The following is a 144,179-nucleotide window of genomic DNA, read 5'->3' on the forward strand; positions in this document are numbered from 1 at the left end:
AGTCTCTGTGCCTTACCCCAATACCTCATGAATGCCAAGCGGAGATGCATCTGGTGCTTTACTAAAGCCCATATAAGGACATTCTCAGGGCTTACCTATAGTAATGGCAGACATCGGGTCTAACCAGGCTCCAAGAGTTGTAGGTTCCACTCGGCGTCGACCATTACAAAAGACAGCATCATTGGGATCTGAGTGGGAATAAAAAAAAGCTCATTCCTTTGAGTGTTTAATTAAAAGGGTCATCATGTTGATGGGAGTGGGACAGCGGTTCCAATTGCAAAGAGTAAAATCTCAGAGTAGGTTGTGCTTGTGTGTATTCATTGCTCAGATTAGAGGCAAAACATTGTTTACGCTAGGAACCAAAAAGGGCAAACATAATGAGACAAACGGGGAGGGACCTACAGTGCATTTGGAAAATTCAGACCACCCCCCAAAAAAATGTACATTATAGCCTTATTCTAAAATGGAATAAGTTAAAATTCCTCAATCTACACACAATACCCCATAATAACAAACCAAAAACAGGTAGACATTTTTGTAAATGTATTAAATAAAACATACCTTATTTACAGAACTATTCAGACCCTTTGCTAAGAGACTCGAAATTGAGCTCAAGTGCATCCTGTTTCCATTTTCCACCTGCGGTAAATTCAATTGATTGGACATGATTTGGAAAGACACCTGTCTACGTGAGGTCCCACAGTTGACAGTGCATGTCAGAGCAAAAATAAAGCCATGAGGTTAAAGGAATGTTTCGAGGCACAGATCTGGGGAAGGTTACCAAAACATTTCAGCAGCATTCAAGGTCCCCAAGAACACAGTGGCCTCCATCATTCTTAAATCAAAGAAGTTTGGAAACACCAAGACTATTCCTAGAGGTGGAATAGCTCCCTGGTCAGGGAGGTGACCAAGAACCCAATGGTCACTCTGACAGAGCACTAGAGTTCCTCTGTGGAGGTAGTTGTCCTTCTGGAAGGTTCTCCCATCTCTGCATCACTCCACCAATCAGGCCTTTACGGTAGAATGGCCAGACAAAAGCCACTCCTCAGTAGCTCTGTAGCTCAGTTGGTAGAGCATGGCGCTTGTAACGCCAGGGTAGTGGGTTCAATCCCCGGGACCACCCATACGTAGAATGTATGCACACATCACTGTAAGTCGCTTTGGATAAAAGCGTCTGCTAAATGGCATATATTATATTATATCACTCAATCAATATATTATATTATATCACTCAATCAATCAGGCCTTTACGGTAGAATGGCCAGACAAAAGCCACTCCTCAGTAAAAGGCACACGACAGCCCGCTTTGATTTTGCCAAAAGGCACCTAAAGAACTCTGACAATGAGAAACAATATTCTCTGTTCTGATGAAACCAAGATAGAACTCTTTGGCCTGAATGCAAAGTCTGGAGGAAACCAGGCACCGCTCATCACCTGGCCAATACCATCCCTACAGCGAAGCATGGTTGTGGCAGCATCATGCTGTGGAGGTTTTTTTCAGCATCTTGGGAAAGAGCAAAGTACAGAGAGATCCTTGATGAAGTCCTGAGCACTCTGGAGCAGGTTCTCAGACTAGGGCGAAGGTTGACCTTCAAACAGGACAATGACCCAAAGCACACAGTCGAGACCACGCAGGAGTGGCCCAGCCAGAGTATCATTCAGTGGCTCAGCCAGAGCCCGGACTTGAACCCGATCAAACAGCTCTGGAGAGACCTGAAAATAGCTGTGCAGCGACGGTCCTCATCCAACCTGACAGAGCTTGAGGATCTGCAGAGCAGAATGGGACAAACTCCAAAAATACAGGTGTGCCAAGCTTGTAGCATCATACCCCAGAAGACTTGATGCTATAATCGCTGCCAAACGTGCTTCAACAAAGTTGTGAATAAAGGGTCTGAATACTTATGTAAATTTGATTTTTAACAAATAAAATTAGCAACATTTTTAAACCTGTCTTTGCCTTGTCATTATGGGGTATTGTATGTAGATTGAAGGAAAACATTTTTTAATCCATTTTAGAATTAACCTAACAATATGTGAAAAAAGTCAAGGGGTCTGAATACTTTCCAAATGCACTGTACCTGCATTTGTCCAATACAAACTTGTTTTAAACTAAATGCAGGTAGGTCCCTACGCGTTTGTCAACAAAAAATACTTTCTATTGGACAAATGCAGGTAGGTCCCACTCCCACTGGTTATTAAAGTAAACAGTTAACATTGCAAAACCTTTTGCAACAGCCCAAACGTTTTGTAACAGAATCCAACTAACGAATACACCCCTGCTCTCTCCCATGTCCATGTAATCTAACTCAACAAGACCTAAAAGGCTAAACTGATCCTAAAATCAGCATTCTCCGAGGCGCTTCGTGATTATGACCCCAGGACAAGTCTACCCCATTCAGAGGCTAACTGCTTTTGTGCCTATTGACGATAGTATCTTCTGGTCGGGGAGTTACGTTCTGAACTTATCGCTTGCGGTACGGGTACCTTTATTGGGTTAGTGTTTCCACATGGTCATATCTCCGTGTTACATTGCTTGTTTACGGAAGACATAGGCGGCGACCTGTGCTAATTAGCTCTGTGTGTAAACGTAAATTGGTAGGAAGTGTAATTCATCAACTGGAGGCACACACAGTTTATGGATGTGTAAAACTGCAACTGTATAAAAGAGGCATATCAGCATGTTTTTTTTAAACTAGTGAAAGCAATTAATTGACGTTTCTAAATGTCAACACAGCATTGGGAATGTTGTTCGCAAAGCGAATAACCACTGAAGACAAGCCTAGTGTTTTGTCTCTGACATCGAGCCCAGGGCTAGTAACGTTAAGTCTGATCCAGCCACTGATTTATTCTGTAATTAATTACCTACATGCCAAACAACTTGGCGTTAGTCAACACTTCAAATATGAATGTGCAGTTCCTTTGTAGACCACTGGTAGTTGGTTGGCAGTGTAAGCTATCAAATATAGCCTTTTTTTGCCCAGCTAGAACATGACAATTAGTTAGTGGTTATAAACTTCAGCCCATTTATAATAATAATTGTACAGTTTCAACCAGATTTGTGTGTGACACGTTGCGGTCTTGAATTTGGTCCGTAACTTAGCATTAGCTGGCTTTCTTCATGACTCTTTGGACTATAATACATGTAGCATTTCGAAGGTCAGAACATTTGAAAGCAAACGACAATTTATAACACTTAAACCAAACTAAAAACGTTAGCTAACTTACTAGCTAAAAGTGAAGCTGGCTCGCGATTGTAACGTTAATGTAGTTAGTTACTAGTAGCCTAACATGGTGGTTTGCCAACTTAAGCCATTCAATTTAATTGTGATAGCTTGCTATCCAACAAACAAGACGATTTTCACACGACAGTTGTTTCGATCAGCAATACAAAGATATCTGAAAAACTTACCGTAAAATTGACTCTAGGATGGGTGATAACATTTGTGATCAAAAAGCCAAGGACAGACGCTGGCGGAACGGTATCGTTTTGCAAACGCCATGCAGTAAAATTCTCCTGATAAGACGTCATTCAGCTTTTTGTTAAGCATCGGATTTATCTTGATCGTATCGGAAAGCCTCTCTCTGTCGAAGTAATACGTTATTGAGATCAGATAATTATACTTGTTATTTCCAAGATTAGCTAGCAAAACTCTGAGAGAAGTGTTCTTGTTGGGGGTTAACAACTTTGCAATAGAAGACGCGTCCTGATTGGTCGGTGGCTGGCACCAATCTGTAGAGAGCAATGAGGTAGAGAACACTGGGTTGATGAGCTCACGCTCAAAAACGAGAAAGTTCCATCTGTTGTACACGGTATTCTAAACCCTCTGTATTACCTTGGGAATAGACCACCTAACATACAATATGGAAACAGACGCAGAAACGCAGTCTAGTCTTTCAATTGCAGTACGGAAATGATTATTATATTATTTGAATGCTGCCTGCTGGTGCCTGACTGCAGGTTGGGAGATGTCAATCTGTACACTACTTCCAGTTTGATTTAAATCCGTGGAACAAATTATACAATGTATTATTAACGGGATTACAATTTTATTCTGTGATGGAACTATTCACAAAAACAAAAAAAATTACCAGAAAGACCCACTAACGTCAAACTGTCTCCCTTGCAAAAAAGGTCTAACACAACAGAAAACTAATTTTGACCATTGGGCATTCTCCCAACCTGTATTGGAACCGAGCTTCCAACTCCTGATGCCAATGTTCGCACCAACTGTGTCCTGTGGATTGGCCTTGTTCCCTTCCTCCGAGCTAGTGGCAGTGCTGATGCCATATGACTCAAGTATCTACAAATGCTCATTAGGCAGTGCAGCATCTGAAAACAGTGGCAGCTGTATTTTTGTTGTTCAGATCAGGACACTATCCTGAGATTTATCCGCAGTTGGAAAATGCATGAATTGGCAAAAATAAGAGGTGAAATGCATCTGTTAAACTGTAGAAAACATGTGGGTAGCATAAGATGAACAGTGAGTTGAAAGCTGGATCAGAGGCCTAGGCCACAGTGAGCCAAACATTAATTGGCATCTTTCTAACAAAAAGAAAGCAAGGACAAATGACACACACGCAGCATGGAACAATTTTGGGGTAATTTGTTTTGGAACTTTAATAAATAATTTCAGAAATAAAGTAATGCAAAATGTGAATGATGAAATAAAAAGGCACTTTAAAAACTGTGTTCTTACAACTAAGTGGGATGTTTGAAATTCTACAAAGATCTGAATGACGTCACTCCCTTAACACTGATCTTTATAACTGAAATGTAGTCACCATTATTCAATGGAAGAGTTTGATTAAACCATCTAATTAGAAGAGAATTATTCAACAGTAAAGAAAAACACGCTGAGGATACGGGTCAAGTAATAAACCATTCAGAACCCCATTCAGAACTCAATTTCTGTAACTGAAGCAAGACACTTAAAAATAAGGCATATTGTTTGCAAACAAGGCAGTGAGTTCTGTAATATTTGGCATCGCTATTAATTAAGAGTTTAATAGGGACCTGAGTTTTTTAAAACTAAACAATTTAAACCTGGAGCCCATAATACTACTAATGTACATTAATGTCATTTTATTTATAAAGATTTACACATATCATGACTATCTTTAAAAAATAAACATTTAAATTGATTGTTCAGGTTGAATAATAAATTGATTAACATACCTTTGCTTCCAGCCCTTTTCTGTGACTAAAATATGGCTTTACACAGAATTTCCTACAAACTGTACACATTACAATTTACTGCTGTCCTAATGGCCAGCTATCTCTAAGTATCTTGTCCCATATCGACATCCAATTTCACCCTCAAAAACAGAAATAATGGCTCCACGGTTCTATGAAAGGCACAACCACACCTTCAATGACCTTGCCAGTCATGTGGCAAAAATAAAATCAGTTTAAACATTCCGCCAAGTTCCACAAAAAAGTAAAAACCAAAGTTTATACATACTGTACAATTTTTCAATTCAAATGATGCATAGAAAAAAATGGTTAGTAAAACATATTGAAATAGTGGCAAAATGCACTGCTATTATTTGGTGACTACAAAAACAAACCATGAACATAAACCCCCCACAATATTATTTTGCATACAGTGTTGTAATGACAGAGAGGATTCTCAATCATTTGCCCTCGTATTTTGGATTGACAACAGTTGTTACAGCACTCTTGTAGATGGGATTCTCACCCTGCAAAAGACAAGCAAAAAGAGTGAGAAAAAGAGCAATCATGGATACATTGTCTTTGTCCCAAATGGCAGCCTATTCCCCATTTTTTTATTAACCTTTTATTTAACTACACACATACATACACAGTGGGGAGAACAAGTATTTGATAACCTGCAAAATCGGCAGTGTTTCCTACTTAAAGCATGTAGAGGTCTGTCATTTTTATCATAGGTACACTTCAACTCTGAGAGACGGAATTGAAAACAAAATCCAGAAAATCACATTGTATGATTTGTAAGTAATTAATTTGCATTTTATTGCATGACATAAGTATTTGATCACCTACCACCAGTAAGAATTCCAGCTCATACAGACCTGTTTGTTTTTCTTTGAGAAACCCTCCTGTTCTCCACTCATTACCTGTATTAACTGCACCTGTTTGAACTTGTTTGAAAGACACCTGTTCACACAATCAAACAGACTCCAACCTCTCCACAATGGCCAACACCAGAGAGCTGTGTAAGGACATCAGGGTTCAAATTGTAGACCTGCACAAGGCTGGGATGGGCTACAGGACAATAGGCAAGAAGCTTGGTGAGAAGGCAACAGCTGTTGGCGCAATTATTAGAAAATGGAAGAAGTTCAAGATGACTGTCAATCACCCTTGGTCTGGGGCTCCATGCAAGATCTCACCTCGTGGGGCATCAGCGATCATGAGGAAGGTGAGGGATACGCCCAGAACTACACGGCAGGACCTGGTCAATGCCCTGAAGAGAGCTGGGACCACAGTCTCAAAGGAAATCATTAGTAACACACTACGCATGGATTAAAATCCTGCAGCGCACGCAAGGTCCCCCTGCTCAAGCCAGTGCATGTCCAGGCCCGTCTGAAGTTTTCCAATGACCATCTGGATGATCCAGAGAAGGAATAGGATAAGGTCATGTGGTCTGATGAGACAAAAATAGCTTTTTGGTCTAAACTTCACTCGCTGTGTTTGGAGGAAGAAGAAGGATGAGTACAACCCCAAGAACACCATCCCAAACGTGAAGCACGGAGGTGGAAACATCATTCTTTGGGGATGCTTTTCTGCAAAGGGGACAGGACGACTGCACCGTAGTGAGGGGGGTATGGATGGGGCCATGTATCGCGAGATCTTGGCCAACAGCCTCCCTCCCTTAGTAAGAGCATTGAAGATGGGTCGTGGCTGGGTCTTCCAGCATGACAACGACACGAAACACACAGCCAGGGCAACTAAGGAGTGGCTCCGTAAGAAGCATCTCAAGGTCCTGGAGTGGCCTAGCCAGTCTCCAGACCTGATCCCAATAGAAAATATTTGAAGGGAGCTGAAAGTCTGTATTGCCCAGCGACAGCCCCGAAACCTGTATGGGGGAGTGGGCCAAAATCCCTGCTGCAGTGTGTGCAAACCTGGCCAAGAACTACAGGAAACATATGATCACAGTAATTGCAAACAGAGGTTTTTGTACCAAATATTAAGTTCTGCTTTTCTGATGTATCAAATACTTATGTCATGCAAATTAATTACAAAAAATAAAATCATACAATGTGATTTTCTGGATTTTTGTGTTAAACTGTGAGAGATGGAATCTAAGTGTACCTATGATAAAAAATTACAGATCTCTACATGCTTTATAAGTAGGAAAACCTGCAAAATCAGCAGTGTATGAAATACTTGTTCTCCCCACTGTACATACATAACTATTTTTGACCAGGGCCCATAGGTGCCATTTGGAATGTAGTCCAAAAAGAGAATAATTTGGTTAGAACGACTTCACATATCACATTGTATGGTTAAAATGAATTCCAGAGCAGCACGTCTCCATTTGGACAATACGATTTTCAACATTTCAATAGGGATTTGCGAACAAAGCAGTCACCTGTCCTATAATCTAGCATGTTAATGGCACACCCAACAACATGCAGTTAAATACATGTTAAACCTTAACCCATTTAAAATAATGCAGAGCGAATTGAATAGATGTTGGTGAGCTACAGACCACCGTAGTTTAAGAAAATATATATCCCGTTTTATTAAGTGATTCATTTTTAGACAAATGTGTTCTTCAGGTTGCCTCAGACAGTACTAGAAACTTTAAACTCGCTACTGAAATGAGAAAACGGTTATATTACAGCTTTTGCTTTTAAGAAGTTGAATATCTGTTTTTTTCTTAAGAATGAAAATATCAGTGGAAAAGGGTGAAGAAAAGATGCAAAACTGAATCACAAAACACCACAAGGGGAAAGTAAAGTACATGCAGGAAAAGGGAAAAGAGAGATAGGCAATACAAACGTAAACTTATAGGACCACGCCTTTACGCCCATAGCTTGGATTCTGGAACTTATTTATAGGGCTCTTGTATATAGGATTCTCTTGCTGTGGTCAACAATGAGACAGACAGGGGTCAGAGAAAAGAAGAACAAGAAAGAGCATGAAAAGAAAGTAAGCAGTAAAAGATGACAGAATGGAGGGAGTAATGGTTGAGGGACAAAGAAAGCAGAAAAGGTTTACCAACTAGGGGTCTATCCATCATTCAGAATACAAACATATCCAACCCCAATGGTTTAGCAATAGCCATGCTCTTTGAGAATGAGGCTGCGTCCCAAATAGCACCCTATTCCATTTATAGTGCACTACCACTACTTTTGACCAGTACCACTATTTTTGACCAGGGCCCACGGGGGTTCTCGTCAAATGGTAGTGCACTATTTAGGTAATATGGAGCCATTTGGGACTCGACCAGAGGCTATATTCTCTCTCAGCTGTGCACTTTCTCAGCACACAAGTGCTCTGTCATTCTACTATAAACATGGAATACTGTTGCTATGACTGTCAGAGCACACTGAGCAGCTGGATTGAGCTTTATTCTGTTGGTGACCAAGCACACCCGCTCCCTCAGCTTCATTGCCTATTATGGGCATGAAGTACTGATGAGTGGACAGATAGTGGCAGCACTCCTAGCCAGCAAAATGCCCATGGAGGAAAGGCCACTCCCTCAACAGCGTGACAGCACAGAAACCTGGCTCTGCCATTGTTGGCACAAAACAGGAGATGTAGCTGAAGAGATAGCCAAGGCACAAATATAACAGTTGGTTTTCGCACAGATAACCAAGGCAATTAAGTGCATCTCTTGAGATAAGCGTAAAAGGAATGCTGGATGAATGAGCTCTGAAATCACAAGCAGTAAGCTATATATATATATATATATATAAGTGTGTGTGTGTTAGTTAATTTAGGACAGAAATTAATCTCACATTTCAAGAGTAGACCAGGGGCCGTATGCATCTAGTGTCTCTGAATAGGAGTGCTGATCTAGAGTCAGGCCCCCCTATCCATTCAATCTTATTCATTGTGATCTAAAGGCAAAACGGATCCTAGATCAGCACACCTACTCTGAGACACTTTATGAATGCAACCCCAGATATCTGAACAGTGAAAAGAAAGCAAATTACTGCTAATATAAAAGTTGATATTCTTATTTGAAAGCCAGCTGTGCTGGTGTGATCCAACAGGATGCCTTACCGTGTCCCATTTGGCGTTCATCTTCTCCTTCTCGAACTTGGCGAACTCTCTGCGGTCGTGGATGATCATGAGCAGCTTCCAGATGAGCAGTAGGGCCAGGCCAATGAGCACAATGCCCGCCACCACACCAGCCACGATGGGGATGATGTCAGGGCCCGCTGGGCACTCTGGAGTACAGCAGGGAACACACATGGCAACATTATGCATTTACAGTTAATCATATACAATGGACTTGTGTTTTGAAAGGCGTCCGCCAAATAAAATGTATAATTATAGGCCTGCACTTTGGCTCTGTCCCAAATGGCACCCTATAGTACACTCCTTTTGACCAGAGATTATAGGGATTAAAGGTGTCATTAGGGATGCGGGCTGTAAAATGCCATACAGACATGAAGTCATTAGGGCAGGCTATTCCTAAATGGATGATCAAAAATATTTGCTTCTCAATGGTGCAGCACCAGCCATCCACTCACCCAGAGTCTCGACCACGTAGACCTCCCTCATTGTGTCGTTCCTGACGGCGTAGGTGTAGTAGAACCAGCAGTCGTTGGCGTCCCTCTCCTTACAGTGGGATAGGGGGTAGGATTGGTCGGCTGGCTGAGGCAGCTTGTCCCGATCCTTCACTCTGATCAGGTTGAAATAGCTGCAGTCCCTCTGACATGTGTCCTTCTTCTCTCCAGTTTCAAAGGCCCGGCACTGAACACACTCCCTTTTAGAGAGAGGACAATAACATGGTCAGGCTATAGCCATACAGATAGGTATTAAGATGAATAAAAACTGATTTATCATTGTCTGTTTTTTTAATTGAATTAATACCATTTTTTCCCCCAGGTTATACAGTGCCTTCGGAAAGTATTCAGACTCCTCGACTTTTTCCACATTCTGTTAGGTTACAGCCTTACTCTAAAATGTATGGCCCTCAATCCACACACACACACACACACACTTCTTAAAGAAATTTCTGCTGATTCATTTTTTTTTAAAAGGTATCATATTACATAAGTATTCAGACCCTTTACTCAGTACTTTGCTAAATCACCTTTGGCAGCGATTATAACTTAGTCTTCTTGGGTATGACACTACAAGCTTGGCACACCTGTAATTGAGGACTTTGTTCCATTCTGCTCTGCAGATCCTCTCAAGCTCTGTCAGGTTGGAAGGGGAGCATCGCTGCACCAATATTGTCAGGTCTCTCTGTTCGATCGGGTTCAAATCCGGGTTCTGGCTGGGCCACTCAAGGACATTTAGAGACTTGTCCCAAAGCCACTCCTGCGTGGTCTTGGCTGTGTGCTTAGGGTCGTTGACCTGTTTGAAGGTGAACCTTCGCCCCAGTCTGAAGTCTTGAGCGCTCTGGAACAGGTTTTCATTAAGGACCTCTGTACATCTTTGCCTCCATCCTGACTAGTCTCCCAGTCTCTGCTGCTGAAAAACATCCCCACAGCATGATGCTGCTTTCCTCCAGACGTGACGCTTGGCATTCAGGCCAAAGAGTCCAATCTTGGTTTAATTAGACCAGAGAACCTTCTTTCTAATGGTCAGTCTAGGTGCCTTTTGGCAAACTCGAAGCGGACTGTCATGTGCCTTTTACTGAGGAGTGACTTCAGTCTGGCCACTCTACCATAAAGGCCTGATTGATTGAGTGCTGCAGAGATTGTTGTCCTTCTGGAACGGTCTCCCATCTCCACAGAGGAACTCGGGTTCTTGGTCACCTCCCTGACCAAAGCCCTTCTCTCCCCGAGAGACTTGGTGGTTCCAAATGTCTTTCATTTAAGAATGATGGAGGCCACTGTGTTCTTGGGGACCTTCAATGCTGCAGAAATGTTTTGGTACCCTTCCCCAGATCTACGGACAATTCCTTCGACTTCAAGGCTTGGTTTTTGCTCTGACATGCACTGTCAACGGTGGGACCTTATATTGACAGGTGTTCGCCTTTCCAAACCATGTCCAATCAATTTAATTTACCACAGGCAGACTCCAATAAAGTTGTAGAAACACATTTTCAAGTCTCCTAGCAAAGGGATTGAATACTTATGTAAATAAGCTAAAAACCAGTTTTTGCTTTGTCATTATGGGGTATTGTGTGTAGATTGAGGAATTATTTTTATTTAATCAATTTTAGAATAAGGCTGTAATGTTACAAAATGTGGAAAAAGTCAATGGGTCTGAATCCTTCCAAAGGCAATGTACAAATCCATAACTCCCTGTCAGCATTGTGGGTGGGTAATAACAGAGATAAAGAGACGATGTTGTCTATGGTTAACACCCTGAACAGGGACTCACTTGTGCTCAGCGCAGACTCCGGGGCAGGTGGGGCAGATCTCACAGGTGGGGCCCTGGAACTTGGGGTTGGTGCATTTGCAGACGCCACACTCGCAGGTGCCCCGGCCATTACATATCTGCTTGTTGGCTGCCAGGCAGGTGGAGGTGTCCAGGGAACAGTCGCAGGCGCTGCCTGTGTAGTTGGCATCGCAGATACACACCCTGCACTCACAACGCCCATGTCCTAGTAGAAGGGAGGATAAAATAAGAGATTGAATCTATGCTAGGCCTACACAACACAGCCATCCATTTTGAAGAATCATCCAATCAAACATTTTCTTTCAGTAAGTTAGGCCGTGGCTGAGGAAAGGTGGAGAATGCACCAATTTGAGAAAATGGACGATTCATGATATGCTGTACATTTTAAAAACACGTTCTTTCAGTATTTGATTCTCTAGATGTTACAGTATGCAGCAGTGTTGAATGAATACAATAGGTCCACGAAAACTTGCATACATTCAAACAAAGAGGGCCAGCCACAGGTCCTACCTCCACAGAGTTTGTTGTTGGAGCGGTCACAGTTGAAGTTGTCACAGTCGCAGAATTTCCCGCTGTACCGTTCCTCGGGGTTCTCCCTCTTCTTACACTCACAAGTTCCACACACACAGTCTCCGTTGTTGCTGCAGATGTCTGTACCGTTGTCCTTCCGACAGTTACCGTCCAGGTCGTCTGTCCTCACCTCGTCTGTGCTGCACTCACACAGTCTGCCGATACGTCCTTCGTTGCACCTGAGCCAAAGCAAGATCGTATTCATTAGTGCACATGGAAGCAAAAAATGTCACTGCGGAAAACAGAAACAAGCATTTCTTATTGGATAAGTTAATGTAGTCCCTTTTGGTCCTTTTTCTACCATTTGGATCCTAGTGAATATGACCCATATAGTTTCAGAAGAACATTATGGTAATTCACACCTGAAAATCAGAACCCAAACCAGTGTTTTATGTTGTGCCTACCTGCAGGCTCCACACTCAAAGGTCCCGTTGCCATTGTGGCAGATCTTGCTGAGAGGTTCTCCGCCTTTGGAACATTCACATTCGCAGATGAAGTTGAGGACGATCTCCACATCCTCATTGAAACCCAGCGGCTTGATCCTAATGGTCTCTGACTTGCCTTGAGATGGACACTTTTGGGACTCGATGGTAATGTCAAAGGACACCTAGGAGATAGGATAATAGAAGGCATTAGTAAGCTCCTGGAGACTGGTCTTGAGAAAGACCTCTGAGCTGAAACGTTGAGTCAAATATATTCCCTCTTGTTTTTCCAATAGTAACCGCCTAAAAATGTCTTGGATGGTTAACAAATTTTTCTAGATGTATTACATTGACAAATGTAAATTCTCCACCCCTATTTCAATAGAGACTAGACCACCAATGACAGGAAGCGCCCGCTCTCACTTACCTCATCTCCAATGGAGATGTTAGAGCATTTTCTTCCGTTCTCTCCCGTACCAACCACACCATTCTTGCAGATGGACTTGTATTTTATGGACACACCTTCAGGCACCTTGTTGTTCTCCAGAATGACTTCAGATGAAAGAGACTACCAAACACAAAGAATGTTAACCAAATGTGTCAATAGAAAACACCTGGTAAAAAGTAGTACACTATTTGGGAATAGGGTGCATTTGGGACAGATCCCAGGTATTGATATTCTGCACAGTAATTACTAGCTTCACATCAAAACAGCCTTTCCCATTCAAAGCTGGTGTCAAAGCGAGGGGGTTGAACTCACATTGTAAGAATCGATAATGAGCTTGATGACGTTGCTGGAGTTGGAGGACAGGGTTCCTACTGCTGACTTGGGGATGAGATTCTTCAGTTCCTTGTAAACCGGCTGGAATTCCTCAGTAACTGCAAAAATTGTCTGAATATTGTTGTCGCTCAGTTTCTGGACCAAATGGGCAATGGAGGGATAGTCCTATTAATTGAAAAGAAATGCAAGATGAAAATGTCAAAACAAACATCCAACGATCTATACCACAGAGACATCAGCCAGTCATACAGCATATTATACCATATATGATAACCTTATTGTCCGTTCACATGGAAATTCATTTTGTGAGGTGAGCACACAAAATAAGCACACTATAATGCAACAAATGCAATACAAAATGTCTGGAAGGTATAGAGTATATAGTATACAGAGAAACACATACGTAGTAATGGCTCATGGTGTACATGTTGTTTTCCAGATGACACTTTCCATCGTTGGGCAGAACGATGCCGCCCAGTTTGCCGTCTCCAGCAAAGTGGAACCCAGCGTCAGTGGAGAACACCAGCAGACGAGTGACGTTCCTCCAGCCAATGGCATCCTGCAGGGGGATGGACAGAAACAAATACAACCAATTAGAGCTCTCGAAAAATAAATTGTCCAAAATATATCAAAATTCCTTGTTGCAATGCTTTGCACTAGGGCTAAACCAATTTAGTCGACTAGTCGATTGTTTGGTTGATAAGCTGTACTTTAAGTCAGGCAGTAGCAACATTTTTATAAACAAATCATGGTGTATAAGACACCTGTCTGATGGACTGATTCATTGGTATTTTATTACATTCCCCAATAGCTGTTGCAAAAGCAGCAGCTACTCTTCCTGGAGTCCACACAAAACATGAAACATAATACAGAACATCATTAGACAAGAACAGAACTACATACATTTTTAAAAAGGCACACGTAGCCTACATATCAATGCATACACAAACTATCTAGGTCAAATAAGGGAGAGGCGTTGTGCTGTTTTTTGAAACCAGGTTTTCTGTTTATTTTAGCAATATGAGATAGAAGGTCCATGCAATAAGGGCTCTATATAATACTGTACGTCTTCTTGAATTTGTTCTGGACTTGGAGACTATGAAAAGACCCCTGGTGGCTTGTCTGGTGGGATAAGTGTGTAAGTTGACTATGCAATCAATTTGGGACTTTCAACACATTGCATCACTTCTTATTTTTATAAGAAACGTTAGTCTCCTCAACTCTTAGCCAAGAGAGACTGGCATGCATAGTATTTATAAGCCCTCTTGATTACAAATATGAGCAAAACGTGCAGCTCTGTTCTGGGCCAGATGCAGCTTAACTAGGTCTTTCCTTGCAGCACTGGACCACACGGCTGGACAATAATCAGGATTAGACTAAACTAGAGCCTGCAGAACTTGCTTTTTGGAGTGTGGTGGCCGTGGGGATGGCACAGTCCATCGGTGTAAGACTTTTGCTACTGGAATTGTATATGGTTATATTATGTAAAAACAATGGTGCAAAAATAATATTATTTTATAACAAATGCGCTTTGTCCCGCCCGCGTTAGATAGTGGTTGCTGTCCTCGGTTCTGAAACACAGTGCACTGTTAAATTGACGCCTTTTCCTAGACCATGTTGCAATGTGCATAATGGCAAAGTTAACCAGCATATTGGCGTGGAGTACAATGTGGGGGAGACAGCAGCGGAGTTAGGAGATGAAAACAGCCCTTGCCTTAATTGTCGCAGAAAATTGAGGAGAGGGAACCAATTAGGTCTATAAATCAATAGCCTAACTCTTTAATGTGCCTGGCTTTATAAATCATTATATCTACAGAAATAAGACTGATCCTGATGCCTGTGTGATTAATAGCCTACTGATTCTGTGCGCACCAAGCCTCAGGCAACCACAACATGTCAGATAAAGTACACAAATTCAGCTGTTTTTAATATTTGTTATGCTGTAATAAAGGCTTTACACTTGTTTTCCATTAGACCAGCCTCTTGTATTATTTAATTTATTTAGTGTGATTTACACTGTTCTAAATTATTTGTATTTCTATTATTACAATAATAATAAATAATGTTGTTTTCATTGGTAGGCTTAGTATAGTATCCTTGTATAACCACCATTGAGCTGTAGGCCTAAGAGCACATCCTGTTTAGTCTTACTTAGGCCTATATTTCAATACTTATGTAGGCTACTGTATCAATCAATAATGTATTAGTTCATGTTATCCCAGCATAGGAGTCATTCATGATTTGGATAATTAGAGTAAACAATAAATGGGCCTAAACCGTTCCATTTCGGGAATAGCATTCACGAATGAATGCGACTTTAGTCTTTGCTGTAATAAAGGCTATAAAAAAAACAGACTCTGGCACGCTTATTTATTTAATGTTTACAGTCAGAAAATGTATATTGTAATCTAACAGCACCCGTTTGACACACACAAAATGCACGCAGCGCTTGCGCCTCACGTTTTTCTTGATCTCCAGTATTTTCCACAACTAGTCAAATTTGTTCCACACATTGACTTCCCCTTTACCTCCTGAGCAACCAGTAAACATTCCCCAGTTTCAAGTGTATTTGTCACGTCCTCTGCATCCATTTTGCTGTCATGGGTTACGGTGTTCAGAGTTAGTAATAACCAATTTATTGATGATATGCTATAGGTCAGGCCCTATTGGTCACATGCATGTGATGCATACGTGTCATGTGAAGAGAGCAAGAGTTGAGGGAATAGGGAATGTTTTAACAAATTGAGGGATTTCAGTAATAACATTTCAGTCAGAAATGGCTGCAATTATGTTGCAGCTTCAGCAACACGGGCAGTGTGAACACAATGTTGGTGTTCTGTGGTGGTCGCTACAGCAGGGAGGAGAGAGAAACAATGGGTGCTAGTCACAGTCACTTGCAGTTTTGTTTTAACAGTCTGAGCCAGGCCCATCACAATCAAATCAATTGCGGTCGGACTCCTGCTAGTCATTTGTGTGTCTTAATTATTTAATCAAACTGGATCGCTTAAAGCACCAGACAAGCTCAGTGCCTATAGTTGATTTGATTAAAATGCATAGAATGTGTCTACAGTGCCTTGCGAAAGTATTCGGCCCCCTTTAACTTTGCGACCTTTTGCCACATTTCAGGCTTCAAACATAAAGATATAAAACTGTATTTTTTTGTGAAGAATCAACAACAAGTGGGACACAATCATGAAGTGGAACGACATTTATTGGATATTTCAAACTTTTTTAACAAATCAAAACTAAAAAATTTGGGCGTGTAAAATTATTCAGCCCCTTTACTTTCAGTGCAGCAAACTCTCTCCACAAGTTCAGTGAGGATCTCTGAATGATCCAATGTTGACCTAAATGACTAATGATGATAAATACAATCCACCTGTGTGTAATCAAGTCTCCGTATAAATGCACCTGCACTGTGATAGTCTCAGAGGTCCGTTAAAAGCACAGAGAGCATCATGAAGAACAAGGAACACACCAGGCAGGTCCGAAATACTGTTGTGAAGAAGTTTAAAGCCAGATTTGGATACAAAAAGATTTCCCAAGCTTTAAACATCTCAAGGAGCACTGTGCAAGCGATAATATTGAAATGGAAGGAGTATCACACCATTGCAAATCTACCAAGACCTGGCCGTCCCTCTAAACATTCAGCTCATACAAGGAGAAGACTGATCAGAGATGCAGCCAAGAGGCCCATGATCACTCTGGATGAACTGCAGAGATCTACAGCTGAGGTGGGAGACTCTGTCCATAGGACAACAATCAGTCGTATATTGCACAAATCTGGGCTTTACGGAAGAGTGGCAAGAAGAAAGCCATTTCTTAAAGATATCCATAAAAAGTGTTGTTTAAAGTTTGCCACAAGCCACCTGGGAGACACGCCAAACATGTGGAAGAAGGTGCTCTGGTCAGATGAAACCAAAATTGAACTTTTTGGCAACAATGCAAAACATTATGTTTGGCGTAAAAGCAACACAGCTCATCACCCTGAACACACCATCCCCACTGTCAAACATGGTGGTGGCATCATCATGGTTTAGGCCTGCTTTTCTTCAGCGGGGAGAGGGAAGATGGTTAAAATTGATGGGAAGATGGATGGAGCCAAATATAGGACCATTCTGGAAGAAAACCTGATGGAGTCTGCAAAAGACCTGAGACTGGGACGGAGATGTGTCTTCCAACAAGACAATGATTCAAAACATAAAGCAAAATCTACAATGGAATGGTTCAAAAATAAACATATCCAGGTGTTAGAATGGCCAAGTCAAAGTCCAGACCTGAATCCAATCGAGAATCTGTGGAAAGAACTGAAAACTGCTGTTCACAAATGCTCTCCATTCAACCTCACTGAGCTCGAGCTGTTTTGCAAGGAGGAATGGGAAAAAATGTCAGTCTCTCGATGTGCAAAACTGAGAGACATATACCCCAAGCAACTTACAGCTGTAATCGCAGCAAAAGGTGGCGCTACAAAGTATTAACTTAAGGGGGCTGAATAATTTTGCACGCCCAATTTTTCAGTTTTTGATTTGTTAAAAAAGTTTGAAATATCCAATGTCGTTCCACTTCATGATTGTGTCCCACTTGTTGTTGATTCTTCACAAAAAAATACAGTTTTATATCTTTATGTTTGAAGCCTGAAATGTGGCAAAAGGTCGCAAAGTTCAAGGGGGCCGAATACTTTCGCAAGGCACTGTATATATGGAGAAATATATTTTCTAATTTTCAACCAACCGATTAGTCGAATGAACAGACAACTTTAGTTTTTTGGGTACAGCCCTACTTTCCACTGGCTGGTATTATTTCAATCATTCACCATTCTAGACGAATTGGAACATTTCTGTACTTCTGGGCTGGTATAAAGAGTCTTATATTAGAAGTGCTGATCTAGAATCAGGTCCCCCCTGTCCGTGTAATCTTATTTATCTTGATCAGTAGTACTACTGATTGATCCTAGATCAGTCGTACTACTCTGTGCTTTATGAATGCAGGCCCTTAACGGAGACTAGCACACTTAGCCCAGGCCAGGTCACTCACCCCACAGACCGCCACCTGCATGATGGCATCGAAGCCTCCCTCAGGGGAGTCCAGGTTTCCAGAGATCTGCTGCTTGCTGACCAGGCTGTTGAACTGCTGCCCATTCTCGGTCAACTTGAGCACGTTCTTATAGCTGAAAGGGCTGGTGCAGTTCTCATTGCTCGTGCAGGGGTTCAACAGCCTGGCTGGGGTGGTGCTGATGTAGGGCATCACAGTCTTCTCCACAAATGAGCCGAAACCTGGTTAGGAAAACAGTCAAGGTTTAGAAAGAGCTGGCAGAGGAGGCAGAAATGGGTAGCATCTGGCTGTAGCTAAGGAGGATGGACAGGAGTTGGGAAACCAAGATCTAACATCCAAAGACAGGCTAGTGGCAGGGGGAGGCAGGAGAGAAACATTGAGGAGTGGTGTCCCCCATCTTATAACCCTGTAGCTGGCCTACAGACAGGCAGAGATGGCCAACAACTAACTACCTATCTGTATAAAGAAGACCTTTTATAGTCGGTTGAAGAGTTGTTTTACTTTGAACGTTTTAAAGTTGAATGTGTCTTACCAATCTTGAAGTCTGACGTGATCTCCTGCATCTCACGCATCAGGTCAGTCCCCAGGTTCTTGACGTTCTCCAAATCGTCTTTCATGGAGAAAGAGAGGTCCATCAAGTAGTAGAGGTCGATCGGGTAGTCCTCTGCCCGCTTGAACTTCAACTTAAACGTCTGGGCCTCACCTGCATGGTGGAAATAGAATGGAACAGATTCAGAGAACATGATGACTTCATCATTCCGGATGATACAAACAGCAACAGGATTCTGACTGACAATTTAGATATAGCCATCAATGACTGCATGTTAATATAAAGTTCAAGAAATATTTAACATCCTAGCAGGAGGCAGGGCCGGTATTCACAAAACCTCTTATTAGAGTAGGATTGCTGATCTAGGATCAGTTCCTCAATGTCCATCTAATCTTATTCATTATGACCTACAAGATAACTCCTGACCTGATATAGGATCAGATTGAAGTTTTTACCAGATCGGAGGTTGAGGCTGAGTTTCTGGGGCTGGATCTGAGTGATCTGGTCAGGCTTCAGCTTCTCGGCCACATCCTTCTTGCGGTTGGTGACGGGCTTGTCCTTGTCGATGGAGATACTGCCCCGGGGGTTCTCGATCTTGGCCTTACTGCAGCCCTTCGTGATCAGGGACTTCAGCTCATCACAGCGAGCTGACTTAGACTCTCCCTGCTTCAGGAAGTCCTGCACAGAGAAAGAAAACAAAACACGTCGTCATTAGCGATGACAAACAACCCAAACTTTATTTACCGACTTTTCACAATAGTTATCATAGATACAAAAATACACGGTATGCCTGTCAAGACTGGCCCTTGACTAGAAGTGCTCTGGAGGTTTGGATTTTAATTACTTCTGTCCTCTAGCTATTTAACGTTACCCTGCATGTGCAAGCTATTTGAACACTTTCTCTGAGTCCCTAATGGCACCCTATATTGTACACTACTTTTGACCATGGCCCATAGGACTCTGGTCTAAAGTAGTGCACTATGTAGGGAATAGAGCGAATTTGGGACACAGGAATAGGCCATTCTCCGTCGGGAACAGGCAAAGTTTAGATTGGATGCACATGATTTTACACAAGGTACTGCAGTGGTTTGCCAAAGACAATGTGCCAAGTCTGAATGAATATAGTACTATGTCTGGCCTCACTCTTAAAAAGGGGATTTTTCTGAATCAAACCATCAACATAATTTTATAATGGGTATTATTGCTGAAGATGTCAGTTTTTGCTTCTGTTCCATCGGTGTTGAACGAGGTACCTGACATTTGGTGTTGCTCATTGAGATTGGTAAACAGGCCAACTGCACTAAGTTCTTCAGCAGCCTGCATTGTTGACCTTTGATAAAGAACAGGCATGCATCCCACATGGCACCCTATTCCCTATATAGTGCACTACACTTGACCCAATGCACTATGTAGGGAATAGGGTGCCGTTTGGAACACAACCCCAGGCAAGCTCTGACAGGAAGCGTCAGGGTGAGTTATGTTCTGCAACGTGACTCACGACGGCTCTGCATTACAATACTCTGAGTTGCCTGCACCCCCCTCCTACCATTTCACAGCAAGCTCTCTACCTGGTATTGTAATGATATCCCTGCCATTGTTAACCTCTAAATACAAAACACTGTTGCGGTAACTGCTTCTAGTTCGCTAAGTCGAAACATTCTGCCCCTGTGAGCGTGTGCACTCAAACAACTATCAAAATATAATAATAATAATAATAAATGCCATTTAGCAGACGCTTTTATCCAAAGCGACTTACAGTCATGTGTGCATACATTCTACGTATGGGTGGTCCCGGGGATCGAACCCACTACCCTGGCGTTACAAGCGCCATGCTCTACCAACTGAGCTACAGAAGGATCAAAAGACACACTTACAGCGTCTGTACACCATCCACATTTCTCTGCCACCTGGATGCATTCCCCACATGATTGTGCATTCGCCTTGATGCAATCACTGCCCTCTGAAAGGAAGAAGCAATACTTTGTAAGAAACAGCCACAACTATTTGCCAAGAGGCAGCATTCAGAAAGTTTGCGTCATAAACGGCACCCGATTCCCCATCTAGTGCACTACTGTGGTCTACTATGGTCAAAAAGTAGTGCACTACATTGTATATAGGGTTCATTTGGGATGCAGAAATTTAAAGCTGCCCCTCTAGCTGGTTAAACATGCTATTTCACTTCTTCCAATATATTCCATTGAAAGCCAAGCAGCTATAGACAATTTTTTGAATACACAACATCCTCCCATTAGGACAGCCGGTCTCCTCAAACCATAATGCAATCCTAAAATTAACTGCCACACAATCATGATCTGAAGAATATGCATCAAAGAGCAACAAAGATAAGTCAAAAGAGCAGACTAAACAGCAAGATGTAGAACATTGTGTGTCTTGTGTGTGTCTCAAATGACCTTACCTTGCTGTGCACTGCAGAAACATAGGATTCCTAATAATGTTGCTATAGAAAGTAGCTTCAGATCCATCTGAAAGGAGAAAACAGACAGTGGATTAATTCAATCTACTGGACATGGATTGAGTGAAGCACATATCATATTCTAAAAGCAAGAAGCCACAAAGATAAGAAAAAAAAAGAAAAGAAAAGATATCTCGATATAGGTATAAAAATTCTCCCTGGTCTTAAAAACCTGCTGTGTAAAACATTGTGTGCTACAGCTTGGAAAATAAATGTGTCTCTGGATGACAACATACTGTTTGTTTTCCTAAAGAAGTTAAATATGCTTCGTGTTTTGTTTCCTTGCCAAGATACTAAACAAGAATTGCGATACTGGCATCTTCCAAGCCGAACAAAAGGACCTCTTTATAAGTCGCAGTGTAGAATATGCATGTCAGTGGTTATGAGGCTGCGGTAAAGCATTTGGTGGAGGGTTTTAAGTGTGAGAACATCTAGATAGGTTTCCTGTATGTGACCAAATCTAACTTTTTGTTAGGCCTCTATCATGAGGGTGTTTTTTGAAGTGTGCAAAACATTTAGCGCAACACGAACAAAGCAAGTTAATTTCATGTAGGGATAGACGGCTGCTGTTTAAGCACGCCGAAGGTAGTCAGGGATGGGAATATCTAGTCCTTCAGATAAGGACCTACACACCCCCAGAGATACACAGAGGACAGGAGTCAAAGTCCTTGCTTTAAATGTGTTCGTCAGCACTTGAAGACATTGTTTGAGCTGCTGCAGCTTAATCATTTTTAACATAAATAGGAAACTAATGCAGCACTCAGAACACTACCACCATTGTCACTGAACAGAAAACCCATCAAAAAACTATTTAGGAGAAGAAGAAAAAGTAATCAGCTGAATTCTGATGTCATTTTCGTTACAAGACCTTGGAAACATGGTGGCCAACATTCATATTGGGCTAACCCCAATACAGAGAAGATCTGTAAGCATTGCACTGCCTACATTTCACAGTAAATATCTGCGTGCGCCATTCCTGAAGACTGCACACAAAGAGATTTCTAAAATTGGTGCACACCATACATACACGTTTCCCGTTGTAAATCAGACCCATCCTGAAACTGCGAGTGTCAACGGGCATTAAACTATTTTATGGCAACAGTAACGCCCTTATTTGCTGTATAATTTGGAAGTATTCGAATTAGGCAGAGGAAATAGCAATAACGAACTTGATCAAATGTCTTTGGAGGTGATGGCAGAAAGTTAAACACTTGCTATAAGCCTAGACAAAAAGTTTATGAAAGAACAACAATTGCAAATAGCTGTGGACCTGTAAACAGACCGTTTGAATTTAATAGGGCCTAATGTTTAGCATTTACTTTTTCTCCAACCTATGCTGCGCTGCCTCCGAATTCTGAAACAATGTCTACTCACAGTGGTAGCCATGCACACTTCAATACTAAATATCAACTGTCTGTTCACCTGTATGCTATATTAACCACACTTAAAATACACTATTTTAAGTATCTAATAGGGCTAAATGATAGATGCGCATGGTGATTTGTTGTAGACTATGACTACTTAGGGAATATGAACCCATCGTGGTTAGTAAAGGCGAAGAAGTTATTCTGCAGTGGTTATGAAAATGTGTGTAAAAAAGCAATAGTCTCCTCGATAAATTTGAAATGACAATATTCAGACTTACGCTACAGAAGTAACCTACAACGGTCTGTTCCACGTCAATAAACTGCACCCCGGATCGGATGGCATACGGCAAAATACATGAACTGGCTTATCTATTTAGTACTGTAAAGTGGATCCAATTATACAAGCGATGGGAAGAACGGTATCCTTGTTGTAGGCATATGCTACCTCGTGACTATGAAACCATCACAGAAAAAAGTGAGGAATTGATTACGCATTGATCATGGAAATTAAATAAATAGCCTAGGAAATAGAGGCCTATTCCTAATTATTTTAAAATGCAATTAAATACATTCTCTATTCTCACTAATGGCAAATGATTGTATCTTGTTATGAACCTGTTCATAGTTATGAATAAGCATGTCCATCATATCTACTTGCAATACAATTAGAGATGCACCAATATGACATTTTGGCCGATACCCAATATTTTCCTTGCCAAAAAAAACGATACCGATATGTAAACATCTTGCGGCCTCTTAAGCATTCTAGTACAGTTAAATAGTTAACACACGCAGCGGTCTAAGGCGCTGCATCTCAGCCTACAATCCCAGGTTCGAATCCAGGCTGTATCACATCCGGCCGTGATTGGGAGTCCCATAGTGCAGCGCACAATTTGACCAGCGTCGTCCGGGCCGTCATTGGAAATAAGAATTTTAACCGACTTGCCTAGTTAAATAAAGTTCACACACACAAAAAAAATATTTTGTTGGCATTTACGCATGTCCCCATTACCAGTAAAACATAATCAAAACCTATTTCTTTCACTTACTCGCTGTGCTGTTTCATTGTTGAGTCATTTCATTCTCAACAAGGATTTCTATGGAACGCCCCTTTGGGTCGTTGCGTGTCAAATAACATCTGTTTCAGTAGCTATAGTTAGCTAGCTAACTATATAGTTAGGTGTCATCTAAAATTACCCTAATTTATAAGACAGTTCTTATTCGATTATGGTGATCGGACCCATCTATGTGAAGCTAGCCACAATAGGGATTAGCCACAATAGTGGACTTTGCAGGTTAGCCTTCAAAATAAAAGTATTGCATAATTCGACTATTTGTATTCATTTGCATCACTGTCAATTACATACTTTTACTTAGAAGGCAAACCGCAAATTCCACTATTGTGCCTAATCTTTATTGTGGCTAGCTTTGCAACACAACTCGGTCCGGCCTCACTAGCCAGATTAAGCTATCTTATTATGTTAGCTTTGGGCAACATGGTTAAGTAGCTGGCTAGCTATTTATTTTCATGAACTGAAGTTCAATTTCAATAGGCAAACAACAAGTGGCAACCTAGCTAATACTTACTCACAAGGATTCCTAAATCATTGCTAAGAATAATGAAAATGACTGCAGTTTCTACTGGCCATTGTTTTTCAGGTTGGTTGTATTGGTGCTAGCTAGGTACCAAGCTAAAGCTAGCTACCCCAGAAGTTTCAGCCGAACAAAGTATGCTTTATTACCAACGCGGTATTGTAAAAACATAGTTCGTGGCCGGTGTTTGCTTGTTTGCAGACTCTTTGTACAGCTTTGACAATGCTACTGTATATTTTTTGACACGCAAAGACCCAAACGGCGTTCCATAGTATGCATGTCGTGACGCTAATAGCAGTGACGCTATTACTGTGTTAATTCGGTAGGGCAACATCTGAAAAATAGCGCACTTAGTAGTGTGTACCGGTGCTCGAGCAGTCAGCAAAAGTCAAGATCACCCACGACAGAGAACGGTTGATTGTTAAGGGCAATGAATTCCATCATCTTGCCTAATGGATTTAGCCTTTGAGTTGTCTCGCTGAAATAGTCTTACTCTTTCAAATGACTGCTCGACTTCTTGACTGCTCGATCCACACAGCAGACATTGTGTGGGCTAGGTTAGGAATGCTGTGTTGCACATCTAGAGAAACATTGTACGTGGCGTTAATACGTAATGTACCTACGTTATATAGGAATGCACGGTAGCTTTGACATCGGTTTTTAATGTCTGCGTTAAACTAGACATCGGCATCTTTAGCTAATATCGTCCGATTCCGATATATCGTGCATCCCTAAATGCTTCAACCATTAGAAACTGTGCGTATGCATGGTCTCAAGTTTGTAGAAAGGTGAGCACATTTTCACATCAAGTTCAGTTTTTATAAAATGCCAACTTTGCATGAAAAACATTTGTGTACACACGGTTTATAAACGAGACCCCAGGATCCCAAATGGCACCCCATTCCCTATATAGCGCCCTACTTTTGACCAGGCCCCATAGGACTATAGTCAAAAGTATTGCACTATATAGCGAATAGGGTGGCATTTGGAACACATTGCTTGACAAGACCACTGCTTCCTAACACAGAGCAGAGAATGGAGAGGTGTGAGTCCTCTACTCCCATATATGGTCCGGCAGCTACATGCCTCCCCAAAGTCCTCCTCCTTCTCGCTCTCTCTCCCAGTGACACATTTCCTCTGACGGCCTGGAATCTGCCCAGTTCTTCTCACTTATGAAGTCAGCACCTCTCAAGTTCTCTCCCTCTCTCAGCCCGGTAAAAGACACAAAGAATGACGGAGAGAGTCCGCCTTGCCAACAATACTTGGTTAAAGAGAGTCAGAGAGCAGAAATAGCCTTATTGGGTATCTTATACTGTAGCATTACCCACTTCACAAATATCACTGAGATATCTCAAAAGTACACCCAGTACTGTATTTATTTTCTTGACAAAATTATCAGCTTGGGCAGTATTTGAGGGAGTTTTGTCTCTGGAACAGACTCCACATGTAGTTGTACACAAGCACGCACAAACTACCTCAGGCATTTGCGTACGTGAACACAGCCTAACCTACAGTGCCTTCAGAAAATATTCAGACCCCTAGACTTTTTCCACATGATTAAATTACAGCATTATTCTAAAATTGATTAAACCGTTTCCCCCCCTCAATCTACACAAAATACCCCATAATGACAAAGCAAAAACTATTTTTAGAAAATGTTGCTCATTTACATTTAAAAATATATATAAAAAACGGAACTATCATATTTACATACACTACTGTTCAAAAGTTTGGGGTCACTTAGAAATGTCCTCGTTTTGAAAGAAAGGCTATTTTCTTGTCCATTAAAATAACATCAAATTGATCAGAAATACAGTGTAGACATTGTTAATGATGTAAATTACTATTGTAGCTGGAAAAGGACAATTTTTTTTATGGAATCTCTACATAGGCGTACAGAGGCCCATTATCAGCAACTATCACTCCTGTGTTCCAACGGCACGTTGTGTTAGCTAATCCAAGTTTATAATTTTAAAAGGATAATTGATCATTAGAAAACCCTTTTGCAATTATGTTAGCACAGCTGAAAACTGTTTTTCTGCTTAAAGAAGCAGTACAACTGGACTTCTTTAGACTAGATGAGTATCTGTAGCATCAGCATTTGACTCAAAATTATCAGAAACGGGGTATTTTCTTCTGAAACTCGCCAGCGTATTCTTGTTCTGAGAAATGAAGGCTATTCCATGCGAGAAATCTCCAAGAATCTGAAGATCTCGTACAATGCTGTGCACTGCTCCCTTCAAAGGACAGTGCAAATGGTCTCTAACCAGAATAGAAAGACGAGTGGGAGGCCCCGGTGCACAACTTAGCAAGAGGACAAGTACATTGTTTCTCAAACTACAGACACCGGACGCCTCAAGTCCTAAACTGCCAGATTCATGAAATACTACCCGCTAAAAGCAGCAGTCTCAACGTCAACAGTGAAGAGGCGATTCCGGGACACTGTCCTTCTAGGAAGAGTTGCAAAAGAAAAGCCATATCTCAGACAGGCCAATAAAAATAAAATATTAAGATGGGCAAAGGAACACAGAAACTGGACAGAGGAACTCTGCCTAGAAGGCCAGAATCCAGTAGCCGCTTCTTCACTGTTGACATCGAGACTGGTGTTTTTAGCGGGTACTATTTAATGAAGTTGCCAGTTGAGGACTTGTGAGGCATCCCCACAGCATGATGATGCCACCACCACACTTCACCGTAGGGACGGTGCCAGGTTTCCTCCAGACGTGACACTTGGCATTCAGGCCATGGAGTTCAATCTTGATTTCATCAGACCAAATAATCTAGTTTCTCATGGTCTGAGAGGCTTAAGGTTCCTTCTGGCAAACTCCAAGCGGGCCGTCATGTGCCTTTTACTGAGGAGTGGCTTCCGCCCACGTCCTGTGGGGGTACTGGCCAGGCCATCTCCGCCAAAGAGCTTCAGTGATAAACATATTTGTGAGTGAGAGGGTAAGAGAAAAAGCTGCCTGGAAATCTAACTGTCACAACTGATTTTAGCAGTCACATCCAAGATGTGAAAAGGGTATAAAAAGGTACAAGACGAAGCCTACATCTAAAGAGAGACACCAGGGTCATATTCACCAGTAGACACTAAACGGAAGAAAATGGACTGAAACATGGAAGGACTTCCTGAACTTGTCCATTAAGAAACTCACATTTTCATTTGTTGTGCATTAGTAACGAATATGATCCAGTTGAACATGATACAACACAAATAGCAGCAATCTAACCATCCAGACTCCCCCCAACATTCCTGGACAGGATCTTTGTTTCCAGCTCAGGGTATCATCCTTTACAAAGCACCAAATTGCAGGGGGTTGACTGATCTAGGAGACATTCCAAATGGCACCCCATTCCCTATATAGGGCACTACTTTTGGCCAGGACCAATGTTTCAAAACTATTACTTTTTCTCTCAGCTCCTTGGAGAAATTTGTAGAATTGCAGGAAATGGGCTTATTTTTTTTATTTTTTTTTACAAATAATCTACCTACACCACCAAGATGGGGCCACTAAAATCCAGCCGTGCACATGGGCTGACCGCGCCCTTCGCAATGCCCCCTGCCACACTGAGCACCTAAGCCCCCTTTTTATCCAGAAAGAACATTGGTAGCCTAGGCTAAAGGCATCAGCATTCATCAGTTTGGCTGGCACATAGCCAAACTCTGCTAGGGTGAACCGAACGAGCGTGCTTGCATACTCCCTTAAAAAGATCTTCACCTGAAAAAACAAGAAGCGGTTTTTCCATTGTGAGACGCCGTAGCCACTATAAACTTCCTCAAAATAGTCAGAATTAATACAAGAAATCTGTCATTAATTGACGTTTTTGCAGAAAATATCTTAGTCATGCAATTTTACATCTAACTAAGAAAAAATATGCTTGAAAATGAGTCATCTCTGGTTGAATGACAAAGATTGTTGAAGAATCCCTACTGTTGACCAATTACCGACAAAGGAGCGTAGACTTTGGCTACCGACTTCAGCTTGCCTCCATGTGTGCCCGGACAGCCGGGATAAAAACCCACCAATGTGCAAAAAGAACACAAGTTACAAAATGTCATAATATATGCACAAACTCTTCTGAACTCTTTCGGATTGGAAGCATGTGGACGCCATATGGAAGAACTGGTACTGTGAAACCTGACAAACACAGCTAAGAGAGACAATTCTGCCAATTGAGCAACATTTTGTGTGTGTGTCTAAACTAGACGTTGACCGATTAATCGGAATGGCCAATTAATTAGGGCCAATTTCAAGTTTTCATAAAAATCGGAAATCGTTATTTTTGGGCGCCGATTTTTTTTATTTTGAATACCTTTATTTAACTAGGCAAGTCAGTTAAGAACACATTCTTATTTTCAATGACGGCCTAGGAACGGTGGGTTAACTGCCTTGTTCAGGGGCAGAACGACAGATTTTCACCTTGTCAGCTCGGGGGATCCAATCTTGCAATCTTACAGTTAACCAGTCCAACGCAATAACGACCTGCCATTATTGCACGGTCGTTGCACTCCACAAGGAGACTGCTTGTTACGCGAATGCAGTAAACCAAGGTAAGTTGCTAGCTAGCATTAAACTTATCTTATAAAAAAACAATCAATCATAATCACTAGTTAACTACACATGGTTGATGATATTGCTAGATATTATCTAGCGTGTCCTGCGTTGCATATAATCTGACTGAGCATACAAGTATCTGACTGAGTGGTGGTAGGCAGAAGCAGGTGCATAAACATTCTTTCAAACAGCACATTCGTGAGTTTGACAGCAGCTCTTTGTTGTGCATCAAGCATTGCGCTGTTTATGACTTCAAGCTTATCAACTCCCGAGATGAGGCTCGTGTAACCGAAGTGAAATGGCTAGCTAGTTAGCGCAAGCTAATTCTCATTGTGTTGCTGGTTCGAGCGAGGAGAGGGATGGAAGCTATACTGTTACACTGGCAATACTAAAGTGCCTATAAGAACATCCAATAGTCAAAGATTAAAACACAAATGAAATACAAATGGTATAGAGGGAAGTAGTCCTATAATTCCTACAACCTAAAACTTCTTACCTGGGAATATTGAAGATTCATGTTAAAAGGAACCACCAGCTTTCATATGTTCTCATGTTCTGAGCAAGGAACTGAAACGTTAGCACATATTGCACTTTTACTTTCTTCTCCAACACTGTTTTTGCATTATTTAAACCAAATTGAACATGTTTCATTATTTACTTGAGGCTAAATTGATTTTAATGATGTATTATATTAAGTTAAAATAAGTGTTCATTCAGTATTGTTGTAATTGTCATTATTACAACAACAAAAAATATATACAAATATAATTAATTAACCGGCATCGGCGTTGAAAAATCATAATCGTCGACCTCTAGTCTAAACCACCTGGATATCAGTTAAAAATTTGAGAGGGAATTTAATCTAGGCCCAAGAGTCACCAGATGTCTTTGGCTACATCAAAATACACACAGTCGAACAGTATCCAATCTGATTTGTAAAACTGCATCCAGAGGTAACTTTCTAAGGGTGTACAGCTGGTCTGCTGTGGTGGTAAGCCTTTCCCAGGGTGCATCCCAAATGTCACCCTATTCCATATATAGTGCACAACCTTTGAACAGGGCCTATAGGGCTCCGGTTCGAAAGTAGTGCACGCAGCCCCAGTCACCGGTCGGGAAAATCCATTCTCTTAGCATGGGAAACCATGACTCATCTTGGCAGAGGACTAGATCATGGGAAAGGGAATATCCATTTTCTAAAAGCAGTATATCAGTCATGGGATACAATCAGTGATTTGTGTAGGGAAGAAATAACCCAGGTCTACTTTAAGAGATGACAACAGGGGGAAATATGATGAGAAGCGTCAATTTCATGCCCTTTACAGCTACAATTTGCTAGAATCTTTGCTCAAACTACTACTATAATGAAAAACCCTGTACAAACCTCAAGGAATTTCAGGGATTTAAAAGTGACGTTTCTGAATCTGTTGTGTTGCAACTATGAACAGACGCTGTCTGTCATGGCATATTTAAGAGCATAATATTTATATTGGTGTGAATAAACTCTAGCAAATCATGGCTTTGTATGGTCAGGTTCAACAGAGAGAGAGAGAGAGAGAGAGAGAGAGAGAGAGAGAGAGAGAGAGAGAGAGAGAGAGAGAGAGAGAGAGAGAGAGAGAGAGAGAGAGAGAGAGAGAGAGAGAGAGCAGTCTAACTGTTGCAGTCGGCAGACCTATCCTTCAGCCCCCACCCCACACATTTCGTTTTTTTGTCCTGGTATTACACAACTGATTCAAATAACCAACTATTCAAGCTTTGATTATTTGAATCGGCTGTGTAGTACTAGGGCAAATACCAAAACGTGCACACAGGGGAGGGGCCCAGGACTTAGTTTGGTAAACTCTGCTTGAGGCTACAGACTGTCAGTGAAAAATATAAGGTCTACTGAAGACCTAAGGTCATTTAGCAGACACTCTTATCCAGAGCGACTTAGACTCAACTGAGGTAGGGAAGTCAACCACATCTCAGTAACTGCAATGCAAACCGAACTCAAGAAATAACTACATTATATTACCACAGTCTACCACTGACCAAACAAATTGTTTTCTGTAGGTCTTAAAGGGTATCTAGGGAGAACACTAGAGGTAACCCAATCCCCTGCCGGTTATTGGATGCAGACAGGTCATATTGAAGACAGGGTGGTTTAATCTATAGTCTGGCTGAAAGAAGCATGCCTCAGGGGCAGAAATATTATCTCGCTCTGTGATGTAAATTCATCAAAACGTTCCATTGCTGACACATCTAGTTGCCCTGTGAGGAGAATCTGTCCCTTATGCATGTAAGCCTAAAGGCTCCACCCACTCACTAGCCTTGGGAGTGACATTCCTGACATTCCCATGCAAATCAGACAGTAGAAAATGAGTGAGAATATCTCCGTAAAACTCTTTCCTACTGCTTACTTGCCTTGGTCACTGTCAGAGTCTGCTGAGTTGTGTGTAAGAATGGCCTGGTTTTGAATCTAAAAACAGTCTGTAGGTTTCCAGCATAATGGACGCATCATGGAAGCTTCAGGCACTCACACAGGTCGCCACGTGTGTACTTGACTCAATGCAGAATGTGTCAACAGCTCTGCTAGTCTGCTGTACAAAAGTCGACAAACTGCCTGCACTCCAAAATTGTATAGTGATATGTAATTGTTTAGAAAAAGTCACTTGCATTATGGATGCTAAAATAGAGAAAATGCATAGGTTAAGATGTCAATACCTCACCAATATATGCAAGATTTTGAGCAAACATCATACCTAGGCCTAATGTTTGCTCAAGGGGCAGCTAAAAAGGGAGCATATTGCAGTCACTTGTAATGATTAACACAATCCTGTTTAGAGAGGGGGAGACAGTACAAGACCTAACACTTATCCACTGAGTCAGTTGGTTGTGTTTATGGAAGGTTTCATCTTGTTGCTAAGTGGTCGCTAAACTAGCTATGAACTGTTTGAGCTGCATCCGGTGATATAGAAAGAGACAGACCACACCAGTATGTATGGTGCACGCATCTCACGGCCTCACTCACCTCGCTGGTTAACCACATGAAACCACGATTGTCGACAGACCACTTTTGGCTGCACACAAATAGGGATGTGTACAAAATAAGCACATTTCTATGGTACTCCTTATGTCAATTAACGTGTAAAATAAATTTGCAAATGAATCAAAATATTATCAACACATTCAATGAGTGAATGGTGGGATATGAATTATAACCCCACAAAATATGTCTGCATTGTTTGTTCTAGGTAAGCGGTCTGGTTGTCCCTCAATAAGGTGAACGGACACTCAACCCCCACTCTCCTTGTCAACTCCCACCTGCTCGCGTAAGTCACAGTGCACTCTCACCCACCGCCCCTTCTCTCTTTCTCTCCCCCTGTGCATTAGCTCTCATAGCAGAAAATTAATACATTTCTTTGAAGCTGCAGTATGTACCTTTTTGGGTGACCTGACCAAATGCACATAAAAATCTGAGTTATAGATCTGTCAATGTCATCAAAAGCAAGTATAAGAAGCGGCAGATGTGTTCTATGTGCGCTATTTCTATGCGTTCCGTTCTTCAGTTCCGATTTTAATACACCAGCTTCAAACAGCTGAAAATACAACATTTTTTGGTCCTTGAAAATATATTTCACAGCTGTTTAGATGGTATAATGATTCTCTACACTTTGCATTGCTTGTTTTGTCACAAACTGAATTTAAGCAAACTATTAGAATTTTAGCAACCAGGAAAAGGCTGAGTTATTTCTGCATATTGCACCTTTAATTCAACTGCGGTGTATGCTGCTCTCCCTTAACAGCACTGTGTGGATGGATCAGAAAGAGCATTGGGTCATACAAGGGAATACTGAAGAAACCATCTAAACTGAAGAATTCCTGCTTAATCCAATTCATTTTTTGACATTGTGTTTTCACGGGGGGCGTCTACAAGCCAGTAGGCTACTCAATGGTGTGAACAAGAGCTGCCTTCTTGACATGATCTTAGCCATACTGTATCGAGCGTCTCAGAGTAGGAGTGCAGACCAGGGACCAGCCCCCCATCCATGAAAGCTATTATTTGTGATCTAAAATACTAAACTGATCCTAGATCATCACTCTTACTCTGAGACACTCTATAGCGTACATAACCTTTGTGTAACTAGTCAGTTAAGAACAAATTCTTATTTACAATGACAGCCTAGGAACAGTGGGTTACTGCCTTGTTCAGGGGCAGAACGACAGATTTATACCTTGTCCCCTCGGGGATTCGATTTAGCAATCTTTCGGTTAGTGGCCCAACGCTCTAACCGCTAGGCTACCTGCCGCATAAATATATTACCCACAACAAACATGTGTAACTCCTCTCAGAAAAGGAGGTGGGGGTAGGTCTTGATCACGATCTCAGATCGTACCCAGACAACACATTCTAACTTAGTCATGTTCCAGATCACATAAGAGTTAAAACACATAAAATGACTAATGCAAACTTCCACAATGAGGGGTCTAGGGCTAGGCCTATTCATTTTAGTCGTCACTGCCAGGCCTGAGGGGTCTACTCATTTGAGCCTGCAATGTGACTCATATCTGACTAGCAAGCCTGAACAACATGCCATTGAATCAGTACTGGCCAGTCATCTGTTGAATCAGTCGGACAACTCCGGGGGTCGTATGTATCAAGCATCTCACAATAGGTGTGCTGACTTAGGATCAGTCTAGAATTTTTTAATCACAATGAATAACAATGGACAGGGGGAGCTGATCCTAGCACTCCTACTCTAAGACGTTTGACCCCATGACAGATCAGTCATATAGCCTACTACATACAGTATGATATTATTCGGACACTCCTAGTCTAGCGTCCCAAATGGTACCCTACACCCTTATAGTGCGCTACTTTTGACCAGAGACCATTTTGCACTACTTTTTAAGTAGTGTACTATTGAGGGAATAGGGTGCCAGTTGGGACACAAACCTAGGCTAGCCCGGTGCTATTGTTGCTGTTGAAGGGATTGTTTGGGAAATCCTTTCCCAGAATCAGATTAACACTTGGATACCATTTTTATGACTGAGTTCAGTTTGAATTAAGTTGCCAACTAGCATTAGCAGAATGACTGGAAGTCTATGGGAACAGCTAGAATGCCAGCTGTTCCTGTAGACTTCCAGTCAATGCGCTAATGCTAGTTAGCATTGGTTTACAAAACTATGTCCAGTATGAACAAAGTTAGTCATAAAAATGGTAGCGTAGCACCCTGTATTATGGGTATACTCAACAGCATTTAAGAAATATATTACCTTCAACAGTGTTATCTTGTGATCAAGTCATCAATGTTTTGTGATTGGTGTTGTAAAAAAGTTAGCTAACGAGTTAGCAAATAGCATGTTTGACATTTCAGTGTATATACTACCACTGTTAACTCTTTGATTAGCAGTTTAGCAAAAAATATATATGTACCGTATTATCGGCATACGGTCCCTTACTATTTTGTTAAATTACAAGATTATCCGTTTTTGTAAAAAAAAAACTCCAAAGTGTATACTAGATAGTTGACTAGCCTTCCGGTAAAAAAAAAAATGTTGGCCTGTCAACTTTTCATTGCGTAGCCCAGTGCACCCTCCTGTAGCCCCTTAAAAATGGTTCTTCACCAACATCTTATTCAGTGTTGTAACCAAATAAGTGTCTCATTATTTGTTTTACAGATTAATCTTATGTTTTGAATAAGTAGATAACAGTTTAATACTAACATGTATGAATAATTTAGGTAAAAAGTTGGATATTAAAGTATGTGTGGACTGTCGCACAGCTTAATTTTACAATATACAGCATGTCCCACAAAAGAGTGTGTGTGTGTGTGTATATATATATATGACTTTTTTTTTTTTTTAAAACTCAAAGCCTAACTTAACTTACATAAACTGATCAGCTAGCTTGAAGGGTGGCTTTAGTCACAAAAAGTACCATTACTTCCCAGGCCATTTGTATGTTGAGCTCGAGGTGATTTAAATCCTCCAACCTCTAGAGTGTCCGATGTTGGGATGTTGGGGGGAAATTAGCAAACCATGAGTTCATCTGACTTAAGCAGATAAAAGGGCTTTAATGCAAAAATCCTGAACTACCCCTTTAAGTCCTAACAACGTAACTAACAGAAGGCAATGTATGAACATATGACTAAGTCACTTTGGATAAAGCTTCTGCTAAATGGCATATATTGTATTATATAGGGAAGGGAAGTGACTCATTGGGTCAGCCCAACACCACTTCTACCGCGTGGTCTGTGTGCTATTATGAAGCATCTGAAGTGACTCTGAGCCTATGTAATTACCACTGTGTGTGTGTGTGCATGTAGGCGCAAGATAAAACGCAAGAGGGGGGTTCACTCCTTGACTCCTGCCCTTGAGACAATAATGCTAACGTTCTAGGTCTATGATATCAGACAAGATCTCCTAATCAAAGACTTATTTCACCCCAATTAATCTGACGAAGGCCATTAAACGAACACACGTTAATCCTTAACATAAGAAATTAACAAGAATGGCTCAGTCAGACAGCAAATAGCTATTTGGATTGGTGTCAGTGCTTAAGGCGTCTGCATGCTTCCTATCCGAAACAATTAGTGCAAATATTCTGATGACATTTTGTAGCTTGTTTGTTTGTCTTCGGCTGTTTGTGAACACACATTTTTTGTGGGTCTGTTCCCTAAATCTACACCCCTTTGTTGGTGATTGAAGAATCCCTGCTGTTGACCAATCAAGTGTTTGTCATTCAAGAGATGAATCATTTTCATGCAAATGTTTTCACTTGAGAAATAGTTATATATAAAATTGCGTGACTAAGATCGTAGACTAAAAACATCAACTCAAGAAATATGTCATTAAATATCTTAGATGAATTCTGACTATTTTGAAGTAGTGTGTACTTGCTACAGTGTCTCAAGATGGACAAACGGTACCATTGACACCTTTTTCTCATTTGTCAAGCTAAGGTCTTTTAAGGGAGTATGCGAGCACACTCGTTTGGTTCACCTAAGGCGCCAGCCGAACCGAAGCATGCGGAAGGCTTTACACCGCTTAACAAATCATTCTGCGCTTTCGCCTTCTTTGCTGAAGAACGCAGCCTCTGGCTACACTGTTCTTACAGGAAGTGATTATAAAGGCAGGATCTATCTTGTCAGTCTCAATGCACACAGTCAACTCAACTACATTATGAGTGTAGTACACATAACCTAAATGGCACCCTATTCCTTATGTAGTCCTCTACTACCCCATAGGCCTTGGCCAAAAGTAATACACTGAATAGGACGACATTTGAAACATGACAAAATACTAGCTAACCACTCATAACAACACATTCCTCTCTGGATTGACTCACTGCTAAATGGTGAACCACAGTTTACACACACAGGTATTTTTGGTTGAGACTGACTGAGTTACCATTTGAAGACATACATCAGAATCTCCATATCAAAGGCTGCTGTGAGACACTCCCAAATACAATTATAGTTATTTGATACAAACTACCGTTTAATCTGTGAAATGACATTAGAAATATACGTGTACATAGGCTACCACATATTGATTGACATGGTCCATTTTAGACTACCCCAGGGAGAGACACTCGATGGCCAAGAGCCCAGGCCTTCCAACCAATCCCCTTCGGACAATGGAGGCAACAATGTTACAATGTGGTCTGCGAAAACTCTTGACACGATATATATTCACTTCAAAAAACGTTAAGTTACATCATGGCATAGGGGGCTACATTTTATAGTAGACTCGCGTAAAATGTCAGCTTCAAATTTCAACTATGGTAGGAAGGAAGGCCTGCTCTGATATCTTGTCTTCTACATTCCCTCCAGACAGTGGACGACAATGGGGGACAAACAAACACAATGCCTACCAACCAAAATGCGTCAAAATGTAATGATACGGGCCTAAAACTGAACAATGTAGTAATTTACCTTGGCAGGCTACAGATAAACACAAAAATGTCGATTTTTAGACCATTTGATACGAGTGAATTCACATAGCCATTCGGTTTTTCGTCGCCCCATCCGGCCGCCGATATCCCCACCCAAAGTTCCCCAACTCATTCCTCATCATTACCCTTTGTCGAATCCCTTGAACATTTCATTAGCCTATAAAATCTTGGCATAACCAATATAAGCTGGACAATCATTTGAGAAAATAAAGTATAGAATCTTACCTTGACTCGGGTTTTTGTCTTTGTTTATAATTTCAGAGCAGCATTTACTGAGAAAAAAAAGTATCCCGTGCGCTTTTTCTAGAGAAAAAAACTGTTATTCACGGAAGGAAATACTGCAAAGTGTCAGTGATGTGCCTTAACCGTTTAAAATTATGCTTGCCCCGTTCAAAATACAAAAAAAGTCGATGAAAGCGCGATGTAAATTATTTTACTAGGGGCAGCTCGCCCGAACACGTTACAATAGATCCTCAGTCTAGGGCGAAATATTTTTTCCTTCAACAAAGTGGACGACGAATTACAGTCACTTATTCTTATCTAGGACCGCCCACACAGGAAATACCGACTCTACTTGGAGGGCAATGGAGCAGACCTGTGAACCCTTCTATTCCTAAATAACATTAGTGACCCTGAGCACTTCAAACACACACGCAGTCTGGTTTTACTAACCTTGTGGGGACACACAATTGATTGCCATTCAAATTCCTACTTACCCAAACACAACCCTAAACCTAACCATTAACCTAGCCCTAACCCTAAAAACCCAAAACCTATCCTTAACCCTAAAAGTAAACACCCTAGAAATAGCCTTTTTTCGGCAAAATGTCACCAGTTGGTCAAAAATAAATAATTGACTAGTCTTGTGGGGAATTAAGGTCCTCACAAGTAAAGTTAAACATGTCCACACACACACACACACACACACACACACACACACACACACACACACACACACACACACACACACACACACACACACACACACACACACACACACACACACACACACACACACACACACACACACACACACACACACTGTAATTTGTTTAGATACAAAGTTGTATTTACTCAGATAAGGATGGTTTAATATATGACACACATTATAACTTGTCTGGAAGGCTTCCGGTCCAACCTACTGATAACTGCGGTTACTAAGTGATGATTCAACGCTCTTACCTCAGAAAGAGAGCAGACATTCTGGAGATCAAACGTGAGACTATACTCTCAAACACAATTGTTTGAATGTTGCTCAGTGAAAAACAGTAGTAAACTCCTCCTGAGAGACACTGTAGTTTAGTGAAACCACTATTGGGTTGTTCATGTTGTGTATGTGATCAGTGACCAAACAGGAAGCTTTAATGACCCTCTTGTTTACTTGGCAGAGCATTGTTTGTTTGTAAGACAACATCATTTATGCTGCCTTACTTTGAGTCTGCTAAAGAAGTTTGCTCCCTTTTTTCGTAAAAAAATTTATGCAAGCATGACTGTAAGTCAGTCGCTTTGGAGTGACTTACAGTGACTTATGGAGTGACTTATATTATAAAAGAGTTACAATGTATTTTCTAGGTGGTGTAAACTGAAAAACAAGACATATCACTGACACTGAGTAGGGCTCTGCATAATATAGGTTTAAATGTATTTATTCCTCTGTGAAACATTATTATAAAAGATATGATGTGTTCTTGGAATGAGTGTGTGTGCATAGTCAAATGAGAACAGTGACTATAAGCCTAGTGGCATATCCTCAAAAAGGACTTCCGCTATTGAGATACCCTTACCCAACGTATAACAAAGCACAACCATGATTCCATATCTCTAAGTTATCCCATATAAGAAATGGACGGTTGTATAAAAATGTTTTACTGCAAAAGTGGTTACATTAATAAGTATTTGTATCCCAAAATTGCAAGTAGTCAGTTGTCAGCTCGACATATACAAACAAACAACATTTGGATATTTTATTATCTAGACCTTTAAACACACAGATACAATCATCAGAAATACTTCACTTTTTGGTTGCTGTTAAATAGACAAACTGCTTTAATTCACTGCTGTATCAATCAAATGTATTTATGAAGCCCTTTTTTACATCAACCGATGTCACAAAGTGCTTCTACAAAATCCCAGCCTAAAACCCCAACAGCAGCCAATGTATATGTAGAAGCACGGTGACTAGGAAAAACTCCCTGTATGGTCCTGCCTGACAAAACTGCATACAGTTGTTTGATCTTGTGACTATTGTAATCAGCTCTTAGGCAAGTGGGCTCAGACACTGTCATTTTTTTCCAGTCTAAGGTGGATTTTATACAGTATGTTTAGCTCCTACTCTTGCAATTATGTTAGCCCCCCCCCACCTCCTAGATTTGACGCCAAATACAATACGGCGTCCAAAATCCAATATAGCTGAAACCTTAACATAGAATGTTGGGTTAATCGCCTGTATATGTATACGCTAAATGAGATACATTTTTCTGATGTGTGCACTGTACTTATGACCTGTACTCAATACTATTTTTGTGTACTTCAACTATGTTAGGAATCCAATATGCCCACCATATACACTCTAACACCTTTGTCTGGATATATAAAATGGCAGCAGACTGCTTGGCATGGAAACGCCAAGTATTCCAAGTCATGAGCCTCTTTAAAGATCAAACGAAAGGAACGGGAATCCCACCCTGGACTCTAACACCCTCTTCCATAGCTTAACAACTTGCCTCTCCAGGATTGGGATCTTAAGTCACCTCCTTATCATTTAGAAGTTTGTTTTGATTCATTGCTAGTCCAATCGATCTGCCTTAATCCAACATGACCATCTCCTGGCTCACTGCATTTCTGATGCACATTGGGATGTTCCAGTGCACTTTTATCCTGGTTGGACTCCGTTGGCGCATTGCTTCTTCCAGACCATCCTGGCTGTCTGCCCTGGAGTTGCCATATATGTTGACTTGGTGACAGTTATGGTGCATGTGGAGGATGCAACCACACATGACAACTGCATAAGGCGTTGGTGTTCACTATAATGAACCAACACAACCTGACACGCATTGACAAGAAATGGGCCGTCACATTTCATAGGAATTGCACTTCTCCAATGTCAATGCCACCCTGAATATTCCAGAACTGTCCTTGATAGGCCCACTCCCACCGTCAGTCCTCTCCTCGGGCAGTTACTAGAGACAGAGACGCTATGGAACTGGACTGCCATTCAACAGCCAAAATGCCGTCTGGAAATTGCTGGCGTGCATTACCTCATTTGCAACCTATTTCGCTACCAACCATGGCTGGCTAGCCCATGTGACACCTGAACTGGTCTCGCATGTGAAGTATGAGCTTTCATGTTGAGGTGACTCATGCATTGGTCTTGGAAACTGCAGTAATCCCAACAAGGACATATGCCCCATTTATGGCAAACAAGAGGCGCCTTAGAATGGTAAAACTGTATGTAATCATTTATGGTGGATGGAGATTGGCTGTGAGATAGTGGTCTTTTTGCATCATGCTTGATCTGCTCCACCTCCTCTGCAACCCTTTTACTGTCCATCAAAGCCCAGGGATACTCATCAAATGTACATGTATATGTGTGTGGAGCTGTACTATGTCCCTCATAACCAATGCTTCTTAGTCATAGTCTATGACCTAGCTACACTCTAACTATCTTCTCAGTAACCCTCACAGGTTATGTCACTCTCCAGTCCGTAATCAATGCCAACCACCCACAGTTAATATCGGCCAAATTATCATCCTGCCGGACTTCCGAAGGAATATGACCCGAAGGACTTTTGGCCACATTCAACATAATAAATGGAGGGATAGTAATGGGGGGATAGTTGGAAAGATCTAAAGGCAAGTCAGTCTGTGACAGCCCTTTCACAGACCTTCACAACCAGACAACCAACTATCCCCCCATTACTATCCCTCCATTATTCAGGCTGGGATAACATAACAGTTAGTCAATGGTTCTCATTTGGTATGCAAGATGCATCTGTTGACTGCCTATACTGAAATGTAGAAATGAAAACTGATCACACCACAGCTCATTATTCTGCACTGCTAGAGTTAAGTGGGTGTGTCACAACATCTACAGTATAAATGTAACCACGTTTGCAGTCAAATATTTTGCCACAACCATTGATTTAATTTATGGGAGACCTTAGAGATATGGTAAAACATGGTTGTGATTTGTTATACCTCGGTTAGGGGCATCTATAAATGTTGGGGGTTTTGCCACCAGCCGAGATCTGCACACATTTAGACATTGTGTCATCAACCTATGACTGCACAGCTGCTGTTGTGCATACTTGAGCCCCCCTGTGGCTAAATAACACTCACATGAAGCAACAGGGATCTCTCCCCCAAATCATCAGCCACTCATCTACCTCCTAATTACCATCCTATAATTAATACATGTTTAACTCAATCGGGGCTAATGTATGAGTCATACATTATAATTCAATTAAATTAGTAAATTATTAATGAATAAGTAATGATAAATGAATCTAGGTTCCAATTAAGCTGTAAGTGAAAGAGATTACATTAACACAGAATGATAGTCCTTTGATTTCTAATCAATGTATTTGATGATGTTAGGATAATGTCATTGTGCAGTCAAATAATTAGTCACAAACAAAACAACATTTCAAACGTTGCTTCTCATATTTGTTTTGTCTTTTGTCATTTAAAAATGCCCAATCAGGATATCTGTACTTTGTGTTTAGGTCCTCAGTTCCACTGCACAAGTTAGGTTAAAAACATATGTTGTCTAAACCAGGGAGGAATGTCAGGTCACACAGAGTGCAGCAAACCCACTAAGAGAGAGAAGCACAAATAGGACATATTTTGGTAGGCCTGCCCTATCAAGTGTTGTCAGTGGGAAGTCTGGTTCTGAAGGACATTCTCAGGAAAATGCCTTTTCCCTGTTTTGGGCTTTGAGGACAGCCTTACATTGCTGTACATTCAGCATTCAGTGCTGTCTTTGGTGTGTAATGGTGGAAGAATAAAGCCTTTATTAAGTATAGCTCTATGGTGATATTAAGTATAGCTCTATGGTGATATTAAGTATAGCTCTATGGTGATATTAAGTATAGCTCTATGGTGATATTAAGTATAGCTCTATGGTGATATTAAGTATAGCTCTATGGTGATATTAAGTATAGCTCTATGGTGATATTAAGTATAGCTCTATGGTGATATTAAGTATAGCTCTTTGGAGGTGATGGCACTTAATCATGGTGGCTTTCTCAGGAAACCTCATCCGAACCATGCAAGTCTTCGCACATGGCATCTCTCTCTACCTGCAACAACTGAACTTTACAGGAACTGAGTAGCGCTGATAATTACTTTATTTGATCATGTATGCCCTAATCTACTGAATGAGAAACTGAGTGATGGTGCTCTTGATGTGTTGCCATTGATTTGGGGGAGGTAATGCTACAGCCTTTGCAACACAAAGTGTTTTATACAACACTGTCCTCCAGTGTTCAATGTAGAAATTCCACAGGCCACACGAGAAAGAGACAAGTCCGGGTAGATGGGGAAAATCCTGACTTCCATTTAAGTCTCATTTATATTGGATTCAATCCATTTAGCAGAAGTATTGCGGAAGATCCGCGTTATAGCGCGATTTAAATTTAAAAGGTAGGGCTCCCGCGTCCGCGGAGACTGCATTCAAGGTAAATGTTGCATATGTCGGGTCATTATGAAATTACCTTTACATTATAACGTGGATTTTTTTGCGATATTGATTGAATCCAGACCTAACAGGGGATTTCCACTATCAGCGTTAAATCATATAGCCACACGAGCTTCACCCTCATGTGGGTGCTAACAAACACTAAAGCATGCTAGGTACTGTTAGGTATCAACAGTCAATCCAGCAGAGGCTGGAAGCCAAAGTGATTGGTCAATGGCAGAGTACTTGCATAAAATTCAGCTATCCTCAATTTTGGCCCTGTTCACGCCCCAGCCCACTTCGCTTCCCCCTGTTGAAAATGAAAGGATTTCGATGTTTCAACGTCCCTTGTCGTCTGCTCTGGAAACCCACTGTAAATATCAATTAGACGTAAATGGAAGTTAGGATTGGCCCCTTATCTTTGAACTGAACCCACTTGAAAGAATGAATCTTATTCAAACATTTATTTGATCCAATTCTTTGGAATGTAGTAGTCATTGATCAGTCAGAAACTACGTAGGGCTTGAAGCTGACCAGGGAGTCAAATAGCACCCTATTCCCTACATAGTGCACTACATTTGACCAGAGCCCTATGGGCCCAGGACAAAGTTATTGCACAGTATAGGGAATGCGGACATTTGGGTCCAAGTATAGAAACATAATTACCTCAGTCAATAAGGCCTTAACTGCTTAATCATTTTTTCTTTCCTTTTTTTTTATATCTGGGATGGCAAATTACATTTAGCAGTATTGAAGAAAAAAAAACATTTTGTAGAAAAAAATGGCACAGACATTTGTGACAGTACAAAAACACAAGGTGATATAACATACCAACTAAATATAAACATTACGTAAGTAAAGAGACGTGTATAGTTTTTTCAATAATGAAAAACATCTCCATAATTGTACATTTCAGAATTATATCATGTCATCTGAAACCATATAAAATAGTTATCTGTAACACTGTCCTATCCTTCTCTCGCTTTCTCTCTCTCTCTCTCTCTATTTTTTTTTCACAAAACAATATCATAAACAACACAAAGTTCTTTTAAATATATCAGTGCAACATTGTTTTCACATCTAGTGCTGCAGCATCCTTTCCTATTGAAGAGGACCACACCAAAACATGAGGCCCTTACATTTTTGAGAGGTGAACCCATAGAAACAGGAATGTCTCATTCTAATTTGAGTGATTCTAATCCTGTGGAATATCATTAAGAGCTCAAAGCCGAACCATGAAGCATCTGTCTAACTAGGTTCCCTGAATGAAGGAAACATGACAGAGGCGAAACATAGAACCTCAAATAGACCCCGGCCGAAGGAATAAACGGTATAGCTACATCACATCCATTCATTGAACCTTGGATCCATGTTTTTGCCGTTTTATATAGTACTTTGTTTTGCATGAACACTTTACGTTAGTGTTCAATACAGACAAAAGGAGAGCACATAGGATGTAAGCTACAGTACATGAAAACAGCATGGCAGAAGAGTATCTTTCATTCTAGCAAGGTCCATCATTCCACCATAGACATGTAGGGCCAGTTCCCCAGAACCCAGATTAAGCCTTGTCCTGGACTAAAAAGCATTCTCAAAGAGATTCTTAATCTGTCTGGGAAACTGGCCCAAGTATTGTCATAGCAGCATTTTTTCTCTCCTAGAGATGCTTCACCCCCTCCAGTCTGTTGTCTGGTTGCGTCCCAAATGCCACACTATTCCCTATATAGTGCACGACTATTGATCAGGGCACGTAGTGCACTCTAGGGAATAGGGTGTCATTTCAGACACAGCCGATGGGCTCTTTACTCTCTTCTTGTTAGGCCTTTGTAGCGAATATAACCATTGGCCATAATAACACACTCTTTTCCCAGGCGGCATTGTGAGAGCACCAATGGAACATAACAACACAAAATACCCATTAAATACATGAGGACATCCAGACAACATCACCTATGATACAGAGAGCACAAAGAAAGGATACTGCAGCAGTTTGTATTTTTTTTTATATAAAAGGCCGCTCAAATATATTAAAACCTATGTACAATAAGTTGGATGTGTCATGTACTATGGGGATGGCATGAAGTCCTGCCAATCTGACTCCACCAGCCGATGCCTATGTACTGCTATGATGATCAGAACAGAATCAGACTCTACCAGTGGATGCCTATGTACTGCTATGATGATCAGAACAGAATCAGACTCTAACAGTGGATGCCTACTTACTGCTGTGATCAGAACAGAATCAGACTCTACCAGTGGATGCCTATGTACTGCTATGATGATCAGAACACAATCAGACTCTACCAGTGGATGCCTACTTACTGCTATGATCAGAACACAATCAGACTCTACCAGTGGATGCCTATGTACTGCTATGATGATCAGAACACAATCAGACTCTAACCAGCTGATGCCTACTCACTCATATGATCGGAATAGAATCAGACTCTACCAGCCGATGCTTATACATAATTATGTTTAGAACAGAATCAGACTCTACCAGTGGATGCCTATGTACTGCTGTGATCAGAACAGAATCAGACACTACCAGTGGATGCCTATGTACTGCTGTGATCAGAACAGAATCAGACACTACCAGTGGATGCCTATGTACTGCTGTGATCAGAACAGAATCAGACACTACCAGTGGATGCCTATGTACTGCTGTGATCAGAACAGAATCAGACACTACCAGTGGATGCCTATGTACTGCTGTGATCAGAACAGAATCAGACACTACCAGTGGATGCCTATGTACTGCTGTGATCAGAACAGAATCAGACACAGTACCAGTGGATGCCTATGTACTGCTGTGATCAGAACAGAATCAGACACTACCAGTGGATGCCTATGTACTGCTGTGATCAGAACAGAATCAGACACTACCAGTGGATGCCTATGTACTGCTGTGATCAGAACAGAATCAGACACTACCAGTGGATGCCTATGTACTGCTGTGATCAGAACAGAATCAGACACTACCAGTGGATGCCTATGTACTGCTGTGATCAGAACAGAATCAGACACTACCAGTGGATGCCTATGTACTGCTGTGATCAGAACAGAATCAGACACTACCAGTGGATGCCTATGTACTGCTGTGATCAGAACAGAATCAGACACTACCAGTGGATGCCTATGTACTGCTGTGATCAGAACAGAATCAGACACTACCAGTGGATGCCTATGTACTGCTGTGATCAGAACAGAATCAGACACTACCAGTGGATGCCTATGTACTGCTGTGATCAGAACAGAATCAGACACTACCAGTGGATGCCTATGTACTGCTGTGATCAGAACAGAATCAGACACTACCAGTGGATGCCTATGTACTGCTGTGATCAGAACAGAATCAGACACTACCAGTGGATGCCTATGTACTGCTGTGATCAGAACAGAATCAGACACTACCAGTGGATGCCTATGTGCTGTGATCAGAACTCAGACACTACCAGTGATCAGAACAGAATCAGACACTACCAGTGGATGCCTATGTACTGCTGTGATCAGAACAGAATCAGACACTACCAGTGGATGCCTATGTACTGCTGTGATCAGAACAGAATCAGACACTACCAGTGGATGCCTATGTACTGCTGTGATCAGAACAGAATCAGACACTACCAGTGGATGCCTATGTACTGCTGTGATCAGAACAGAATCAGACACTACCAGTGGATGCCTATGTACTGCTGTGATCAGAACAGAATCAGACACTACCAGTGGATGCCTATGTACTGCTGTGATCAGAACAGAATCAGACACTACCAGTGGATGCCTATGTACTGCTGTGATCAGAACAGAATCAGACACTACCAGTGGATGCCTATGTACTGCTGTGATCAGAACAGAATCAGACACTACCAGTGGATGCCTATGTACTGCTGTGATCAGAACAGAATCAGACACTACCAGTGGATGCCTATGTACTGCTGTGATCAGAATCAGAACAGACAGACACTACCAGTGGATGCCTATGTACTGCTGTGATCAGAACAGAATCAGACACTACCAGTGGATGCCTATGTACTGCTGTGATCAGAACAGAATCAGACACTAAAGAATCAGAACAGAATCAGACACTACCAGTGGATGCCTATGTACTGTGATCAGAACAGAATCAGACACTACCAGTGGATGCCTATGTACTGCTGTGATCAGAACAGAATCAGACACTACCAGTGGATGCCTATGTACTGCTGTGATCAGAATCAGTAAAGAAAAGGCAACACAAACTTTCAAAAGGCACTGTCGGAACTAAACACAGGTCTAGGGCCAGGGCAGGCACCCCTCTGGACACACACACACACACACACACACACACACACACACACACACACACACACACACACACACACACACACACACACACACACACACACACACACACACACACACACACACACACACACACACACACACAAAATGCACAAATCGATGCCGACATACAACAGAAACATAACATGGCCAGCTGAATAGCCAGCCGCACGTCAGGATAGTGAATCAAAGTTTTTATGCTCTTTCTTTCTGTGAAACAGTATTGACTTCAGAGAAAAATGAAAAATCATATATTTTCAGAAGAAAAATAACAAAAACAATGATAAATACTTTCATATTAATTGGTCTCAACACCAGCATCTGATTACATAAAAACAAAGCACGTCACAAAACATCCAAAAAACTAAATAATCATTTTTGCTGTACACATTTTCTTTATACACAGTGCCCCCTACTGGTAAATTCCTTTCACTGCAGCCCCTGAGAATATCACGACTCGGTCACAACCTCCTACCATCTCTACGGCTGACTGCGTCCAAAATGGCACTCTATCCCCTACATAGTGCACTACAGGGCACCCTATCCCCTACATAGTACAGTATATATGGAATACGGTGCCATTTGGGTCCCAACCCTCCGTCCGGTGGTCTAGTTCCTCCAGCTATGAGGCTGCTTGTGCTTCCTTCCCTCAGAGGAAGCTCACGCCTTTAGCTTACGCCTCTGAGTAGCTGTTCTGTGCATTCAGCTTGCTGTCCTTCTTTAGCTTGACTCCGTCCACCAGCTCAAAGTTATAGTTCTCCAGAGCCGACAAGTTCCTGCTGTCGGACATGTGGCCGTGTGAGCAGGCACAGTAGAGGACGACACCACAGATAGCCCCCAGCAAGACGCCCAGAGCGCTCATAGCGATGATGGTGATGAGGATGGGGTCCAGGGTTTTCAGCATGTTGCCTGGGCCACCCAGCTCACTGTTCTCCACTACCGCTGGGTAGTATGGGTCTATTGCTGAAATTGAGACAGAACAAAATGACTTTAGTGGTCTGGGGTGGTCTATCAGTTCCTGCCGCTGCCTTCGGAACACACATGTATACCAGTGCTGGTGTGGGATTGAATCTGGCCCACGGCCCGTCTAGCACACCATCTCTCTTCCTTCCTTTCCTGTCTCGCTTCACTTCATTTTTTAAGGATGGAAAGAGCCTTAAAAAAGTATGAACAGCTGGATACATATAGGCATAGCATAGGTTAGACGTTAGGAGGCTCGTCACCCACAAGCTCTAACAAATATTACGACCATGAATGAGCACTGAGGTAGTGTACTTACGGTATATGCAGATCTCTGTTGGCTGGGACGTAGGAGCCTCGCGTATATCTGGATCTGAAGGGGGGAAAACAACACCCGTCCAAAATGGCCACGTTATTTGAGTTGTTACACATCTTAAACAGGATCAGAAGTGTAATAAAGCACCAAAACCAGAGAGCAAAGAGGGTTGCAAAATTCCCATAACTTTCCCAAATGTCTCAGTCTTTCTAGACATCCTGGTTGGAGGAATCTGCATTTCCTGCTTATTTCCTACTTATTCCAGGAACATTCCAACTAGGCTATGCAGCCCTAGCAGAGAGTTATAGACCAGGGCGGTGACACTTACCCTTACACTCCTCTGTTGTGAGTCCATCCAGGATCTTGATATTGTCCAGCGCGATATGTCCTGTGCTCCTGTCTCCCACTCCCTCAATCACCACCTAGCAACAACAACATAAACATATAGGTGAAATACTGCTATATAATGCATTACTTCTGACCATAGGGCCCATATAATGCATTACTTCAGACCATAGGGCCCACATATGTCACGCCCTGACCTTAGAGATCCTTTATTCTCTATTTTGGTTAGGTCGGGGTGTGACTAGGGTGGGCATTCTAGTTACTTTATTTCTAGTTTGGCTTGGTATGGTTCCCAATCAGAGGCAGCTGTCTATCGTTGTCTCTGATTGGGGATCATATTTAGGCAGCCTTTTCCCACCTGTTTGTTGTGGGTTCTTGTTTGTGTATAGTTGCCTTGAGTACTGCATATCTCCACGTTCGTTTTGTTCTTTATTGGTGACATATATGCATTACGTCTGACCATAGGGCCCATATATTGCATTATTTCTGACTGTAGGGCCCATATAATGCATTACTTCAGACCATAACACCCATATAAGGCATTACTTCTGACCGTAGGGCCCATATAATGCATTACTTCTGACCATAGGGCCAATATAGTGCATTACTTCTGACTATGGCCCATATAATGCATTACTTCTCACCATAGGGCCCATATAATGCATTACTTCTGACCATAGGGCGCATATAATGTATTACTTCTGACCATAGGGCCCATATAATGCATTATTTCTCACCATAGGGCCCATATAATGCATTACTTCAAACCATAGGGCCCATATATTGCATTATTTCAGACCATAGGGCCCACATAGTGCCTTACTTCAGACCATAGGGCCCATATTGTGCATTACTTCTCACCATAGGTCCCATATAATGCATTACTTCTGACCATAGGGCCCATATAATGCATTACCTCTGACCATAGGGCCCATATAATGCATTACTTATGACTAGGGCCCATATAATGCATTACTTCTGACCATAGAGCCCATATAATGCATTACTTCTGACCATAGGGCCCATATAATGCATTACTTCTGACTAGGGCCCATATAATGCATTACTTCTGACCATAGAGCCCATATAAGTCAACAACGCAGCCACTGCCAGCTAGCCTACTTCAGCAGTACTGTATCATTTTTAATAATTTTAGTCAATAAGATTCTTGCTACGTAAGCTTAACTTTCTGAACATTCGAGACGTGTAGTCCACTTGTCATTCCAATCTCCTTGCATTAGCGTAGCCTCTTCTGTAGCCTGTCAACTATGTGTCTGTCTATCCCTGTTCTCTCCTCTCTGCACAGACCATACAAACGCTCCACACCGCGTGGCCGCTGCCACCCTAATCTGGTGGTCCCAGCGCGCACGACCCACGTGGAGTTCCAGGTCTCCGGTAGCCTCTGGAACTGCCGATCTGCAGCCAACAAGGCAGAGTTCATCTCAGCCTATGCCTCCCTCCAGTCCCTCGACTTCTTGGCACTGACAGAAACATGGATCACCACAGATAACACTGCTACTCCTACTGCTCTCTCTTCGTCCGCCCACGTGTTCTCGCACACCCCGAGAGCTTCTGGTCAGCGGGGTGGTGGCATAGGGATCCTTATCTCTCCCAAGTGGTCATTCTCTCTTTCTCCCCTTACCCATCTGTCTATCGCCTCCTTTGAATTTCATGCTGTCACAGTTACCAGCCCTTTCAAGCTTAACATCCTTATCATTTATCGCCCTCCAGGTCCCCTCGGAGAGTTCATCAATGAGCTTGATGCCTTGATAAGCTCCTTTCCTGAGGACGGCTCACCTCTCACAGTTCTGGGCGACTTTAACCTCCCCACGTCTACCTTTGACTCATTCCTCTCTGCCTCCTTCTTTCCACTCCTCTCCTCTTTTGACCTCACCCTCTCACCTTCCCCCTACTCACAAGGCAGGCAATACGCTCGACCTCATCTTTACTAGATGCTGTTCTTCCACTAACCTCATTGCAACTCCCCTCCAAGTCTCCGACCACTACCTTGTATCCTTTTCCCTCTCGCTCTCATCCAACACTTCCCACACTGCCCCTACTCGGATGGTATCGCGCCGTCCCAACCTTCGCTCTCTCTCCCCCGCTACTCTCTCCTCTTCCATCCTATCATCTCTTCCCTCTGCTCAAACCTTCTCCAACCTATCTCCTGATTCTGCCTCCTCAACCCTCCTCTCCTCCCTTTCTGCATCCTTTGACTCTCTATGTCCCCTATCTTCCAGGCCGGCTCAGTCCTCCCCTCCCGCTCCGTGGCTTGACGACTCATTGCGAGCTCACAGAACAGGGCTCCGGAAGGCCGAGCGGAAATGGAGGAAAACTCGCCTCCCTGCGGACCTGGCATCCTTTCACTCCCTCCTCTCTACATTTTCCTCCTCTGTCTCTGCTGCTAAAGCCACTTTCTACCACTCTAAATTCCAAGCATCTGCCTCTAACCCTAGGAAGCTCTTTGCCACCTTCTCCTCCCTCCTGAATCCTCCCCCCTCCTCCCTCTCTGCAGATGACAACCATTTTGAAAAGAAGATCGACGACATCCGATCCTCGTTTGCTAAGTCAAACAACACCGCTGGTTCTGCTCACACTGCCCTACCCTGTGCTCTGACCTCTTTCTCCCCTCTCTCTCCAGATGAAATCTCGCGTCTTGTGACGGCCGGCCGCCCAACAACCTGCCCGCTCGACCTTATCCCCTCCTCTCTTCTCCAGACCATTTCCGGAGACCTTCTCCCTTACCTCACCTCGCTCATCAACTTATCCCTGACCGCTGGCTACGTCCCTTCCGTCTTCAAGAGAGCGAGAGTTGCACCCCTTCTGAAAAAACCTACACTCGATCCCTCCGATGTCAACAACTACAGACCAGTATCCCTTCTTTCTTTTCTCTCCAAAACTCTTGAACGTGCCGTCCTTGGTCAGCTCTCCCGCTATCTCTCTCAGAATGACCTTCTTGATCCAAATCAGTCAGGTTTCAAGACTAGTCATTCAACTGAGACTGCTCTTCTCTGTATCACGGAGGCGCTCCGCACCGCTAAAGCTAACTCTCTCTCCTCTGCTCTCATCCTTCTAGACCTATCGGCTGCCTTCGATACTGTGAACCATCAGATCCTCCTCTCCACCCTCTCCGAGTTGGGCATCTCCGGCGCGGCCCACGCTTGGATTGCGTCCTACCTGACAGGTCGCTCCTACCAGGTGGCGTGGCGAGAATCTGTCTCCTCACCACGCGCTCTCACCACTGGTGTCCCCCAGGGCTCTGTTCTAGGCCCTCTCCTATTCTCGCTATACACCAAGTCACTTGGCTCTGTCATAACCTCACATGGTCTCTCCTATCATTGCTATGCAGACGACACACAATTAATCTTCTCCTTTCCCCCTTCTGATGACCAGGTGGCGAATCGCATCTCTGCATGTCTGGCAGACATATCAGTGTGGATGACGGATCACCACCTCAAGCTGAACTTCGGCAAGACGGAGCTGCTCTTCCTCCCGGGAAGGACTGCCCGTTCCATGATCTCGCCATCACGGTTGACAACTCCATTGTGTCCTCCTCCCAGAGCGCTAAGAACCTTGGCGTGATCCTGGACAACACCCTGTCGTTCTCAACTAACATCAAGGCGGTGGCCCGTTCCTGTAGGTTCATGCTCTACAACATCCGCAGAGTACGACCCTGCCTCACACAGGAAGCGGCGCAGGTCCTAATCCAGGCACTTGTCATCTCCCGTCTGGATTACTGCAACTCGCTGTTGGCTGGGCTCCCTGCCTGTGCCATTAAACTCCAACAACTCATCCAGAACGCCGCAGCCCGTCTAGTGTTCAACCTTCCCAAGTTCTCTCACGTCACCCCGCTCCTCCGCTCTCTCCACTGGCTTCCAGTTGAAGCTTGCATCCGCTACAAGACCATGGTGCTTGCCTACGGAGCTGTGAGGGGAACGGCACCTCAGTACCTCCAGGCTCTGATCAGGCCCTACACCCAAATAAGGGCACTGCGTTCATCCACCTCTGGCCTGCTCGCCTCCCTACCACTGAGGAAGTACAGTTCCCGCTCAGCTCAGTCAAAACTGTTCGCTGCTCTGGCTCCCCAATGGTGGAACAAACTCCCTCACGACGCCAGGACAGCGGAGTCAATCACCACCTTCCGGAGACACCTGAAACCCCACCTCTTTAAGGAATACCTAGGATAGGATAAAGTAATCCTTCTCACCCCCCCCCCCCTTAAAATATTTAGATGCACTATCGTAGAGTGGTTGTTCCACTGGATGTCATAAGGTGAATGCACCAATTTGTAAGTCGCTCTGGATAAGAGCGTCTGCTAAATGACTTAAATGTAATGTAAATGTAAAATATAATGCATTACTTCTGACCATAGGGCCCATATAATGCATTACTTCTGACTAGGGACCATATGGTGCATTACAAGGGAATGTGGTGCCATTTGGAACCTAACCGAGGTCTAACAGACTCATGACCAAGGTCTAGCCTAGTGCTTTACCTTATAGGGTTTGTTAGAGTGGGGCACCAGCACTCGTCCCTCCCTCCATCGGCTGCCCTGGTGTCCACTGACAGTCCAGAGCAGTGCCTCAGTCCGTCCCTCCTCTGTCTCCTTGTTCTGTTTGATGTGCAGGGTGCCGGCGTGCTCCCCGAACATGTGGTACCAGAAGGACACACACAGGTCTGCGTCAGGGGCGGTGACGGGCAGGCTGGCTAGGCGTGCCACCCTCTCCTCCATCCTCTCCTCCTCTGACTCTTCCTCCTTCCTTTCGGTCTCAGTAGCCAGCAGCATGTAGATGAAATTTCCTGGACCTCCTTTAGAGGGCAGTAAGAGACAAGCTAAGTAGCTATTTCTGAGTCCATGTTCATTGTGATAGTGCTTATTTACTACAGTAATATTATTGTGTGTGTGTGTGTGTCCACATGCACTCTGTGTCGTGTGTGTGCACTCTGTGTTGTGTGTGTGTGTGTGTGTGTTTATGCATTCTCTGTCCTCTCACCTGTGTGATCTAGGTTGGGTCCTCTGTGGACTGTAGGGGCCCCACTGGTATGAATCATCCAACCAGCACCAGCATCCGTCTCCAGTGTCCAGCCGCAGAACGATGGGTTGTCCGCCCAGCCAAAGTCACACGCGAACCACAGGTACTCTGGAAAAGAGGTCAACCTTGTAAGTAACCTAGCTTGTTTCCTCTGGCAAAGTGTAACTATTATTAACTTAATGTTACACAACGTGAATAGAGAGTGAGGTAAGGTAGTAACAACGTGTCATTTCCAATTTCCCTCTAATAAATAAAATATATGAAAATACATTTGAACAGCTGAAGAAGCAAGCACACCATTTGTATTCAGGAAAATGACCATTTCTTACAGTAACTTGAAGGCACTCAAACTTAGATATGATATTTCATATTAAACAAAAGACAGATTCACAGATCCAACATGTGTTTCGTACCAGGAGAAGGACGACTGAAGGGACCTTCCAGAGAGAAGGAAGACTGAAGGGACCTTCCAGAGAGAAGGACGTAGTGCCACGAACAGAACAGTAATGAAGACTAAACCATTTCCAGAATGTACACTACAAAAAACTTGTTTCTCATCCCCTCTATGCCAGCTACAAATGGGCCCCTATTCCCTATATAGTGCACTACTTTTGAGCAGAGCCCAATGGGCCGTGGTGAAAAGTAGTGCACTATAAAGGGAATAATGAGCCCATTTGGGACAAAACATAACATGGCGGCAGTGGTTAATCACAGCATCCAAATTAATGCGACAGCTATGAGTAAAAATAATGCTTTTGTCTCCATCATTTTCAATCCCCCATATACATTTTGAGCTAAATTATTTTAAATATATGTTCCTTCTTTTTTATTTTCCCCTAACCCTACCACCCGTCCCATAATTGGAGTAAACTAATAAAAAAATAATACCCAGGCTTCTACTTCCAGCTTATACATACTATATACATTTTATGGACACATGTTTGACATTAGCTATCTTTTTTTTCCCTTTTCTTTTTTTTTAACGAAGAATGTTTCTTTTGTTGTCAGACGCTGTTGCAGTACTCCGAGAATAACTAACTGTTGTTGTGCCCTCTGGTTGTTGTCATATGACTTGCTCGGTTAACTGAGACTCAAGGCTCCTTTTTCTGTTTCTGCAGTTATGTTTTTCCATCTCAAGGCCGAACACCGGCTGTGTTCCAAATGGCAGCCTATTTATTTTAGAGCGCACAACATTAGACCAGGACCCAGCACTGGTCAACAGCACACATCGATCTGGCAACATCTCTGTAGATTGGATGACATCAATTATATGGTCAAATATGCCATCCTGTTCTGTATTTCATGTCAAAATCAAACCATGATGATCTCACTCATTTGCTTTATAGACAGACAACAAAAGAGAGGCGGAGAGAAGGATGGATGCATGAATGGATGGGTGCAGTACATGAGCCGGTAGTTTATGGACGTTCTCACCTGGTATGCGGTCTCCCTCTATGATAGGGTCTGCCACTGTGGTGTCACCTGTCAGACACAGATGGGCACAGTCAGTGGGGTTCATGGATCAGAGGGTGGGTCAAACCCCCAGTCAGGGATACAAACACAATTGATGGATAGATAGATCAGATAGATATTTGTTTATTTGGATCGACATTAGTAATTTCAGAGGCAGGAGCTATTCGTCCTAGGGACCACAAAAAAAGACAAAACATGAATACACAAGGAGAGTAACACAAATGTAAAATACAATGATATACAAACAATAAATCCTCTAGGGTAGGGTAGAGAAGAGTGCAAGAGACATGATGAGGATGGATAGATAGAGAAAGGGTGGGTGTGAGAAGGAGAGTGGGATGATGAGAGAGAGAGCAAGGGAGGCTGGTGGTCGGCACCTGTTGGGTCGTAGTCCTCCCCTCCGGCTCCTGTTCCTGTTCCACTGTGACAGCTGGCCTGCTCGTCGTCACACTCTTCTGACGTCGGCGCGGGCTTGGTCACAGACGCGGTCGTGGTGGCGGCGAACGTGGTCACAGCAAACGTGATCGCTACAGGCGTGGTCGGTGGGACAGTTGTGGGCTCTGGAGAGGGAAGGAGAGAGGAGAGAGTGAGTGGGATGAGAGAGAGAGGGAGAGAGAGAGAGAGAGAGAGAGAGAGAGAGAGAGAGAGAGAGAGAGAGAGAGAGAGAGAGAGAGAGAGAGAGAGAGAGAGAGAGAGAGAGAGAGAGAGAGAGAGGAGAGAGAGAGAGAGGGAGGGAGAGAGAGAGTGGGGTGGAGAGAGAGAGAGAGAGAGAGAGAGAGAGAGAGAGAGAGAGAGAGAGAGAGAGAGAGAGAGAGAGAGAGAGAGAGAGAGAGAGAGAGAGAGAGAGAGAGAGAGAGAAGAATCCTTCAGGGAAAGGATACCTCTGCTGTTTGGTTGTAGTAAGCAGCCAGTTTACAGGTCAACCTTTGTGATTGGATTAGGGGATATGGCCATTTGTTTGATTTTAGATGTTAATGACACTGACATGGTGAAACCAAGCAGGCTTCCAGGGCACATGGTCTGGGTGGAGATAGGAAACGATCCGGTAACATGAGACTGTGGAGTGAGGCTGGTTACTACTGGTAGCAAGATCAATACAGAAAGTCGGAGGGTGGAGAGCCAAGTGTGGAGAGCCTGGTAGCTGCAAAGGTGTGAAGGAGAATTGGGGAAATAATTAGAGTAGATTGCTCATAGTGGATTTCCCAATGTGGCCCTGTGAGTGTGTGTGAGTTTGTGCTTGTTCCCAAGTGAGTGTGTGTTCGGAAGCTCTCGTGTTCTTTCTTTGATGTGGAGATCATCTTTTTTCCACCTCTTCTCCCCTCCTCTCCTCCTCTTTTTTTCCACCTCCTCTCCTCTCCTCTCCCCTCCACTACCCCACCGTCTGGCCTGTACTACTGATCCTCATCTTCCTCCCTACTAGGGTAACCAGACACCCCATACCAGACCTAGAAATCCCCAACCCTCAGTCACTCACTCACCCCCACTCCCACTTCACCCCCACCTCAGCCCCACTCCCACCTCACCGTCCCACTGTGACTGCCCCCCGACAGGTAGGCTACACATTGTCATCAAGCAGAAAAGTCTACACAACTACTCCCCCTACTGCCCAAGGCTTGTCACTCACCCAGGTCTCAGGTCTGTAGTTAGGAGTAGGTGAGTGAAGCCTATTTGGGATTCCATCTGTGTGAGGCCACTATGATTGATGTCTAACTCTAGACCCTGTCAGAGGGGATCTTTAATCCTAATACTGTCCTGCTTGGGCGGCTCCAAAGTCGCGCAGCGGTCTAAGGCACTGCATTTCAGTGCTAGAGGCGTCACTACAGACACCCTGGTTCGATTTCAGGGTGTATCACAACCGACCGTGATTGGGAGTCCCATAGGGCAGCGCACAATTGTCCCAGCATCGTCCAGGTTTGGCCGGGCTAGGCCGTTATTATAAATAACAATTTGTTCTTAACTGACTTGACTAGTTAAATAAATGTTCAATTATTATTATTATTATTTTTTGGTCCAAGATCTGTTTGTTCACTCTGTTGTTGTCGTTGTTAAGCCAAAACTGTGTGTGTGTGAGATGTTTGCACTATCTCACCCTGGATCTCACAGCCCAGCAGCTCCAGTCTGAGGCCCAGGCCCTCGGGGGTGGCTCTCTCTGGGTAAACCCTGAGGAAGCGAGTAAGCAGAGGGCCCAGCGTACGCAGCTCTGGGGTGTCATGGTTCTGGTTCCCAATGAAGATCTGGAAGAGAGAAAATAAACGTTTGTTAGTTAGGATTCACACAGGCACTTGCATGCGTACACACACACACACACACACACACACACACACACACACACACACACACACACACACACACACACACACACACACACACACACACACACACACACACACACACACACACACACACACACACACACACACACACACACACACACACACACACACACACACACACACACACACACACACACACACCTTGAGGCTCCAGTCTATTGAAAAAGAATCGACTTTCTATCAAAACAAAACACATTTCTAGGATCTATGAGTTCCTCCTTAATATATTATTTAAAGCGAGAGGACATGTGAAAATGGTTAGCCCGTGCGGTGAGCAGGTAGTGGGAGTCCGGGACACCAGGCCTGCTACCACCATGGTGCCAGGCCCTAGGTTCTTAAGTTTCCCTCTAAAACCCTCAATCAAAGTGAAGCCTGGTGTGGCGGCTTGAAAAACATTCTCTCTGCCTCCCAAATGGCTCACTATTCCCTATACAGTGCACTACTTTTGACCAGAGTAGTACACTGTATAGGGAATAGGGTGCCATTTGAGATGCTGCCGGGATGTATGGCTGAAGCCACTGAAATAGACTTCCTCTCTATTCGTCTTTGAAGATTGGAGGCTGGAAAGGAGCTTTATAAAAAGACACAGGAAACAGGGCAGGGGGATATCTAGGGCGGCATCCCAAATAGCACCCCATTTTCTATGCTGTAAACTACTTTGGACAAGAGGCCTATGGGCCCTCGTCCAAAGTAGTGCACTACATAGGGAACAGGGTGCCATTTGGGACACAAATAAGATCTTCCTCTGTCTGCCATAAATCAGGAGTCCCACCATCTGGAATAGATGGATGTTCAATGTCTTGCGACCGTGACAGGGAGTATGAAGAGTACTGCTGGATATTTGGACCAGCTAGGTGCTGATGGCTTCCACACACTGACATGTCATCCTTGACTTGACCAACAGGATATGTTGCGCTCTTGTCAACATCAATCTTGGCAACATCCTATATGATCCGAATGATTTTCTATTGATCAGTGGGTCTCTGTGGGAGGAGGTGAATTCCAAACATGAATTCTCAGGCTGCTTCCCTTACCTTAGGCTTGGCATCGTTGTCTTCATTCACCATGGTCCAGTCAGAGCCGTTGCTGCTGTAACCCACCTTGAACCTCTTCATGAACACATTCTTGTCTCTATGGAATAAAAATACAACTTTATTGATCCAGAAAGACACACAAACACACACAGGTTCCAACTCTCTGGTTGCTGGCCCCCGTCTCTGTCCTCTAGGCTACCTACCTGTGGTGTCCTCCCTGGATAACCAGGCCGCTGACCAGCTTGTCCTGGCCCAGGTCCACCTGCAGCCACTCGTTCCTGAAGGGCTGTCTGGTCTGTTGCTGGGTCCATCCCGACCTCCCTGTTAGCAACCTGGCGTTCTCCGGTACCCAGCCACGCTCCGCGTGCGACGACGCAGTGACCTGGGCGTCTGAGATCTGTCCGGAGACCATCCCCAGCATGCCTGAACAGGGGTAGTCTGCGTTTGTGAGTGTGTGTGTGAGAGAGAGCAAGAGAGAGAGAGAGAAAGTAGAGAAGGGATCAGATTGAGGTTGTGTCCTCATGGGCTCTGGCCAAAAGTAGTGTCCCAGATAGGGAATAGGATTAGGATGCCATTTGGGACACATACACTCAGTCCTGAGATGTTTGTGAGTTATTTTGTGATTTGTCTTTGTGGGAACTACCCTGTGTGTGTGTGTGTGTGTGTGTGTGTGTGTGTGTGTGTGTGTGTGTGTGTGTGTGTGTGTGTGTGTGTGTGTGTGTGTGTGTGTGTGTGTGTGTGTGTGTGTGTGTGTGTGTGTGTGTGTGTGTGTGTGTGTGTGTGTGTGTGTGTGTGTGTGTGTGTGTGTGTGTGTGTGTGTGTGTGTGTGTGTGTGTGTGTGTGCGCCCGCGTTTGTGTGGTCATTTGTTTGTATCATACGAGGTGGCTGGGCTGAACTCACAGAGGCAGTATAACTGGAGGACAGAGACAGACGGTCTACATCCTCCCTGTGTCATTCCAAGCTCTTAATCATCTTGTACAATACACACACACACACAGACGCACACACGCACGCACACACACACACACACTGCCCTGCAGTGAGGAACAGAGTAATACCATATTTATAATGTTCTCCTGCTGAGGGAAATAAGAGAGGATGGATTTCTGGGAAGAACCAAGTGCTGCGCTTAGTAATATCGTAAATACTGGATGTACGATGACTCAACTTGCCTTCTTGCTGTTTTCCATTGCACTTTTACAATGAATAACTACCTAGCATGACCCTCGACCGGCTGTGGAAGCAGTGATTATTCTAAATCACAAGGCTGTCTTCTGCACAGCCAAGTACAGGATTAATTAGATTTCTTAGAGCACTGGAAAGCATGGTAAATAGGGTCTAGATTAGAATGAAAATGTGTGTGTATGTGTGAGTGTGTGTTTGCGAGTGCATTTGTGTGTGTGTGTGTGTGAGTGTGCGTTTGCGAGTGCATTTGTGTGTGTGTGTACCTGAGGTCTTGCAGCCGTAAACCTCGAAGCGCATGCATATGCCTATCTCCCAGGACATGGGTCTGATGCGGACGTAGCGCGCCAGAGTCTGCTTGGGCAGGAACGACCTGGCCACATCTGTAGGGTTGTGGTTCCCCTGGAAAATCTGGAGGAGAAGAAGAAGAAGGTGATGATGATGATGATGATGAAGAAGAAGAAGAAGATGAAGAAGATGATGAAGAAGAAGATGATGAAGAGGAAGAAGATGTTGAAGATGAAGAAGATGATGAAAAAGACGAAGATGATGAAGATGAAGAAGACGATGATGAGGAATAAGAGGAAGAAGATGATGAAGAAGAAAATGAAGATGATGCAATCGAAGAAGATGAAAAAGAAGTAGAAGATGAAGAAGATGAAGAAGATGAAGATTATGATGAAGAAGAAGATGATGAAGAAGAAGATGATGAAGAAGAAAAGAGGAAGGAGATCATCATGATGTCCAGCAGAAACACATCTTCTGCTTTATTCCAGAAGAATAGAGACAAAATCGTTTACCTCAGTCACATATGTTAAATAGAAATGTCTGAATCTGTTCTGTAAAATAGGACAGATTCCCCTGGTATTTGTCGTCCAGAGTACAGGAAATCTGCCCTTTTGTGAAATGTGTGGTTTTGATTTCCAAATCAGACTGAACCCAGTCTTTCTATTACTCATGTATATAACCTCTCTAGATTTCTTCCTTCTGGGGAATTTGTCCTGGCCACTGTTCTCTTGCTTCTCCTTTACCTGCTCTTTGGGTTCTAGGCCGGGTGACAGTAAAGACCTTTATGATAATTTAAACAAAAGGTTTAAAAATGATCTTATGAGTCAGTCTTACCTTCTGCTTCGATCCCTCCTTTATTGTGACCCAGTCCTCTCCATTGGAGCTCACATCCACTTTGTAGGAGCGGACAAAGTACTCCTTCTTGGTTTCCTTGGAGATGGCACCCTGTGTTCCCACGGCTGAGACAAAGCGGAGAAATCCTAGGTCCACCTGGCAACACAAACCAGAAACACCCAGTTAGCTTGAACCCTGTTAGCTCATGCATTAGGCAAAACAGAGATAAAGGACTGAAAGACCGGCACAGGGAATAGTGCTGCTACCCAGTGCTTTATTCCTGCATCCAAATCAACCAAAACTCTTTAACTTCACAGCAGTCTTGCCAGGTGCAAACGAAGAAAATAGCCAATTAGTTAATTGGTTGCAGTATAACTCTCAATGTCCTGCATGTGGATGAGCATCATATACAGTGGGCTTAAAGGCAGGAAGTTGCCAACTAACCTGCTAACCGTGTTAGAAAAGATCTGACAGAAGCCACTTCCAGCTACCTGTCGGGGGGCAGCTACTGACAGAGCCACTCATGATGTGGTCTGTTAAGTGGGTTGTCAGTGTTGACCATGTTAAAACACTCTGTATGAATGAACATAGAGCCTCTGCCTACTTTCTGAGCAGGGCGAGGCCTGTTAGGCCGATTGTGTGGGGACAGGACGGAACCGGTGGGAAGGCCATAATGCCTCTGACGGTGAAAACAGGAGCTTTGGCCCTTCCTCTGGGAGCAGGGACAGGTCCACAGGAAGTGAGCTCCACCGCCTGGCCTGGCCAGCAGAGCAGAGAGAGAGAGAGAGACTCCATTGTCTGTCTGGGGAATTCCTGAGCTGCAGGGAGCAGCTGGTCTCTTTAGGGCTGTGTCCCAAATGGGATGCAACCTATTTCCTATATAGTGCACTATTTTTGACCAGGGCCCTCTATATTGAGAATAAGGTGTCATTTGGGACACACTCCCTGGTCTCTCAAGGGCACAGGGAAATGGAAGGCAGGGCTGCCTGCTGGCCACCCTTCTGCTCTGGGCTTCATGTATTAAATATTTATGTACTTTAAACTAGGTGGTTGCTTCATGATATTAGTGTGGGTGTGTTTGTGTCTGTGCTTTTGTCTTGAGTCGCTTTTTTTGCGTCATCGAAGTAGAGCATCTTTCTTTCAGAGAACCGTTAGAGAGTCTTTGAGATAATATTGATTTATAGCCTAAAAAAACGGTGCAGCTCCATGCCTTCTACTTTAAGGGGGTTTAAATGATGATTTATGTTTTTGAAGTAGAGGTATTTTGAGGTTGATGAATTTTGTTATGAAGTATGCTATAGTGCGTGGCCCACTCCGCAGCATGGTGCAGCTAGCCAGAGGCTGTGTCACAAATGGAACCCTATTCCTTACAGTGCACTACTTTTGACAAGACATCCGGTCAAAAGTAGGGCATTTTGTAGGGAACATGGTGCCATCTGGGACACAGACAAGTAGTACTTCATTAGTCTTACTTCAGCTGAATATCATGACTAACCTAATTCATGCGTGTGTGCCATCAATACATACAATTCTATTATTGAGTGAACAGTTAACATTTTATTGATACTATTTCCAGGACACCATTTTTTATTTTAATGTCGCCTGGCAGTAACGTGTGCTTTTGTCACGTTCTGACCTTAGTTCCTTTGTTTTGTCTTTGTTTTAGGATGGTCAGGGAGTGAGTTGGGTGGGTTGTCTATGTTCGGTTTTCTACGTTGTGTTTTGAGTTTGGCCTGGTATGGTTCTCAATCAGAGGCAGGTGTCGTTAGTTGTCTCTGATTGAGAATCATACTTAGGTAGCCTTTTCCCACCTGCGTTTGGTGGGTGTTTATTTTCCGTTCTGTGTTTTGTATTTCACCGTTCAGGACTGTTTTCGCTTCGTTCTCGCATTTTGTTATTTCCTGTTCGCGTAATTCGTTTTCATCAAAAGAGAATATGAATACTTACCACGCTGCACCTTGGTCCTCCTCTCTCCCAGCAGCGAGCGTTACAGCTTTAGGCTCCTTTATGACGAATCTTTGGCTGTATAGGTAGTCTGCTGATTTAATTGGATCATCTTGGCTTTTATATTAAAGGGATATATCTAGGCCCCATGTCGATAGCAAGTTTCCTCCGGATGCCACAGCTTTGGATGAAGCTGCCAACCCATCACTGTGCGTAATTTATCCCCGACCTGGCCGTTTTTGAATTACAGTGAGATTGACATGTTATTGAAACCTGTGAGGTAAGCTTATGCAGGAAAGGTTTCCTTCCTCTCCAAAGACAGAGTATTTATAGAGGCGTACTGCTTGAGGAGAAACGTTTGTCTCGGGTCTGTGACGTTGGAAACCAGGAAAGGGCCGTACATCTGTAGAACACATTTGGGCCTGGCTGCTCTGCGAGTGAATGTTGTTAGCGGAAAGAGATGAAAACAAAGGAGTCCTCAGAGACTGTTGGAGGAGTTCCCATCACCCTAAGAGACAACATGAAGGATGCGATATTTAGGTCCCATAATATGATCCAATGCCACTTGTCAGGAGAAACAAATCAGAATCGTACTGGAAGATTTATTATAGATTGAGCGTGGCATTTTATTTAGGAACGTTGGGCATCATGGTTGAAGGCTGTAGAAGAATTCAATTATTCTGGTATGCTTTAGTCATTAACTAGTTATAAAACTGCACATTTTTTCTCTCTGCCCCATGGCTAAATGAGTAGAATTGAAAGGAATTACTTGTAAATTGCTAAATCTTCTGGTATGGATGTGGGCACGCACACCCACGAGCCACCACGGCCTCTCATGATGAGTTCCGTTTTTTTTGTGGCCTCCACTCCCGTCAAAGTTGCCCATCTCTGATGTAGAATATGTTAACATGATCAAAAGCGACAAGCCGCACCCTCAACTGACCTCACCACGAGTGCCTCTGTCACTTTAGAGAACCTTGTTCAGTGAACGTCGTAGATTTATTTCCCCTGCATGTGGTCAGACCCCTTTTCTTGTCCTGATCTTGTCCAGTCTAACCCCACAGTTATGACACAGCACTTTCGTGACAAAGTGGGTCACAGCAGCCTAGCGCTGGTTACAAGCTCTTTCTCTCCTCGCCAGAAAAACACCAATATCCTGTTTTGAAGGATGTGCCAATGTTTTTGTTCAATCTCATTTAGTCACGGTCCGGCTGATGAATGCAGCCGTGTCTGCATCCCATTGTTTTCTCCATTAAAGGCCTGAGCAGAGGGTTTTATTTTCAGCCACAGAGTGTCAACGCTGCCAAGTGTTGAGTAATTAGGAATATGGGAGAGTAATTAGCATCAGTCCTTTCATAGAGGAAGTCTGGCCAATAGGCTTGGCCGGCCGCTGCAGAGTTCATGTCAGATAGAATAGGAAACGGCGGACAGAGTGTTCAGCTCAGAGGTTTCTATCATAATAAAGGGCTTTGGTTTGGTTGCGAGATCAACTTGAGACCGGGACTGAAGCAGAGCAACAAGGTCTTTCGTGCCAAGACAACCCAGGACACTGTCCACAACTCCTCTGTACGCAAGTGGACTCAAGCCCATGTGTACTCAAGTGGACTTTGCCTTTGGCAAACAATCTCAGCCGTTTTGAATTTATACAGATTTGTTGTCGGGCTCTTTAATTACACTGCTGTGCATGATTCTCAATGGTATCACGAATACCATTGAGTACATGGATCAAATGTTCAAGTGGCTCAAGGAGTCTTAACAGCGTGGCTTGTGTGCTAGAAAGGGGTTGCCATGACTTTGTTGAAGGCGGAGGGGAATATATAGAAACTCTAGGGGATTTACCAGGATAGGCTATAAGGAATGTACAGCTCTATGGTAACACTACAGCTTCACCATAGAGTGCCAGTTCCCAGGGGTCCTCTGTCACTCACATAGCCCACACAAACCCATGCAGAGTCACACACACCCACACACTACAGTAGCAAGTCCATCTGGGGCTTGACGTTCCCAGGGGTCCTCTGTCACTCACACAGCCCACACAAACCCATGCACACACCACACACACACCCCCCACACACACCCCACACACACCCCCCACACAAACCCATGGGGAGGCTATTTCTTCCACTCCCAAAGAGTTTGGGAGTGAGGCCAAAAACAGGACACTGTGGTGCCTTCCCATCCTTTAGACTGTGTTACTGCATTATTCTGTGGTCATGTAATTATATACCCCGATTTACAGACTTCCCATGATTTGAAGCGCGACACATTTGCAAAATGCTTTGGGGTCAAACTATGGGGGAAGTCCATTTGATAAATATGTTTTTTTTCATATCAGTTCATATCAGTTATTGCATTTGGTTGTATTAAAATACATGACGTATTATTCTATTCTATTCTATTAGTATTATTCTATTCTGTTCTAGTAATGCAATCTTGCAGTACATGTTCCTGCTCAGTTCAGAGTTATTGGAGTGTGATTACATTGAAAGACAATATAACCACTTTACTGCTGGAGTTCTGTTTTGGGGGAAAAAACGCGGTCTGTTCAGTTCATCGTGTTTGGAGTGTTGGTGTAGAGTAGTGTTACAGAATAGCCTCATGTAACAATCTGCATTCACAACAAGAAGCATCCCCCTGAGGGTGTGGCTACCTTTAACAAACTAGATTATAGAAGTCATGTCCCTGTTAGACAGTGTGTGTAGGAAGGAGCTTAATCAACCCACATGCCAACTGGTCTAGTCAGTCTGGCCTCTCGATCACAATCTGTCTTGTTTGTGACTTTATGATGTTTATTTTTCCAAGAATGTCATTCTTGAACACCCTCATGACCTGTGCTGCAAGGATCGCACGCACGCACGCACGCACGCACGCACGCACACACACACACACACACACACACCTAATGGATCACACACTTCTCATTAGGGATGCTGGCAGACAGACGTGACATTGATTCAGACTGGTGGAGACAGACCTGAGTATCCCACACGGTCTGCCTACCGGACTGTGTGGATACATAGAGAGATGCACTCTTAAAACTTTTCACTATGACAGTAGCTGTCCCGAACTGGTTGCGGTGAAGGACAAAACACACAGTCCGGGATGAGTTTAGAATAACCAACTGTTGCTCAACCCAGGGCTTCATGTGCAGCCATGATGTTTTACACGCACCAAAAGCATTGGTACTGTCACTGACACACATATGTAACTCTATTCACCTATGTAGTGCACTACTTTCCAACTGTTTGGGACGCAAATGCCACACATGTAACCCAGCTGCCCCAGGGCTGTCTCTTACCTGAATCCACTCTCTGCTGGAGTCTTCAGAGGGGGTCCAGCCATTCTCTTTGTAGTTGAGTCTGGAGCGCTCAGGAGACCAGTTAGAGTTGTACTGAGAGGAGGCAGTGATCTGATCCGAGGTGATCGCCCCTGACTCCATCCCCAGGCCCTCCACACACTTAAAGTCTGTCAACAGAGATATAGAACCTGAGTTAGACTTTATTTGGACAGTCCTCTGTTGATCAGTGTTTCTCAATCCTGGTCCTGGGGACCCAAGGGGTTGATGATTTTAGTTTTTGTCCTGGAACTAACACAGTGGTTTCAGCTAATCTACTTATCATTAGGTGTCTGAGGGCTAGGGAAAATGTTTAATGTGCATCACTTTGGGTCCCCAGGACAATAATTTGAGAAACACTGCTATAAATGTTTGACAGATTAAATCATCAATAGACCATCAACGGCAACTCTGTTGTTAAACAGCAACTTTTTGGGGTTATGGTTAGAGGGTTTTTTGGGCTAGAATTAGGGTGAGGGCTATGAGCCTCCATCCTCTGTCTTGTCCTGTCAGTCTCTAAAGAGATGTTGTGTGACTCAGGGAGGTCTTGGCCTCGAAGACAACTTGGAAGAGAAATGCAATGGGAAAGAACTGTGTCTTACTGGAACGAAACGCGAACTTCCTCAAGCCTCTCTGAACTGAGTCAGAAGAAAAGAACAGCACGTTCTTGTGTATCTCAGCTGGAGCCATTCAAAGATGACACATCTAGAACCTTCCGTAACGAGCCACACTGAGTACACCACAGAGGTACTGGGTTGACTAACTTTTCTCTAAAAGATCACACACACACAAACTAGAAGCATCCTTTGTTAAAGTAGCTTTTTTTCAAGATATGTTATTAATAAGTTAATAATGTCAAATATTATTATGAGATTCCCAAAAGCAAGCGTAGGCCCACACGTTGACACAAACAATGTCATGTATTTATTGAATTAATACATGTTTTTCTTTACTTATTTTAAATGTTGCAGGATGAAAAAAACAAACATAGAACACGCACGCACGCACGCACGCACACACACACACAGACAGACAGACAGACAGACAGACAGACAGACAGACAGACAGACAGACAGACAGACAGACAGACAGACAGACAGACAGACAGACAGACAGACAGACAGACAGACAGACAGACAGACAGACAGACAGACAGACAGACAGACAGACAGACAGACAGACAGACAGACAGACAGACAGACAGACAGACAGACAGACAGACAGACAGACAGACAGACAGGCAGACAGGCAGGCAGGCAGGCAGGCAGGCAGGCAGGCACGCACGCACGCACACACACACACACACACACACACACAGACACACACAGACACACACACACTATTACTTCCCTATCAATCGGTTTGGAAGTAGAAATGTGTGTGCCGAAATGCGCCGACTTTTTTTTTTTATTACATAAGAGGAAGGCGGATGGAATGTAATGTTGTCAGGTATCAGTATTCCTCCTGTTCCCCTGATGACTTAATCTTATCACTTGGAACACTCCATACTGCGGCTTTGATCACATTAACTGTTGAAATAGTCTCTGATAAGGTCTTTCATTTAGATTGCAATGATATGTGTATATTTTGAGGTTCTGCCGCTGCGTGCTGAGAGGAGCGAACAGGAGTAGACTCACGAATAGAAATGGTAGAATTAACAGAAAGCTGAGAGGAGATAGAAGGAGGGACAGAGACTTTTTTTATTCTCTGGAATGGGGTGTCGTAGTTCCATCCTGGCTCTGTGTGTTTGTGAGGCATTTAGACCCTGTGTCACCAGTCAGTCCCACACACTGTCCTTCCTGACCTCCCCCTCCCCGCCCCCATCCCAGATAATCCCCTCCCTGCCCCAATCCGACCTACTGTGAGTGCACTTAGAGTTGGACACTGTGGCCCCGGAGTTATATACAAGTACGCCCCCTGTGCAGGATGCTAGTCTGTGGCATGGCAGTTCTGGCTGGGACAAGGTTTAACGTGAGGTAGGCTGAACGTGAGGTAGGCTGTACTAACCCTCTGGTGTCTGTCCCTGTGGCAGGCTCTTCTCTCTGACAGTGTAATTGGCTGAGAAGCCCTCTCTGGCGATGGCGTTGTCAGTGTTGATGGTCATAGACAGGATCCCAGTGTAGGAGATGACCCGTCCAGGACTGCTGTTACCACAGTACCGCCCGATGTGGGGACCCACTGGGAGGGAGGGAGGGAGTGATTGAGGGAGGGAGGGAGGGAGGGAGAGAGAGACAGAGAGAGAGAGAGAGAGAGAGAGAGAGAGAGAGAGAGAGAGAGAGAGAGAGAGAGAGAGAGAGAGAGAGAGAGGGAGGGAGGGAGAGAGAGAGAGAGAGAGAGAGAGAGAGAGAGAGAGAGAGAGAGAGAGAGAGAGAGAGAGAGAGAGAGAGAGAGAGAGAGAGAGTTAAGGAAATAGGAACAGAAATAGGAACAGAAAGAGGAACAGAAAGAGGAACAGAAAGAGGAACAGAAAGACAAAAACAAAGAGTTATGTCAACTCTATGACAGTAGGTGCCAAGACAACATCATGATTCAGCTACAGTGAAGCTCCAAAAGTATTGGGGCAGTGAATTGTTTGTTGTTGTTTTAGCTCAATACTCCAGCACTTTGGATTTGAAATGACACAATGACTTTGAGGTTATAGTGCAGACTCTCTGCTGTAATTTGAGGGTATTTTCATCCATACAGTATCGGGTGAACCGTTTAGAAATTAGAGCACTTTTTGAACATACTGTAGTCCTCCTATTTTAGGGGGCCAAAAGTATTAGGACAAACTCATTCAAGTGTATTCAAGTAGTCAAAAGGTTAGTATTTGGTCTCATATTCCTAGCACGCAATGACAAACTACAAGCTTGTGACTCCACAAACTTGTTGGAAACATTTCCTGTTTGTTTTGGTTGTGTTTCAGATAAGCTTGTGCCCAATGGAAAGTAATGGTAATATATTGTGTCATTTTAGAGTCACTTTCTACTACTACCATGATAACGGAGAGTCCTGAAGGAATCATGAATAATGATGAGTGGTTAGTTACAGACACACAAATATCATACCCCCATTACAATAACAGGTGAGGTTAGCATGTTTTTTATTTTTTTTGGGGGGGGGGGGATTATATTAATGCATCTGTAACTTTCTCACTCATCATTTTTCCCGATTCATTCAGGATTATCCGGTATCATGGTAGTATCCACATTAATGTAGAAGTGTTTAGAAATACACTCTATTCTTATTTTCAGTCAAAGTGACTCCAAAATGACAGCCAATATATAACGTGTATATGGCACAGAAAAAATGTCCCTCATCTCCAATTATGTGTCAAGGTAATATATTGAATGTTACTTCCCTATTTTGTCTCCATTTCCCTCTCTTTTTTGTCAAATGTATTGTGACAAAGTAAATAACTCTCTGAGATATAGGCTACAGTGTTCTGTCTGCTATCTGGACTGTTACACATCTACACACCGCAAATACAAAGCTTTAGCAGACACCGGGACAGACAACATGTTTATGAGGTGTGTGATAGTTTCTTAAGGGCTGTGCCAGTCCTGTCTCGAATGGCACATTATCCGCTACAAGACCATGGTGCTTGCCTTACGGAGCTGTGAGGGGAACGGCACCTCCAGGCTCTGATCAGGCCTGCTCTCCTCCCTACCACTGAGGAAGTACAGCTCCCGCTCAGCCCAGTCAAAACTGTTCGCTGCTCTGGCTCCCCAATGGTGGAACAAACTCCCTCACGACGCCAGGACAGCGGAGTCAATCACCACCTTCCGGAGACACCTGAAACCCCACCTCTTTAAGGAATACTTAGGATAGGATAAAGTAATCCTTCTCACCCCCCCCCCCTTAAAATATTTAGATGCACTATTGTAAAGTGGCTGTTCCACTGGATGTCATAAGGTGAATGCACCAATTTGTAAGTCGCTCTGGATAAGAGCGTCTGCTAAATGACTTAAATGTAAATGTAAAAATTCCCTTTTTTAGTGTTCTAGTTTGGGACAAAGACCCTAGCCAGGCAAGGCCCTAGTATAGAGGGAGTCTCAGGGAGACAGACAAAGCAGTGTGCCGAGCCAGGCATTTCCTCCTCTTCTCTTCAGACCTCAGCCCAATCACACAACAATGGAGACCGGGCAAGGCATTCCAGTGAAAAACCATCACTGTAGACCATGAATAGTGTAGGTTCTGCCTGTCTCCTTAATGTGCTAAATCAATCTGTGTGGCCTGGTGGGTGAAAACAACAGCACTGCTGGCTGATGAGACAAATCTGGTTTTCTTTCTCTCCCCCTATCTCTTTCTTTTTCAACACAAGCCCTTCACATTTCCCTCCCTCCCTTTCTCACCTGCAGGGAACCCGTCCCAGATCTCCAGCCAGTCGTAGCGACACAGTGCCCCGGGTGGAGGGGTGGTGTCAGGCTCCATGTCGAACGCGTCGAAGTCCACCACGATCTCGGACATCTTGGGGGCGATGACCATGAAGGTGCAGTCCAGGTTGTTGGGGTACTTGTCTGGGAAGCCTGGCGTCTTTATTACGCCCTTGGATGAGGTGAAGTTTCTGGAGCACTCAGGCCCTGTGGAGAAGTTGAGAGAGGAATATGTATTGTATGTTAAGCGTTGCATGTCATTATCCTGTTTTGATGAATAATATTTGCGTCAATGGCTGTAGGTTTTTGTCTTCAAGCTTGTATTAAATGTATTAATGCTGTTAATAAGCTCCATTCTTATATGCCTGTAACAATAATCATAGTTGAGGATCTGAAAACAAGAAAGGTGTTGCCGTAACTAGAATGTTGTAATTTAGGATTATTTGATGGGCCACCGTAAGTGGTTCATGGGCCCTGAGTCCATTTACTCCATTATCACTGAGGAGTCCACTGAGCCTGTTCCTATTGGTCATACCCTCGGTGACACTAGCTGGCTATGTCTGTGTTTTAACTGGGGGGAACCGTCTGGTATGTATTGACTGCTGCAGTCAGACACAAACACTCTGGGTTGTTTTTGGAGATGTCGCCCAACAAACCCCTCACCCCAACTACACCTCACCCCAACTACACCTCACCCCAATTAAACCCACCCCAACAAACCCCTCACCCCAACTACACCTCACCCCAACAAACCCCACCCCAACAAACCCCTCACCCCAATTACACCCCACCCCAACAAACCCCTCACCCCAACTACACCCCACCCCAACAAACCCCTCACCCCAACTACACCTCACCCCAACAAACCCCACCCCAACAAACCCCTCACCCCAACTACACCTCACCCCAACAAACCCCACCCCAACAAACCCCTCACCCCAATTACACCCCACCCCAACAAACCCCTCACCCCAGCTACACCCCACCCCAACAAACCCCTCACCCCAACTACACCTCACCCCAACAAACCCCACCCCAACAAACCCCTCACCCCAATTACACCCCACCCCAACAAACCCCTCACCCCAACTACACCCCACCCCAACAAACCCCTCACCCCAACTACACCTCACCCCAACAAACCCCTCACCCCCACTGCACCTCACCCCAACAAATAATATCCGTCACCCCAATTACACCCCACCCCAACAAACCCCTCACCCCAACTACACCCCACCCCAACAAACCCCTCACCGCAACTACACCTCACCCCAACAAACCCCACCCCAACAAACCCCTCACCCCAATTACACCCCACCCCAACAAACCCCTCACCCCAACTACACCCCACCCCAACAAACCCCTCACCCCAACTACACCTCACCCCAACAAACCCCTCACCCCCACTGCACCTCACCCCAACAAATAATATCCCTCACCCCAATTACACCCCACCCCAACAAACCCCTCACCCCAACTAAACCCCACCCCAACAAACCCCTCACCCGAACTACACCCCACCCCAACAAACCCCTCACCCGAACTACACCCCACCCCAACAAACCCCTCACCCCAACTACACCCCACCCCAACAAACCCCTCACCCCAACTACACCCCACCCCAACAAACCCCTCACCCCAACTACACCCCACCCCAACAAACCCCTCACCCCAACTACACCCCACCCCAACAAACCCCTCACCCCCACTACACCCCACCCCAACAAACCCCTCACCCCAACTACACCCCACCCCAACAAACCCCTCACCCCAACTACACCCCACCCCAACAAACCCCTCACCCCAACTACACCCCACCCCAACAAACCCCTCACCCCAACTACACCCCACCCCAACAAACCCCTCACCCCAACTACACCCCACCCCAACAAACCCCTCACCCCAACTACACCCCACCCCAACAAACCCCTCACCCCAACTACACCCCACCCCAACAAACCCCCTCACCCCCACTACACCCACCCCAACAAACCCCTCACCCCCACTGCACCCCACCCAAACAAATCTCTCACCCCAACTACACCCCACCCCACCCCTCATCCCCACTGCACCCCACCCCAACAAATCCCTCGCCCCAACTACATCCCACCCCAACGAACCCCTCATCCCAAGTTCACCCCACCCCAACAAATCCCTCACCCCAACAAACCCCTCACCCTCACTCCACCCCACCCCCAATGAGTCTCAGTCAGGAAGAGACCACTCCCCACTGTGAAGACTGAAGAGCTCTTTTCATGATTGCTCTGCTGAAGAAGTGGCCTGAAGAAACTATCTGGCCCCTGTACACATTCAGCTTCTACAACTAATGTACAACATGTTCAAAAAACGGTTCTGGTGACACAACAGAGAGCTTTCGCTGTCTCCATAAATGCTTTGTGTAATTATTTTACACAATTGTATCAAAACCATTGCTCAAAATGCATAGTACAGTGTACAGGACCTGTGAGCCTGTTGGTAGACCCCCACATGCCTATGAAGACAGACACAGTTCACCTCAGTCCAAAAGCCAGGGAGTCACTCGACCCTCTTCCCCCTGTCATAAAGGGACATGTGCAAGCCCAGGTTACTGTTGTAACATTGACTGCCCTTTGTAAGGAAGACGAGATGACAGAGGCACACAGTGTTGATGAGAGATTGTCTTCCCTGCACATACGCCCATCAATGAATCTCCTGCCAAACTCCACCCACTTTGATGGAGACCCTTCCCTATCTAAGCCACAGTTTGAAGTGGTTCTGTAAAAATGGCCGTCTTTCAAAACCACAAGACGTGTTTTTGGTTCGAGGAATGGCAGTGAAACGACAGTGAGAGGAGAGAGCTAGACAGATATAGCCTTACGGTTCTGTGGAGGACCTGGTGTGTATCATTTACACAGCCATTGATGCATATTATGTGGTCAATGAGAGGAGGAGCTCTGGCAATGGCGGGCAGATGTGCTCCATTTGTTTGTTGTATCCCAAATGACACCCTATTCCCTATATAGTGAGTGCACTGCTTTTGACCAGGGCTCTGGCTGAAAGTAGTGCATTATGTAGGGAATAGGGTGGTATTTGGGAAGCAAGCCATATTCATTAGTCACCCTGACGATATGCTATCTTTAACACAAATGGTGCTTGTCGTCATCACGAGAGCCGTTAACGACCAATTCCAGTGTTGCGTTTCTCTCTTTGTAATGGTAGACTTGTAGTCAGCGCCGTAGCTTGGTTTGTCACAGTATATTACATTGGTAAATGGGAGCATAGCCATAGAGGGAACAACAGGGCAATATGCTTTTGCGAATGTAATGGGTTTTTAAATGTGACAAGAGGGGACTCCAACATGTCATGGGATTATGTAGGCGGGACAATTTTTTACTCATACACTTGGGTGTGTCCCAAATTATACCCTCTTGTACCCTATATAGTGCACTACTTCTGACTACAACTTTTCGAAGATACAGTGCACTATATAGGGAACAGGGTGCCATTTGGGGCGCACCTTGGTTAAAACAACCCACATTTGGCTGCCCCCACCCCCCACCCCATCCCACCCAACTCCCCCTGCCTCTACCTCCCTCTGCTGTTCTAGATTCAGATTCAGCCTATCCTTGTCAGAGCATCCATTTAATGTGTAGGTCACCCTCAAACCTCCAATGACAAACAGCCCATTAACTAAATGAGCCTGGGGTCTCCTGCACCTGTCTGGTACATCCTCCCTACTCTCTCTCTCTATGTCTCTCTCTCTGTCTCTTTATATTTCTTTCTTTCACTCTCTCCATCTCTCTCCTCTATCAATTCCCTCTGCCTCCTTTCCTCTCTCTCTCTCTCTCTCTCTCTCTCTCTCTCTCTCTCTCTCTCTCTCTCTCTCTCTCTCTCTCTCTCTCTCTCTCTCTCTCTCTCTCTCTCTCTCTCTCTCTCTCTCTCTCTCTCTCTCTCTCTCTCTCTCTCTCTCTCTCTCTCTCTCTCTCTCTCTCTCTCTCAGACTTGAGCCTGTAAAACCTTGAACAGAAGACTCAGCCTCTTAGTGACAAATCCTTACTCCCACTTAAGTCGAATTTTCCCTTAGTCTCCCGTTGCTATCAATGAATCACTAAGTGAACATGTGACTTAAGTGGAAGTTAGAATTTGCCCCTAAGACGTTAAGTCTTTATTTGAACAGAGGGACACAAGTAATAACACACAACAGTTAGAAATACTTTACAAACGGTTCAACACCATATCCAAAGAGGCTGACCTGTCTTGAAGACTTCGTAACGTACGGAGAAACCAGCCCCGTGGGTTTCGTAGTCGGACACAAACTTGATGAGAAGCTGGCTGCCGCTTGAGATGATAGGGGAGGGAGCGATCTTCCCACAGAACTTCCCCAGGGTTGGAGCCTTCTCGTCCCCACCGTTAAACACCTCCACATAGTCATACCTGAGGAGAGGACATAGGAGAGGATCAGTGTAAGACTTACTGTACAAAACTGCTGCTGCTATAGCTAACAATAGTGTAGCAGTAGTAGTAGTAGTAGTAGTAGTAGTATAAAGCCTTGTCAGAGCCAGAACGACCCGTAGAAAGGCCTCCCGAGTGGCGCAGTGGTCTAAGACACTGCATCGCAGTGCTAGCTGTGCCACTAGAGATTCTGGTCTCAGACAGCGGTTTGGGTTAATCATACAATAGCTCTGCTCCTCAAACCCAACTCCTTTGTTAGGTTTAGAGATTTGACCACACGCCCTCAATCTACTGAGATGAAAAGACCGTTGTAGAATGCTATGGATGGATGATATGGGAGTTGAGGTAACTACTGAGGGTCTATACCCACTGGGAGGGTTATAATAAGAAGACAAGGAAGATGAGGAAACATGAGAATGTTTGTACTCCCACGGAGCAGTGTGCTCCAGGGGTGACTTCATCTGCCTCTGTTATCAGTGTTCCATGGGAACCTCAGACAACATCACACATTATCGTCCCATAAATTATCGGCTCATGTATTGTCGCCTCATACATGGTCACTTCATACATTATAACCTCATACATTATCACCTGAAATATTATCAGCTCATTCTTAAATAGACCATTCCCTGTGCCCTACCACTCTGGGTCAGCTAACAAAGATTGTGCTGCCATCCTGTTAGAAGATAACAGATTATTTTATTACAATGGTTAAATTGGATTTTCATTGTGTTCAATGGTGTTATTTGCCCCCTAGTGGCGCTTTCTGGTACTTAGAAAGACAACGCAAACGGGAAGTTCAGAATTTGTTTTGCACGCAAAGAAGCAGCTACAAGCAACGCTACGGTGCAGGTCTTTCAATGTAGTTATTTCTTGTCACGCTTCAGCCTTGGAAAAATATTTGTTTGTAAGTTCGATTCAAGCATTTAGCTAATGATGATAATCTTGTTATTGATAGAGTTTCTTACATATCAATGTTGGTTGCATTTACTCACAAATTGCAATGCCTTTTGTGTATGTCGTTAGCTGTATTACTTTGCTCATGCGTCATGCAAACGAATTGTAAAATATACAATACTGTAGTTTTGTTACTGTTTCTAGTGTAATATGCTTTGTTATTCTACATAGATGGTTATACATTATTAGAGTAATGAAAGGAGCAATTACCATATGGTTAACAATTAGATATATGGTTTGGCATCATGCCAGATGCATGGTACCTTAGCACGTGCTTTGTATTATGCAACTTCAAATGTTTAATGTACAGCTACAGTATGTCGGTGTGAATTGAACACTAAAGTATATTCTTTTCTGTATTTTGCAGTTTCACAACATAAATATATTCATTCAAGAAAAGTCACGCCTTGGGAGTTTTATTGAAGACTTAGTTGTTAGCTATCTGTCTAGTTTTGCATGGGAACGCAACTCAAGGGCAGAATAAAGATAATTCTCTAATCTCTACAGTACTAGAATGTGCGTACATGTTTGTGTGTGTACTGTAACGTCTGTGTGTGAGTGTTTGAGAACAATCGGAGGATAACCCAACACTAATCTTGGTTACCCAGAAGTAAAGTGCTCGCGAGAGTTGTCACTCCCGTTTAAAGTGAATCTGTCCACAAAACATGAACCCAACCCCAACCCTTCTGTTTTATACTGTACCTAATTCAATTAAACGTAATTGGGTGTGAACTGGTAAGGCACTCTCTCTCTCTCATGTGTGACCGTGTGTATGTGTGTGAAATGCGGAGATGAAATGATGAGCTCATGGTGCCTGTTGGAGAACATACTACTTTTTTTCCAGGCACAGCCGAGCCAACAACCCTTTTCCTTTCTGAGCCAGCTGTGGAAACAGCCTCTGCCTGGCCTGCAAAAATAAGTTTAGGGCTACACCTCAAATGGCACCCTATTCCCTATGTAAGTGCCCTACTTTTGACCAGGGCCCGGGTCAAAGGTAGTGCACTATATAGGGAATAGGATGCCATTGGGGACGTATCCTAGGCTTTACACATAGCTACTTCATCAGCAAGTTTGCCCAGGAGTTTGATTCTGTACGTAGACAGCCCCATCATGGTACATTGGCAGAGGCATTTCTCTCTGTGGACAAGTTGTTTTCTCATGGCTAAGAACACAAGCCCTTGTAAAAAGCTGTTGACGTGAGGTTTTAGACAATGCCCTTTTCAAGGCAACTACTAGAGGCCTGGTTTGTTCTCTCATTGGGCTCTCAGGCACCTCTCTGGTGTGTGTGTGTGTGTGTGTGTGTGTGTGTGTGTGTGTGTGTGTGTGTGTGTGTGTGTGTGTGTGTGTGTGTGTGTGTGTGTGTGTGTGTGTGTGTGTGTGTGTGTGTGTGTGTGTGTGTGTGTGTGTGTGTGTGTGTGTGTGTGTGTGTGTGTGTGTGTGTGTGTGTGTGTGTGAGAGAGAGTATATCTTTGTAACCCAGCCTGCTAACATATGGACAACACGTGAACCAATAGTATCTACTCTAACCACACAAATCAATGTGAACACACTAACCGTTTTGTTTACCCCACGGATCACACATAATGGGATCAATATGTAAAATGAAAACAGCAACACTGCAAGTACTGGATGGTACTCAAGGGTGAATGAGTATTTTCTGAATCCTGTATAGTTGACTCTTCCTAATCCCATGGCTGCTGTCTAAGCAGGCTTGATGACGACGGCTGTCTCTGTCCCACTCCCCCAAAAAACTCCCCATCCTCGGGTGGATTAGAGATCACCAATGAAGGGTTCCACCTCTCCTCTTTTTAATTTCCCTGTAGGATTCACTGTGGGTTCTTTTTGCTGCCTGTGTGGAAATAGAGGGGGAAGGATGGGGTTGCTCATCCTCCTCAGCTGCTTGGCCCAATTGAACTGCAAACGGAGTGGGGTTGGGAGGACGAGGAGAGAGAGACAGAGAGAGGGAGAGAGAGCGAAAGAGAAAGACAAAAGAGAGAAAGAGAGAAAGGGAGGGAGGGGTTGGTGTCTGTCTGCACCAGCAGGGAGGCACAGTGTTGCATTCTGTTCTAAGACACACCATCTGTAGGGTTGCATCTAATTTTAGGGCCGGGGGAGTGACTAGGAGTGAGTGAGTTTGTCCTGGAAGTGTGTCTCTGTCTCTGGCAATGGTGTTACAGCTGTGTCTGGCTAACGGTATGTCTGACTGTGTCTGATGAGACATTTTCCATCTGCCCTGGAGCAGGACCCAGCTGAGACTCAGACAGAGTGTGTCCGTCCATCGACAGTTTCCAGTTTCCAGCCTGTTTGACACCGCAGGCTGAATTAACCCTGAGCGTGGCTTTGCCAGTGGAATCACTAATGACTTGACTTCTCTAGTGAGAGGAGAGGAGAGGATGGAGGGAGGCTGCTAGCCTTGCAGGCACACTGATTTATTCCCAGCGTGTATTTTTTTTGTGTGTGTGTGTGTGTGTGTGTGTGTGCGCAAGTAAAGAAAAGCTGGCCGGGCTTGTAAACGTTCCCATGATGCCTTCCAGATGATAGATGATGGAGATAATATAGCCGTGGGGAGGGTAACACAACTAGCATAGTCCAAATGGTAATAAGATATATGATATAGGAGGACAATTGTTGTGTTAGAATATCACATTCAGTTGTTAAGGAAGTCCTTACTTTAGGACAAGAAGGTTACTACTGTTTTAAGCCCCAGATGGACTTGCTATTGTAGTGTGTGTGTGTGTGTGTGTGTGTGTGTGTGTGTGTGTGTGTGTGTGTGTGTGTGTGTGTGTGTGTGTGTGTGTGTGTGTGTGTGTGTGTGTGTGTGTGTGTGTGTGTGTGTGTGTGTGTGTGTGTGTGTGTGTGTGTGTGTGTGTGTGTGTGTGTGTATTTGTAGTGAACCATAGTAAAGCACTTACCAGACCATTCTCCTAAGAGGGCGTGAATAACCTAACCAGCGATTCTACTGGACAATAAGGGGGAAAGTAGTCTATTTAACAAGGGTGTGAGGATAGATTTTTGGTTGGTTAATAGGGCTGTTTCAGTGAGCAATGAAAGCCCCAGGTCAGGCCTGTATTGCCATCTGCATTCTATCTCCCCATGGTGCTGCTTTTACAAGTCCATCTGAGTGGGGCATGATGCAAATGAATAAAAATGGCATACATACACAACATCACTGAAGTGCTAGGCAATAGTGCTTTACAAGAGGCCACTTAAAACGCTTCCCACAGGTCAAATAAAGCCTGCCGTGAACAGAATGAATAGATTTTATAATGCAGTGTTCATTTAAACATTGGAAACACATTTTATGCCCTAAGCTGTGACTGTCTGTGACCAATAAACTAGTCAGGTGCAAAGATTGTCGTCATAATTCATGTATGTTTTATGTTTGGAGTTTGACTGATGGTATTGTTTGATTATGAGGATCTCTTGGCTGCTGCATTAATGACGACGTGTTTTTATATAGGTGATCATAAGCTACACAATGTACATAGGCAGAGGATAATAGACAGATTCCCTTAAGGACCAGACACTGCAGCGCAGGTGATCCTGGGTGGCGACAAACAACGTACCATAATTACCTGGGTCTTCAACAACAGAGCGCCATTATACAGGTCAAGCTAAGGTGTCTAGAAACAGCGTAAGCCACTGTTAATGAGCACAACGTTACAAAACACCTGTCTGTTCAGGCCTTGAACAAATACAGTCAAATTGAACCGAGGGGAAACAACCACTTAAATGTGTCACTATACCAAATGCCTCAGTCAGTGTACCGTTTAGGTAAAACAAACATTTAAAGTGTGTACCCAAGTCTAAATACTGAAAATTAAACGTATATACATTTGAGAGTTAACGAGAAAAGAGCCCTTTGTCAGATGACACACCGTCTACCCTTCTGCACATTTAAGTGAGTTAAGCGAAAGCAATAAACACTGTCAGTCTGGCCGCGTTTTGACATGGTTTTAGTATTTGTCACCAAGACAAGTTTATCACCCCTTTCTGCCTGAGCCTGAGGGGACATACCTCACAGAGACGGAACCCACTCCCCCAAAACATATGATGTTAATGAACTCAAACTCACCACCTCAACCTCCTCTCAACCTCCCCTGGTAATGGCCTCCTCTCCGCTCAGCTTGACAGACAAAGTCTGCATCCCAAATAGCACCCTATTCCCTATATTGCGCACTACTTTTGACCAGTACCTTTGCAGGGAATAGGTGCCATTTGGGACGCATTCCGGACAGATAGACAGGCAGGCAGACAAACACTGTCACCTTCTCTCTGAAAGAAAAGCAGTGTTCCCTAATGGGGCTTACTGGGCTGTGTGATTCCAGCCGGCTGGCCACAAACACCTCTGTTTCAGCCTTGTAGTGTCTGACTGACCCCGAGATGGAAACACAGACATGGTGACTGGAGTCCTCATGATGATTGGTGATCAAGGCTATTTTTCATCCATATTATAGCACAACAACGTACTTATCAATACATTAATGTTTGTCCTGGCGGTCATTAGAAAGATGTCAATAATCCATTTCTACACAGCACACCTGAAAAACACAAACACCTTTGAGTTGATTCACAAGAGTGACCAGACCATGTCCACTCTCTTCTATCCACATGGGCAGGCAGAGGACACAGCAGTAACTCTTATTTAACTCTTACAGCCGTACTCCAGTCCACTGGCTGTTCTGTTTTGATACAGGTGTAGTCAGTGGTGATACATAGCCCTCTAGTCCTTCCTAATTACAAGCCGTTGAGTGGCCGGGGGGACAGGGGATCTGATCTCCATCCCAAACAGTACCCTATTTACGGTTCTAGTGCACCACGGTCCATAGGGCTCTGGTCAGAAGTAGTGCACTATACAGGGAATAGGGTGCCATTTGGGACACAAGTCTAATCTCCAACTCCAATCTCCAACTCCTCCACAGTCGTGTGGAGAATGAGTCAAGTATTCAAGACATCTGCTGTCCTCTCCAATGATGTATATAAACACTACATTGCTGATGCTATGTATTGGCCAATGAGATGCGCTTCGAAGCCACTTGTCACCTCAGTAGGAGCAGTCCTCCATAGGAATTAATAGAACTCTAGATGATTTCAAGTAAATGTTTCAAGGACAAAATGACATGTATTTAAGATTTTTTTTAAATGTTTACCTCACATTATATATTTTTTTACGTATGCATTAAGGTGTCTAGTGGAATAAACGTGGTAAAAACAAATGTAGACATTAATAAATGCATATCCATAGCTTCCAAAATCTTTTTCACAATGGAGAGGGAGAACCAACATGGGAGACACGGTGGCTTCAAAACAGTGTTCACTGTATATTATGCACATTATGAACACCTGCTCTTTCCATGACATAGACTGACCAGGTGAATCCAGGTGAAAGCTATGATCCCTTATTGATGTCACTTGTTAAATCCACATCAATCAGTCTAGATGAAGGGAAGGAGACATGTTAAATAAGTATTTTAAGCCTTGAGACAATTGAGACATGGATTGTGTATGTGTACCATTCAGAAGGTGAATGGGCAATACAAAATATGTAAGTGCGTTTGAACAGGGTATGGTAGTAGGTGCCGGGCACACTGGTTTGTGTCAAGAACTGCAACACTGTTGGTTTGTCACACTCAACAGTCTGTTGTGTGTATCAAGAATGGTCCAGCACACAAAGGACATCCAGCCAACTTGACACAACTGTGGGAAATGTTGGAGTCAGTGGAGGCTCCTCAGGTGGAAAGGGAGGACCATCCTCCTCAGTGAATTTCATAAAAATAAAAATAGAGAAACATTAAAAATGTTATCCTTTAAAGATAAAACTATACTAAATATATTCACATCATCAAATAATTGATTAAAACAATGAAAGTATACAGTAACTCTGCACCATGGTGTAGCCGGAGGACAGCTGGTTTCCGTCCTCCTCTGGATACATTGACTTCACTACAAAACCTAGGAGGCTCATGTTTCTCACCCCTTCCATAGACTTACACACTCATTATGACAACTTCTGGAGAATGTCCTCCAACCTATCAGAGTTCTTGCAGCATGAACTGGCATGTTGTCAGCCTTATCAAAGGATCAGAGAACCAATCCAGTACTGAAAGCATAAGCTCCAGCTAGCTAGCACTGTAGTGCACAAAATGTGGTGAGTAGTTGACTCAAAGAGAGAGAAAGACAATAGTTGAACAGTTTTGAACAAATGTATTTCTTAACAAATGAAGGAAAAGCAAGAGTGAGAGAGAGATTTCATATTTTGTAAAAAACAACAAAAAACAACACTTTTACTTAGCTAGCGATGCACCTAGCTAGTTTATCCTACTCCAACACCAATCTGAAATAGAGAGGGGTGCTATGTTAGCTAGCGATGCACCGAGCTAGTTTACCCTACTCCAACACCGATCTGAAATAGAGAGGGGTGCTATGTTAGCTAGCGAATGCACCGAGCTAGTTTATCCTACTCCAACACCGATCTGAAATAGAGAGGGGTGCTATGTTAGCTAGCGAATGTACCGAGCTAGTTTATCCTACTCCAACACCAATCTGAAATAGAGAGGGGTGCTAAGTTAGTTAGCGAATGCACCGAGCTAGTTTATCCTACTCCAACACCGATCTGAAATAGAGTGGGGTGCTATGTTAGCTAGTGAATGCACCTAGCTAGTTTATCCTACTCCAACACCGATCTGAAATAGAGAGGGGTGCTATGTTAGCTAGCTGAATGCACCTAGCTAGTTTATCCTACTCCAACACCGATCTGAAATAGAGAGGGGTGCTATGTTAGCTAGCTGAATGCACCTAGCTAGTTTATCCTACTCCAACACCGATCTGAAATAGAGAGGGGTGCTATGTTAGCTAGCTGAATGCACCTAGCTAGTTTATCCTACTCCAACACCGATCTGAAATAGAGAGGGGTGCTATGTTAGCTAGCTGAATGCACCTAGCTAGTTTATCCTACTCCAACACCGATCTGAAATAGAGAGGGGTGCTATGTTAGCTAGCTGGCTATGGCTATCCACTGGAACTGTTCTAAGTCAAGGTAAGCTTTTGGTTATATTAATTTATTGCGACCGGGGCCCGACGGTGTAACTGCTAAACTGCTTGCTGACTGTACACTGTGCTGCAAGATTGTAGTGGGTTTACTTCTAGTAGCTATGTTGACTAGCTATGATGGTGACAAGGTTACCTAATATGGTGACATTAACGATGTAAGCTGTGTGTAGCAGTTAGCGGCTATAATATGACGGGTTGGCTTGGAAAGGTATTAGGAAGGTGTTCTTGATGTTTTGTACACTCAGTGCATATCATTGGTCCTCTCCGGTCCCGCCTAATAAACAATGCTGCTTTATGAGTTCAGACAGACTTGAGGGTCAGCCTGAGGGCCTTGTGTTGCGTGAGGAGCAGATACAAGGCATAGTAGTGACGCCTGATACAGGCGTGCCTTAGACTGCATTCCTCCATGCCACTCGTGATAGAGAGTTATTCTCCGCCAGGGTCCCTGCTGTTGGTGGGCGGCTAACCATAACTTCCTATCTGTCTTCCTATCTGTCACACTATTCCCTATATGGGCCCTGGTCAAATGTAGTGCACTGTATAGGGAATAGAGTGCCATTTGAGACGCAGCCTCTGCCATGCTGAAGTGATATAGACCATCCTCCCTTTAACTGAGGACACTAACTGGGCAACCGTCTGACTCACCTTTGACCCCTTAGAGATCCTGACCTAAGCAGCAAGACGTCTCCCTGCATTCCTATGGACCTTTTGTCCACTCTGAAATCGCCTAAAGCTAGAATCACATGATCCAAACAGAGTCAAAAGCACTCTTCTCATAGATTCTCAGCTTCTTCTCATAGATTAGACATAACATAGTGAACTGAACTCATAAATCTGGGACACTCAATTAGTATGATATATTATGTTTGGTAGGATTACATAAGACAGAAGGTTACTAAAGGTAAAAACGAATGGTCGGTGGTTGGTCAGGGTGGATGGGTGGGTGTATAACCTGAACATCTAGCAACTCAAAGGTTGCATGTTTGAATCTCATACATTTACATTTACATTTAAGTCATTTAGCAGACGCTCTTATCCAGAGCGACTCTCATAATGGACAACTTTAGCATTTTAGCTTAATTAGCAACTTTTCAACTACTTTTAGCTAACCCTTCTGCTTTAACTTAACTCCTAACCTTAACCCTATTCCCCTAATAATAACCCCTAGCCTAGCGAATGTTAGCCACTACAAATTAGAATTCGTAATATATCATATATTTTGCAAAATCGTAGCATATTATAATTTTAGCAAATTCATAAAATATTGTACATTTAGCAAATTCTCAACATATCATACGAATTGCAATTTTTTATTTATCATACTAAATGGATAATGGACATCCACAAATTAATACAAAACATACAAAACGTAACTTAATATCATACTAAATGGAGTGTCTCGGATTTACAAAAAAATATATAAAAGGAAATGCTCCGAGACCATTTTGCTGTATTTGGCTATTTGATGTTCAGTGTCTCATGACTGTTGTTAGCACAGACACGCATACACATCATGTTACCATGGTATCTCAAAAGTCGACATATTAATAGGACAATATGACTATTCACAGTGAACTTTCACTGTCAAGGGGGACAGGCTTTGTACAAACATGCTGTAGACAGCAGGTCCTGGGTTCAAATACTATTTGAATTCGTTTAAAATATTTTGAATGTTTGATCTAGCCTGCCTGGAGTGACAGATGAGCTTGGTGTGCTACTATTCTATTGGTCTATTTAAACCAGGCAAGGTCAATCAAGCACAGATTAAGTATTTGAAATCATTTCAAAGAGTACTTCAACCCAGGTCTGGTACGCAGTTCTTGTGACTCGAGGCGTTTACTAAGTCCTGAAGACATCTGGAAGTGGGTGCTTTCTGTTCTGTAAATCCAGGGAGGGAAAGCAGCTGTGAGATCCCAGTGCAGCACTGCTCTGAATCTGAGTTTTTGTCTAAACTCTCTCCTCGTTAATCTGCTCGTTAGGCCTTAATCTGACATGTGTTTTCATTTGGCTGTGCAGCACTGCAGCCCGCTGATCAGTAGGGAGGCAAAGGACCTCTGATGCTCTGATTACTAAAATGCACTTTAGACTGAAGATGACTGAAGAGCACATTTTATATCCATTGTTTGTGTGTGGGTAAACAGAACACACACAGTGTTCCGTCTCAAATGGCACCCTATATAGTGCACTTATTTTAACCAGAGCCCACAAATGTAATGCACTACAAAGGGAATAAGGTGCCATTTGGGACACAGGACAGTGTTTCGTCTGGTTTAAGCCAATGTGAGTGACTACATTTGCGTTGGAAAACCCGTCCAAACAATCATGACAACAGTCTTGAGAAATAACAAGGAACACAATTGCTCAAAATCAGAATTATAGAACAGTTAATACCTATTTATATATCAAGCGAATGTTTTCTGCTTTAAACAGAAGTCCTCTGGAGGAAGTCTTTACTTATACACAGGATGGTTCATTATTTTTGCATCTGAAATGGCACCCTATTTCCTGTTTAGTGCACTACTTTTGACCAGGGCCCATTGGGCTTCTATATAGTGAATAGGGTGCCATTTGGGACTCACTCCCTCCTGTCATGTTTTTGTAAGTGACTCCGAATTATGTGGCTATTCAGTGAAACCCAGTCGTGAAGTTCACAAATAGTGTTCACAAATAACTGCAAAGATCATTGTCCCAAGATGTTACATTTTACATTTACATTTAAGTCATTTAGCAGACGCTCTTATCCAGAGCGACTTACAAATTGGTGCATTCACCTTATGACATCCAGTGGGACAGTCACTTAACAATAGTGCATCTAAAACTTAAGGGGGGTGAGAGGGATTACTTATCCTATCCTAGGATAAGTAATCCTATGTTAACAGGCTGGCAGTGCCACTGTGCAGGGGGTAAAAATTATTGGAGTGCACTTTGCCCTAATAGAGGAAGGACATGGGTTGTACAGAGTTAAACATACAGAGTTTACATACACCTTAGCCAAAAACGTTTAAACTTAGTTTTTCACAATTCCTGACATTTAATCCTGGAAAAGCGTGTGCGAGTAAAAAATCCCTGTCTTAGGTCAGTTAGGATCACCACTTCATTTTAAGAATGTGAAATGTCAGAATAATAGTAGAGAGAGTATTTCAGGTTGTATTTCAGGTTGTATTTCTTTCATCACATTCCCAGTGGGTCAGACGTTTACATACACTCAATTTGCATGGCCTTTAAATTGTTTAACTTGAGTCAAACGTTTCGGGTAGCCTTCCACAAGCTTCCCACAATAAGATGGGTGAATTTTGGCCAATTCCTCCTGACAGAGCTGGTGTAACTGAGTCAGGTTTGTCGGCCTCTTTGCTCGCACACGCTTTTTCAGTTCTGCCCACAAATTCACGGTTGGGTTGGTGTTCTTTGGCTAGCAAGCCTCCCCCTTTTTCCTCCAAACATAAGGATGGTCATACATTTCTCCAAAAAGTACAATCTTTGTCTCCATGTGCTTTTGCAAACCGTAGTCTGGCTTATTTATGGCGGTTTTTGGAGCAGTGGCATCTTCCTTGCTGAGCGGCCTTTCAGGTTATGTCGATATAGGACTTGTTTTACTGTGGATATAGATACTTTGTACCCATTTCCTCCAGCATCTTCATAAGATCCTTTGCTGTTGTTCTGGGATTGGTTTGCACTTTTCGCAGCAAAGTAGGTTCATCTCTAGGAGACAGAATGCGTCTCCTTCCTGAGCGGTATGACGACTGCATGGTCTCATGGTGTTTATACTTGCATACTATTGTTTGTACAGATGAACGTGGAACCTTCAGGTGTTTGGAAATTGCTCCCAAGGATGAACCAGACTTGTGGGGTCTTGGCGGATTTCTTTTGATTTTCTCATGATGTCAAGCAAAGAGACACTGAGTTTGAAGGTAGGCCTTGAAATACATCCACAGGCACACCTCCAATTGACTCAAATTATGTCAATTAGCCTAATAGAAGCTCCTAAAGCAATGACATCATTTTCTGGAATTTTCCAAGCTGTTTAAAGGCACAGTCAACTTAGTGTATTTAAACTTCTGACCCACTGGAATTGTGATACAGTGAATTATAAGTGAAATAATCTGTCTGTAAACAATTGGAATAATGATTTGTGTCAAGCACAAAGTAGATGTCCTAACCAACTTGCCAAAACTATAGTTTGTTAACAATACATTTGTGGAGTGGTTGAAAAATGAGTTTTAATGACTCCAACCTAAGTGCATGTAAACATCCGACTTCAACTCTATACCTTCAGCTACAATGAGAGAGCGAGAGGGAGAGAGATAGAGAGAATGTGTGTAGAGAAAAAAATGAGAAACCGATGAGTGTACAGAGTTCAGTGAGCATATACAGTAGAGTGTGAAAAGTCAGAAGAAAAAAGAGAGGAGGACAGGAAAGGAAAAGAAAGAAGAGGAAAGGAGAGGAAAGGAAAGGAAAGGGGAGGAAAGGAAAGGAAAGGAAAGGAAAGGAAAGGAAAGGAAAGGAAAGGAAAGGAAAGGAGAGGGAAGGAATGGAAAGGAGAGGAAATTAAAGGAAAGGAAAGTAGAGGAGAGGAAAGGAAAGGAAAGGAGAGGAAAGGAAAGGAAAGGAGAGGAAACGAGTGGAATGGAAAGGAGAGGAAACGAGTGGAATGGAAAGGAGAGGAAACGAGTGGAAAGGAAAGGAGAGGGAAGGAATGGAAAGGAAAGGAGAGGAAACGAGTGGAATGGAAAGGAGAGGAAATTAAAGGAAAGGAAAGTAGAGGAGAGGAAAGGAAAGGAAAGGAGAGGAAAGGAAAGGAAAGAAGAGGAAAGGAGAGGAAAGGGAAGGAATGGAAAGGAGAGGAAAGGAAAGGAGAGGAAAGGAAAGGAGAGGAAAGGAGATGAAAGGAGAGGAAAGGAGAGGAACGGGAAGGATAGGAGAGGAGAGGAGAGGAAAGGAGATGAAAGGAAAGTTAAGGAAAGGCAGAGACGCAAGAGCCTCAGGGCAGAAAAGAAGAAATCCAGAGGTCTGTCCAAGAGGTCATAGTGCAACCGGTCATCACGCTAACTGGCCTGTGGCTCTATAACAGCCACCACCAGCCATCTAACTAACTCCAAGTCTTTCATCTGGATGACCACAATGACCACAGAGCCATAGTGGCGCAGTGGAAATGAATTGACCGCACTGAGGGGATCCTTCAATTAGAGTTGTATCCATTTCTCCATAGCAGGAGACCCTCGTCCCTACATAGTCCTTACATAGTCCTTACATAGTCCCTACATAGTCCCTACATAGTCCCTACATAGTCCTTACATAGTCCTTACATAGTCCCTACATAGTCCTCACATAGTCCCTACATAGTGGTGCCATTTGGTACTCAGAAAATGTCTTTGGCAAGGTCAACAGCAGCACCACTGCTGGTTGGGAGTCTGCAGGTCTGCAGTTGTGGTTTTGTTTTATATTTGTCATACCACAAAGGTTACGTCAACTACAGACAACAAGGGAAAACGAAGTGTGCCTCATGCAGCCTTTAGTCCTGTAATCACCCTACATCCTGGCATTAAGATTTGATTCAGATACACGACTTGAAGTTCACGAGAGAGTAACTTCAGACAAGCACATCAGTCGTAACTCTGATGTTCGCATTAATCTTCCATAGATGTAATTGGGAGATTTGGGTGAAAATTCTAATCTCAAGCGCCAAAGATCTTAAGTTAGGATTTGTGCGTACAGGAAACTGTCTCTTTGATTTACGAGATCTGTTATGGTTGTTTTTAAAACTTGTATCCTAGGCCAATGTCACGAAATGACACAGGATATACTCTTGTGAGTAAATTTGGAGCCACCAACGGTATTTACGTGCAAGACGGGAGGGCAGACTGACCTTCCAAGGCTCTAATATAATCAGTCTGTCAGTTCATTTATCTGTTAAGATTCCTGTCAACTTCAAAGTGGTGAAATAAAAGGAACATGCCCATGGAACCAAGAACAAACAAACAGATTGTTGTAGAAGTTCATGACCCAATTTAGTTCCTTAGAAGCAAAACCACAAACAACCCATGTTGGATCCAATAATACACCTGGCCTTTCCTGATTTTGCCTCCACTGCTGAGGAAAGCAGTTGGAAAGAGCCATTCTGCTTCCATTGAAACGAACACATGGAAGCTAAACACATTGGTGTGTCTGGAGGTTGACACGCTAGGTAAAACCTAAATGCTGATGTGGCATTTCTCCTCTGAAATCATTTTGGGTATGATTCAGAACGATTCAAAGTGCTCTCTGTGATTATGAGTATGATTCAGAACGATTCAAAGTGCTCTCTGTGATTATGAGTATGATTCAGAACGATTCAAAGTGCTCTCTGTGATTATGAGTATGATTCAGAACGATTCAAAGTGCTCTCTGTGATTATGAGTATGATTCAGAACGATTCAAAGTGCTCTCTGTGATTATGAGTATGATTCAGAACGATTCAAAGTGCTCTCTGTGATTATGAGTATGATTCAGAACGATTCAAAGTGCTGTCTGTGATTATGAGTATGATTCAGAACGATTCAAAGTGCTCTCTGTGATTATGAGTATGATTCAGAACGATTCAAAGTGCTCTCTGTGATTATGAGTATGATTCAGAACGATTCAAAGTGCTCTCTGTGATTATGAGTGTGATTCAGAACGATTCAAAGTGCTCTCTGTGATTATGAGTACGATTCAAACCTCCTTCCTAACCTTTCGCTCTATCGCTCTCTCTCTCTCCCTCTCCTCTCTGTGTCATGGTCTCACGCTCGGGGAAACTGTTCAAACAAATTTAAAAAACGGTCATGCTATTTTAGTGTCAGTGTGAGATAAGTCTGTCTTTGGTTAGATTTAGGATTACATCCCAAATAGCACCCTATTCCATATGTAGTGCAACATTTTGACCGGGACACACTCTGTCTTTGATGCTTCTCCACATTGGCCACAGTCATGCTGGCATATCGACTCAAGGCACAGAGCATCTCCACAAAAGCCTTATTGATGTTATTTTGATATCTGACCACTCCATGAATGTTATTGTGTCAGTTCCAACTGTGATTTCAAGGGAAGAGTTCAAAACTGCATTTCTCCAGCAAACCTCCTTTCTAACCTTTCCATTTTAGCGCTCTCTCTGTCTCACTCTCTGTCTCTCTGTCTCTCTGTCTTTCTGTCTCTCTCTGTCTCTGTCTCTGTCTCTGTCTCTGTCTCTGTCTCTCTCTCTCTCTCTCTCTCTCTCTCTCTCTCTCTCTCTCTCTCTCTCTCTCTCTCTCTCTCTCTCTGTCTTTCTGTCTCTCTCTCTGTCTTTCTGTCTCTCTCTCTCCCTCTCGGTCTCTCTCTCTCTCTCTCTGTCTCTCTCTCTCTCTCTCTCTGTCTCTCTCTCTCTCTCTGTCTCTCTCTCTCTCGCTCTATCTCTCTGTCTCTCTCTCTATCTCACTGTCTGTCTCTCTCTCTGTAACACAATAAAATAACAATAACGAGACTATACACAAGGAATACCGGTACTGTCACGACTATTGCCGAAGTTGGTCCCTCTCCTTGTTCGGGCGGCGTTCAGCGGTCGAAGTCACCGACCTTCCAGCCATCGTTGAACCACTTTTCATTTTCCATTGGTTTTGTCTTGTCTTCCATCACACCTGGTTCCAATTCCAGCAATTCCACGTTGTGTAATTAACCCTCGGTTCCCCCCGATGTCCTTGTCCGTAATTGTTTCTTGTAGTACAACGGTATGCTGTTATTTACAGGGTTTTGGTTGACCCATTGATTGTATTGTTCTGTTGACGGTGGTTTCTGGATATTAAACCTGTTGTAAATCAGTTTTCACTCTCCTGCACCGGACTTCTCTGCCACCAGTACACACCTCGCTACAGGTACCGAGTCAATGTGCAGGGGTACGAGATAGTTGAGCTAATTGAGGTAAAATGTGCATGTACGTAGGGGTAAATGTGACTAAACATAGATACTACTGCATGGCGTGAAAGAGTGTGATTGTGTGTGTGTGCGCGTGTGCGTGTGTGTGTGTGTGTGTGTGTGTGTGTGCGTGTGCGTGTGTGCGTGTGTGCGTGTGTGTGTGTGTTAGACTGTCAGTGTAGTATGTATGAGTCTGTGAGTAGATTTCAGTGAGTGTGAAGAGAGCCAGTTCAAGAGGGTCAGTGAAAATAAAAAGGGGGTCGATGCAAATAGACAGGGTAGAGATTTGATGAACTGTTCAGCAGTCTTATGGCTTGGGGGGTAGAAGCTGTAAAGGAGCCTTTTGTTCCCAGACTTGGCACTCTGGTACTGCTTGCCGTGCGGTAGCAAAGAGAACAGTCTATGACTTGGGTGTCTGGAGTCTTTGACAATTTTTATGACCTCCCTCTGACACCACCTGGTATAGAGGTCCTGGATGACATGGCATTGAGCTCGGCGCCAGGGATACACTGGCCCATATGCACTACAATCTGTAGCGCCTTATGGTCAGATGCCAAGCAGTTGCCTTACCAAGCGGTGATGCAGCCAGTCAAGACGCTCTCAATGGTGCAGCTGTATAACGTTTTGAGGATATGAGGGCCCATGCCAAATCTTTTCAGCCTCCTAAAGGGGGAAGAGGGTTTGTCGTACACTCTTCACGACTGTGTTGGTGTATTTGGACCATGATAGGTCCTTAGTGATGTGGACACAGAGGAACTTGAAGCTCTCAACCCCCTCCACTACAGCCTCTTCGATGTGAATGGGGCGTGCTCGGCCCTCCATTTCCTGTAGTCCACGATCAGCTCCTTGGTCTTTCTGATGTTGAGGGAGAGGTTGTTGTTCGGGCACCACACTGAAAACATAATTATAGACCTCTCGTTCAAAGGAAAAAAACTAATGTTTTGGACTAATGCTTGAAGGCAAAAAGAACCATCACGTTTAAAATTCTTTGGTTGGATATGTTGTATGTTCTATTTGGCTCTGTAATTTAATTATAATATAGGGGAGCGATGGCAGAAACCTAGTGGTCTGCATCCCAAATGGCACCCTATTCCCTATATTGTGTAATACTTTTGACCAGAGGTGTCAAAAGTAGTGTAATAGGGAATGAGGTGACATTTGGGATGCAGTCATGCACTGCAGCTTCCCCGGACATTCTATCTGATAAGGGAGGAATTCAGTTCAGACAATACATGTCTATTAGGATGAGCCATAAGAAAGTCAAACTGTGGCTGCCATGCAAGTAGAACGACATCCGCCTCCTTTCCAGTACATTCCGATGGATGACCCCTTAGTTATGTACATTACCGGTGAAATGTTTTAGAACACCTACTCATTCAAGGGTTTTTCTTTTTTTCACTATTTTCTACATTGTAGAATAATAGTGAAGACATGACAACTATGAAATAACAAATATGGAATCATGTAGTAACCAAAAAAGTGTGATTCTTCAAAGTAGCCACTCTTTGCCTTCTTGACAGATTTGCACGCTCTTGGCATTCTTTCAACCAGCTTCACCTGGAATGGTTCCCACATATGCTGAGCACTTGTTGGATGCTTTTCCTTCACTCTGCGGTCCAACTTATCCCTGACCAACCAGATGAAATCATTTGATGCAGCACTCCAACACTCTCTTTCTTGGTCAAATATCCCTTAGAGTCTGGAGGTGTGTTGCGTCATTGTCCTGTTGAAAAACAAATGATAGTCCCTCTAAGCGTAAACCAGATGGGATTGGGTATTGCTGCAGAATGCTGTGGTAGCCATGCTGGTTAAGTGTGTCTTGAATGCTAAATAAATCACAGACAGTATCACCAGCAAACCACCCCCACACCTTCACACCTCCTCCTCCATGCTTCATGGTGGGAACCACACATGTGGATAAACTGCATTGCCGGTTAGGGCTTGTAAGTAAGAATTTAACTGTAAAGTCTACACCTGTTGTATTTATTCGCATGTGACAAATAACATTTGATTTGATTTGTTGAGATGTGTCTGTTACTTGAACTCTGTGAAGCATTTTTTGAGCTGCAATTTCTGAGGCTGGTAAATCTAATGAACTTATCTTCTGCAGCAGAGGTAACTCTGGGTCTTCCATTCCTGTTGCGGTCCTTGTGAGAGCCAGTTTCATCATAGCACTTGATGACTTTTGAAACTGCACTTAAAGAAACTTTCAAAGTTCTTGACATTTTCCACATTGTCTGACCGTCATGTCTTAAAGTAACGATGGACTGTCGTTTCTCTTTGCTTATTTAGTTGTTCTTGCCATAATATGGACTTGGTCTTTTACCAAATAGGGCTATCTTCTGTATACCACCCCTACCTTGTCACAACACAACTGACTGGCTCAAACACATTAAGAAGGAAAGAAATTCCACAAATGAACTTTTAACAAGGCACACCTGTTAATTGAAATGCATTCAAGGTGACTAACTCATGAAGCTGGTCGAGAGAATGCCAAGAGTGTGCAATGCTATCATGAAGGCAAATGGTGGCTACTTTGAAGAATCTCAAATATAAAACAATCTTTCAAAAGTTTGGAGTCACTTAGAAATGTCCTTGTTTTTGAAAGAAAATCAAATTTGTCATCCATTAAAATAATATCAAATTGATCAGAAATACAGTGCAGACATTGTTAAAGTTGTAAATGACTATTGTAGCTGGAAACTGCAGCTTCTTTATGGAATATCTACATAGGTGTACAGAGGCCCATTATCAGCAACCATCACTCCTGTGTTCCAATGGCACGTTGTGTTAGCTAATCCAAGTTTATCATTTTAATTAGAAAACCCTTTTGCAATTATGTTAGCACAGCTGAAAACTGATTTGCTGAATAAAGAAGCAATACAACTGGCCTTCTTTAGACTAGTTGAGTATCTGGAGCATCAGCATTTGTGGGTTCGATTACAGGCTTTGTCCAGAAACAAAAAAACTTTCTTAAATCTCGCACAATGCTGTGTACTACTCCTTTCACAGAGCAGCACAAACTGGCCCTAACCAGAATAGAAAGAGGAGTGGGAGGCCCCGGTGCCTAACTGAGCAAGAGGACAAGTACATTAGAGTATCTAGTTTGAGAAACAGATGCCTCACAAGTCCTCAACTGGCAGCTTCATTAAATAGTACCTGCAAAACACCAGTCTTAACGTCAAAAGTGAAGAGGCAACTCTGGGATGCTGGCCTTCTAGGCAGAGTTCCTCTTTCCAGTGTCTGTGTTCTTTTGCCCATCTTAATATTTTATTTTCATTGGCCAGTCTGAGATGTGGCTTTGTCTCTGCAACTCTGCCTAGAAGGCCAGCATCCCGGAGTCGCCTCTTCAGCCATTTCCAGCTACAATAGTCATTTACAACATTATCAATATCTACACTGTATTTATGATCAATTTGATGTTATTTTAATGGACAAAAAAATTGCTTTTCTTTCAAAAACAAGGACATTTCTAAGTGACCCCAAAGTTTTGAACGGTAGTGTATTTGGATTTGTTTAACACTTTTTTGGAAACTACATGATTCCATATGTGTTATTTCATAGTTTTGATGTGCTCACTTTTATTCTACAATGTAGAAAATAGTAAAAATAAAGAAAAACCCTTGAATGAGTAGGTATGTCTAAACTTTTGACTGGTACTGTACATATATATATATATACTACATGACCAAAATTATGTGGACATCTGCTCGTCGCACATTTCATTCCGAAGTCATGGGCGTTAATATGGAGTTGGTTCCCTCTTTGCTGCCATAACAGCCTCCCCTCTTCTGGGAAGGCTTTCCAGTAGATGTTGGAACATTGCTGCGGGGCTTGCTTCCATTCAGCCACAAGAGCATTAGTATGGTTGGGCACTGATATTGGCGATTATATGCCTGGCTCGCAGTCGTTGCTCCAATTACATTTTTTACATTTAAGTCATTTAGCAGACGCTCTTATCCAGAGCGACTTACAAATTGGTGCATTCACCTTATGACATCCAGTGGAACAACCACTTTACAATAGTGCATCTAAATATTTTAAGGGGGGCGAGGGGGGGTGAGAAGGATTACTTTATCCTATCCTAGGTATTCCTTAAAGAGGTGGGGTTTCAGGTGTCTCCGGAAGGTGGTGATTGACTCCGCTGTCCTGGCGTCGTGAGGGAGTTTGTTCCACCATTGGGGAGCCAGAGCAGCGAACAGTTTTGACTGAGCTGAGCGGGAACTGTACTTCCTCAGTTCATCGCAAAGGTGTTTGATGGGGTTTAGGTCAGGGCTCTGTCCATGCCAGTCAAGTTCTTCCACACCGATCTCGACAAACCATTTCTGTATGGACCGTGAGACTGCCAGATGGTGATTCATCACTCCAGAGAATGCATTTCACCTGGTCCAGAGTCCAATGTTGGCAGGCTTTACACCACTCCAGCCAACGCTTGGCATTGCGCATGGTGATCTTAGGCTTGTGTGCAGCTGCTCGGCCATGGAAACCCATTTCATGAAGCTCCCGACGAACAGTTATTGTGCTGATGTTGCTTCCAGAGGCAGTTTGGAACTTGGTAGTGAGTGTTGCACTTCACAATAGCAGCACACAACAGGACTTGTTGGAAAGGTGGCACCCTACGATGGTGCCACGTTGAAAGTCCATAGTATGGGTCAACCTACTGCCAATGTTTGTCTGTGGAGATTGCATGGCTGTGTGCTCGATTTTATACACCTGTCAGCAGCGGGTGTGTCTGAAATAGCCGAATACACTAATTTGAAGGTGTGTCCGCATACTTTTGTATATACATATTAAGGAGTGAGGCAGTGAGGCAGTCACACTCCTTTTGTATTTTCTATGTTTTTTACTGAACAGATAAGACAGTAGAGAGAAGACAGGAAAGGTAGGAGGAGGTGGAGTTAACAGTGGGCCGGATTCGAACCCACGCTGACATGTGTGCCGGGGTCAGTGCCACCACTGTAGGACAACGACCCTAACCGTTTCAGTCATATGTTTTATAGGTGACACTGAAATATCACGTTTTGGAGTTTGGTTTGCAGATGTTGTTGATGAAAGGAAAAGGGGTACATTTTCTCGTAGGAATCTGTCGTTTTGCCACGGCCCCTCATTTGATATTTTTTTTGTTTAATAGCCAAAAACAACATTCACATTAACCAAACTGTGACTATGAGCTATAAAATAAATCCTCACAACAAATATTACAGTAAACCTATCATCAAAGTAAAAAACACCGGCTCGGTTGGCGTTACAACTCGGAGACGCAATGTCAACAGTGATTAATTTACTGGAGAATCTGGCGGTGTTCCAATGGTTCCAAAGAACTACATCTCTTCTTATAGATCCTATACACTATATACAGAGCCTTCAGAAAGTATTCAGACCCCTCGACTTTTTCCACATTTTGTTACGTTACAAGCTTATTCTAAAATGGATTAAATTAAATCAAAATCCTCATCAATCTATACACAATACCCCATAATGACAAAGCGAAAACAGGTATTTAGAAATGTGAGCAAATTTATGCAAAAATAAAAACTGAAACATCTTATTTAAATAAGTAATCAGACCCTTTGCTATGAGACGCGAGTGCAGGCGCTCAGGTGCATCCGGTTTCCATTGATCATCCTTGAGATGTTTCTACAACTTGATTGGAGTGCACCTGTGGTGACTTCAATTGATTGGACATGCTTTGGAAAGGCACACACCTGTCTATATAAGGTCTCACAGTTGACAGTGCATGTCAGAGCAAAAACCAAGCCATGAGGTCGAAGGTATTGTCCGTAGAGCTCTGAGACAGGATTGTGTCAAGGAACAGATCTGGGGAAGGGTACCAAAAAAATGTCTGCAGCATTGAAGGTCCCAAAAAACACAGTAGCCTCCATCATTCTAAAATGGAAGAAATTTGGAACCACCAAGTCTCTTGCTAGAGCTGGCCGCCTGGCCAAACTGAGAAAAAGGGGGAGAAGGGCCTTGGTCAGGGAGGTGACCAAGAACCCGATGGTCACTCTGACAGAGCTCTGAGTTCCTCTGTGGAGATGGGAGAACCTTCCAGAAAGACAACCATCTCTGCAGCACTCTACCAATCAGGCCCTTATGGTAGATGGAAGCCACTCCTCAGTAAAATGCACATGACAGCCTGCTTGGAGTTTGCCAAAACTCACCTAAAGACTCAGACCATGAAAAACAAGATTCTCTGGTGAAATTAAACCAAAATTGAACTCTATGGCCTGGATGCCAGGCGTCACATCTGGAGGAAACCTGGCACCATCCCTACGGTGAAGCATGGTTGTGGCAGCATCATGCTGTGAGGGTGTTTTTCCACTAGTCAGGATCGAGGCAAAGATGAACGGAGCAAAGTACAGAGATCCTTGATGAAAACCTGCTCAAGAGCGCCCAGGACCTCAGACTGGGATGAAGGTTTACCTTCCAACAGGACAACAACCCAAAGCAGACAGCCAAGACAGCGCAGGATTAGCTTCAGGACAATTCTTTGAATGTCATTGAGTGGCCCAGCCAGAGCCCGGACTTGAAAAGGATCGCACATCTCTGGAGAGACCTGAAAATAGCTGTGCAGCAATGCTCCCCATCCAACTTGATAGAGCTTGAGAGGATCTGCAGAGAAGAATGGGAGAAACTCCCCAAATACAGGTGTGCCAAGCTTGTAGCATCATACCCAAGAAGACTTGAGGCTGCAATTGCTAACAAAGGTGCTTTAACAAAGTACTGAGTAAAGGGTCTGAATACTTATGTAAATGTGACATTAGATTTCTTTCTCTTTAATAAATGAGCAAAAATGTCTAAATAACTTGATTTCTTTGTTATTATTGGGTATTGTGTGTAGGTTGATGAGGGGAAACAACAATTCAATCCATTTTAGAATGAGGCTGTAACCCAACTAAATGTGGAACAAGTCAAGGGGTCTGAATACTTTCCGAAGGCACCGTATTGTAGTGTATGTCAGAATGTATATTACAGTAAATCTATCATCAGATTCAAAAACACAGACTTGGTTGCTCTCTAAAAACCTAGGGATGCAGTAGCAAGGAACAGAAGGCATTCCCAACATGGTTCCCAAGAATATCTCTCCTTAGAGAAAGCTATACACTATCCAGTATCTGCCAGAATCCTAAAGAGTGCTCACATTTTATAGGTCCCTTGGTGGTGAAATGTGATCTAATAGTAGTCAAGGAACCCATGTGCAAGACAGTCAGTGAGCCTGTGATTTACACAGACAAAGGGATCATTATACGAATGGGGTTATTTATGGTAGATTGTGAACATATGGGCGTTAGTGAGAATGCACACTTATCCTAAGGTGCCGAATGCATGTGTGTTGTTGTGTGTGTGTGTGTGTGTGTGTGTGTGTGTGTGTGTGTGTGTGTGTGTGTGTGTGTGTGTGTGTGTGTGTGTGTGTGTGTGTGTGTGTGTGTGTGTGTGTGTGTGTGTGTGTGTGTGTGTGTGTGTCTGTCAGATACTGTATGTGTGACCCAAATCATAATCAATGATCGGCACTAGGTAGCACAGCTAAAGACAGGGACTAGGCAAATTATAAGTGATCTTGGACCCAACAATATTGTAGACAGCACTACAGAGCAAATCAAATAATAAAACCAAAACACATCGATCCAATTATATTTCCTCTCAAATGACAACACCTTTAAGTAGGTAATGGTTGATGCTCCAGTCTAGTCCTCTTCCATGTTCGCATCAAGCATCTCACAGTAGGAGTGTTTATTTATGATCAGTTTTGCAATGTAGACCTAAATTAATAAAAAAAACATGGGGGGGGGGGGGGAATCAGCACTCTTACTCTGATACCTACGGCCCCAGAAGGAGTCCTTGGAATATAAAGTTCTTATATTGACCAATAGGTGGCAGAGTCACACACTACGTCCAGAAAAAAGAGCGCTTTACGTACTTGCATTCTCTGTCCTCCAGATCAAAATGTGGGTTAAAGTTGATGAGTATCTTCTGGCCCGGTTCTGGGGCTGATATCACCCACATACATTGCTGTGATGGAGGGTATGAGTTCGGATAGCCAGTCGAGGTGAGGTAATCTGCATTGGTTATCTCAATGTTATCTCCACATTTATCTGCAACTAAAACAGACAGAGATAATTATTTAAGAACGAATTCCGTGAGCGAGAAATGACATCTGATTTTTGAATGAACAGGAAAAAAACAAGATGATGTTGTAGGCGACCCTTTAAAAATATATATATTTTATCATTCAGAAAAAAAGAGTAATAACGCTCTGCCAATCGTCAGTGGAAATTATTAACAGAAGATGCAAAAACACACATTTTACCAGTGTACTTGTTTCAAAACTAGTGAAGCATGAGATATGAGTCAGAAATAAGCAACTTTGTGTCATTGTTGTATCTTTTTTTGATGTTATTTACTACACGAATAGTAAATAACATAGCAAATATGAAGACATGCTCTCACAAGTGGCCATTTACCGACACCATAAACAATACATGAGAACGAACACCGTGGAACAAAAATCATGTATTCCCCTCTCCCTACTGTTGAGGGAACGATACCTTTAGATAAATACATAAAGAAAGCAACTCTACCGTTTTGGAAAGGTTGACTTTCAACTGATTTAGACGAGAGAGCTTAGGCTTCAGATGCGTCTTGCAAACCCATGTACTGTAGCCTATGTGCACCTCCGTAGACGTGACGAAAACAGGTGAGTCGTGATTTCAAATCGTCCAAATTAAGGCTTTTATAAGGCCAATGTTAGAAAATATGATATTTCAACAGTCTACACTTACCGCTTTGAATCAATGAAGCCACAACAATGAGTTGGGTTGAAAATAACAGTATACATCCACAATACATCATTGGACTGTAAAATACACAAATCTGTAAAAAAAAAGAAAAAGATAAAAAAAATAAACTTTGATATTTCCACGGTTTTATAGTCCTCAAAGCAAAACAACAAATGTCTCAGAAATGTAGGAGAAATGTGTCTGACAGCTTCAGGTTGCCAGCATCCTTTAGTAGCCTATTCAGCTGCTGTTTCCTCTTTCCTCGGAAAGTCGTGTTTCTCTCGCAGAATAAGAACTTGCCATTTCCCAGGAAAATGAAAATAATAATAATCCAAACGCAGAAAACAATTGTTGATTCCGAAAATCCAGACGCCTAATGTGCCCCAACAGTTAGCCTATCAATCGATAACTGATGCTTGTATATCAAAAGTGGAATAATAAACTTAAAATATTCAATAATATCTCATACACTCACTACTACCCCGTCTAAAATCCCCAATACCTATTCCTTTTGACTGCGTTCGTTCGGTAACGGTTCGGCCCTTTTCCGATGCGCGCTGTCTGACCGACACAGTAGAATGTCAGAGGGTCACTCTCATTCGACTTGACGCCAACTGTGAAAGTAACAGTGGCCTTTCCGCTCCCAAAAGTCCAGCTCCAAGACGCACACAGGCACAGACAGATGACTACGAGAAGAGTGGGCAGGAGCGAAAGACACTGTGCGCCCTCCTCCCGCTGGCGCACAGCAGAGGGAGATGTTCTGGATTGGAAGGAATAAAGACAATACCTAAACAAAGTTGAACCATTCATGTTGATATACTAATCTTACGCTACCTGTCGCAAATTCAAAAAACAACAAGCGTTGACCGTATAACAATAGGCCCTTATAACAATGGCATAAGGGGTTTTGCGGAATAATCACTTTAAGCACTTCACTTGACGCCTTGCTTCTGATAGATCCTTGTTTCTGCAGTAGGCTACTATATTCTTATGCAATTACAGTATTATATATTGTTTTACTGGCACTTCAATTCTAAGAGGAATATTTTGCTATATGGAAAGCTGTCTTCTGTTCCAATTAAGAACGCATTAAGAATGCTGCCATGTCCGTAACAGTTTTCTGTAGCCTATTGCTTATTAAAGCAGAGTGTGTTGGCCAACTGTTATCTAATGATCACACAACATTCTAACAGTCTGTTAAAAGATCAGGCTGAAGGGAGTGAGAAAGAAAGTAACTCAATCATCAGCACACTGTTTTTTTTACCCCACCCCCCACACACACAAATAAAAACATTCTGCATTGACAAAATATTTGACTAAAGGCAGCACATTTCACATAATCTCTCGCCATAGCTAGCTCCCGTATGATAAGTAACATCCACATTTTGTAAGAACACATCTTAAACCCTATCACCACCTGGTGCAACTGTGCAAGCTCAAGTCCCACCTGTCCATACAATCGTGTTCATTATGATGTCAAAGGGAAAACAGATCCTAGATCAGTACTCCTACTCTGAGATGCATTATGAATAGGAGCACAAATCTCTCATTTGGAAGTAGGAACGATTGACTCTGTGCATCTGGGTTGAGGTTGGTAAGTTTCTGAAGAGGATGTCAAGGTCTCTACCTCTGACTGCCAGTCACACCGGACTGAGTGTGTTGAGTTAAGTTGTGTCATAGTAACAGGTCTTATGTGACAGAACTACACTGCAGTGTGTGTGTGTGTGTGTGTGTGTGTGTGTGTGTGTGTGTGTGTGTGTGTGTGTGTGTGTGTGTGTGTGTGTGTGTGTGTGTGTGTGTGTGTGTGTGTGTGTGTGTGTGTGTGTGTGTGTGTGTGTGTGTGTGTGTGTGTGTGTGTGTGTGTGTGTGTGTGGGCAGCCAGGTCACCCATGATACAAGTCAGTATTCGACGTCCATTCATGTCTGAGGACGTTGGGATATGACATGGAAACTGGCCACTAGGGACAACAATGAGCGCTGTTACCTTCAAGTAGGTTTTGGTTTTGCTAAGGCGTAGTAAATAGTGGACGGATGTCAGCATCTGCTTCTGATTCCAAAGGTTGGAGGTTCAAATACAATGATAGAAAGTTATTTGGTTTTAAGCCTACCCCAAACATTAACCCTTACCTTAACAATTCAGAGTTCATGCCTAAACTTAACACTTCGCGTGTTAATGTGTGGGTGGGGGTGTGTATGTGTGGGTGTGTATGTGTGGGTGTGTATGTGTATGTGTATGTGTGGGTGTGTATGTGTGGGTGTGTATGTGTGGGTGTGTATGTGTGGGTCTGTATGTGTGGGTCTGTATGTGTGGGTGTGGGTGGAAGTGGGTATGGGTGTGTATGTGTGGGTGTGTGTGGGTATGGGTGTGTATGTGTGGGTGTGTATGTGTGGGTGTGTGTGGGTATGGGTGTGTATGTGTGGGTGTGTGTGGGTATGGGTGTGTATGTGTGGGTGGGTGTGTGGATGTGTATGTGTGGGTGTGTGTGGGTATGGGTGTGTATGTGTGGGTGTGTATGTGTGGGTGTGTATGTGTGAGTGTGTGTGGGTATGGGTGTGTATGTGTGGGTGTGTGTGGGTATGAGTGTGTATGTATGGGTGTGTGTGGGTATGAGTGTGTATGTGTGGGTGTGTGTGGGTATGGGTGTGTATGTATGGGTGTGTGTGGGTATGGGTGTGTGTGTATGGGTGTGTATGTGTGGGTGTGTATGTGTGGGTGTGTGTGGGTATGGGTGTGTGTGTGTTGGTGTGTATGTGTGGGTGTGTGTGGGTATGGGCGTGTATGTGTGGGTGTGTATGTGTGGGTGTGAGTGTTTGTGTACAGTGATAAATGATCTTACTGTCAGAGGAGGAAGGAGGATGTCGGTGTTTGAGACATTTGCTTAGTATCTACTGAGGCACTTCACAGTAACAGGGCTTGAATTCCTGTAAAACGTTATCATGTGTTCGATGAACTTGTCACAGTATATTTTTCTCATTGAAGTTGGGATTTCAACTGTATGCCATTCCTATGTATCATGGGGGATCATGCGCAAGTCAAGGGAAAACAATGTGTTTGTGTGTGTGTGCATGCATGTGTGTGTACGGTAATACATTATTTTACGTTGGGATTTCAACTGTATAACATTCATCATAGTGGATCACACACTACTCAAAATAATCCCAAACACAACCAAAATAGCAGCAGTCATGAGGGGATTATATGGTTATGCTGTAATTTGAACCCACTGTTGTTTCACACAAGACTTATGGTAGCTGTAGATAACCATGTGTGAGTGTTTATGTGAGTGTGATTGAGAGTAGTAACACAGAGGGAAAGAGAGAGAGTTACACAGAGAGACAGCAAGTGAGAGAGATAGATTTACAGAGAGATATAGAGATAACAAGGGGTGTGTATGTGTGAGAAGAAGCTCACTATTGTAGCTAGCTACAGTAGCTAGAGTAGCTCTAAAATGGCTATCCCCCACCACCACCACCCAGCCAGCATCAGAGCACTGAGAAAGAGATGAGAGAGAGAAGAGATAACAGCAGAGTGAGAGAGAGGGTCCTCTCTGTGGGGAGAGTAGATCTAAGAGGCGAAGCGAAACAGATAACTTGGCACAAAATCTGTCTTCTCCAGCAGGTGGCGTTTAAAAAATCAAAAACATTTTTGCTCACCAAACAAGGAGTTTTTGTAGGAGGTCAATGAGAGAGTGTCAAATTTGGTTACCAAAAAAATGTAATGGCTTATTACGTGTGCGTGCATGTGTGCATTTTCCTCTGACAGGTAATAAGCCAGGAATGATGGAGGAGAGGAGCAGTTTCTGTAATTGCACAGTAATATCACTGTAATTACAGACTGAGTGACAGTGATGCATTACACAGTTATGGGCGAGACTTGAGGTGGAACGCCATTTTGAAGGTACAGTGCATACTGGTGTATAGTATTGTAAACACACACATCCACACGCAAGCCTTCAACACATGGAGCAAATCACACTAATTCCACCTTGGAAGAAGCCATTTTTGCCACTGCCAAGAATGACCTCTTGTTTGATCTCAGATACATAACCTAGTTAAATCACACAATTCCTAGCAGAGGAAGACATTTGGACATATTGAAATATAACTAATTATATTTCTATGGTTGGACACATCATGAGGTCATATAGCCATGATAAGAACATGGTGCTGGAGATGAATCGCACCCATGGAACTGTCATCGTTTTCCACCCAGCTCAAACAAAGGCCAAGCTGCCAGTGGTGCTGTCTTTCGGGTGAACCGCCCAGCCACGACGAGTGCTTACGTCCCAAATGGCACGCTATTCCCTGTGTAGCGCACTACTTTTGACAAGGGTTCTGTTGAAAACAAGTGCACCACACAGGGAATAGGGTTCCATTTGGGACGCACCCCAGGTCCTCAGGGACTAATGAGAGGGGATCAGATAGTGGAGAAATCATCTGTTAAGGCTAAATACCTTGTTGCCACAGGATCCAGATTTAGCTCACTATTACGTTGTCATCGTTGACCCATGCAGGGTCCCTTTTACTGTTCATTTGGGACAGCCTTTTCTTGGCTGCTGTCTTTTTGCTGTCTCATCAGTTTGCTCTGAATGTGAGGTGGGTGTATGAGTCTCTTGTCTCCTCTGCTGTGTCGAGAACAATGGTACCATCAGGCCTCAGCTCTTTTTCAAAAGTTTAATACCACTGAGTGAATCGGTGCCAAATATTCTGTAAATACAGTCATTTCAGCTATCACCACGACTGAGATGTATTTCTTACCTCGTCACATCATTTACATGGCAGGTCTAACAGGGTGATATATTAACGCTTCTCATGTCTGTGACACATTCCTGTGCGAGATTCAAGGCATCTCATGAATTTTTAGCAAAAGCTGTTTTAAATTCTCCTTTTCATTCGCATAGCCTTTGTTATCAACATTGGTATGGTGTATTTATCATAAGGTTTTATATGACATGGCTTTTGTGTTTGAAGATGTTTAAGTGCTCTAGCTACTGTATATCTATTTTCCTACTACAGAACTTGCCCACCAACACTCCTAAACCATATGACACTCACGCCCTGACCATAGAGAGCCCTTGGTTCTCTATGGTTTTGTAGGTCCGGGCGTGACTAAGGGGTGTTCTAGTCAATTTATTTCTATGTTTGGGATTGAGTATGTTTCCCAATTAGAGGCAGCTGATTAACGTTGTCTTTAATTGGGGATCACAGTTAAGGTGTCCCTGTTCCCACCTGCATTTTGTTTCGTGTTAGTGTTTTGTAGCACTGCGTTACTTCACAGTCGTTGTTTGTTTATTGTTTTGTTTAAGTTTCACTAAATAAAAGATGAGGAATTCTAATCACGCTGCGCCTTGGTCCATCCATTCTAACAGCCGTGGCAGAATATCCCACCACGAAAGGACCAAGCAGCGTGCCATGGAGGATAAGGTGAGTTGGACCTGGGAAGAGATCATGAGTGGATGCGAGACCCTTCCTTGGCGGGAGTCGCAGAGGATTCAGGAAGGACAGCGACGACGCCGGGGGCCGCGACCACAGAAACCCCAACATTTTGGGGGGACGGGGTGGCACGAGGGGTGGTCGGCTGAGCAGCGGGGAGTGCCAGAGCCCGTTTGGGAGTCGGTGGAGGAATTCAATGAAAGATACCGGAGAGAGGTGGTAGCAAGGAGTATGCTGCAGCGCAGGCGTGCTGAGGAGCGTGACACCAGTCCGGTGCCACCTGTGCCAGCTTCACGCACCAGGCCTCCAGTGAGCCTCCCCAGCCCTGTACGTTCTATGCCAGCTCTCCGCACTTGCCCTGAAGTGCGTGTCAACAGTCCGGTGCCACCTGTACCGGCTCCACGCACTAGGCCTCCAGTGCGCATCCCCAGCCCGGAGCGTCCTGTGCCGGCTCCACACACTCGACCTGAGGAGAGTGTCATCAGTCCGGTGCAACCTGCGCCGATGCCCAGTCCAGGCACGGTGTCCAGTCCCGCTCCCTGGAAAGAGCCTTCCTCTGTGCCTGTGCCTGTGCCCAGTCCAGGCACGGCGTCCAGTCCCGCTCCAAGGCTGGAGCCTTCCTCTGCGCTGGTGCCCAGTCCAGGCACGACATCCAGTCCCGCTCCAAGGCCGGAGCCTTCCTCTGCGCTGGTGTCCAGTCCAGGCACGGTATCCAGTCCCGCTCCAAAGCCGGAGCCTTCCTCTGCGCTGGTGTCCAGTCCAGGCACGGTATCCAGTCCCGCTCCAAGGCCAGGGCCTTCCTCTGCGCTGGTGTCCAGTCCAGGCACGGTATCCAGTCCCGCTCCAAGGCCAGGGCCTTCCTCTGCGCTGGTGCCCAGTCCAGGCCGGATCCGGGGTCTGGGCGGGGAACACCCCCCTACCCTCCCCATTTGGTTTCAGGTTTTGCGGCCGGAGTCCGCACCTTTGGGGAGCGCTTGGTTCTCTATGTTGTTGTTGGTCAGGGCGTGACTAGGGGGTGTTCTAGTCAATTTTTTTCTAAGTTTGGAATTGAGTATGGTTCCCAATTAGAGGCAGCTGATTATCGTTGTCTCTAATTGGGGATCATACTTAAGGTGTCCCTGTTCCCACCTGCATTTGTGGGATATTGTTTTGTGTTAGTGTTTTGTAGCACTACGTTACTTCACGGACATTGTTTGTTTATTGTTTTTTAAAAGTTTCACTAAATAAAAGATGTGGAACTCTAATCACGCTGCGCTTTGGTCCATCCATTCTAACCGCCGTGACAATGACATGATCAATGACTCATGTTAGATGGTTTCGATTAACTTGTTCCAGACAAGACATGTGTGTAACACATTCAAATTGCTATGGAAATATTGATTGTTCTTTTAGATGGTGTTTTATTACACCATCATGATTCTGATTTCCCCACTCGCCAGAACTACAGTATGTGTTTTCATAGAGGACTATCAGGGTTGACACAGCATGCCCAATTATATCTGAGTCATTTGCATGTTGTCAGTAGCCTGCTATACCACACCACCACAGGTCCCGAGTCCCACATGGCACGCTATTTCCTACATAGTGCATTGATTTTGACTAGAGTCCTATAGGCCCTGGTCAAAAGTAGTGCACTATATAGGAAATAGGTGCAATTTGGGATGCAGCCTGGTTGTTTCAACTGATGGGCTGGTCTCCCTTCCCAGATCCCTGGTAATAAGGTGAGCGGTTACTGAACATAGCCCTGCTGTCCTAGACCCACAGACGGACAGGCTCAGAGAAGAGATGATGTCTTTTGACCAGAGACCAAAGTAGTGGATTACATTGAACCACATGGGGAGGACACATCGTGGCATTGGGAACGGAGTCCAGCTGTCTTGTTTGGTTCAAACCTAAACAGTGCTGGGGATCTCCAGAGGCAGGACTTCTTAATTGTGTGTGTGTGTGTGTGTGTGTGTGTGTGTGTGTGTGTGTGTGTGTGTGTGTGTGTGTGTGTGTGTGTGTGTGGGTGTGGGTGTGGGTGTGGGTGTGTGTGTGTGTGTGTGTGTGTGTGTGTGTGTGTGTGTGTGTGTGTGTGTGTGTGTGTGTGTGTAGGTGTGTGTGTGCAGGTGTGTGTGTGTGTTAGTGCATGTTCCAAAGGGGTTGCTGGCAAATCAACTGTCTGCAATTACCTCTGTGTTTTTAAGAGGGCTGTAGCTGTGAGAAAGTTAGAGTTCCTCTGGGTTCCTGTCTGAAGTCTCTGAAAGTTCAGCGTATTTTATGGCCCGAAGTGAAGTTCTATACTACTTATCCAAAATGGAACTCTGTATTGGAGGAAATAACGGCAGTATGGGCACATCTTCTCTGCCTGTACAAAACATACAATCCATATTGATCATGTTACCTCCAACTAACTAGTTGGTTTGAAAACATCAGGGAGGATAAGACGAAGCGTACAATAACTTGGCATATGACATGCCTGAATTTAGGGACAAAACTTTTTTTGTGCTGTGTCGACAATGTTTTTAATAGAAAAGTCTATTGTCAGGTATAAGGGGAGAAAGGCTCCAGACCAACCAGAAGCTTCTAGCTCAAAGGTTAAAGTTTGTAAGTGACAGTGTAATCAGTCAGGCAGAGCTCAGCGGTCTGAGACATCCTGGGCGTCTGACAGCCTGAGCCACTGATTGAGTGTGTTTACGCTGGTCAGATACTGTGGCCTTACTATGTAGGGAATTGGGTGCCATTTGGGACACAGAGTCTGTGGGAAAGGGCCAGGAGGCCAGGAGGGCAGTGAAGACACAGACACACTATCTCTGTCTGTCCTCTCAAAACATGCCCCGACAAGCACAAAGGGTTCAACACACCAATTACTGTGTTATGGCGTAAGAGCTCAGAGATAAAACGGCAGGCCACCATTGTCAACGTCCAACGATCCAGAAGTTACTAAAGACCAAATGCCTTCAGTTTACTAGGAGGCATTTGAAAATATACACAGAATATATCAAAAGTCGTTCCATTAGTTGTTATTAGTCACCAATCCCATAGTATCACAGCCGTGGATTCTCATCTATTTTCCACATCAAACCCAGACAGCAGCGTGATATAAAATGATCAAGACTATCTGGCAGCTGCTCTTATTTGGCTCATCTGCAGAAGAGTGATGAGATCATCTGCAGAAATGTGTTTTCATTTGTGTCAAGTCTGAACACAGAGAAGTGGAGGTGGAGGAGACTGTAATGTTCCGTTTGTCATCAGGAGGTAATCTTTTTTTCCCAATTCTGTTTCATACAGCATGACATAGCAAGATAGGATGAGGAGACATGATTTAATGTCGAGTCCATTGAGCTCGTGGTTGTTATTGATACACAACTGATGATATCAAATGTGACAAACAATACAGATGAAATAGTTATTATCAAAGGGGTCAGGCACTCTTGATTGGAGCTTGTGGATGCTCTCACGTTGAGTGACTGAGTAGACACTGTATGTACTGATCCTAAGTTATGAGCAAATATGTACAACTCATTATAAGCAACGGATATCACTCTGATCTTGATGAATTCTTGGCATCCTGTAGAGCAATGCAGAATCGTGTTAAATTTGCACAGTACGTAAGTAAAGTAAGCCTTGGAAAAGGAATCATTGTCCGAGCCAGAACGGTCCATAGGGGCAGAAACCTCCTGTTTCTGTAGTGTGAGGCAGCTTGATGTACAAGCACACCCCCTGGACAGGACGCTAGTCTGTGTATAACAGTGTATAGCCAAAACACTCGAATTACCATATTTGAGCGTTCATTATCACCAAGCAACTCAGATCATGTTGTAGGAAGACTCCAAACCAAACACGAAATTCAATGTGGAAACGTGATGCGACCTTTAAAAAAAAGTTTTACAATGCAAAGCCTACTGACATAGAGATAGACTCTACACTGCTTGATTTCAATCCACTACCATTCAGAGAATTTCCCCCGAGAGGTATGTGGCAGGGTCTACAGTCAATCACGGACTACAAAAAGAAAACCATCCCCGTTGTGGACGCCGATGTCTTGCTCCCAGACAAACTAAACAACTTCAACTTCTCGCTTTGAGGACAATACAGTGCCACTGACACGGCCCGCTACCAAAACCTGCGGGCTCTCCTTCACTGCAGCCAACATGAGTAAAACATTTAAACGTGTTAACCCTCGCAAGGCTGCAGGCCCAGACGGCATCCCCAGCCACGTCCTCAGAGCATGCGCAGACTAGCTGGCTGGTATGTTAATGGACTTATTAAATCAAACCTTATCCCACTCTGCTGTTCCCACATGCTTCAACAGGGCCACCATTGTTCCTATTCCCAAAAAAGCTAAGGTAACTGAGCTAAATGACTACCGCCCCGTAGCACTCACTTCCGTCATCATGAAGTGCTTTGAGAGCCTAGTCAAGGAACATATCAACTCCACCCTACCTGACACACTAGACCCACTCCAATTTGCTTACCGCCCCAATAGGTCCACAGTCGACGCAATCACAATCACACTGCACACCGCCCTAACCCATCTGGACAAGAGGAATACCTATATAAGAATACTGTTCCTCAACTACAGCTCAGCATTTAACACCATAGTACCCTCCAAACTCATCATTAAGCTCGAGACCCTGGATCTAGACCCCGCTCTGTGCAACTGGGTCCTGGACTTCCTGACGGGCCACCCCCAGGTGGCGAGGGTAGGTAACAACATCTCCACCCCACTGATCCTCAACACTGGGGCCTCACAAGGGTGCGTTCTCAGCCCTCTCCCATACTCCCTGTTCACCCATGACTGCCCATGCACGCCTCCAACTCAATCATCACGTTTGCAGACGACGCTACAGTGGTAGGCTTGATTACCAAAAACGACGAGACGGCCAACAGGGAGGAGGTGAGGGCCCTTGGAGTGTGGTGTCAGGAAATTAACCTCACACTCAATGTAAACAAAACAAAGGAGATGATCGTGGACTTCAGGAAACAGCAGAGGGAGCAGCCCCCTATCCACATCGATGGGATGGGAACTTTTAAGTTCCTCGGCATACACATCACAGACAAACTGAAATGGTCCACCCACACAGACAGCGTGGTGAAGAAGGCATAGCAGTGCCTCTTCAACCTCAGGAGGTGGAAGAAATTCGGCTTGTCACCAAAAACACTCACAAACTTTTACAGATGCACAATCGAGAGCATCCTGTCGGGCTGTATCACCGCCTGGTACGGCAACTGCTCCGCCCACAACCGCAAGGCTCTCCAGAGGGTAGTGAGGTCTGCACAATGCATCACCGGGGGCAAACTACCTGCCCTCCAGGACACCTACACCACCCGGTGTCACAGGTAGGCCTTTTAACAATGCCACTTTATATAATGTGTACCTACCCTACAATACTCATCTCATATATATACTGTACTCTATACCATCTACTGCATCTTGCCTATGCCGTTTGGCCACCACTCATTCATATATTTTTATGTACATATTCTTATTCATTCCTTTACATTTGTGTGTATAAGGTAGTTGTTGTGAAATTGTTAGGTTAGATTACTTGTTAGATATTACTGCATGGTCGGAACTAGAAGCACAAGCATTTCGCTACACTCGCATCAACATCTGCTAACCATGTGTATGTGACCATCAACATCTGCTAACCATGTGTATGTGACCATCAACATCTGCTAACCATGTGTATGTGACCATCAACATCTGCTAACCATGTGTATGTGACCATTAACATCTGCTAACCATGTGTATGTGACCATCAACATCTGCTAACCATGTGTATGTGACCATTAACATCTGCTAACCACGTGTATGTGACCATCAACATCTGCTAACCATGTGTATGTGACCATCAACATCTGCTAACCATGTGTATGTGACCATCAACATCTGCTAACCATGTGTATGTGACCATTAACATCTGCTAACCACGTGTATGTGACCATCAACATCTGCTAACCATGTGTATGTGACCATCAACATCTGCTAACCATGTGTATGCGACCATCAACATCTGCTAACCATGTGTATGCGACCATCAACATCTGCTAACCATGTGTATGTGACCATTAACATCTGCTAACCATGTGTATGTGACCATTAACATCTGCTAACCATGTGTATGTGACCATCAACATCTGCTAACCATGTGTATGTGACCATTAACATCTGCTAACCACGTGTATATGTGACCATCAACATCTGCTAACCATGTGTATGCGACCATCAACATCTGCTAACCATGTGTATGCGACCATCAACATCTGCTAACCATGTGTATGCGACCATCAGCATCTGCTAACCATGTGTATGTGACCATCAACATCTGCTAACCATGTGTATGTGACCATCAACATCTGCTATCCATGTGTATGTGACCATCAGCATCTGCTAACCATGTGTATGTGACCATCAACATCTGCTAACCATGTGTATGTGACCATCAACATCTGCTAACCATGTGTATGTGACCATTAACATCTGCTAACCATGTGTATGTGACCATTAACATCTGCTAACCATGTGTATGTGACCATTAACATCTGCTAACCATGTGTATGTGACCATTAACATCTGCTAACCATGTGTATGTGACCATTAACATCTGCTAACCATGTGTATGTGACCATCAACATCTGCTAACCATGTGTATGTGACCATTAACATCTGCTAACCATGTGTATGTGACCATCAACATCTGCTAACCATGTGTATGTGACCATCAACATCTGCTAACCATGTGTATGTGACCATCAACATCTGCTAACCATGTGTATGTGACCATCAACATCTGCTAACCATGTGTATGTGACCATTAACATCTGCTAACCACGTGTATGTGACCATCAACATCTGCTAACCATGTGTATGTGACCATCAACATCTGCTAACCATGTGTATGCGACCATCAACATCTGCTAACCATGTGTATGCGACCATCAACATCTGCTAACCATGTGTATGTGACCATTAACATCTGCTAACCATGTGTATGTGACCATTAACATCTGATAACCATGTGTATGTGACCATCAACATCTGCTAACCATGTGTATGTGACCATCAACATCTGCTAACCATGTGTATGCGACCAAAAAAATGTGATTTGTATTTGATTTGATGACTCGATGACGCTCGACACGTACAAGGCAGGTATGAGCTCTGCAAATCCATTAGGAACACAAAAAGGCAATGGGGACTCGATGTTCGACAACTCAGACTCGTCACGCATGTAGCCAGGACTACAGACTTCCAAAAACTACAAAGGCAAATCCACCGAAGCGTCCCTAACAGGCGAGCTTAACACATTTAAAGCTCACTTTGAGGCAGACAATACCGAGCCATCCGGGAAGGCTCTAGCTGTTACGACCAGGTGCTTTCACTCTCTGAAGCTAACGTGAGGAAAACTCTCAAAAGAGTGAATACTCACAAAGCCGTCGGCCCCTAAGACATCCCTGGCCCTGTACGTGTGTTGACCAGCTGGCGGGCGACTTCTCTGACATCTTCAAAATGTCCCTGTCCATGGCTGTGGTCCCCACGTGCTTCAGGTAGACCACCGTATCTCCAGTCAGTGCCTAAGAACTTGACATTTACATTTACATTACATTTAAGTCATTTAGCAGACGCTCTTATCCAGAGCGACTTACAAATTGGTGCATTCACCTTATGACATCCAGTGGAACAACCACTTTACAATAGTGCATCTAAATATTTTAAGGGGGGTGAGAAGGATTACTTTATCCTATCCTAGGTATTCCTTAAAGAGGTGGGGTTTCAGGTGTCTCCGGAAGGTGGTGATTGACTCCGCTGTCCTGGCGTCGTGAGGGAGTTTGTTCCACCATTGGGGAGCCAGAGCAGCGAACAGTTTTGACTGAGCTGAGCGGGAACTGTACTTCCTCAGTGGTAGGGAGGCGAGCAGGCCAGAGGTGGATGAACGCAGTGCCCTTATTTGGGTGTAGGGCCTGATCAGAGCCTGGAGGTACTGAGGTGCCGTTCCCTCACAGCTCCGTAGGCAAGCACCATGGTCTTGTAGCGGATGCGAGCTTCAACTGGAAGCCAGTGGAGAGAGCGGAGGAGCGGGGTGACGTGAGAGAACTTGGGAAGGTTGAACACTAGACGGGCTGCGGCGTTCTGGATGAGTTGTAGGGGTTTAATGGCACAGGCAGGGAGCCCAGCCAACAGCGAGTTGCAGTAATCCAGACGGGAGATGACAAGTGCCTGGATTAGGACCTGCGCCGCTTCCTGTGTGAGGCAGGGTCGTACTCTGCGGATGTTGTAGAGCATGAACCTACAGGAACGGGCCACCGCCTTGATGTTAGTTGAGAACGACAGTTTGTTGTCCAGGATCACGCCAAGGTTCTTAGCGCTCTGGGAGGAGGACACAATGGAGTTGTCAACCGTGATGGCGAGATCATGGAACGGGCAGTCCTTCCCCGGGAGGAAGAGCAGCTCCGTCTTGCCGAAGTTCAGCTTGAGGTGGTGATCCGTCATCCACACTGATATGTCTGCCAGACATGCAGAGATGCGATTCGCCACCTGGTCATCAGAAGGGGGAAAGGAGAAGATTAATTGTGTGTCGTCTGCATAGCAATGATAGGAGAGACCATGTGAGGTTATGACAGAGCCAAGTGACTTGGTGTATAGCGAGAATAGGAGAGGGCCTAGAACAGAGCCCTGGGGGACACCAGTGGTGAGAGCGCGTGGTGAGGAGACAGATTCTCGCCACGCCACCTGGTAGGAGCGACCTGTCAGGTAGGACGCAATCCAAGCGTGGGCCGCGCCGGAGATGCCCAACTCGGAGAGGGTGGAGAGGAGGATCTGATGGTTCACAGTATCGAAGGCAGCCGATAGGTCTAGAAGGATGAGAGCAGAGGAGAGAGAGTTAGCTTTAGCGGTGCGGAGCGCCTCCGTGATACAGAGAAGAGCAGTCTCAGTTGAATGACTAGTCTTGAAACCTGACTGATTTGGATCAAGAAGGTCATTCTGAGAGAGATAGCGGGAGAGCTGACCAAGGACGGCACGTTCAAGAGTTTTGGAGACATCCCCTTCGAACTCAACCCGGTCATCATGGCCCACATCAAGGTCAACATGCCAGTCAACACTGGACCCACTCCGATTTGCCTACCGCTCCATCAGATCCACAGAAGATGCCATTTCCAGCGCTATTCACACGGCCCCAAAACCTCTGGACAAGAGGAACACCTACACAGCGTCAGTTAAGAACAAATTCTTATTTACAATGACAGCCTAGGAACAGTGGGTTAACTGCCTTGTTCAGGGGCAGAACAACACATTACCTCTACATGTCGGGATTTGATCGAGCAACCTTTGGGTTACTGGCCTAACGCTCTAACCACCAGGCTACATGCCACCACATGACTGTACTTGTTAGTGACAGAGACATAGTTGTTGCATTCATCCAGTTTTTGTCCTATGGACTTCAGCAAGTGAGATCCTAAGTGAATATGTTATCATAAAAAATGAAGAAAATATTTAACACAATAACGTATGTATTTTATTAGGCCTTATTTTGTGGGGTTGATTTACATTTTTATACGTGTGTTTTTGGGTGTACATTGATTGATCAATCTTATGCTACGCAAAGATAAATAACGTCTATTTTTTTTAAAAAATGAATCCAATCAAGTTAGTTTGATTTGTTACACCCGTTACTGGAATGGTTGTTCCAGTTTAAATGGCTTATGTAGTCTCCTCACAATGTTCCTGACCTTGCCAGTACTTCTGAATTCAGGTTCCAAGTGAATCAAAATTCCATCTGCTGGATATTTTGACTCTGGGTGGATTCCAATAGGAATTACACATCACGTTGCCTTTCCCAAGGTTAGCAAATGTTACTGGAAATACTTGCAGGCTTGATGTTTCCTGTAAAACACAAGTGCCAGGCCACTGTACTAGGGTTATACTAGGCCTCAAAATAATGCCTTGTGAGATATGTCATTTAGTGCCTTAAGTACAACTTTAATGATAACATTTACCGAGCAACTCAGTTGGTGAAGACCACAGGATTGAAAGTGAATGAATTCAACAACCATGTTTCTGTCACTAACAAATGCAGTCATGGGTGGTAACTCTACAATTCACTCGAAAAGGCAAGGCACTCTGGGAAATTATATTGATGGCATGGCCTAATGGTGGCATGGCTTTCAGTTAGTTATTTTTGGCCACCCGTGAGTATACCAGTTTAAGTTGTTTTTGTACCCATTTAGGAACAAATCTAAACCTTATTTTGTTATAGTGTAATACATTGGCTTGAAACTCACAGTTTACAGGCCACATTAGGCTTGCAAGTCACATTTTATTGGCTTCCAACGTGATGCGTAATTCCTGTTGGAATCCAGCCAGAGTGAGGATATCTGACATTTGGAATTTTTTTGCACCCACAACCTCTGTCAGGGTTGGGAAGACTATTATATGAGACTACCTACAGTAAAGCAGGGATGGGCAACTCCAGTCCTCGGGGGCATGATGATGGTGTCACATTTTCACCCCAGCCCCAGCTAACACACCTCACTACAACAGCCAGTTGAAAAAGTAAAAAAAAAATATTTAATTCATGTAGAATAAGGCTGTAATGTAACAAAATGTGGAAAAGGTCAAAGGGTCTGAACACTTTACGAATGCAAAATATGATAACGACGGGCGTGGTTTTGGTTCACAGTGAGTTTCAGGCCCCTGTAGGGTAAAATTAGGACGTCCTAAATAAGTCATAATGAAATATGTATGGTATTGTGTCAAATATATATATATGTTTATGATAACATATTCACTTAGGATCTCCCTTGGTGAAGTCCATAGGACCGAAAATGGATGAATGCAACAACCATGTCTTTGTCACAAACAAATACAGTCATAGGTGTTAACTTCACAATTCACTCGAAAGGCACACTGGGAAATATTTGATAAGGTTTTACACTAAGCAGTGTGTTAATTTAACACTGGTTCCAGTGTGTATATGGTCTCACTATTTCAGCATTGATTTAACACTGGATAATTTTCTGTGTGTGAGAATGATGTTCATTGACCACAGTTCAGCATTCAACACTATTATTCCCTCCAAGCTCGTCAACAAGCTCAGAGCCCTTTGTCTGGACGCTACCCTCTGCTACTGGATCCTGGACTTCCTGACAGGCAGACCACATGCTGTGAGGATTGGTAACACCTTCTCCACACGGACTCTTAACACAGGGGCCCCCCATAGGTGTGTCCTCAGCCCTCTGCTGTACTCCCTGTTCACCCATGACTGTGTGGCTTTGCATGACACCAACTCTATCATCAATTTTGCTTTATGACACCACGGTTGTAGGACTGATAAACAACAACGACGAGTCAGCCTATAAGGAGGAGGGAAGTGAACTGTCATTGTGGTGACAGGACAACAACCTCTCCCTCAATGTCAGCAAAACGAAGGAGTTGATTGTTGACTTTGAGAAGCAGAGGAGAGAATATGCCCCAATCCACTTCAATGGGACTGCAGTAGAGCAAATGAGCAGTTTTATGTTCCTCTGCGTCCACATCACCGAGGACTTATCATGGACCAACAACACCACCACTCTTGTCAAGAGGGCACAATAACGTCTTTACTTCCTAAGGCGGCTGAATAAATGTGTCATGCACCATTCAGAGCGGCCTGGTATGAGCATTGCTTTGTCAACGACAGCAAGGCCCTCCAGCGTGGTGAAGACGGCCCAGTGTATCACTGGGACCATGCTCTCAGCCATCCAGGACATCTACTCGAAACGGTGCCTGAAGAAGCCCAGCAGCATCATCAAGGACGCCACACACCACAGCCACGAGCTGTCCACTCACTTACCATCGGGAAGACGGTATCAGAGTAGGTCTGATACCGACAGGCTCAGAGACAAGCCATCAGACTGCTGAACACTTGGACTGGACTGATCACCTGATTCTCTGCACCGTAGCACACATGCACTCGATCATGCACGCTTCCACACAGACATACGCTCACACATATACAGATGTAGGATCTGAATTTGAACCAGTTTGCTTTAGAAGGGAATAATCTTGCAGCAACATGATGTGAATGTGAATTATTATGTAGCTAATAATTATGGGACATTTTTGTAGGGGTTGATACATTTTTCATTAGGGCAAACCAAGTTTGACATTTAAAAGTGGAAAGTCAATTTAAAAGTCAAGTACCCTGCAAGTTTGCATTTCCTGCCGTGCAGGAAAATTCTCAGCAAAAAAATAGTGATCAAAGGAAGATCCTACGCCTGTACATTAATTCTACACACACATCACAACTGCTGCTACCAGACTCTGTAAATATTGGACTAGAAATTGTGCCTTCCTGTATTATACTTATACTTATGCTAAAATGTTTATTCAATCACACTTGTGAACATAATCCCTAGCTGTGTATTGCCACTTTCCATGTTATCTGTTGCCTGAAGCTTTTGAGGTGTGCAAACACTGTTAGTTGCTGTTATGTATATTGCTCTCTCTGTCTGTGTGCTGTGTGTTGCTTGTCCTTTGTGGCTCTGTCTGCGTGCTGTGTGTTGCTTGTCCTTGGTTGCTCTGCAGGTGCTCAAAGCTCATTGTTCATCTGTGTTGTTACTTTTTTAATACCTTGTCCAGGGACTGCGGTTGATATTTAGCCGGCTGGCTAAAGCCGTCACTTGTACTGAAACGTTGATTCATGTGCACTGTCTCTGGAAAAATAAACTCAATAAGTAAAGTATTCTATTGAGCCATTTACTTCATGTTCGTGTTCTTATCTGTCATTGTTTCTTATTGTTGTTGTACTGTTGAGAAGGAACCTGCAAGTAAGCATTTCGTTGGATGGTGGATACTATGTGTATCCTGTACATAAGACTAATACAACTTGAAACTATACATCTAGTACTACATTTCAGAAAACAGAAAATGGGAGGAACACTTTATTTTCCATAACATCTCCCATTCACTTCTTTGGAGTACCCTCAACAGTTCTAAAAGTAGCTCTAGCCAACCCACCTGACCAACCTTGTCATAGTATTTACATTAGCCTAATACATGGCATTAATTGACTCCAGCCAAGTTACTAAATCACCCAGAGCAGACATTCCCAGCTGACAACATTTCACATTTTTGCTCCGCCTCACCTCATTTTTTATTCTGAATGTGATGTGTAGTGTCAAGGTGTCAAGTTACAGCCTCAACACATGGAAGGAGGGCTGGAATGGTTTACAGGACCATACATCTTTCGTACTCCACTGGCTCCAGTGGTTACTGAGTTGGTGGTTTACTGGGCTATGAAGGAGCACATTTGTTCCCTGCTCAGCTCAGTTCTCGAGGGTTTGTTATGGGGGTGATGAGATGGCGAGCTCGCTCACCTTGACTGCATCCCAAATGGAACCCTATTCCCTATATACTGTAGTACACTACTTTTGACCAGAGTCCTATGGGCTTTGGTCAAAAGTAGTGCACTATAGTATGTAGGGAATATAGTGCTACTTGGGATGCAGCCCGGGGTCTACACCTCAATCAGTAATACTGGGAGAGTGAATTTCAGGGAGCAGAATGTATTGTAAAAGCCGCTACTGTACATGTACATATCTCTTCAGTTAAGGCCCTGAAAGCAGTATGGAGTCTAGGTCATATCCTATCCTTAACATCCACTTTCAAGCATTAGGCAATTAAATAATGAATAAACACTACTCAGCTTTGCCATTCTGTTCATTTATTTTAAACTACAGACCATAGTAGTCCATCAGGAGTTTAGTGTTAAAATCCCTTGTGGTTTATTACATGTACCAGTAAACACCTGTCCTTTAGGAATACTATTTTCTCCCTACTGCTTTGTAACTGAGTGATGTAACACAAGCCCATTGTTGGAGGTTAATGAAGACAACAGCCATAGACTCCCTCCTCTATACAAGACACATTACCTCATTACGCTGTATCCACACAATCCATTAGGACCCGACTCTTTCAGGCCACTCGTCTGTCTTCTTCTCTTCAACCTACGAATGGTTAAATGGGTGGAGGTTCAGATCCTCATTTAGTTACTATTTGACTCACTGGGGGCAGGTCCAGAACGAACTGGCCATTGGGCAGTTCGGGAAATGCCAGATGGGCTGGTCCAGCTTTAGCGCAGTGGGCTGGTGTATATTGTTCGGGTTTTTTTGTGTGAAGAATTATCATTATTTGACTGATAATGGGGGCCTCAATGAGAACAATGAGCCATGTTTGAAATGCCTGAGCAAATGTTTGGTCACTGTCTCCCTGGGCATGTCTGCAGGGAGAAAACCTTGAGCTGGAGAATTGTCAGTGTTCATAGCATTGATTATCCAGAATTTTGTTCAGGGTAGAAAAACACAACAACAAATCAGCCTATACCTTCAGGGCTGTAGAATGTAGTTGTCATTTGAATTCTCTGTTGATATAGACATTAGCCCTTGCCATTGTAACAGTTCTGTTCATGGCCATTATTTTTCTCTTTGATGTGCTGTAAGATGTGAATGTGGATTTCAGAAGTGTGAGTGAGTGTGAATGGGAGGGAGCCGTTGGCGTTGGATCAATATTTGAACAGAAGGGCTTTAGTTTCCTCCCCAGTGTGTCCTGCCCTGTGTTGCCCACGGCAGCACTGGGATCAATGCCAGACGACTGTCTGAGAGATGATCAGCGTGGTAATGCTTTATGAGCACTCTCCTTGATACATTATGAATGAACTCGGAAATCCAGCCAAAACTTAAACACATTCGAAGACAAAACACACTTGCATAAGTGCACGTACTCACATGTTGCAAGACATACAGGTGTAGGATCTTAATTCGACCTACAGTCAGGTCCATAATTATCGGTACCCTTGACAAAGATGATCAAAAATGACTAACTAAAATAAATAATACAAACACTGAGCTACACTGTATGCTAACATTTTTTTTTAATTATGTTATTTTATACTGTAATAATACAATTGCTCATGACTAATGCGATGTTAGTGATATCTGAGTGAGAGTGACTAACAAAATCAATGGGGGCCACCTGTAGGTCAAGGCCCCTGGGCAGTTTAGATAGACTAACTTACCAATATAAATGTTTTAGCTGACATGGCTAATTGAGTGATTGTCATTGAATGACATAACAAGAGAAACATTTCTGATGCACAACCAAATGTCAAACTTGTACCTACTATTCTAACTCTCACCAGAAAGTTGTGACCCCGACTGAGTTCCTGGGGCCCTAAGCGACCTCTTATATCGCTTATGCCTGGAGCCGGTCCTGCACACACACTAAAATACACCACAAACACTTTTGACTGAGTTTAATCCTCTGAACTTTCTGTCACACACTAATATTTTCTTGGAGCTGCTCATTATTTGATCATTTGATAACTCGTCTCCCTCTCTCTGCGCAAAGGTTCTGATTTCCCAGCTTTCCCACAGATGTCGCTCCCACTGATACAGTATTGATTTATAGCCTGCTGTATGACAGATACAGAGAACCTGAAGCAGGGGGATTATTTCTCATTATGGAATGCTTCCAAGCCCTGAGTGATTTTCAAAAGCTGTAAGCTGTTGTTCAATATTTTGAGAATTAAATAATGGACAACTAAACTTCCCAAGGTCTTTTCTTGATGAACATTAATGGCAAATGAATAATTGAATGTGAAAAATGGATTGATTCTCAATCTCAAAGACTCAATTTGACCACCATGCAGAGTTTTAGGAGGTACGCCATTTACCGTAGTTGAAGCTATGATACAGGAGTGTTAGAGTATGTTGATGTTGCTATTCTGTGCCCTGTGTATATTGATTGTCTGTATATGAAGTGCTTTTGTATGCATTTTACTGTAACTACACTGGAAATGTCCACAAGAGAAACCCCTCCCCCCTATCCACCCACCCTGTGCACTCAAGAGGTCATCTAGTCCAACATTAAATTAGGGGGCCTTTTCTCTCTATCTGGTTTCCTTGGTAACCACTCAGAAGTATGAGGGGTTTCCAGCAGAGGAATATCAGCATGCCTATGTTATTTATCACCCGCAGGTTGGAGCACTAATCCTTGACACCCTACTGCTTCCCAAATCGCACCCTATTCCCTATGCAGTGCACTACTTTTAACAAGGGCAGTGCACTATGTCGGGAATAGAGTGCCATTTGGGACACACTAATTCTTGACACCCTCTGTGATGCTATGCCACCTCTCTCTGAAACGTCCACCCCGCCCCGAACATTTATGTTCCAGATCAGTAAGCACGCAACTCGCAGTTTCCATGGCGATATTGATATTTATCACTTAGCCCAACTACGTCAACAGGTGAGTTGTAATTTTGTCACCTCACCTCCCCTTCCCATCCATCAAACTGATAATTACCCAGAGTTCATTTGCATGGTTCCAGTTGAAATGTTTACCAGATGGGTGTCTTTCTGTGGGTAGATTAGATACAGTGCTAGGCTACAGTTCCCTCATTGGCTGGATTTGGGTGAAAGTTTAAAAAAAGAACAGCATGGTTGTGTCCCAAATGGCACCCTATAGCCTACGGGTACTGCTCAAAAGGGTGCCATTTGGGATGCATTCAAAATGAAGGTTGATGTCAAGCAGGTAGCCTGTTAGTTCTTGTTACTTTCAGGTCAACCTATCTTGACCAGGTAGTGCTGTACATACAAAAGGATTGCACCCCATGTTTATCATTTAATTTATTTCAGCTACAGAGGCCAGAGACTCCGTTTAGTGGACAAACGTTGTCAAGAGATTAAATTTGTCATGTGCCATTCAAAGCATTAGTTTGATGGTGAAAGCCGTCACAACACCCGGTATGCAAAAATGTAAACAAGAATCACTCTTTTTTTGACACGTAAAACAGTGTACGTTCTCATTCACAGCAGACGTTTCATTGTCACAACAGACTGTTAATGAATGTGTCAATATGGCAGCTTGAATTATGCTCCCATGTGAATTTTACTAGACAGCATTCCGACCACAAGGTCTATGTTAAAAGAAAAGATGACTAATGTCTTTATCATTAAAGCCTGAGGAACACCTTCTGGTCAAAACGTTGCCCAATGTAACTTGCAACAGTAATACAACCGTTCTCGAAAATGAAAATCACCATATACACCACATGACAAAAAGTATGTGGACACCTGCTCGTCGAATATCTCATCCTAAAATCATGGGCATTAAAATGGAGCTGGAGGCCTAGACCGAGCCATGAAAAACAGCCCCAGAACATTATTCCTCAAGTCCGTCGGACTGCCAGATTGTGAAGCGTGATTGAACACTCCAGAGAGCGCGTTTCCACTGCTCCAGTGTCCAATGGCGGCGAGCTTTTTAACACCACTCCAGCCGACGTTGGCATCATACATGGTGCAACGAACAGTTCCTGTGCTGACATTACTTCCAGAGGCAGTTTGGAACTCGGTAGTGAGTGTTGCAACTGAGGACAGACCATTTTAAAGCGCTACGCACTGCAGCACTCGGCAGTTCCATTCTGTGAGCTTGTGTGGCTTACCACTTCGCGGCTGAGCTGTTGCTGCTCAAAGACGTTTCCACTTCACAATAACAGCACTTACAGTTGACCGGGGCATCCTATGACAGTGCCACATTGAAAGTCACTGAGCACTTCAGCAAGGCCATTCTACTGCCAATGTTTGTCTATGGAGATTGCATGGCTGTGTACTTGATTTTATACACCAGTCAGCAACGAGTGTGGCCAAATCCATTCATTTCAAGGGGTGCTTGCCTAGGATTATTGTTCAAGATGCCCTACAGTGATGCTTCAGCAGTGATGCTTCAGCAGTGATGCTCCAGTAGAGATGCTTCAGCAGTGATGCTTCAGTAGTGATGCTCCTGTAGTGATGCTTCAGTAGTGATGCTTCAGTAGTGATGCTTCAAGAGATGCTTCAGTGGAGATGCTTCAGTAGTGATGCTCCTGTAGTGATGCTCCAGTAGAGATGTCCAGTAGTGATGCTTCAGTAGTGATGCTTCAGTAGTGATGCTTCAGTGGAGATGCTTCAGTAGTGATGCTTCAGTAGTGATGCTCCAGTAGTGATGCTCCAGTAGTGATGCTCCTGTAGAGATGCTCCAGTAGAGATGCTCCGGTAGTGATGCTCCGGTAGTGATGCTCCAGTAGAGATGCTCCGGTAGTGATGCTCCTGTAATGATGCTTCAGTAAAGATGCTCCAGTAGAGATGCTCCAGTAGAGATGCTCCGGTAGTGATGCTCCGGTAGTGATGCTCCTGTAATGATGCTTCAGTAAAGATGCTCCAGTAGTGATGCTCCAGTAGAGATGCTCCAGTAGAGATGCTCCAGTAGAGATGCTCCAGTAGTGATGCTCCCGTAGTGATGCTCCAGTAGTGATGCTCCCGTAGAGATGCTCCAGTAGTGATGCTCCCATAGCGATGCTCCAGTAGTGATATTCCAGTAGATATTCTTCAGCAGTGAAGCTTCAGTAGGATTACTAGACTAGTCTACAGGTTTATTATCATCAGGCACCCCAGCGATGTCATTACAGTAGAGCTTTTTTGAAATACATACATTTCCAATTATCATTTGCATATTGGATTACTGGGGTTTGGTTGAGGAGACGGGAAGGAGGAATCACATACATATATTTATGCTAATTAATAGAAACAAAATTTGCCCAGAGCTGAACATGGGTGGAGGAGTGTCAATGCTTAAACAACACATGTGAGGAATGGGGTGAATGCCTGAACACCTTTAGTAATGCCTGGTGCTGCTCTGAAAGATACAGGGCTCCAGAGACGTGTCTGTGGTGGGGGTGAGAGAGGGGGTCACATGAGTCGAGGCATTGGGGCTGCATGGACTTTGCTGCAAAGCCTGTTCCCCCAGAAAATGAAGATCTGGAACACAGCCGCATAACCTCTCTCGCCTAACTGTTACAATGTACAATAACAGGTGCTGCAAAATGTATGGCTGTACATTGATGTGTAATTGTTGTTACACTACATGTGGAGAGAGAGCCATATAATGTCACATAAACCCCTTGGTGGAAAAGAAAAATGCTGATCCGTTTCACAAGATTTCATCAAAATGATTTTGTCCTTCATATCACTGACACAAAATAGTGGTCCTCCAGGAGGGAATCACATGTTCTGTATTGAGATGAGGAGGAGTAATATGCCGTGATTATTGAGCAATACACTGAACCTGAATGTGAGTATCTCAAAGGAGAATGTTAATGATGCTTCTATTGGATTTTCCCTCCACGCCTGCTGCCATTAATCCTAGCTGCCTGCAATCTAGTGTGATGAAACAACGCAGCTCTTTTGAACATAATTAACTTCTGCAATCACTTTGAACTCAATGCATTGAGTGCTGCGATCGAGAGAAATTACACCCGGCTATTGCCACGTATTTAATAGACCTGGGAGTGCCAATTAATTTTTTAGAACCTTTTCATTAGATTTCTCTTTCTCATGTCCACCATTACTCTTTTTACTACAGGCATTATTCTGAACCTGAAGCATGTATTTTTCTTCAATTCCATTATAACCTTCAAGCAACACTGTTCCCATCCATCGGTCTGGCTCCTACAGCACCACTGTTTGGTTATCACTAGCCTTGGGGATACAGAGACCCACCGTTCTGTTTTTGCCCTCTACTGCTTAACAACTATTACTTCGTCATATGAACATTTACAGTAGGCTACACTACTATTTTGGTTTCGACAAAAGCCCTTGGTGACGAAGATCCCATTTCATACAGGAACATTCCTAATTGTAAAATGTTTTTTTTTTTATGGCCCTACTGGTGACGACTTAGTTTGTGTCATAATGGCACCCTACCATGAAGCTGGTCAACAGTAGTGCACTACAGAGGGAATAGGGTTCCATTAGGGACGCAGGCCTACTGTCAATGTAATGTATCTGTTTTTGTATATGGCCCTACTGATGAGCAATGACTTCCTATCATCTGGTTGAACAATTATTCACTAATACCCAGAGGAGCGTGAGATGATGTTTACTCCCACTACTGAGTACTGTGTATGCCCACAGCAGCACAGTGAGCGCATATCCCTTTCTCTATCCCCATGGGGAGGGATGTGGGAATGAGACCTGCAGGATACTGTACTGGCTACAGATCTGACAACGATTATTGTCAAACAATTATTATTTAATCTACAGGAAGAAGCATATACAGTTGAAGTCGGAAGTTTACAAACACTTAGGTTGGAGTCATTAAAACTCGTTTCTCAACCACTCCACAAATTTCTTGTTAGCAAACTATGGTTTTGGCAAGTCGGTTGGGACATCTACTTTGTGCATGACACAAGTCATTTTTCCAACAATTGTTAACAGACAGATTATTTCACTTATAATTCACTGTATCACAATTCCAGTGGGTCAGAAGTTTACATACACTAAGTTGACTGTGCCTTTAAACAGCTTGGAAAATTCCAGAAAATTATGTCATGGCTTTAGAAGCTTCTGATAGGCTAATTGACATAATTTGAGTCAATTGGAGGTGTACCTGTGAATGTATTTCAAGGCCTGCCTTCAAACTCAGTGTCTCTTTGCTTGACGTCAAATTGTAGACCTCCACAAATCTGGTTCATCCTTAGGAGCAATTTCCAAAAGGTACCACGTTCATCTGTACAAACAATAGCATGCAAGTATAAACAACATGGGACCACACAGCTGTCATACCGCTCAGGAAGGAGATGCGTTCTGTCTCCTAGAGATGAACGTACTTTGCTGAGAAAAGTGCAAATCAATCCCAGAACAACAGCAAAGGACCTTGTCAAGATGCTGGAGGAAACAAAAGTATCTATATCCACAGTAAAACTAGTCCTATAGCGACATAACATGAAAGGCCGCTCTGCAAGGAAGAAACCACTGCTCCAAAACCGCCATAAAAAAAACAGACTACGGTTTGCAAATGCACATGGAGACAAAGATTGTACTTTTTGGAGTTATGACCTCTGGTCTGATGAAACAGAAATAGAATTCTTTGGCTATAATGACCATCCTTATGTTTGGAGGAAAAAGGGGGTGGCTTGCAAGCCGAAGAAAACCTTCCCAACTGTGAAGCACGGGGGGGCAGCATCATGTTGTGGGGGTGCTTTGCTGCAGTAGGGACTGGTGCACTTCACAAAATAGATGGCATCATGAGGCAGGAAAATTATGTGGATATAGTGAAGCAACATCTCAAGACATCAGTTAAAGCTTGGTCGCAAATGGGTCTTCCAAATGGACAATGACCCCAAGCATACTTCTAAAGTTGTGGCAAAATGGCTTAAGGACAACAAAGTCAAGGTATTGGAGTGGCCATCACAAAGCCCTGACCTCAATCCCATAGAAAATTTGTGAGCAGAACTGAAAAAGTGTGTGCGAGCAAGGAGGCCTTTACAACCCTGACTCAGTTACACCAGCTCAGTCAGGAGGAATGGGCCAAAATTCACCCAACTTATTGTGGGAAGCTTATGCAAGGCTACTCGAAATGTTTGACCCAAATTAAACAATTTAAAGGCAATGCTACCAAATACTAAGTGTATGTAAAATTCTGACCCACTGGGAATGTGATGAAAGAAATCAAATCTGAAATAAATAATTCTCTCTACTATTATTCTGACATTTCACATTCTTAAAATAAAGCGGTGAGCCTAACTGACCTAAGACAGAGATTTTTACTCAGATTAAATGTCAGGAATGGTGAAAAACTGAGTTGAAATGTCTTTGGCTAAGGTGTATGCAAACTTCAGACTTCATCTATAGGTTTCTGACACAAACAGGTATACAGCCAATCCATTGAGTGGACACTTTTCAGTGAGGGGAGTACATTCCTAACACAGAACTGTGAAACAACCATTGGAATAGATATGGCTGGCTGTTTATGTGTATGTGTTTCAGAACGCCCATGTCTGAGGCTCTTGAGTGAAGTCAGTATCAGTATTGGGTTTTTGATCAATTAGCAGTTTTCTGCCCACTGTGAGTCCCTGCATCATAGACAGATGTGCTCTGCCTTCTGACACAGTGGGGGTCGTCAGTCAGAGAGGCATTGGCTAGCGTATCGGAGCGGACTGTTAAATATTCAGTTAGTCAGTCTTCCGTGATTCGCTCGCCCTAATCAAAAACGTGGCAGGCATCTTGAGTAATTGATGCATAGCTAATGACTTCGGGATTAATAGCCAAGGCAACGTTGTGCTTTGCAGCTTTGCATCACCGTGTCCTGATGGCTGATGCAAAAGCCAGAGGAGAAATTGAAATGAAGACCCCAATCTTTGTTAGTAGTGTTCGAGGCCGTTGAGCATCGCCTGAACATCGTCACTCGTATAAAAATAATCTAATTAGAGAAGAAAGGCAGCTCCGACGAAAGCAGTTATGTTAATAAGTGATTGATGTTAATTAAGTTTGTCCAGGCATATGGAGGTTTGCTCCCAGGATTAACGCTACATGCTGTGAAGGACGATGGGGGGTTTTTCTGCTCCAAAAGTGGTGCACTATGTAGGGAATAGGGTGCCATTTGTGACGCATACTACAAGAGCCTGTTTGCTGACTGCCGACTGGACTTGAGGCAGTGAAGCTGGAGCAAAGGCCTTCTACAGTAAAGTAGGTGATTCAAAGGCCCCTGGTGTGTTAAGCCGAGAAATAAACAGAGCATTTCCATTTGAAGAATCTTGTTGCTCTTAGAGGGATGCTCTTCACTCACTCCAAATGTCAAGGGTGCTATCTGTGCTACAGTATGACTTATGGTAATTGATGCAAATGTTTTTATGTCGATTTACACGATTAACATTTTTTTAATCCATCCATACTACATTATATAGGATCAGTAACTAATGTGTATTGGAGGGGGATAATGGCAGATATATGATAGCCATGGTTGGAATGAATCCCCCTGGTATTGGTGGCATTATGCCATTATCCCCTGTCTGGTTCAGACAGATGGTCCAAGGGTGAGGGGAGAATTATCGTCCTCCCTGTCTAAAGAAGACTTCAGAGGATTGAGCACAGTGCTAATATTAGCTACTGCTGATTGGACACCTGGAAAGGAAAGCCATTACAGTATGGAAATAAAAAAATAGGGTAATTGGGAAACCTTTATTTCTCTATTTTTAGAACTGAGAATTAAGTGGAGGAACGAACTCCTCTTGAGTCTGAAGCAAAAGCTACCATTTTCCACTTGATTCCCTTTGTGTTGCCTTAGAGGATTTACTGTGTGGTTTGGTGTTATAAAGCTTGACTTTCAAGGTAAATAAACTATCTTTAAAGATTGCTAAGACAACCAATGCCACTTTATGTTTTGCGAACGGGATTGTGCACACTCTTGACTTTTTACTTCAAGCCACTGTGCCCAAAAGACCCTCGTCTGAATCGGCTTGGTGCTCTTTATATGTCCGTCAGTAGTCTAAAATTCTTCCTGTCGGTGACCTGCTTTATTTTCTTTCCTACTCTGTATAGTAGGGCTAGATATATGTGTGAGAGTGTTCATTAGATCATCTCTGTCTTCCTGCCTGGCTACCAGCTCCAGAGGCCACTGAGCAGTCTGGTGGTGCTACGCTGGGTCATCTCTGCCTGTCTGTCTGTCTGTCTGTCTCACACACGCACGCACGCACGCACACACACACACACACACATACGCACACCCACACATACGCACACCCAAACACACACACGCACACACACACACACACACACACACACACACACACACACACACACACACACACACACACACACACACACACACACACACACACACACACACACACACACACGCATGCACACACAACCACACATACGCACACACAAACACGCACACACAGACATGCACACCCAAACACACACACCGTCTGCTCTCTCAGGAAAGGATGGAGCTGCCAAGATGGATAGCTGCCGTTTTACGGGCTCCTGACCAATTCTACTACTTTATGTTTTTTTTTACGCTGATCTGAACTTTTTTTTTTTTTACATAATATTTCCGCCATCATTTCCTATGACCGAAAAAAAGCTTTTGGACATCAGAACAGCGATCACTAACCTCGATTTAGATGAAGAAATCTGCTTCAACGAGTCGGCAGAGGAAGAGACACCCCAAGAGAGGCAAACGAGCCTTGAGTACATAACCACCTCTACCCTCCATTCTATTGGCGAACGTACAATCACTGGAGAGCAAACTGGATGCGCTCCGGTCGAGAATATCCTATCAACGGGACCTGAAGAACTGTAATATCCGATGTTTCTCTGAGTCATGACTGAAGAAGGACATGGATAATCTAGCTGGTTTTTCTATGCATCGTCATGACCAAACAGCAGCTTCGGGTAAGGTTAAGGGGTGTGTGTCCCTTTGTTAATAACAGCTGGTGCACGGTCTATACTCTTAAGGAAGTCTCAAGGTTTTGCCTGCCTGAGTTGGAATATCTCATGATAATCTGCAGACCATACAATTTACGAAGATAGTTTTCATCTATATTTTTCGTAGCTGTACAACCACAAATCGATGCTAGCACAAAGACCACACTCAACGAGCTGTACAGGGCCACAAGAAAACAAGAAAATACTCATCCAGAGGCGGTGTTCCTAGTGGCCGGGGATTTTAATGCAGGGAAACTGAAATCTGTCTTACCTTATTTTTACCAGCATGTCACATGTGCAACTAGAAGCTAAAAAACTCTAGATCACCACACACAGAAATGCATTAAAAGCTCTCTCTCGCCCTCCACTCGGCAAATCTGACCAGAACTCTATCTTCCTGATTCCTGCTTACAAGAAAAAACTCAAACAGGAAGTACCAGTAACGCGGTCAATACAGAAGTGGTCCAATGAAGCGAATGCTAAGCTACAGGACTGTTTCGATAGCACAGACTGAAATATGTTCCGGGATTCATGCTTTAACATTGAGGAGCTTACCACATCAGTCACCTGCTTCAATAAGTGTATGAACGACGTCGTCCCCTCAGTGACCGTACGTACATATCCCAACCAGAAGCCATTGTTTACAGGCAGCATCTGTACTCAGCTAAAGGCTAGAGCTGACACTTTCAAGGAGGGGGACACTAATCCAGAAACGTATAAGAAATTCCACTACGACCTCCGACGAGTCATCAAACAGTCAAAACGTCAATATAGCACTGAGACCGAATCCTACTACGCCATCTCTGATGCTTGTCGGATGTGGCAGGGCTTGCAGACTATCATGGATTACAAAGGGAAACCCAGCCGCGAACTTCTCAGTGGTGCGAGCCTACTAGACGAGCAATATTTACTTCTAAATATTTACTTCTATGCTCGCTTCGAGGCAAGCCACACTGAAGCATGTATGAGAACACCAGCAGTTCCAGGCGACTGTGTGATCTCGCTCTCCACAGCCGAGGTAAGTAACATCTTTAAACAGGTTAACATTCACAAGGCCGCAGGGCCAGATGGATTACCATTACTCAGAGCATGTGCTGACCAGCTGGCAAGTGTCTTCACTGACATTTTAAACCTGCCCAAGAACGCCAGGGTAACCTGTGTAAATGACTATCGCCCGTAGCACTCACATATGTAGCAATGAAATGATTTGAAAGGCTGGTCATGGCTCATATCAACACCATCATCCCAGACACCATGGACCCACTCCAATTTGCATACCACCCCAACAGATCCAGATGACGCAATCTCTATTGCACTCCACACGGCCTGTTCCCACCTGGACAAGAGGAACATCTACGTGAGATTGCTGTTCATTGACTATAGCTCAACATTCAACACCATAGTGCCCATAAAGCTCATCACTAAGGTCAAGACCCTTGGACTCAACACCTCCCTCTGCAATTGGATCCTGGATTTCCTGACGGGCCCACCCCAGGTGGTGAGGATAGGCAACAAAACATCTGCCACGCTGACCCTCAACACGGGGGCCATCAGGGATGCATGCTTAATCCTCTCCTGTACTCCCTGTATAACTCACATCTGCGAATGACTCGAACACCATCATTAAGTTTGCTGATGATATGAGGGTGATTTGCCTGATCACTGATGACAATGAGACAGCATATGAGACAAGCGGTCATTGACCTGGCAGTCTGGTACTGGGACAATAAGTAGTTTGGGGATGGGGGTGCTGGGATTATTTTCACGGAGGGGTCTGTTGATATAGGACTAGTAAAGGCCTAATGCACCTCCTGTGTGAAGAACATGTTTTTGAAAAAGAAAACAAGTAGTGCACTATATAGGGAATAGGGTAGATAAGCATGTGAGGGTTATTGATCGGAGGCCAGTGGAAAGTAGTCGATCACCAGTGGCCTAGATAGTGTTAGGTAGGAGGACTTAGGTATTAATAAGATATGGGTCTTATAGCGTACTCTTCAAATCAGAGGAATTGATCATACTCTATATCATTGTTGAGAACTGATGTAAGGTTTTCAATTCCCTTCGCATATGACGTATTCATAAGAGTAGGTTTGACTATGGAAAGTAAGAGAGAGCAGCAAGAGGAGAAATAATGAACAGACCGATAGACAGAGAAAATATGTACAGTAGCCATAAGGGGAGAGACAGAGAGGCAGTTGGGTGAGTATGTTGAGTGAGAGGGCCTCAGTGGCATATGCTCCCTGAGGGTAGAGCTAGACCTGTTATGTGTGTGCGCTGGCAGATAGCAAATAAATGAACAAAGTAATAATAATATTTGTCACATGCTACAAAAAACAACAGGTGTGGACAAAGTGAAATACTTAAAAATTATAGAAAAAAATGAAAATAATAACACGAGGAATAAATACATAATGAGTAACATAATGATAACTTGGCAATATACATGGGGTACCAGTACCAAGTCAATGTGCAGGGGTATGAGGTAATTGAGGTAAATCAAAATCAAATCAAATCAAATCTATTTATATAGCCCTTCGTACATCAGCTGATATCTCAAAGTGCTGTACAGAAACCCAGCCTAAAACCCCAAACAGCAAGCAATGCAGGTGTAGAAGCACGGTGGCTAGGAAAATCTCCCTAGAAAGGCCAAAACCTAGGAAGAAACCTAGAGAGGAACCAGGCTATGTGGGGTGGCCAGTCCTCTTCTGGCTGTGCCGGGTGGAGATTATAACAGATCATGGCCAAGATGTTCAAATGTTCATAAATGACCAGCATGGTCGAATAATAATAAGGCAGAACAGTTGAAACTGGAGCAGCAGCACAGTCAGGTGGACTGGGGACAGCAAGGAGTCATCATGTCAGGTAGTCCTGGGGCACGGTCCTAGGGCTCAGGTCCTCCGAGAGAGAGAAAGAAAGAGAGAATTAGAGAGAGCATATGTGGGGTGGCCAGTCCTCTTCTGGCTGTGCCGGGTGGAGATTATAACAGAACATGGCCAAGATGTTCAAATGTTCATAAATGACCAGCATGGTCGAATAATAGTAAGGCAGAACAGTTGAAACTGGAGCAGCAGCATGGCCAGGTGGACTGGGGACAGCAAGGAGTCATCATGTCAGGTAGTCCTGGGGCATGGTCCTAGGGCTCAGGTCAGTTGAAACTGGAGCAGCAGCATGGCCAGGTGGACTGGGGACAGCAAGGAGTCATCATGTCAGGTAGTCCTGGGGCATGGTCCTAGGGCTCAGGTCCTCCGAGAGAGAGAAAGAAAGGAGAGAATTAGAGAACGCACACTTAGATTCACACAGGACACTGAATAGGACAGGGGAAGTACTCCAGATATAACAAACTGACCCTAGCCCCCCTAAATATGTACATATACAGGGCCAACGGAAAGTATTCAGAACCCTTGACTTTTTCGACATTTTGTCACATTACAGCCTTAATCTAAAATGCATTAAATGCAATCTACACACAATACCCCACAATGACAAAGCAAAAACAAGTTTTTAGAAAGAGAAATACCTTATTTACATAAGTATTCAGGCCCTTTGCTATGAGAGTATGAAATTGAGCTCAGGTGCATATTGTTTCCATTCATCATCCTTGAGATGTTTCTACAACTTGAAGTGCACCTGTGGTAAATTCAATTGATAGGTCATGATTTGGAAAGTCACACACCTGTCTATATAAGGTCCCACAGTTGACAGTACATGTCAGAGCAAAAACCAAGCCATGAGGTCGAAGGAACTGTTCGTAGATCTCTGAGACAGGATTGTGTCGACACACAGATCTGGGAAGGGTACCAAAAAATGTCTGCAGCATTGAAGGTCCCCAGGAACACGGTGGCCTCCATCATTCTTAAATAGAAGAAGTTTTGAACCACCAAGACTCTTCCTAGAGCTGGCAGGGAGGCAGTGAGGGAGGTGACCAAGAACCCGATGGTCACTCTGACAGAGCTCTACAGTTCCTCTGTGGAGATGGGAGAACCTTCCAGAAGGAAACCATCTTTGCAGCACTCCACCAATCAGGCCTTGGTGGCTAGAGGGAAGCCACTCCTCAGTAAAAGGCACATGACAGGCCGCTTGGAGTTTGCCAAAAAAGCACCTAAAAGACTCTCAGGCCATGAGAAACAAGATTCTCTGGTCTGATGAAACCAAGATTTAACTTTTTGGCTTATTATTATTATTATATTATTGAATGCCAAGTGTCACATCTGGAGGAAATCTGGCATCATCCCTACGGTAAAGCATGGTGGTGGCATCATCATACTGTGTCAATGTTTAACAGCGGTAGGGACTGGGAGACTAGTCAGGATCAAGGCAAAGATGAAGGAGCAAAGGACAGAGAGATCCTAGATGAAAACCTGCTCCTGCTCCAGAGCTCTAAGACTCACCTTCCACCAGGACAACGACCCTAAGCACACAGCCAAGACAACACAGGAGTGGCTTCGGGACATGTCTCTGAATGACAATGAGTGACCCAGCCAGAGCCCAGACTTGAATCCAATCGAACATCTCTGTAGAGACCTGAAAATAGCTGTGCAGCAACACTCCTCATCCAACCTGACAAAGCTTGAGAGGATATGCAGAGAAGAATGGGAGTAACTCCCCAAACACAGGTGTGCCAAGCGTGTAGTGTCAAACCCAAGAAGACTCGAGGCTTTAATCGCTGCCAAAGGTCATTCAACAAAGTACTGAGTAAAGGGTCTGAATACGTGCTATATGTAAATGTGATATTTCAGTTTCTATTAAAAAAAAAATTGCAACAATTTCTAAAAACCAGTTTTTGCTTTGACATTACTGGGTATTGTGTGTAGAGTGATGAGGGGGGGAAAAAACTATTTAATCCATTTTAGAATAAGGCTGTAAACTAACAACGTGGAAAAAGTCAAGGGGGTTGGAATACTTTCCTAAGTATGTACATTTTAAGTCGGAAGTTTACATACACCTTAGCCAAATACATTTCAACTCAGTTTTTCACAATTACTAGTTAAAATTCCCTGTCTTAGGTCACCATTTTATTTTAAGAATGTGAAATGTCACCATTTTGAGGACAATACAGTGCCACTGACACGGCCTGCAACGGAAACATGCGGTCTCTCCTTCACTGCAGCCGAGGTGAGCAAGACATTTAAACGTGTTAACCCTCGCAAGGCTGCAGGCCCAGACGGCATCCCCAGCCGCGCCCTCAGAGCATGCGCAGACCAGCTGGCCGGTGTGTTTACGGACATATTCAATCAATCCCTATACTAGTCTGCTGTTCCCACATGCTTCAAGAGGGCCACCATTGTTCCTGTTCCCAAGAAAGCTAAGGTAACGGAGCTAAACGACTACCGCCCCCGTAGCACTCACTTCCGTCATCATGAAGTGCTTTGAGAGACTAGTCAAGGACCATATCACCTCCACCCTACCTGACACCCTAGACCCACTCCAATTTGCTTACCGCCCAAATAGGTCCACAGACGATGCAATCTCAACCACACTGCACACTGCCCTAACCCACCTGGACAAGAGGAATACCTATGTGAGAATGCTGTTCATCGACTACAGCTCGGCATTCAACACCATAGTACCCTCCAAGCTCGTCATCAAGCTCGAGACCCTGGGTCTCGACCCCGCCCTGTGCAACTGGGTACTGGACTTCCTGACGGGCCGCCCCCAGGTGGTGAGGGTAGGCAACAACATCTCCTCCCCGCTGATCCTCAACACGGGGGCCCCACAAGGGTGCGTTCTGAGCCCTCTCCTGTACTCCCTGTTCACCCACGACTGCGTGGCCACGCACGCCTCCAACTCAATCATCAAGTTTGCGGACGACACAACAGTGGTAGGCTTGATTACCAACAACGACGAGACGGCCTACAGGGAGGAGGTGAGGGCCCTCGGAGTGTGGTGACATGAAAATAACCTCACACTCAACGTCAACAAAACTAAGGAGATGATTGTGGACTTCAGGAAACAGCAGAGGGAACACCCCCCTATCCACATCGATGGAACAGTAGTGGAGAGGGTAGCTAGTTTTAAGTTCCTCGGCATACACATCACAGACAAACTGAATTGGTCCACTCACACTGACAGCGTCGTGAAGAAGGCGCAGCAGCGCCTATTCAACCTCAGGAGGCTGAAGAAATTCGGCTTGTCACCAAAAGCACTCACAAACTTCTACAGATGCACAATCGAGAGCATCCTGGCGGGCTGTATCGCCGCCTGGTACGGCAACTGCTCCGCCCTCAACCGTAAGGCTCTCCAGAGGGTAGTGAGGACTGCACAACGCATCACCGGGGGCAAACTACCTGCCCTCCAGGACACCTACACCACCCGTTGTTACAGGAAGGCCATAAAGATCATCAAGGACATCAACCACCCGAACCACTGCCTGTTCACCCCGCTATCATCCAGAAGGCGAGGTCAGTACAGGTGCATCAAAGCTGGGACCGAGAGACTGAAAAACAGCTTCTATCTCAAGGCCATCAGACTGTTAAACAGCCACCACTAACACTGAGTGGCTGCTGCCAACACACTGTCATTGACACTGACCCAACTCCAGCCATTTTAATAATGGGAATTGATGGGAAATGATGTAAATATATCACTAGCCACTTTAAACAATGCTACCTTATATAATGTTACTTACCCTACATTATTCATCTCATATGCATATGTATATACTGTACTCTACATCATCGACTGCATCCTTATGTAACACATGTATCACTAGCCACTTTAACTATGCCACTTTGTTTACTTTGTCTACACACTCATCTCATATGTATATACTGTACTCGATACCATCTACTGTATGCTGCTCTGTACCATCACTCATTCATATATCCTTATGTACATGTTCCTTATCCCCTTACACTGTGTATAAGACAGTAGTTTTGGAATTGTTAGTTAGATTACTTGTTGGTTATCACTGCATTGTCGGAACTAGAAGCACAAGCATTTCGCTACACTCGCATTAACATCTGCTAACCATGTGTATGTGACAAATAAAATTTGATTTGATTTGAAATGTCAGAATAATAGTAGAGAAAATGATTTATTTCAGCTTTTATTTCTTTCAACACATTCCCAGTGGGTCAGAAGGTTACATACACTCAATTAGTATTTGGTAGCATTGCCTTAAAATTGTTTAACTTGGGTCAAACGTTTCAGGTAGCCTTGCACAAGCTTTCCACAATAAGTTGGGTGAATTTTGCCCATTCCTCCTGACAGAGCTGGTGTAACTGAGTCAGGTTTGTAGGCCTCTTTGCTCGCACATGCTTTTTCAGTTCTGCCCACACAATTTCTATGGGATTGAGGCCAGGGCTTTGTGATGGCCACTCCAATACCTTGACTTTGTTGACTTTAAGCCATTTTGCCACAACTTTAGAAGTATGCTTGGGGCCATCGTCCATTTGGAAGACCCATTTGTGACCAAGCTTTAACTGATGTCTTGAAATGTTGCTTCAATATATCCACATAATTTTTCAGCCTCATGATGCCATCTATTTTGTGAAGTGCACCCGTCCCTACTGCAGCAAAGCACCCTCACACATGATGCTGCCACCCCCGTGCTTCAAGGATGGGATGGTGTTCTTCGGCTTAAAGCCTCCCCCTTTTTCCTCCAAACATAATGATGGTCATTATGACCAAACAGTTATATTTCTGTTTCATCAGACTAGAGAACATTTCACCAAGAAGTATGGTCTTGTCCCCATGTGCAGTTGCAAACCGTAGTATGGCTTTTTATTGCGGTTTTGGAGCAGTGGCTTCTTCCTTGCTGAGTGGCCTTTCAAGTTATGTTGATACAGGACTTGTTTTACTGTGGATATAGATACTTTTGTACCTGTTTCCTCCAGCATCTTCACAAGATCCTTTGAACGCGTCTCCTTCCTGAGTGATATAACGGCTGTGTGGTCCCATGGTGTTTATACTTGCGTACTATTGTTTGTACAGATGAACGTGGTACCTTCAGGCATTTGCCAATTGCTCCCAAGTATGAACCAGGTCTACAATATTTTTTCCGTGGTCTTGGCTGATTTATTTTTATTCTCCTATGATGTCAAACAAAGAGGCACTGAGTTTGAAGGTAGGCCTTGAAATATATCCAAAGGTACACCTATTGAATCAAATGATGTCAATTAGCCTATCAGAAGCATCTATAGCCATGACACATTTTCTGGAATTTTCCAAGCTGTTTAAAGGCACAGTCAACTTAGTGTATGTAAACTTCTGACCCACTGGAATTGTGGTACAGTGAATTATAAGTGAAATAATCTGTCTGTTAACAATTGTTGGAAAAATGACTTGTGTCATGCACAAAGTAGATGTCCTAACCGACTTGCCAAAACTATAGTTTTGCTAACAAGAAATTTGTGGAGTGGTTGAAAAACAAGTTTTAATGACTCCAACCTAAGTGTATGTAAACCTCCGACTTCAACTGTATCTACCTCAATTATCTCATACCCCTGCATGTCGACTTGGGACTGGAACCCCATGTATATAGCCAAGTTATCATTACTCATTGTGTATTTATTCCTTGTGTTATTATTTTTATATCATTGTTGGGAAGGGCCCGTAAGTAAGCATTTCACTTTGTCCACACATGTTGTTTTTCGTAGCATGTGACAAATATTATTATTATTTTGTTCATTTATTTGCTATCTGCCAGTGCACACACACACACCAGGTCTAGCTAGCTCTACCCTCAGGGAGCATATGCCACTGAGGCCTTCTCACTCAACGTACTCACCTCGCAAGCTTATCCTCAAGAATGTGTCCGCTCTCTCACACACACCCACACATACGCACACCCAAACACACACACACACACACACACACACACACACACACACACACACACACACACACACACACACACACACACACACACACACACACACACACACACACACACACACACACACACACACACAAATAATGAGATACACTAACGTTTGACTAAGACTTTGCCTCTCCCCATCTCTTGAGATTATGCTGGAGGGCTCAAGCAACTGTTGAGAGTAGAGGAGTGATGGAATGAAAAATGTCACAAAAGATTTTTTAACATGACATGAAAGGTCATGGCTGTTGCATTAGCTTGTGATTACCTAGCTAGCCACACAAGATTAAGGAAGAGAACAGATTTTCTGCATCCCAAATGACACCATATTCCCTATATAGTGCACTACTTTTGACCAGAGCCCTATGGTCCCCGGTCAAAGGTAGTGTACTACATAGGGAATAGGGTGTCATTTCGGACACAAACATTCTAAGTGTAGCCAAACGTAGAATTACCATTACCAGTCTGACACACACCATCCTCAACACCAAACATTATGAGGAGAATGACATTAACAGATGCTTATGATGGCCAGGGCATTTTTTTTTTAGCCACACCTCATACCTCTTTGTGCCTAAACAAAAGCCAATTAACAGTCATTTTGTGTGTGATGCCAATTGACATTGACTGGACGCATCGTAAGTGCAAATGTGTTCTATGGAGCCATATTGCTGACTACACTACCAATTACTACCATTGGCAGTGATGGACAAGCAGTAAAGGTTTGTGGAAAGGATCGTCTACATTCTGAAAGCAGATGGCATTCTTGACTATAATGCATTCTACTTTGGCTAGTTCCCCAGGAAGACAAACCGTTATACACACTCAGAGATCGTCATACAGTGCAAGTCCACATTGGATATGTGCAGCCTCTATTTACTTGCGGTGCAGCTTACAGTCCCAATTCAAATACATTCTTTTTCCCTTTCCCCAGAGTATACACCCATTCACGACAGCACCGTATCACTGTCATCAGTATTCAAGTGTATTCAAGCCTGTGACATTTACGTGACATTTCCGTCCACTTCCATGACGTTTAGATATTGAACTCACGAGCTAGATCACACACCCACGGTGCGATGGTTGTCATCTTGTTAGCAAAATATTCACTTTCAAAAGAATCCCATCTTCAGGTTTTGGTGATTGCTACTTCTAATCTTGTTATATATCAAACATATGACATCCCTTGTTTATTCAGGAAGAGGGGGATGAAGAGAGGGAAGCAGAAAACGAGTGAGAGGATGTAAGTGTGTCAACTAATCTCCTGTGTCACCATGTCTGCGTGTCATCTTGGCATTGTTCTACAAAACAATGGATTGTGTCCCAAATGGCACCACAGGGGACCTTGAAATGGGTTTCTGGTACAGAGAGGATTGAGAAGCTTTCCCCTCTCAGTCTCTCATTGTCTCAGCTTCAGAATGCAACAGTAGCAAAGCATCCCCTGCTCTCTCTCTGGGCAAACATGAAGCTCATCAGTCGATTCATTAAGTGGAGAGGAAAATATCATTTTGACTCCCCAAAAAGTCATGACAAATCACGAAAACAAAGCTGTGTGTGTGTGTGTGTGTGTGTGTGTGTGTGTGTGTGTGTGTGTGTGTGTGTGTGTGTGTGTGTGTGTGTGTGTGTGTGTGTGTGTGTGTCGAGGGGTAGACAGACAACATGACTTATGACACGACAACACAGACATGTTACCCCTGAGTACAGACAGGATCTGTAACAGCAGTGTATTCCTCATCCATCAAATGAATGGACACAAAGAAAAAAGAGATAAACCAACAAGTCATTGCAGAAAATAAGACGTCAAAACAAAACACTTTACTCTCTTTTTTATTTCCTCAAGGCCAATGTTGTGAAAAGTGCCAAGCTAGAGAAAGACTATCATTTTTTCCCCAAATGTATAAAATGGTTGAAGTTTATCACATATAACTGACATGATCATAAGTTTGTGCCCCGTGATACATTTGAACGACCGGCTTTTGTTACATAACACCCTCGTATGCAATAGTGAACATTCTCACTCAACCACTAACAACGAAGCCAATTTATCAACCTGTCTCTGCCATGTATTTTCATGAGCCCGATATGACAGTGTTGAAAAACCAAACCAAGGTTACATGAAACATATGTTACATATTTCACATCTGACGTTGTTCTAATGTCATGACATGGCTATTAACTATCATCTGAGGTTAGAGAGATGCAGGCTAGTTTATTGGAGCAGGCCAGCACATCAAGGGTAAAACCCAGCATGAGTTCAAAATGACACCCTAATTCCCTATATATATAGTCCTATGGGCCTTGGTCAAAAGTAGTGCACTACATAGGGAATAGGATGCCTTTTGGGACATAACCCCAGACAAAACTCCGTTCTCTTGAGACTGACAGTGTTCCTGTCTGGATAAACCCCCCTATGTGACAGACCTCTGCTCTGGGCTTTTGGACTTTCTGTTGTGTTTGTCTCCACTTTCTACTGAACCTCCTAACATCACAACCACACACACACACACACACACACACACCCTTCCATCACACTCCATTATAACAACATCGCCTCTTCCACACCGTGGAACACAATCCTGTCCTATGATACTGGACCTTGATAGAAATGAGAGACAGCTAGAGCTGCCCGAGCCAAAGAGCCGGAGCCCGGGAGAGTCATGATGGGATAGGTTTCACGTTCTCATTCTGTATCAATCCAATACCAATGAAGCCCTTCTCCCTGGCTGTCTACACAGTTTTCTCTGAATGTCACGGCACTCAGAGTCACGCACGCCACACTGAAATGTCATTCTACCTTTTTCATTAGTTCACTTTCTCTCGTTCGTTGTAGATCAGGGATGTCAAATTCAGTTTGCCCCAGGGGTTGCATTTGGTCTTCAACGAGGTCCGGAGGACAGCACTAGAAATGTGTTATATTTCTTTGCTTTCTTCTTCTATCTATCTATCTATCGTTTTTTGGCATTTCTGATGCTCCCTGACTGTCTAGCTTTCATTTAACTGATTATTAGGTAGCTGGCCACAGTCAAGAAACGTATGAATGTACGTCCATTATTATTTCTACACAGTTTCAATTTAGTTTTAGTCATTGATTATATTGAGTTCGTCCCCCCTCCCCCCCAAAAAATTGTTTCCAAAGATTTCATTTTTTATTTTACTTAAACCATCCATGGGCCAGATTGTACCCCCTCGCGGGCCAAAAGTTTGACATCCCTGTTCTAAATTTAAAGCTATTTTTTACTAGCTAAATAACCCACAAACCTGGTCTCAGAGCAATCTGTATTATTCTGTATGTAAATCCATTTAGTATGATATGTTACGTTTTGTATGGTGTGTAGTAATTTGTGGTTACGAATTACAAATCGGATTACATGTTACGAATTTGCTAAATGTACAATTATTTATGAATTTGCTAAATTTACAATATGTTATGAATTTGCAAAACTTACAATATCTTACGAATTTGCTTAACGCATGCTATGTTACAAATTCTAGCTAGGCAGCTATTGTTACCGAGCTCGCTAAGTTTGGGAGTTAGTTTAAAGGGTTAAGGTTAGCTAAAATGCTAAAGTTGTCAGGGATGAGATTCGAACACACAACCTTTGGGTTGCTAGACATTTTTGTTATACCATCTGTCTTATGTAACCATACCAAACGTAACATATCGTACTAAATGGAGTGTCCCGGATTTACTTACAGAATAACACGAAAAGCCCTGAGACCGGGTTGCACCCACTGACTGCTTTGTCAGCCTGCAAGGAGCTTTACCTATGAAACAGCCTACAAGGCAGAATCCTGATTTATCAGACTCTGAGGCTGCTAACGAATCTGATCAAGATCTGAGGCTGAAATTGAATCTGATCAGCTTGTCGGGAGTTGAGTTGACTCGCTGTAAATGTAAACATTATCAAAAAACCATGAAATGCCACTTATAATTATTCACATATCAGTTATGCAAGCTAACAGGCAGCATAGATAACAAGATAGCATACTAGCGAGCTCACAAGACTAGCCAAGTTAGGCTGTGTTGTTCCTTGCATGTGAATGGCTGTAGTCTTGGGGAGGGGGCACGCAACCTGGGAAACAGAGCTCCATGTAATGCATCGTTCAGTGCTTAAATGCCCCACGAGCGCATTGCGATCACAGGGCTTCTTGATGAGGTGGTTATCGTACATTTGAACAAATGAATGGATACTTTTAATTATCTTGTGATCACGAGAAAATTATGTTGTGATCTCGACAAAACAACTTTCGTTATGTTGTGATCATGAAATAAATAAGTTGTGATGTCGACATAACGATTTAATTTTTTATTTATTTGTATGTGCTCTCTGGACTTCCGTAGATTTAACCGTTTCACAGTGGCTGAAGGTCAGAGCTGCACAGACAGTCCTCCACAATAGAATCGGGGACAGGACTGTGGATTGGTTTCCGTCCGTTTGTTCTTAGTAGTCACACGCAATATCTTAGACTGCACTGGCCCGATTTTGATGAAACTTGCGTGAATGATGCATCATTCCATACAGATACAGCATTTACAAAATTACACTGATTGGCACAAGGTGGGAGCTGTAGTAACTAACTGAAATGTGTGAGTCCCACCAGAGAGGAATATCTGTCTTCTCCAGTCTCTTTAGCTAACGTTCCACTCCTTACCGTTTCTTGTCATTGCCGTTGAAACATGACATGGACAACAGAGAGTGGATTAGCTAAAGAGACTGGTACCCAGGCTAACTGACTTCCATTTTTAATATGATTAGTTTTCATTGTTAGAGCGACCATTGAGTATCTGGTCAATACAACGGATAATCTGAAATTTGTTTGTCACATGCGATATCTCAATTGGCCCAAGCGGAGGCGCTTTATCATTTGTGGGGGACGACATGTTTACTGTTGCCTTGTTAACACTATGTGTTCAGATCTCTTCTTCTCTAGCTCTTCCTAAAGTTGACCACAGCGGTTGTGCTCAGTATCATCCTCCAAGCATCCCACTGTTTCCTCTTTAATCTTTCTCTTCGGGTCCCCATTAGGACAGCTAGTCTTTCTGGAGTCCCTTGTCATCTCACATTAAGGCAGTCCATTGCTCCAGGGTTGAGGCATGTTCAGGGCCGGCCCTAACCTTTTGGGGGCCCTAAGCGGGGATTTTACCATGGGGAGTAGAGAAAATGTAACGGTTTGAAAGCAAGCTTTCTGCAAGTCTACACATTTTTCCAAGACTTATGCCACGTTAATGATATCGGAGTGAGAGTGACTTATAAAATCAGTGGGACATCCCTGGAGGTCAGGGCTTCTGGGCACACGCCCTGCAGGCCCTTTCAGTATTCGAGCATGATTACTACACCTTTAGATGACTGGCTAGAATAACTTACCAATCAAAAAATTGTTAGCTGATATTTGTATTTATTATGGATAGCCCAAAAGACATGCCAAGCAGCTACTACTTCCTGGGGCACTCAGCAGCTACTCTTCCTGGGGTCCAGTTTATATAATAAAATAAAAAAACATGACAATACATTCACAGACTGTGTGCCCTCAGGCCCCTACTCCACCACTACCACATATATACAGTACAAAAGCCACGTGTATGTGTGTGTATAGTGCGTATGCTATTTTGAGTGTGTGTATGCATGTGTCTGTGCCTATGTTTGTGCTGCTTCACAGTCCCTGTTGTTCCATAAGGTGTTTTTTAATCAGTTTTTTTTCTCTGTATTTTGTATTTTTTTGGCTGTATTTAGTACTGAGCGCCTTACATAGTCTGTTCTGGACTTGGGGACTGTGAAGAGACCTCTTGCGGCATGTCTTGTGGGTTATGCATGGATGTGACATGACAACAACAACAAAAGTATTTGGGGCCCCCCTAGCAGCTGGGGGCCCCAAACGACCACTTATATCACTTATGCCTGGAGCCGGCCCTGATGTTATAGGCTACAATGAGTGGGGTTATGGCATGTTATAGGGAGGTCTTCCATATCATTAAACTGATGTACTAAAACAACAGAGTCTCTTAATGGGGAAATTCTCATGAATACATTTGCATGCTTGTGTTTTATGATCCTTGCAATAATGATCGTACTGTATAACAGTGTTGTAAGATGTTCTTAATGAACGAGAGAGATTAAATCATATAGAGTAGAACATATAGCGGCATAAAAATACAAATTCCAAGGTAATAGAACAAAGCCCCCTGATGAAAAATGAATCGTAATCTAATTGAACAACCGTGTGTCTAATCCTTTTTGTTGTTGTTGGTTCGTACCATTTTGTCACACTATGAACAAAGAAATGACACATGGTTAAATCATCTGC

General features: G+C 43.6%; 2 protein-coding genes across 5 annotated transcripts; both read right to left on the bottom strand.

The window, feature by feature from the left end:
• Nucleotides 1-4,592: 4,592 nt before the first annotated feature.
• Nucleotides 4,593-37,326, bottom strand: LOC124009519 (integrin beta-1-like). Of its 2 annotated transcripts, XM_046321375.1 has the most exons (16): nucleotides 37,038-37,326; nucleotides 21,307-21,373; nucleotides 20,765-20,850; nucleotides 19,346-19,568; nucleotides 18,873-19,043; nucleotides 18,323-18,561; nucleotides 13,692-13,847; nucleotides 13,268-13,453; nucleotides 12,935-13,075; nucleotides 12,490-12,692; nucleotides 12,026-12,264; nucleotides 11,498-11,720; nucleotides 9,691-9,926; nucleotides 9,218-9,384; nucleotides 7,988-8,071; nucleotides 4,593-5,700 (listed from the first exon to the last, which is right to left on the bottom strand). In XM_046321375.1, exons 2-15 carry the CDS (start codon nucleotides 21,371-21,373, stop codon nucleotides 7,994-7,996), a joined length of 2,415 nt encoding a protein of 804 aa, XP_046177331.1. In that variant the 5' UTR covers nucleotides 37,038-37,326; the 3' UTR covers nucleotides 4,593-5,700; nucleotides 7,988-7,993. The 2 variants fall into 2 exon arrangements, with proteins under 2 accessions (XP_046177331.1, XP_046177332.1); XM_046321376.1 differs by lacking the exon at nucleotides 7,988-8,071 and having other exon boundaries at nucleotides 37,038-37,324.
• A 9,718-nt stretch (nucleotides 37,327-47,044) lies between these two features.
• LOC124009512 (neuropilin-1a-like) lies at nucleotides 47,045-100,040 on the bottom strand. 3 transcript variants are annotated; one of them, XM_046321360.1, is made up of 19 exons: nucleotides 99,858-100,040; nucleotides 99,359-99,449; nucleotides 98,497-98,677; nucleotides 74,473-74,654; nucleotides 70,221-70,448; nucleotides 67,894-68,064; nucleotides 65,851-66,017; nucleotides 60,609-60,764; nucleotides 59,753-59,897; nucleotides 58,507-58,741; nucleotides 58,304-58,400; nucleotides 57,026-57,170; nucleotides 55,314-55,496; nucleotides 54,898-54,945; nucleotides 53,425-53,571; nucleotides 52,926-53,239; nucleotides 48,414-48,507; nucleotides 48,089-48,142; nucleotides 47,045-47,772 (listed from the first exon to the last, which is right to left on the bottom strand). In XM_046321360.1, the coding sequence occupies exons 2-19, from the start codon at nucleotides 99,426-99,428 to the stop codon at nucleotides 47,483-47,485; spliced, it is 2,907 nt and encodes a 968-aa protein (XP_046177316.1). In that variant the 5' UTR covers nucleotides 99,429-99,449; nucleotides 99,858-100,040; the 3' UTR covers nucleotides 47,045-47,482. The 3 variants fall into 3 exon arrangements, with proteins under 3 accessions (XP_046177316.1, XP_046177315.1, XP_046177314.1); XM_046321359.1 differs by having other exon boundaries at nucleotides 99,562-100,040; XM_046321358.1 differs by having other exon boundaries at nucleotides 99,359-100,040.
• Between the last annotated feature and the right edge of the window lie 44,139 nt (nucleotides 100,041-144,179).

This window comes from Oncorhynchus gorbuscha, linkage group LG22 (genome assembly GCF_021184085.1).
Source record: "Oncorhynchus gorbuscha isolate QuinsamMale2020 ecotype Even-year linkage group LG22, OgorEven_v1.0, whole genome shotgun sequence".
Classification (NCBI taxonomy): domain Eukaryota; kingdom Metazoa; phylum Chordata; class Actinopteri; order Salmoniformes; family Salmonidae; genus Oncorhynchus; species Oncorhynchus gorbuscha.

Excerpts from the sequence above, each read along its gene's own strand:
- LOC124009519 (XM_046321375.1), bottom strand. The coding sequence starts at position 21,373 with ATGGATCTGAAGCTACTTTCTATAGCAACATTATTAGGAATCCTATGT. Across the intron at positions 13,848-18,322 it reads TGCAGGTGGCGGTCTGTGGG|GATGCCATTGGCTGGAGGAA; the intron begins GTGAGTGACCTG and ends ATCCCCCTGCAG. Across the intron at positions 11,721-12,025 it reads CAACAACAAACTCTGTGGAG|GACATGGGCGTTGTGAGTGC; the intron begins GTAGGACCTGTG and ends CCCTTCTACTAG.
- LOC124009512 (XM_046321360.1), bottom strand. The coding sequence starts at position 99,428 with ATGATGTATTGTGGATGTATACTGTTATTTTCAACCCAACTCATTGTT. Across the intron at positions 60,765-65,850 it reads CCAGCAGAGAGTGGATTCAG|GTGGACCTAGGATTTCTCCG; the intron begins GTAAGAGACAGC and ends TTGTGTTGCCAG. Across the intron at positions 47,773-48,088 it reads AACAGAGATCTGCATATACC|CAATAGACCCATACTACCCA; the intron begins GTAAGTACACTA and ends TCTCAATTTCAG.